Raw genomic sequence first — 144179 nt, 5'->3', positions numbered from 1 at the left:
TGGTACGTGATCCACCAGCCCAGCAGAGTACAAGCTGACCAGAAAGGTGGATCCCCGGAGAAGCCCAAGACCCGAGGCAACCACACACACAAGACACTAGAGGCCAACTGAACAGTCACGGCGGGAGCCATACCAAATTGGCAACCACAGCAACATCCTAGTTAGTCATTAGTCTCAAACTGGTGGACTGTGAAACCCCCTGCCACAATGAATAAACACCAAAAAAAAGACACCAGAAATACAAAAAATCAAGAAAGTACACCACCAGAAGTTAATAAATCTCATACTCTAGATCCTATAGAACAAGAAGCCCTTGAAATAACTGACAAGGAATTTCGAGTGATAATTCTAAGGAAACTGAATGAGATACAAGAAAACTCAGCTAGACATCATGATGAAATGAGGAAAAGTATACAGGATCTGAAAGAGGAAATATACAAGGAAATCAATGTCCTGAAAAAAAATGTAGCAGAACTTGCTGAACTGAAGAAGTTATTCAGCGAAATAAAAAACACAACGGAGAGTTTAACCAGCAGGCTTGTCGAAGTTGAAGAGAGAACCTCTGAACTTGAAGATGGGCTGTTTGAAATAACACAAGCAGACAAAAAGAAAGAAAAAAGAATCAAGGACATGGAAGAAAATCTGAGAGAGATATCAGACAACCTCAAGCGCTCAAATATCCGAGTCATGGGTATTCCAGAAGGGGAGGAAAATGGAGATTCCATTGAAAACATATTCAAAAAAATAGTGGCAGAAAACTTCCCAGGTATAGGAAAAATCACAGATCTTCAGATCCAGGAAGCTCAACGATCTCCAAACGTATTCAACCCAAAAAGGCCTTCTCCAAGACATGTCATAGTCAAACTGGCAAAACTCAGAGACAAAGAGAGAATCTTAAAAGCTGCAAGAGAGAAGCGTCAAATCACCTATAAGGGAGCCCCAATCAGGTTAACATCAGACTTTTCATCACAAACCCTAAAAGCTAGAAAGGAATGGGATGATATTTTCAAAATACTAAAAGACAAAGATTGCCAGCCAAGAATACTCTACCCTGCAAGGCTATCCTTCCGAAATGAGGGGCAAATAGTATATTTCTCAGACAAACAAAAACTGCGGGAGTTCACTACCACAAGACCACCCTTACAAGAAATCCTCAAGGGAGTACTGGGTTTGGTTCCTGAAAAATAACTACCACTGCCATAAAAACCTAAGAAAAATCTAAACCCGCTAGTACAATAAAAATGGCATTCATGAAGAGAAAACAAGCTAACAAAAACACTATCTACAACCTAAGGAACCAACAAACAAAGAAACCAAACAGTAAATCAGAAAGCAAGGAACAAAAGACACCTAAGACAACCAAACAACCAATAAAATGCTAGGAATAAATCAACACCTTTCAATAACAACTCTTAATGTTAAAGGCTTAAATTCCCCAATTAAAAGACACAGACTGGCTGACTGGATCAAAAAGCAGGACCCAACTATATGCTGCCTACAAGAGACCCACCTCACCCATAAAGATTCACATAGACTAAGAGTGAAAGGATGGTAAAAGATTTACCATGCAAACAGAAAAGAAAAACGAGCTGGAGTGGCTATTCTTATATCTGACAAAATAGACTTTAAACTAAAAACCATAAAAAGAGACAATGAGGGACACTACTTAATGATAAAAGGACTGATCCATCAAGAAGACGTAACAATCATAAATATGTACGCACCCAATGTTGGAGCAGCCAGATTTATAAAACAAACTCTATTAGACCTAAAGAAGGAAATAGACACTAATACCATAATAGCAGGGGACCTGAACACTCCACTGTCAATATTAGACAGATCATCTAGGCAAAGAATCAGTAGAGAAACACAAGATCTAAACAAGACTCTAGACCAATTGGAATTGGCAGATATCTACAGAACATTCCACCCAACAACCTCAGAATATTCATTCTTCTCATCAGCACATGGATCATTCTCCAGGATAGATCACATATTAGGTCACAAATCAAGTCTCAATAAATTCAAAAAAATTGCAATTATCCCATGTATCTTCTCAGACCACAATGGATTAAAACTAGAAATTAATAACAAACAAAACTCTGGAAACTATACAAACACATGGAAATTAAACAGCATTCTACTTAATGACATATGGGTCCAAGAAGAAATCAAGCAGGAAATCAAAAAGTTTATTGAAACTAATGAAAACAATGATACATCATACCAAAACCTGTGGGATACTGCAAAAGCAGTATTGAGGGGAAAATTTATTGCATTAAATGCTCACTTCAGAAGAATGGAAAGATGGCAAGTGAACAACCTAACACTTCACCTTAAAGAACTAGAAAAACAAGAACAATCCAATCCTAAAGTTAGCAGACAGAAAGAAATCATTAAGATCAGAGCAGAACTGAATGAAATTGAAAACCAAAAAACAATTCAAAAGATCAACGAATCAAAAAGTTGGTTTTTTGAAAAGATAAATAAAATTGACAAACCATTAGCATGGCTAACAAAAAAAAGAAGAGAGAAGACTCAAATAACAAAAATTAGAAATGAAAAATGCAATATCACAACTGATTCATATGAAATACAAGGAATCATTCGAGACTACTATAAACAACTATACGCCAACAAATTTGAAAATCTGGAGGAAATGGATAAATTTCTGGACACACACAAGCTCCCAAAACTGAACCGTGAAGACGTAGAAAATTTGAACAGACCAATAACAGTAAAGGAGATTGAAGCTGTTATCAGAAGGCTCCCAACAAAGAAAAGCCCAGGACCAGATGGATTCACAGCAGAATTTTACCAAACATTCAAAGAGGAATTGACACCGATTCTTTACAAACTATTCCAAAAGATTGAAACGGACGCAAATCTCCCAAACTCATTCTATGAAGCAAACATCATCCTGATACCAAAACCAGGTAAAGATATAACCAAAAAAGAAAACTACAGGCCGATATCCTTGAAGAATATAGATGCAAAAATCCTCACTAAAATACTAGCAAACAGAATACAGCAACACATACGAAAAATTATTCATCACGATCAAGTGGGATTCATCCCAGGGATGCAAGATTGGTTCAACATACGCAAATCAATAAATGTGATACACCATATTAATAAACTCAAACACAAGGACCATATGATCATCTCTATAGATGCTGAAAAAGCATTTGATAAAGTTCAGCACTCATTCATGACAAAGACCCTCTATAAGTTAGGTATAGAGGGAAAGTATCTCAACATAATTAAAGCCATATATGCCAAACCCACTGCCAATATCATCCTGAATGGGGAAAAGCTGAAAGCTTTTCCTTTAAGAACAGGAACTAGACAAGGATGCCCACTCTCACCACTCCTATTCAACATAGTGTTGGAAGTACTAGCCAGAGCAATCAGAGAAGAGAAGGAAATAAAGGGCATCCAGATTGGAAAAGATGAAGTCAAACTGTCCCTGTTTGCAGATGACATGATCCTATATATCGAACAGCCTAAAACCTCTACAAAAAAACTGTTGGAATTGATAAATGATTTCAGCACAGTAGCAGGATACAAAATCAACACACAAAAATCAGTAGCATTTCTTTTCTCCAATAGTGAACATGCAGAACGAGAAATCAAGAAAGCCTGCCCATTTACAATAGCCACCAAAAAAATAAAATACTTAGGAATTGAGTTAACCAAGGAGGTGAAAAATCTCTATAATGAGAACTACAAACCACTGCTGAGAGAAATTAGAGAGGATACAAGAAGATGGAAAGATATCCCATGCTCTTGGATTGGAAGAATCAACATAGTGAAAATGTCCATACTACCCAAAGTGATATACAAATTCAATGCAATCCCCATCAAAATTCCAAAGACATTTTTCTCAGAAATGGAAAAAACTATTCAGACATTTATATGGAACAATAAAAGACCACGAATAGCCAAAGCAATGCTCAGCAAAAAAAATAAAGCTGGAGGCATAACACTACCTGACTTTAAGCTATACTACAAAGCGATAATAACCAAAACAGTATGGTACTGGCATAAAAACAGACACACTGACCAATGGAATAGAATAGAGAATCCAGAAATCAAGCCACACACTTACTGCCATCTGATCTTTGACAAAGGCACCAAGCCTATTCACTGGGGAAGGGACTGCCTCTTCAGCAAGTGGTGCTGGGATAACTGGATATCGATATGCAGGAGAATGAAACTAGATCCATACCTCTCACCGTATACTAAAATCAACTCAAAATGGATTAAGGATTTAAATATACACCCTGAGACAATAAAACTTCTTAAAGAAAACATAGGAGAAACACTTCAGGAAATAGGACTGGGCACAGACTTCATGAATACGACCCCAAAAGCACGGGCAACCAAAGGAAAAATAAACAAATGGGATTATATCAAACTAAAAAGCTTCTGCACAGCAAAAGAAACAATTAAAAGAGTTAAAAGACAACCAACAGAGTGGGAGAAAATATTTGCAAAATATACATCTGACAAAGGATTAATATCCCGAATGTATAAGGAACTCAAACAACTTTACAAGAAGAAAACAAGCAACCCAATTAAAAAATGGGCAAATGAGCTAAGTAGGCATTTCTCTAAGGAAGATATCCAAATGGCCAACAGACATATGAAAAAATGCTCAACATCACTCAGCATCTGGGAAATGCAAATCAAAACTACACTGAGATACCATCTAACCCCAGTTAGGATGGCTAAAATCCAAAAGACTCTGAACGATAAATGCTGGCGAGGTTGTGGAGAAAAAGGAACTCTCATATATTGTTGGTGGGACTGCAAAATGGTGCAGCCTCTATGGAAAATGGTATGGAGGTTCCTCAAACAATTGCAGATAGATCTACCATATGACCCAGCTATCCCACTGCTGGGAATATACCCAGAGGAATGGAAATCATCAAGTCGAAGGTATACCTGTTTCCCAATGTTCATCGCAGCACTCTTTACAATAGCCAAGAGTTGGAACCAGCCCAAATGTCCATCATCAGATGAGTGGATACGGAAAATGTGGTACATCTACACAATGGAATACTACTCAGCTATAAAAACGAATGAAATACTGCCATTTGCAACAACATGGATGGACCTTGAGAGAATTATATTAAGTGAAACAAGTCAGGCACAGAAAGGAATACCACATGTTCTCACTTATTGGTGGGAGCTAAAAATTAATATATAAATTCACACACACACACACACACACACACACACACACACACACACAAAAAAAAACCGGGGGGGGCGGGGGGGAAGAAGATATAACAACCACAATTACTTGAAGTTGATATGACAAGCAAACAGAGGGGACATTGGTGTGGGGGAGGGAGGGAGGGAGGAGGGTGGGAGGTTTTGGTGAGGGGCAAAAATAATCAGCCACAATGTATATTGACAAAATAAAATTAAAAATTAAAATTAAAATTTTAAAAAATTGTAAATTTTAGGATCAAGTACTTCAGGGCCCTCTAGTGGCCACTGATCACCACCGCAATCTCATTTTGGTCCATCTTGACACCAGCTATCTCCCTGCAAATAACCTTCTCCAACCATTGGGCAGGGACAGCTTTATGGCATCTTGCTAAGACCCTCCCTCTTAACCTCATTAAAATCTCATTAAATTAAATTATACTTACTCATGTTTACAGCCTTGAACCTACAGCTCATCAGTTTCAAGACACTTCACTTGGATCTCTGCCTCATTTCGTCTCTTTCATCTTAGCCCAAGACATCACAATAGTGTAAGGGAACATAAGTTTTCTTGTGAATTGGGGGATGGAAACATTGTTCCTAATTTCATAATTAACACAATTCTTTGTGCACTCTTTTCCCTATTATGGACACATTCTCCAAAAGTTGTAAATATTGCCTAGAGTATCAGTGTTCATATCTTTTTCAGCTGATATTCCCTAGTTTACACAATCATTCCTTCCTACTAGGTATTTGCTTCTAGTGTTTTTCTGTTACAAATAAAAGTATATTATTTAACATTTTTTAAAATTTGCCTACTTCTGAAGATTTTAATTAAGTAAATGTTAACACAAAAAGCTGATCAAATTTAAAGTATATTATTACAATGTATTTTGAACAAGAAAACTACTTATATGCCCTAACATGCACTTATATGGACTACAGTGGATTTAACTGTAATAAACCTGCCCAAAACAAAGGTACCCACCCAGCCCAGGCTTATGAAACTTGACCAAAATATTCCTTAATCTTTTAAATGACAACCTCTTAAATCAACCAAATAACTTAATACATGGAAAAATCTAACTGTGCCTATCGCATATGAACACTAAATAAATGTCAACTATTGCAAATTCTCATCTTGTGTTTCTGCAACATTACTGGCAAACCAAAAAACAAAAAACAACCAAAAAAGCATCTTGTCCTGCCCCCATTATAAGTAAGTCACAGTGAGGGGGGAAAAGCTAATACTCTGCAACCTGAGATAACCCAAAAAGTCACCTCATCCTTGTCCAGTTCATATCCCCCAAATAAATGAAACTTTGGGCATATACTGCAAGTAACTGAAAGCCTAACAAATATTATACCCAACTTGGCAACCTCTGCAGATATAATACTTTTCAAATAGTTTTTCTATAATAAATAGACTATTAGCTTGGTCATGTTGTGAGAAAAACTTTTCCTCTACCAGCTTAGGTTTGAGTGGTCTGAAGTCTGTGGAATAATTGACAACAGATTAACAGAAAGATTAACAGAAGAAAAGTTCACTACCCATGCATAAGGGAGTATTCTATAAGAAGTGGTTCCCTGAACAGTCAGAGGTAAGGGTTTATATACCAGCAAGGGCTTCATTGGGAAAACAAAGGTTCTGATAAGGCTCAACGTACACAATTTTTTTGGAATGTCACAGTTGTAAACGTCAGTCACCTCCCTGTCTGCAAACACCCTGAGAGAGAGTTTATAATAGCATCTCGTGGGCAGTTCTGTTTTCAGTCAGATAAGACTTATTTCTACAACTATTATGTGTTCAAGTGTTTTCAGTTTAAAGTAATCTTTATGCCTTTCTTGTGGTTTGTTGGTCTCTTCACTTCCCCCATTTGAAACTTCATTTGAAGTTTCATAGACAAAGAATTGAGTTATTCACTATGGGAAAAAGACTGAGATGAGTAGTTGGGAGGTAAGAGATCTGCAAGCAGAAAGAACATAGACTATAACAAAGAGAAAAGAAAAATCGAAACACATCGTTCCATATTCTGCTGAACCAGTCTCCCAATCCTGGGAATAGTTCAGTCCATTTAAATGATTGTGCCTCATTTATCTGATATAAAATATTGACCTTTCCTTTTAAGTGGTGTAAATTAGATAGTATTCATCCAGTCTGATTTATACAGAAGCAGCATTGTTGCCAATAATTGCACAAGCTCCTCCTTGTTGGGCAGTCAGCATATCTAGGGCACAATTTTAAAGTACAACAGAGGCTAAACTGCTAACTTCTGATTGTTAGGTCATGCCAATCATGCCATTCATTTGGCATGATTCCTAGGTCTATATAGTAGATGTGAATCTTTGTTCTTTTACTTTGGGAATGTATAGGGTTGTTCTTTCTAGGTCATAAATTTGCAGACTTGGAAAAAGGATTCTCATTACTGAATGGAAATTGGTGCTGCAATACACAAGTGGATTGTCTACAATGTCTCATCAGTGGTATTACTTTATGTGTGAAGGAGCACAAGTTGGTAATTTGGCTAGCATTCAAAGTGGGATACCTGGTGAGGGAAGGCACGAGATATCTGAGTCCATACCCTGACCACTTAGGAAGGAACCCACATAAAAAAATGAGACCAGAGTTTCAAGATGGCGGCGGCTGCGGCGGCTGGCGCGGAGTAGCAGAGGTGGAAAAGGTGGCCACTGGGCCTCAGGCAGCCGGGAAACTTGTGGACCTTCCTCTGGCCATCTCTTAAGGGAGGACTGCTGCTGCTGGCTGGTCGTGGGGGCTCAACGCCACTTTGCCCCCGGCAGGAGAGGCTGCCTCATTTAAAGGCAACAGCTTTGAAGTGTGGAGCAGGAAAAGAACTGATTCTTAGCTGCAAAAGCGAGTCTTGAAACAGGGAACACGGCGCCAGGGCTGCTGTGGATGCAGCCAGGATCCCGGAGGCTGGGGCCGCACTGAAGGCGGCCAGCTGCCCTATTCAGGATTCGAGGTTTCAGGCCAGCATTAAAGAAGATTCCAGGGAGCGCCCGAGCGGCGCCGCGACTGAACAGCCCGAGGCGGCAGCGCCGAGAACACGGAAGGCAACAAACCAGAGACAGAGCGAGCGCCCGACCTGGCACAGCACTGTGAGTGATCCCTGGCACAGCCCTGTTCGGGGGGTGGATGCCTACGCGGCTCCCGCCTGCACCACCAGGCCACTCACTGCCCCGGTGCTGCCTCCATTTTCCCAGGTGCGGGCAGCTCCACCCTGCTCGGCCATCACTGAGCCCATTTGCTTGGCCTGGCGCGGGGCTTTCCGGACCCTGCGGGCCGGACTCCTCTCCCACTCCCTCCGCGGTTCTCTGGCGGGGCTGGGGGTGTGGGGCGTCCCGACCAGTGTTGGGAGGGCTAGGAAGTAAGGGCGGGCCGACTGTCACTCCACCACACCCTGGACTCCGGCCCCGGTAAACTTCCTGTTACTGGGAGGCAGATACCATCTCTGCGACCACCAGTTTGGAAAAAAGCCTAACGAATTTCTGGTTGGGAATAGTGTGGTAGGAGAGTTCCCAGGTCCGCTTGAACCTGACGGAGAGCAGGCTGCAGGCGGGCACTAGACTCGGTTTATACCGGGGGGATACAAAGGTGAACAAGACCCGAGAAAGATCTACACAGTGCTACAAAGGCACCCAGAGAGACCGGTCGTCTGTGCCTAGCAGAAACCTGGTAGACTTCCTGGGCGAGGCGGTGCTGAGCAGGGTCTTGAAGGCCCAGCTGATAGACGAGGGGTGCAGAAGACACACCCCAGCCCAGCACAGTGTGCACAGAGGGGGGAGACGTGCGGCCAGGGAGGCGGAGACTCGACAGAAACCACACACCCGGTGGGGTCGCCACTGCACGATCTAACAACCTGGGCCAGAGCACACGGAACGGGGAGAAGTCCTGTACAGAAAGTGAAAGCTCAACAGAGATCACACACCCTGTGGTACGTGATCCACCAGCCCAGCAGAGTACAAGCTGACCAGAAAGGTGGATCCCCGGAGAAGCCCAAGACCCGAGGCAACCACACACACAAGACACTAGAGGCCAACTGAACAGTCACGGCGGGAGCCATACCAAATTGGCAACCACAGCAACATCCTAGTTAGTCATTAGTCTCAAACTGGTGGACTGTGAAACCCCCTGCCACAATGAATAAACACCAAAAAAAAGACACCAGAAATACAAAAAATCAAGAAAGTACACCACCAAAAGTTAATAAATCTCATACTCTAGATCCTATAGAACAAGAAGCCCTTGAAATAACTGACAAGGAATTTCGAGTGATAATTCTAAGGAAACTGAATGAGATACAAGAAAACTCAGCTAGACATCATGATGAAATGAGGAAAAGTATACAGGATCTGAAAGAGGAAATATACAAGGAAATCAATGTCCTGAAAAAAAATGTAGCAGAACTTGCTGAACTGAAGAAGTTATTCAGCGAAATAAAAAACACAACGGAGAGTTTAACCAGCAGGCTTGTCGAAGTTGAAGAGAGAACCTCTGAACTTGAAGATGGGCTGTTTGAAATAACACAAGCAGACAAAAAGAAAGAAAAAAGAATCAAGGACATGGAAGAAAATCTGAGAGAGATATCAGACAACCTCAAGCGCTCAAATATCCGAGTCATGGGTATTCCAGAAGGGGAGGAAAATGGAGATTCCATTGAAAACATATTCAAAAAAATAGTGGCAGAAAACTTCCCAGGTATAGGAAAAATCACAGATCTTCAGATCCAGGAAGCTCAACGATCTCCAAACGTATTCAACCCAAAAAGGCCTTCTCCAAGACATGTCATAGTCAAACTGGCAAAACTCAGAGACAAAGAGAGAATCTTAAAAGCTGCAAGAGAGAAGCGTCAAATCACCTATAAGGGAGCCCCAATCAGGTTAACATCAGACTTTTCATCACAAACCCTAAAAGCTAGAAAGGAATGGGATGATATTTTCAAAATACTAAAAGACAAAGATTGCCAGCCAAGAATACTCTACCCTGCAAGGCTATCCTTCCGAAATGAGGGGCAAATAGTATATTTCTCAGACAAACAAAAACTGCGGGAGTTCACTACCACAAGACCACCCTTACAAGAAATCCTCAAGGGAGTACTGGGTTTGGTTCCTGAAAAATAACTACCACTGCCATAAAAACCTAAGAAAAATCTAAACCCGCTAGTACAATAAAAATGGCATTCATGAAGAGAAAACAAGCTAACAAAAACACTATCTACAACCTAAGGAACCAACAAACAAAGAAACCAAACAGTAAATCAGAAAGCAAGGAACAAAAGACACCTAAGACAACCAAACAACCAATAAAATGCTAGGAATAAATCAACACCTTTCAATAACAACTCTTAATGTTAAAGGCTTAAATTCCCCAATTAAAAGACACAGACTGGCTGACTGGATCAAAAAGCAGGACCCAACTATATGCTGCCTACAAGAGACCCACCTCACCCATAAAGATTCACATAGACTAAGAGTGAAAGGATGGTAAAAGATTTACCATGCAAACAGAAAAGAAAAACGAGCTGGAGTGGCTATTCTTATATCTGACAAAATAGACTTTAAACTAAAAACCATAAAAAGAGACAATGAGGGACACTACTTAATGATAAAAGGACTGATCCATCAAGAAGACGTAACAATCATAAATATGTACGCACCCAATGTTGGAGCAGCCAGATTTATAAAACAAACTCTATTAGACCTAAAGAAGGAAATAGACACTAATACCATAATAGCAGGGGACCTGAACACTCCACTGTCAATATTAGACAGATCATCTAGGCAAAGAATCAGTAGAGAAACACAAGATCTAAACAAGACTCTAGACCAATTGGAATTGGCAGATATCTACAGAACATTCCACCCAACAACCTCAGAATATTCATTCTTCTCATCAGCACATGGATCATTCTCCAGGATAGATCACATATTAGGTCACAAATCAAGTCTCAATAAATTCAAAAAAATTGCAATTATCCCATGTATCTTCTCAGACCACAATGGATTAAAACTAGAAATTAATAACAAACAAAACTCTGGAAACTATACAAACACATGGAAATTAAACAGCATTCTACTTAATGACATATGGGTCCAAGAAGAAATCAAGCAGGAAATCAAAAAGTTTATTGAAACTAATGAAAACAATGATACATCATACCAAAACCTGTGGGATACTGCAAAAGCAGTATTGAGGGGAAAATTTATTGCATTAAATGCTCACTTCAGAAGAATGGAAAGATGGCAAGTGAACAACCTAACACTTCACCTTAAAGAACTAGAAAAACAAGAACAATCCAATCCTAAAGTTAGCAGACAGAAAGAAATCATTAAGATCAGAGCAGAACTGAATGAAATTGAAAACCAAAAAACAATTCAAAAGATCAACGAATCAAAAAGTTGGTTTTTTGAAAAGATAAATAAAATTGACAAACCATTAGCATGGCTAACAAAAAAAAGAAGAGAGAAGACTCAAATAACAAAAATTAGAAATGAAAAATGCAATATCACAACTGATTCATATGAAATACAAGGAATCATTCGAGACTACTATAAACAACTATACGCCAACAAATTTGAAAATCTGGAGGAAATGGATAAATTTCTGGACACACACAAGCTCCCAAAACTGAACCGTGAAGACGTAGAAAATTTGAACAGACCAATAACAATAAAGGAGATTGAAGCTGTTATCAGAAGGCTCCCAACAAAGAAAAGCCCAGGACCAGATGGATTCACAGCAGAATTTTACCAAACATTCAAAGAGGAATTGACACCGATTCTTTACAAACTATTCCAAAAGATTGAAACGGACGCAAATCTCCCAAACTCATTCTATGAAGCAAACATCATCCTGATACCAAAACCAGGTAAAGATATAACCAAAAAAGAAAACTACAGGCCGATATCCTTGAAGAATATAGATGCAAAAATCCTCACTAAAATACTAGCAAACAGAATACAGCAACACATACGAAAAATTATTCATCACGATCAAGTGGGATTCATCCCAGGGATGCAAGATTGGTTCAACATACGCAAATCAATAAATGTGATACACCATATTAATAAACTCAAACACAAGGACCATATGATCATCTCTATAGATGCTGAAAAAGCATTTGATAAAGTTCAGCACTCATTCATGACAAAGACCCTCTATAAGTTAGGTATAGAGGGAAAGTATCTCAACATAATTAAAGCCATATATGCCAAACCCACTGCCAATATCATCCTGAATGGGGAAAAGCTGAAAGCTTTTCCTTTAAGAACAGGAACTAGACAAGGATGCCCACTCTCACCACTCCTATTCAACATAGTGTTGGAAGTACTAGCCAGAGCAATCAGAGAAGAGAAGGAAATAAAGGGCATCCAGATTGGAAAAGATGAAGTCAAACTGTCCCTGTTTGCAGATGACATGATCCTATATATCGAACAGCCTAAAACCTCTACAAAAAAACTGTTGGAATTGATAAATGATTTCAGCACAGTAGCAGGATACAAAATCAACACACAAAAATCAGTAGCATTTCTTTTCTCCAATAGTGAACATGCAGAACGAGAAATCAAGAAAGCCTGCCCATTTACAATAGCCACCAAAAAAATAAAATACTTAGGAATTGAGTTAACCAAGGAGGTGAAAAATCTCTATAATGAGAACTACAAACCACTGCTGAGAGAAATTAGAGAGGATACAAGAAGATGGAAAGATATCCCATGCTCTTGGATTGGAAGAATCAACATAGTGAAAATGTCCATACTACCCAAAGTGATATACAAATTCAATGCAATCCCCATCAAAATTCCAAAGACATTTTTCTCAGAAATGGAAAAAACTATTCAGACATTTATATGGAACAATAAAAGACCACGAATAGCCAAAGCAATGCTCAGCAAAAAAAATAAAGCTGGAGGCATAACACTACCTGACTTTAAGCTATACTACAAAGCGATAATAACCAAAACAGTATGGTACTGGCATAAAAACAGACACACTGACCAATGGAATAGAATAGAGAATCCAGAAATCAAGCCACACACTTACTGCCATCTGATCTTTGACAAAGGCACCAAGCCTATTCACTGGGGAAGGGACTGCCTCTTCAGCAAGTGGTGCTGGGATAACTGGATATCGATATGCAGGAGAATGAAACTAGATCCATACCTCTCACCGTATACTAAAATCAACTCAAAATGGATTAAGGATTTAAATATACACCCTGAGACAATAAAACTTCTTAAAGAAAACATAGGAGAAACACTTCAGGAAATAGGACTGGGCACAGACTTCATGAATACGACCCCAAAAGCACGGGCAACCAAAGGAAAAATAAACAAATGGGATTATATCAAACTAAAAAGCTTCTGCACAGCAAAAGAAACAATTAAAAGAGTTAAAAGACAACCAACAGAGTGGGAGAAAATATTTGCAAAATATACATCTGACAAAGGATTAATATCCCGAATATATAAGGAACTCAAACAACTTTACAAGAAGAAAACAAGCAACCCAATTAAAAAATGGGCAAATGAGCTAAGTAGGCATTTCTCTAAGGAAGATATCCAAATGGCCAACAGACATATGAAAAAATGCTCAACATCACTCAGCATCCGGGAAATGCAAATCAAAACCACATTGAGATACCATCTAACCCCAGTTAGGATGGCTAAAATCCAAAAGACTCTGAACGATAAATGCTGGCGAGGCTGCGGAGAAAAAGGAACTCTCATACATTGTTGGTGGGACTGCAAAATGGTGCAGCCTCTATGGAAAATGGTATGGAGGTTCCTTAAACAATTGCAAATAGATCTACCATACGACCCAGCCATCCCACTGCTGGGAATATACCCAGAGGAATGGAAATCATCAAGTCGAAGGTATACCTGTTCCCCAATGTTCATCGCAGCACTCTTTACAATAGCCAAGAGTTGGAACCAGCCCAAATGCCCATCATCAGATGAGTGGATACGGAAAATGTGGTACATCTACACAATGGAATACTACTCAGCTATAAAAACGAATGAAATACTACCATTTGCAACAACATGGATGGACCTTGAGAGAATTATATTAAGTGAAACAAGTCAGGCACAGAAAGAGAAATACCACATGTTCTCACTTATTGGAGGGAGCTAAAAATTAATATATAAATTAACACACACACATACACACACACACACACAAACCGGGGGGGGGGGAAGAAGATATAACAACCACAATTATTTGAAGTTGATACAACAAGCAAACAGAAAGGACATTGTTGGGGGGGAGGTGGGGAGGGAGAAGGGAGGGAGGTTTTGGTGATGGGGAGCAATAATCAGCTACAATGTATATCGACAAAATAAAATTTAAAAAAAAAAAATAAATAAATATATTTTTTAAAAAAAAAAAAAAAAATGAGACCAGTGTTGTTTATGGACAAGATCAGAGTGGAACCTGTAACCCACCAAGTTGGGGTCTGGTGTCTTTCATGACCCTTGTCATCAGTTATGTTGATACCTACACATCTTCACTTACAATGTGCCTTTTTCGGGCTATAAGAGCAAAATAGATTGTGAAATATCTGCTAGAGAAAGCCTCCAGCTTGGCCTTAGTAACTACAGAGATGTTTTATTTCCTGACCAAGTCAGGCCAGAATTTTGGTCCACCCATCTGTAGTTGTTGCACAAGCCAACTAGTAGAACAGCTGGGCCATTCCATATTCCACTAGTTTTTCCTACAAACCAGGAATACTGTCCTGTAATTTGACATTCATTTGTATTGAAACAACCAGTTTTATAGTCCAAGTGACAATGTTGGTGGAGGATTCTAAAGTGCCATTTTTGAAACTGAACCACAGAATGTGAATGCAATAGATTTTTGATATGTTGCTCAGAAAAGGTCCAGTGCTGTATTTATTTTCAGTTCAGAAAAATTTCCTTCCAATAGTCTTACATGGGTGGAGGCTTGACCTTGAGCTTCTATGGAGGTTTCCTGGGGCCAAATTAATTTACCATAGGAGACAAGAGTGACTTTTTCTTCCTGCTTATGGATACCACACCCTTTCATACATCCATTGTCCAGAATGTGTCCACCAGGTATTTGCATTGGTATAAACAAAAACTAGTTCAGCTTCTTCTCCTTTATCTAGATATTAACCTAACCAACAATCAGATTAGTTAAGGTGGTCAGGGTTTGGAAGACTGGCACAAGTGGGTGTTAGGGTTGTGCTCGAATTGTCCAAAAAACAGTAAGGGCTAGCTGAAGCAAGACCCATTTTGAAAGTCCCATTGTGAAAGACCCATTGTGGAGGAATAGAGGAATAACGGAATAGGCTGAGACAAGAAATCTCAGCAGATATTTATATAAATAAAAGGAGAAGGGTTCTGTTAAAATGTTTAAGAAATTTTCAGATCAATATAGGAAGAGGGTTCAAGGAGAGATAAATAGAGATGAAGTTCTCGATCTGAGATCATGGGCACAGCTGTCTACTTCATGGTATCATTTGCTTCTGGAGCCTGTAGGTAGGTACTGAAGAAGTCCTCAGTTTGAGGTCACCCATAGGTATGGCCTTCCAGTTGTCATGGTAGTGATGATCTGAGGTCTAGATTAGCATGGCTCATGTGAATCCCGGAGGCCTTTTTTGTTTGTTTGTTTTTGTTTTTGATGACAGTGTAGGTGGCTAGCAGTACTCATAAAGCCCCTCCCAGTGAGATGACAATGAATGTTTTCTTCTAAAAACTTTGATGTAGATTCAATCTGCTGGTCAAAAAGGGATGGCGGGGCTTGTCAGTTGGTGAAGGCTGTGTCTTTTTCACCTGTACATGATATGTTCCAAGTAAGCTAGTTCTTGGATATACCTAGTCATAGTATTGAATTGTTTACTCAAGTCTTCATAAGCCTCGCTAAGTCCAGGAATAAAGGGTTTAGAGATGTCAGTAGACATAGAGCAGCCAAAAACTATTTCAAAAGAGGTCCATCCATGTCTCTTATTTCGGGTATTCAAATCTTTATAAAGGCCAGGGTTAATGCAATTTGAGTCCAGATTCTTGACAGAATTTTCCTAGTTATTTTATGTCTAGATTTTTACATTCCACTTGTCCTGAGGATTGGGAATGATAGGATATGCAAAATTTTAATGAGTACCCCAGACTCTTTGCAAGCAAATGACTTATTCCTGCTGTAAAAGTGAGTTTCTTGGTCCATGTCAATCCATATAGGAAGGCCAAAATAAGGAATAATCTGTTAGTTTCTTTATCATCATGGCATCAGTACATCTAGTTGAATGGCATTCGGTCTATCCACCAGACATCCAGGCAATAACTAAACAGTGAGGATAGCCTAACCGTGGAGGTAAATCTATAAAGTCCATTTGGAGTGCCTCTAAAGGCAGTGTGGGTCTTGGAGGATTCCCTGGGGTATGCTGGTTACTTCCAGAAGTTTGGTGAGAACTACAGCACTGTGAAATAATTTGGTCAGATATACCGCAGATGTCAGGGAAGAACTAGCTGCCTTTTAGTTCCTTCATCATTCCGCATTTGTACATATGTCCCATTTGATAGGAGATTAGTGCAAGCCAAAAACAGATAAGTGCAAGTCAAAGAATAGAGGGCTACAGAAAGCCCATTTGGGCCAAAGTAAAATTCATCCATTAATTACTTGGTGTCCTTTTGGAGCCATTTGTCTTTTTCAGGTTGTGGGGCATTTGCCCAATAGTTAATAACATCAGTCAGGAGTAAGTGTTGGGTTGCAAGCTGAGTGTAGAAGGCATAGGTGGGGGTCCATTTTCAGCTACCCATTTAGCAGCTTTGTCTGCCTGTCATTTTCTAGAGATATGTCAGTTTCCTTGGTATATGCTAGCACTGAACAATAGGGATTTCAGTAGGAAGATAAGTAGCCTGCAATAAGGTAGTAATTATATGTTCACTGGAGATAGGAGCACTGGTAGAGGTCAAGAATCCGTGAGACTTCCAAACTTTTCCAACAGCATGGCAGACTCTGAGGGCACGTCTGGAATCCAAGTAAATACTAGTAGTTTCCCCTTTTGCCAATGTACAAGCTCTAATAAGAGCTGAATTCAGTGACTTGGGCTGATTTTTTGGTGGACAAAGAGTACGTTTCAAATATTTCATGTGGGGAAACTATGGCATAGCCAGTTATTATCTTTCCCTGAGAATTTCATTGATAAGAGCCATCACAGAATATGAGTAAGTCTGGATTTCTCAAGGGAACATCTTTTCATGATTTAGAAACCATCTCTATGCTTGTAAGGCAATCACGTGGAAGGAAGCAGGATCTCAATCTTCAGAAAGGGATAATAAAGTAGGCAGGTTTAGAGTCATGGCAATACAAGATGATGGAACGGTTGTTTAATAGAGCCTATTCATAGGTTGTCTGTCATCAAGTAAAGAAATGCTGAGTTTTATGTACTTACAAGAGAGCTGACACAGAATGGGGAACACAGAGGTGAATTGGGAAAGGGCAGTGTAAGGGTACTGGCTTTGTCAATTAAGTTGGCAGCTGAGGGCATGGGGCCATGCCTGATAGGGTCCAACTGACATGAAAAATATGCTGTGTGACATATCTGGGTTAAGATGAGAAATATGCTATGGGACAAAGAGGTTGTCCTAGAATACCCACAGCAATCTCATTGTTTTCATGGCAATATAGGTGAAAAAGGATGTCAAAATTAGGTAGTCTGATGGCTGAGGGTATGGACAATGCTAACTTCTATACTTTCAACTAGGCCAATACCTCAAGAGAGCCATGTAAAGTGTTCTGCAGTTTTATCGGAGGAGAGCACACAAAAATTAGGCAATGGTGGCCAAAATTGGGAATTTATTGGTAGCAATAGCCGGCTGCCTGTAAAAATTCACATTATTTCCTTGCCTTTGGGAGATGCATGGATAAAGTTGATTGAAGGCATTTGAGGGTGAGTTTTTGAGCACCCTGTGATATTTTATGGTCTAAGTAGGTAACAATTGCTTGTACCCTTTGGAGTTCAGACCTTGAGGCTTTATAACATCAGTTAGCCAGTGCCTTCAGGAGAATAAGAGAGTCCAGAAGAACACCTGTTTGGTTTGGTTGCAAAGTAGGTGGTCATCAACATACTGGACAAGAGGGGAGCCTTCAGTTAATGCTATATAGTCTAAACTGGATTTGAGAACATAGGAAAAGAGTAAGGAAGACTCACAATATCCTTGAAGTATGCAAGTTCATGTTAATAGTCTCTCCTTAAACTTGAATACAAAGACGAATTGTGAGTCAGGGTGCAATGATATCAAGAAGAAAGCTAAGCATAAGCCAACTACTGTAAACCAGGCTGTGTGAGTAGTTATTAATGTAGGAATGGTGCCTGGAGTAGTTATTAAGGTGAGGAACTGGGGTGATGAGAGATCACAAAGGAGTTCATGACTATAACATTTTGCACAAACTGATAGATCTGATTTCCTCCTAAATCAGTTTCCCTTCTTTCTTTATTGGTAAAATGGAGGTACTACAAGGTGAGGAGGGCAAGATAAGGACACACTGTTGTAAAAGGGAGTCTATTACAGATTCAATACCTCATTCTGCATCTCCAGAGAAGGAGTATTAAGCTACAAAGGAGAAAGGATAGTAAGAGAATACTATAAACAATTGTATGTCAACATACTGAATAATCTAGAAGAAATGAATAAATTCCTAGAAACACACAACCTGCCAAGACCAAATCAGAATAGAAAATATGAACAAACCAATAACTAGTAAGGAAATTCAATCAGTAATTTAAAACTTCCTAACAAAGAAAAGCCCAAGACCAGATGGCTTTACTGAAGAATTCTACCAAACATTTAAAGAATTAACACTAATCCTCCAAAACCCTTCCAAAAACTTGAAGAGGAAGGAACACTTCCAAAATCATTCTTTGAAGGTAGCATTACCGCCAATATGAAAGTCAAAGACACTACAAGAAAAGAAAACTAAAGACCAATATCCTTGGTGAATACTGATGAAAAAATCGACAACAAAATACCAGCAAACAGAATTGAACAACATTTTAAAAAGATGATCCCACCACAATCAAGTAGGATTTATTCCAGAAATGCAAGGATAGTTTGACATATGAAAATCAATGTAATACACTACATTAACAGAATAAAGGACAAAACCACGTGATCATCTCAATTGACGAGGGAAAAAAAGGATTTGGCAAGATTCGATACACTTTTATGATTTAAAAAAAAAAAAAACTCACAACAAAATAGGAATAGGAGGAAATTACCTCAACCTAATAAAGGCCATTTATGACAACTCCACAGCCAACAATATACTTAATGGTGAAGGACTAGAAGCTTTTCCTCTAGATCAGGAGCAAGGCAACAATGTCCACTCTGGCTACTTCTATTCAACATAGTATTAGAAGTCCTAGCCAGAGCAATTACGCAAGAAAAAGAATTAAAAGGCATACAAATTAGGAAAGAAACAGTAAAATTATTTCTGTTATAGACAGCATGATCTTTTATGTAGAAACTTAAAGATTCCACAAAAAAACTGTTAGAACTAACACTTTTAGTAAAGTCACCAGATATAAAATCAATTCACAAAAATCAGTTGCATTTCTATAACCTAACAATGAACATCTAAAAACAATTCTATTTACAATAGAATCAAAAAGAATAAAATACTTAGGAATTAATTGAGGTGAAAGACCTATATAATAAAAATTACAAAATAATGCTGACAGAAGTTAGAGAAGACATAAATAGAAATATATCCCATGTTCATGAACTGAAAGACTTAATATTGTTAAGATGTTAATACTATTCAAAGTGATCTACAGATTTAATGCAATCCCTATTAAAATCCCAATAGTATCTGTTGCAGAAATAGAAAAATTTATCCCAAAATTCATATGGAATCCCAAGGGTCCTCGAAAAGCCAAACGATTTTGAAAAAGAAGAATAAAGTCAAAGAATTTGCACTTCCTGATTTCAAAAACATTATAAAGCTACAGTAGTTTAAATAGTGTCAGGCTGGCCAACAACTCAGTTGGATAGAGCATGTTGCTGATGACACCAAGGTCTAGGGTTCAATCCCCCCCCCCCAAAAAAAAAAAACAGTGTGGTACTGGCATAAAAAGATATATAAACCAATAGAACAGAATAGAGAGCCCAAAAATAAACCCATGCATGTAACATCAAGACCACTCAACAGCAAAAGTACAGTCTCTTCAACAAAGGGTGCTGGGAAAATTGGATATCCACATGCAAAAGAATACAGTTGGACCCTTTTCTCACATCATATACAAAAATGAACTCAAAATGGGTTAAAGATATAAACCTAAGACCAAAAACTATAAAACTCCTAGAAGAAAACATAAGAAAAAAGCTAAGACATTGAATTTGGCAATGATTTCTTGGTTATGACACCAAAATCGCAGGGAACAAAAGGAAAGATAGACAAATGGGACTGCATCAAATATAAAAACTTTTGTGCATCCTTCCATGTTTACTGCAGCTCTGTTTACAATAGCCAAGATACGGAATGTCCATTGACAGACGACTGGATAAGGAAACTGTGGTATACATACATCATGGAATATTACTACGAAATAAAAAAGAATGAAATTCTCCCATTTGCAACAACATGGATAAGCTTGGAGAAACTTATGTTCAGTGAAATAAGCAAAGCACAGAGGGATAAATACCATATGTACTCACTCATAAGTGGGAGCTAAGAAGAAAAAAGAAGGAAAGAAAGACCACAGTGGTGCATTAGACTTGCAGAGGGAGAGAGCACCAGGGATACAAAGTGGAGTGGGGGAAAGGGGAATGGGGAAGGAGGTTGGGGACAACTGACTGGGGGACATGGGGTACAATCGCAATTTGAGGTAATGGGCTTGCTGCCAGTATGGATCTGGGCTTCACGTCTTGCGCACAAGGGGTGACAATCAGCTTTGTATCTCATGAATATTCATAACCAATTAAAAAAACTTGTGCATCAAAGGACACAGTCAACAAAATGAAAAAGCAAACTGCAGAATGGGAGAAAATATTTGTAAATCATATACCTGATAAGGGGTTATATCCAGAATACATAAAGAATTCCTGCAATTCAACAACAAAATATCAAATAACCCAATTAAAAATGGGCAAAAGACTCAAATAGACATTTTTCCAAAGATGATATACAAATGACCAATAAGCATATGAAAACATGCTCATCATCGTCAATAATGAGAGACATGCAAATCAAAACCAGTGAGATATCACCTCATATCCATTAGACTGACTACTATTAAAAAAATAGTAAGTGTTGGTGAGGACATGGAAGAACTGAAATCTTTGTTTACTGTTGGTGAGATTATAAAATGGTATGACCAGTATGGAAAACAAAAAATTTAAAATAAAACTACCATATGATCCAGGAATCTCACTTCTGGGTATTTATTCAAAAGAATTGAAAGCAGAGTCTCAAACAGGTATTTGTATACCCATGATCTTAACAGCATTATTCACAGTAGCCAAGAGGTGGAAGCAAACTGTATTAGGGCTCTCCAAAAAAAGATGGTTGGTTGGTTGGTTGGTTGGTAGGTAGGTAGGTAGGTAGGTAGGTTAGGTAGGTTAGGTAGGTAGGTAGGTAGGTAGGTAGGTAGGTTAGGTAGGTAGGTAGGTAGGTAGGTAGGTAGGTTAGGTAGGTAGGTTAGGTAGGTAGGTTAGGTAGGTAGGTTAGGTAGGTAGGTTAGGTAGGTAGGTAGGTAGGTAGGTAGGTAGGTAGGTAGGTAGGTAGGTTAGGTAGGTAGGTTAGGTAGGTAGGTAGGTAGGTAGGTAGGTAGGTTAGGTAGGTAGGTAGGTAGGTAGGTAGGTAGGTAGGTAGGTAGGTAGGTAGGTTAGGTAGGTAGGTTAGGTAGGTAGGTTAGGTAGGTAGGTAGGTAGGTAGGTTAGGTAGGTAGGTAGGTAGGTAGGTAGGTAGGTAGGTAGGTAGGTAGGTAGATAGATAGATTGATTAGATAGATTAGATAGATAGACAGAAAGAAAGATATTGTATCTATCTAAGAGGAGATTTATTATGGGAATTGGCTCACATGATTACAGAGGTCAAGAAGTCCCATAATATGCTGTCTACAAGCTGGAGAACCAGAAAAGCCAGTGCTGTATCTCAGTCCAAATCAAAAGGACTGAGAATCAGGGGGCCCTATGGTATAACTCCTAGTCTGAATCCAAAGGCCCAAGAACCAGGAGCTCTGATGTCGGAGGACAGAAGATGGATGTCCCAGCTCAAGAAAAGAGAGAGAGAGAGACAATTTGCCCTTCTTCTGCCTTTTTGTTCTATGCCAGCCCATCTACATTGGTGAAGGCAGATACACTGAGTATATATATATATACTCTGTACACCAATTCAAATGCTAGTTTCTTCTGGAAACACCCTCACTGACACACTGATAATGTTTTATCAGGTATCTGAGTATCCCATAGCCTAGTCAAATTGCCACATAAAATTAACCATCATACAGCCCAAACATCTGTGGAAGAATGAATAAACAAAATGTAGTATATACATACAATGAATATTACTCAGCCTTAAAAAAGAAAGGAAATCCTGTCACATACTAAAATTCTAATGAACCTTGAGGAATCTTGCTAAATGAAATAAGCTAGTCACAAAAAGACATATACTCTATGATTCCATTTATACGCGGTATCTTAAGTAGTAAAATTAATAGAAACAAATAGAATGGTGTTTACCTAGAGCTTAGGGGTGGGAAAAAAGGGAGTATTTTAGTATTACAAGCTAAAAACGTTCTGGGGATCTGTTTCACAATAACGTGAATATACTTAACACTACTAATTGTACATTTAAAAATGGTTAAGATAAATTTAACATCATGCATTTTTTAATCACAATAAAAAAATCATTTAAATAAAACTTTAGTTTCCCTAAGTATGAACTCAGAAACTTTATAACATAATCAAATTTCCGACACAAGACTACTGGGTAAATGGGGACTGAAGAACTCACTGTGCCTCCTTTCTACGCATCCAGTTCCTCTGCCCTGCAACAGACAGAGAGGCAGTGAGCCAGAAGCACCCTCCCTTGCCAGTCTGCAACCTCCTCATCTCCCTATGCAGTATAACCACCAACCCAGACAACTCTAGGGCATACCTGGAGCCACCCCCTCTCCCAGCCACTCTCACCTTTGCCCCCATGAATCCAGGTAGAAGGTGGGTCTCATGGCTTCATGCACACAGCTGTGAGTTACAGCAAGATGGACCCCCACTTGTAGTAGCACAAGGAGATCTGCCTTTGAGTAAACAAGAGAAACTCGTACTTGAGAGAACCCCACCAGCCTGCAAATTCAGCCAATGGCACATACAAAAGGGCTGAAATTCTTTGAGCACCCTATCAGGAAACCAAAAACACAGGAAGAATGAGAAGGCCAATAGAGCCATGCCCGTTACTGGCTGAAAAGAATTGCAGGCTTAAGTGAAAAACCTAAATTCTCCAGTCAGAAAATGAAGAGGAAGAGAATAAACAGAATGAACAGAAGGCAACACTGCCATGCCAGGGACTATGCTTGCACACCCAACTCCAACTCCTTTTGCTGTTAATTTCCTCAAGCAAATTCAAAACTAAGTGGAGTAAGTAGCTTCTCAGTTTATTGTAAGTCTCCTTTATTTACAGTACAAGTCTCCAAAAGGTCAAGGCAGTTATCTTTTAAATAACATGTCAATCATATAAAAAAGATAGAACCAAAGTACAGAAATATATACAATATAATACATTAAGTACTTTCAACACTGTTAATTGAGTTTTTCCATATTAAATTAAAAGATGCTATTATGATTTACAATGTCATTTCTCTAGTTCAAAATTCAACCTATTGAAAAACATAATGTACATTTTTTTTACAAAACTGACACAGAAATATTACTAAAACTGCTCATGATTATAATTTTTATTTTTTCTATAATACACTGTACCCATGTTACAAAAAAAAACAAAAAAAGGCATTGCACTAGATGATCTGAATACTGAATAAGTACGTTAACACTTTGAGGAATAATGAACGGCCTGATCTGTTTCACTATCAGGCTGATTCATGATAGTTTTCACTCTTCAAGCTAAGCAAAATTGCTACAGGTAGATTATTTTCCTTGGCAGTTTTATACAAACCCGCTGCTAATGGGTAAAACGCCAAGAAGCTGATGATCACAAAGCCATCACAAAAGCTGATGCCAATATGACCCTACTATTTACAATACCCAATAAAAGCCAAAGCTAGAAAACCACTCACTGCTGAACCAAGGAAAAAAATCATAACTAAGATATTTTGTATGAAATTTTGAATATCCATAAATGTAAAGTAATCAAGAGACTACAAAAGGGCTCTCAACGCTTATTCCCCTTATTTTCTTAGGCTCGGATAAGAAAAAAGTAAATCCTTTCTATTTTGGGGATAAGTTTTGATAGCATCAAAAAGTTTCACATTTATAAATAAGATTTTTATACAAAGCAACACGTGGACATAGTTTTCTTGTGTGACTGTCAATTATTCTCAGGATTCATACTGTATTCTAAGGAAGGAAATACTAAGATTTCTTCCTCATTCCTAACTTCTCAGCATTATATTCTCTATGCCTTGAAAAGGAATTCAAGTTAGAACAATAGTCATTCAATGCTTAATATTGAGTAGAACAATATTTGAAACACCTTACATATATAGTAGTGATCTAAACAAGAGCAGCAAGGGGCGAGGCATATAGCTCTACCACAAAAACAAATAGTTAAATTTTATATTTCCCCTTCATTAAGATAGTCCAGACATTAATTTTAAAAGGACACATTACCCTTGCAAGACAGCAACTATTGCTTCAGAATGTATCATATTGGAATTTTTCTTAACCATAGAATCACCTAAGAGGCAGCAGTACTTTAAAAAATAGTTTTTCAAGTCATGGGCAAGAAAAACAAAATCAACATGACACATTATTATCAGGAGCTATACCCATGGAGCATTCCATTGAAACTAAAAACAAAGAAACCTGATACAGCTAGGGGGAGACACCTTGTCCTTTAAGTATTCATGACCGGGGAGTCTCAAGAAATGGACAGGATAAATAATGCTAACTATCTTGACAGAAAAAATGAACAGAGAGACAAAACAGTGTCAGAATTTCAAATTAAACACAAAATCTGTTGTTTTTGGACACACAAAAAGTTAATAATGTTCCACATATTTTTCATGTGTATACAACTCCTTTACTAGTCTTTGATAGCAAAACTGAAATCATCAGTGTTTTATATCGAAAGGCACATACACATGTTTTAAAAACGGAGTGGGAACGGGGTGAGGCTTATAATCAGATCAGTCATTAAGTCCTTGTTCAATATGCTTCCATTTGAAAACAAACCATGTTTTTAATGAGCATCAAATATGAAACTACTACCTTCATTGTCTAAAGCAAACTTTCCAAAATGTTCCTGTTTCATGTAATTATATTGTGTGACTGAATGTATCCAGATTTCTTATTCTTTTTTTTTTTTTTTTTTGTCTTTTTCGTGACCGGTACTCAGCCAGTGAGTGCACCAGCCATTCCTATACAGGATCCGAACCTGCGGCGGGAGCGTCGCTGCGCTCCCAGCGCCGCACTCTCCCGAGTGCGCCATGGGCTCGGCCCAGATTTCTTATTCTTATTGTGTGACACTTAATCTGTTATTATAGGAAGTCTGAAAATAATGGAATCCTTAAAACTTTATAAATTCCAAAATTATCCTCATTACAGAAAGGAGCCAAGAGGAAATATTCTAGGGTTACAGTATTTCCTCAAATACAGATTAGTAATTCTGATCGCTTTTTAAAACAAATGAAAATGCTGACTATTAAACAAGAGACTCCTTACTAAGAATAACATTATCCCTTAACATGTCTCAGTAGTCAGAACTGGTCGGTGTAGAAAGTTAGAAAATGGAGATGTCCACACTGGAAACTTTAATTTCATAAATGCTACCTAAACTGCGGGTTATATTGAAAAAGACACTTTACCACTATAAACAAAAAGCCAAATGCTTCCTTCTCACCCAATTTCTTGAATTGGGTCTGACTTATTTTTTACATATAAAACAATCCTTTATTAATAATTCGTCTTTTAGGCATTTTAGTGATTGCAGACTCATTTACTAGTGATTATTATGTTTCTCTGAATGGGGGGAAAACCTAGAATATAAGCATTGCAGTTTAACATGTTAATTACACAAAAAATTTAAACAAGCTTAAAAAATAGCTCCAAGAATGACAAAGTTAATGTTCTGTCACCCACAGAGAAGGTAGAATTTTAAAAACATCAAAAACACTGCAAAGTAAGGCAAGCTGGGTAGATAAAGAACATGACAGGATTTCCAGTTTAAGTCAAATTCCTCAATAAAACAAGTGCCAACCTGTTCAACTGGCCATTAATGGAATAAATCAGAATTTTTCTAAAGGTTTCAGAAATTCTGATAATAGGTAGCATTAAACTACTACATAAGAAACACAAAACAAATTCAGCAGCTCTACAAATACTTTCTAAGTAAAGAATGCGACAAATGTGACACCAGGAGAGTCACAACTATGAGATACTGTTTTCTTCTTGAAACAAACTATCAAATAAGAAAACCTATTTTTCACCCTATCTACTTATTTCTAACCTTAGCCCTTTGAAATGTGTCTGTATTTTGGCTTAAATGAGAAAATGTTCATGCAACTTCCCAACCTACAGACAGCTAAATTCACAGGTATCAAAAACCAAAGTGCAAATCTATGCAGTTTTCACCCTTCAATTATGGCCAGCCTAAAGAAGTGCAGAACTGAAAGGCCTTTGCATACACTGGTGAATATGATGAAGAAATAAAACATGTAGCTTATTTTTGGTCCTTTGTTCCTGTCCCTTTCCTTCATTGTCCATTTCAAAATATGTGCTTGTTTCAGCAATTCAGACCCAAGCCTGTCCAGTGGTCTGGTACCATCAGGAAATACTTGTCCATTGCTTCACAAAACCTAGTCCTGTACAACTCCGGAGAGACCACAGTTGGCATTTTACCTAAGATTATGAAAGAGAAAAGGGGGAAAAGCTGTTATATAAATGATTGGGCAATTGACTTCAACCAGCTATGTTCTTTCACATAAACTGTCATAAAGACATACAGACGAGAGGACTCTAAGTGAGGAGGTATGCTTATCTGCTATGCCACATACCATAGGGACAGAGTCGTTCCGGGTGGGAGTTTCTATTTTATTCTTTTGTCTGTTTTTATTTGTTTGTTTTTTCTATTTTTTATTTACTAGCGTTTCCATCTTAATAGACTAGATCCTGCCTAGAGATGAGAGATATCTAAAAGCACAAATGAGGCTGGCAGTGTTTAGAGAACTTAGAAAATTTCCACTGTTACTTTAAGACAATCTCTTACTCAGAATCCCTGACTTTTTTTTTCTTTTTTTGACTTTTTATTTGGAGAACCTCTGGAATTTTAACACAAATTTAAACCCAATATTTCCCCACCTTCACAATTCCTCTAATTTTTATTTGGTCATTTTGGAAATGATGAAATCAGAGATTTCTTTTTAGATTTTAAAAAAATCAGTATTCTTTTTAGATTCTTTAAAAAACCAGTATCCACTTTAAAAATTTTAACTGATATAGGAATACATGAGAACAGCTGGAAGAGTAAATAAAATTAAAATTCTGCTCACCTTGACCTCCTAAAATTCCTGTTGATTTCACAACCATCTCAAGCTTTTTGTCCCATGTAAATGTTCGAATATAATCTGAAGGTGGAAGAAGGCACGTAAAATTAGCAGTAAAGTTATGTTAATAAACACAGTATAAGCAAATGACAACAGCAATGACTATTACTACTACTTCTGCATTAACTTTTACTGAGTGCCGACAATATGCCAGGAGATGTTCTAAAGGTTTTCCCCATATTAATGCATTTAATCCTCACAACAATCACATAGGGCCTCATTTATGAGTGACTTTCTAAATACACATATTTTAAGTAAAGATAATGAAAATGGAAATGAGGAAAGTGAATAGAAGGGACTAGAATAAAAACTATTATTTTTGAAATTTCAAATGAAAGTTTGTGAAAATATCCAATAAGCTTTTACTAGACCAGGTTCAACAGAATCTTTAAAATTTTTCTCTAGTTTTAATCATAAACTATAAGTAAGGTACACTTATTGACTTACCTATAATTCCAACTACTAGTTCATTGCTAGTGTCATCTCGCCCAACCAGTAAAGAATAATCTATAATGAGGTGGCTAGAAAGGAATTGGGAGTCACTATGGATCGAGGTTCTCAGCACAGCTTTGGAATGAGAACGAATATACAGAGGATTGTCTCGAACCATCTTTAGAAGATTTTCATCCAGCAGGACCACATCACAACTCTCTTTCCCAGTGTCAGTTTTTACATTTCGATTCCTGAGTGAACCCTTCAAATCAAAAACCTAGCAGAAAGAAAATTCTTTGTCATTTACGTGCGAGTTGACACAAATGGTTAACATAATTGAAAAGGTAAAAAAAAAAAAAAAACTTGTAGTCATTACCATTATGTATACTTTTAAATTTAATTTTAAAATATAATCATAATTTAAAAAACAAATAAAACAAAAAACCAAACAAAACAAAACAAAACAAAAAAACCCAACAAAATATAATCATAATTTGTATAACTTAATCATTAAGTACATGGTGATGTCGTTGTATAATACATAAAATACATGGCCATTTACTTATATCATGTGAAATTAATACCTAGGTACTCAATTACTGAAACATTTCAGAAATACACTACCAATTTAATCAACTTTAAGATAGATTAACAAGTTACTCCAAAAATATATCATTGGATCACAAAGCAGTGTAAAAAAAAGAGATGCAAATAATCTTAGGAAACTTAAAGTTCTGACACCAATACTCTGTACAATTACTTATGACAATGTAGCAGGAAGAGCATAATTGTAGGAATAATTGGGTGGCAGGAAAAGCAATGAAGTCAAAGTTCAGTACTTCGAGTACTAGGACCAGTATGACCTGGAGTGTATTTCACACACCAGTGCTGGTCAGTCATTCCTGGCTCACAACGACATTACAGATCTAGTGCCAGAATGTAAATCAACTTCATCATAAAGCACACTGTTCAGTTCAGGTGATGTTTTTTTTCATAGCAAGATGTTCTCAATGAAGAAAGCAATGCACTGAATTATATTCTAGCACAAGCTCTTTATCTCATCACAGACTAGAAACAGTTCAGGGACCAGCATGTTGAGGAGCACTGTTCTAGAATCCAGACCAACGTGTGCTCTAGGAACAGCTCAGTGACTTTGAAAAAGTACTTAGTTTCTCTGGGCCTCAGCTTCTTTATCTTTAAAACTGGGATGCTGGGAAGTAGATCTGCCTCCTTCTTCTATCAATTTTGTGATTCTAGCATGTTGAATTTGGGGACCAGTCCACAATAATTCCCCTTTATTCTTTCTTCCAAGGCTCAAAAAGTCAAAAGTTAAATTTGGACTAATGACCAAAGTTAAATATTTACTATAAAATAAGAAGTTACTCTGATTCATTATATTCAACAACCAGGAATACAAAAGGTTCCAGTAGCTAAATGCTTAACATAGTCCAACATCCTTACCTGTGCCATCTTTCTTCCATAAAAAAGATTTTCCATAACAAGGAGATCTAACTTCTTCTCAGTGTTGTTCTGAGAGTTCTTATAACCAATTCTGTAAACTCCAAGAATTTTGGCCAATGCAGTGGGCCTCTAACCAAGAAAAGATCAAAGTAAACTCTTATCAAAAAGGATTATTTGTAATCTGGATTATCCACATGATATCCAAACATTTTCTATTAATATGACCAGCCAGAGGACCTTGAAAGAAACTCAAGAGTCTCAGAAATGAGCAAAACCAATAAAAACATTAGGTCCTTAACACTCTCCCAAGGAGTAAGGCTCCACAGTAGCTCAAATTCAGAAACTTTATAATAACATGTAATTTCCCTCAATAACATGCAATAAACCATAACTAAAGAAAAAAAAACCTATGTAACTCCTTCATAATCTTATGGGGGTGGGGAGCAGTTGTCACTGCTAACTGACAAGTGGGCAAACCAGGCCAATGGCATCCTTTCTTTCGAGCTAAGGGAGGCATCCCCTCATTTCTCAACACACATTTCAAATTTCCGTCTCAGCAAAATTACAAATTACTAAATGTATACCTAATTTCATCCGGTCTTAATGGTACACTAATTAAAAGCAACTTGCTCAAAATCACTTGGTTCCTCAACTGGCAAAGGTAGAAAGAATAGATAGTTTGAAATCCCTGTGTTCTATCACACCTCAGTAGTATTACAGGGATCTAGTCATGTCCTGTTCATATCTTCCTACGGAGAAAACTGCCATTAGGACTAACCCCCAGGATGTAAAAAAGCCCAGTAAACTCTGATTATAGACCAAGGTTTGGGATTTCTACCTTTTGTTGAACAGCATTTGTAATATAATTGAAGTAGTGTGGTGCAAAGTCAAGGAAAGACTGAACTTCCAGACGTGGCATTTGCTTTAAAATGAATCTATCATCTAAAAGGCAGAAATTACACGTGTTAATCCAATCACAATATGTACAATTATCTATAATAAATCATTCCAAAGACCCCAAATGATTTGTTTGTTTTACGTTTTTAAGGGATATTTTCCAATATCACAATGAAAATTTTGATCAAAACACAATTCTCAATTGAAAAGCTAGAAGGGATCCTGAGGATTTTTATAATCAAGAACCCTCTACTTTTAACAGTATCACACCTAAATTCACTGCTAGATGATCTACTTTTTAGAACAAATAAAATTTTATGAACTCCTTTGTTAACAATCCAGTAAGTCAGTTATAAAAAGTTCTTATCAAACAACATCCCTCCTGCTGCATTTTCTCAAATAATTTTCCTTTCAGTAGGTATAGAGAATGGGATTGTGAAGTATAAATGGTCACAGTATACTTTAAACCTTTGCAGGTTAAGAACTTGGCCTTTTTGTTTTCAGGTAAAATACTTCTATTTTTACCTTTCTCTTATCAGTTCTGAAGTGCCCTTTTAAGTTTCCTAGAAGTTCTCTGTTATTTACATTTGGAGAACTCAGAACTAGAAAGAGTTTAGTAAGGACTTGATCCATGCCTGAGTCTCATCACAAACACATACATGTATATTCTTTTAAATATTTTATTATATCCTCTCAAAAAAAAAAAAAAAACCCAGAAAACTTTGTTTGCCAATAGACAGTACCATACTATCTCAGTTCAAGTGATTCATAAATTATCTCAGAGAAAAACAGGCAGACTACTTAATCGGTAAGAGATTAAGAACCTTTACCTTCAGTTGCATAGAAAGCAGCTCCTGATTTGCCACCTCGGGCCTGCCAGGGTGAGGAGTGGGAAAGGGAACGAATGAAATCTTCCTCACTGCTACCCAGAATCACTTCACGCATCTTATGAAACTCTCCCGCATAGTATAGCCGACAATAAAACTTGGCATTAGCATCTGAAAATTCTACAAACGGATGTGAAAAACAAAAGGCTTTTCTGTATCAGGAAATATCTTTTCCTTCCCTCCACCCCCTGCCAAATGCAACCATTTACTTTCTCCACGATAGCATTTTTCATGGTAAGTCTATATCCCTGTTTATCACAATTCTGTTACAGTGATCTTTAACAGATCACTTTAAAAGCGTTAAAGTAGAGATTAGAGAACATCATATGACGACCCTTACATATTTTCAAATAAAAATCAAACATAAGACTCAGTTCTAATTTTACACTGGTTACTGTATTTTCATCATGGTACTTTTAAAGCAATTCTTAACAAACATCTTAAAGTTTACTGTGCATGATATTATTCTGGATAATAAATTTCTGGCACCCACAGACATAATCTAAATGCCTTGTCAAGGCTCTGTGACTCTCAATAACATAATAAGTAAATATTTAAATAGTAGAAATTAAATAAAATTATTTATAAATTTGTAAATTAAATTATAATTTTTATTAAATTTATAAGTTAAATAAATTAAATAATATATATTTTATAAACTAGATTATAGATTAAATAAAACTCATGTCAGGACACAGACTTAATATTCACTTCAAAAAACAGGATATTTATTTACCTAGTGTGAAGCTACAAGTCTCAGATAAGAAAGTTTGCTCAATTATAGTCCCTGTTCCCAGCTGACAATATATTATTTCATACTTACGAAGTTCCACATGAGGATTTGTGAGTTGTTTCTTTTGTGTATCTCCTCCGTCTACCTCATCTAAAAGGTTTAACGTCATTAGTAAAGGCAAAGTTTTAAATGGTTATCAGTTCATTTTGTCTTTTCTTTTCCCTGATATAACAACAAAAATTTAAAAAGCAACAGTAAAAATATCCTAATCAAGTCACTATCAAACACATTAGATATACAATTAAACTGTGTAAACAATTACAATTAAAATGTATGTATCTTCTAAATTTTTATTTTTTAGATTAAAAAAATAGAGAATTCAGTTTGAATCAATTTTCTTACATTTAAATGATTCCTGTGATAGCAACATAGTAACTCAGCTCTTACACCAGTAATTTCCATGGCTTCTTCATCAGAGTTTGTGACCAGTTTTCCCCATGTGTGAGGAATAATGCTTCCCCAATAGTCTGTGCTGCTTTCTTTATCATATAATAAGATAAACATATAATATAATATATACTAGAATCTACTTCAGAGCTATTTTTTGTATTTGACTGATTTGTCTAGCAAACCTACTGCCAGGTGCAATCTCTTTAATTGCTATAGATTTGGAAAACATCTTAATATCTAGAAGAACAAATTATCCCTTAAGTTTCACATTTCAAAATCATTTTTTTGAAGCATCGAAGCCTTTCAAGGACCACGTTATAAATACCTACAGCCCAACAGCAGCTTATAGAATACTAAACAGATATCTTAATTATTAACCAAATTTATTATAGCAGTTGCTATCTTTGAAACTACTAATTCATAGTCTAACCCAGGGATCGCTACGCTATTTCTATACAGGTAGTAAATATTTCACTTAGTTGCAACTACTCAACTTGCCATGTAATGTGAAAGCAACCAGTCAATAAGTAAATAAATGTATATGGGGCTGGATGGTTGCTCAGTTGGTAGATGTGGTGCTGACAACACCAAGGTCAAGGGTTTGGATCCCCGTACTAACTAGCTGTTCCCCCCCCCCCCAAAAAAAGACAATAAATGGATATGCCTATGTTTCAATAAAACTTTTATTACAAAAATAGGTCAGCATAGTCTGCCAACTTCTGGTCTAAACCCATACCCAAATACAATCAAGTAGACATATTTTTTAAATATCAAAATAAAGGTGGACATAAATAGCCACAACCTGACAAGGACTGGGATGAAAAAAACAGATTCTGAGGGGATAGTGAAATAAAAATATTCGAGTATATACTATGAGTCACTCAGTGAGACAGATGTTTTACATGTGTAACATCACTTAGTCCTCAATAAGCCTTGAAAGACATTGTTTTTGCTTTGTTACAGGTATGGAAACTAAGGATGTCTGATTCTACCACACAGTAAGTGATAGCAACAAAATGTGAAAACGGTTGGATTCTCCCAAGCACCATGCTTTTTCCACTCTACCACAATAAGGAGTGAGAATAGAGGGAATGCCCCAGTTTTAGCAATAAGAATCATCTACTTAAGGCTATAAGAAACTTAAACAACTAAAATAAATAAATAAAAACCTAGAATAAGCACATTTGGTCTCCTTTAACACACCTTGAGGCTCAATGCCTTGATTCTCCGTCCCCTCCTTGCCCGTCTGCCCAACCTGGTAGTAAGCACTATCTGCTCCACGTAAAGTCTCTCTCCTCTGGGAAGAGAGATCAGGGCTTTTCCCTGCTGTCCCTCTGAAGAAGGACAACATTCCAGAAGCCTTTTTGGCTAAAAATAAGAGGTAACATATTAATTTTAATTACAGGTCACTGCAGGTAAAAAATAAAAATCTTCAACTCATTCCTTTGTTAGCAGTAACCATTATATAAAGCTAACAGATCTGAGTAACACAAATACTTCCATTTGCACAGGTTATTATTATTCCATGTGTTGTTGTTTTTGAATAGTCAAGCATACTTATTCAGAAACAAAGAGCAACTCTCAGTGGGGTGAATATTGAAATGTGAGAAATTTCCTAGAAAGCCTTCCAAAACCATCTTTCAAGGACAGTCATGATATTTTAAGCAACAAGATTAAATTAGGGTTAGTTCTTACAGTATTACAATATAGTTAAACTAACAAAACAATTTCACGAGCTAAAAGAACTCAGAGTTAAAGGTAACATCTTTGTATAATTTTGTGTTTCTACATTTTAACACAGGAAAATTGAATGGTACTTTGAAAAGTTCATGGAAAAATGGAATTAAAAAACATGAACTTTTTGAGAGACCTCATATAAGATTTCACTTTCAGCATCTTTTCAAAAAATAAACATCATACAATGGCCAGGTATTTACTAAAGCTTCCTCTATACATTTATTCCTAGTTTTGAGCTTAATTCATCATATCATTAATAGGTATGATTCAAATCCTGCAAATCCCTTTGTAATTTACCATTTACAAAATCCATAAAAAAATGTCAATCATAAAAGTGCTTACTTAGGGTAGCAGACACTATTATTACCTCTTTAATATCTACTCCTATTTGGTAACTTGGTAACAGAATTTGAATTGGGCAGGGCACAGGAGCAGGAGTATCTATGTGGTGAGCCCCAGAAAATGGATCATGATTTATATAAGCCAACCAGGACACAGGACAATGCTGCTCCCTACTTTCTCCATCTCCTCTGCAGTTAGGGGTGGTCATGAGATTCAGTTCTGACCAATGAGACTGAAAGGGGAGCCTCTGCTTTCCTAATAAAGAGAACAGCTGCAGTTTGCACCACTCTTCTTTCTGCCTCAAACGCAAACAAAAAAGGAACATTTTTGACCATGAAGTAAACTCCAGGAAGGTAGATCCTCCTCCTTTCTTTCATGGTTTCTAAGAATTTCAAATTAGATAACTTGAACTTACACTTAAGAATCAAAGAGGAAAAGCAAAACATCTATAAAAGAGGATATACAAAAATATTTAAATCTATATTATATTTCAAAGACCTTGCCAGATGGCATTTCTTTTTAATGTGAATTCTTCTTCAAACTACAATTACAAATAAAATTAATTATAAACATTTCTCTATTTATAGTCTTACTTGGTTGTGTTTCCGCTTCTGCTGTACGGTTTGCCTGTCCTCCACTGATTTCAGGTAATCTAATAGGGCTGCTACTTGTTGGTCTGCTGTCTAAAATACTAAAATAAAAAAAAACAAAGGAAAAATTAGTTTTGTACTATTTAGTTAGAAATTAGCAAGTACTGTGATTCCTACACTAATTTACTTCCCACCTAACCCCAACCACAATATCAGAAACCTCGTTCATAATTTACATAAAAACAGGTTAGACACGAAAGAAAAAATCTTCACATGTCTATGGGACTTACGAAAGTAAAATGCTATGGAAAAATGGAAAATGCTAACCATAAAAATGTATGGAAAAATGTATGAAACCATAGAATATTATAAAAGTATTTATAATGTTTTTCCTCAAGTCCATTAGAGCCATATCAGCACCTGTAAGTCAAGCAAATTATAGAAAATACCAGTTGCACTTGTCTCACACTAGTCAACTGTGTAGTAGTAAAGCTGGAAAACCTATTTCAGTAAGAACCATAATATTGAGCCTATGCCAATTTCTGTCTAGATGTCTAAAATACTGAACATGCTAAAAAAAAAAATTGGGTTAGGTTTTGTTATTTAAACTATTAGGATCTTTAGTTATTATAGAAAATTCACAAATACTTCAAATTACAAAGCCAATCAGTAGCTTATTAATTTCACAAGTTACTATTTTTTAAAATAAAAACAGTAACTATTTTTTCCCTCCAAAACTGTTGAAAGTTTAAATCGGTAATATACATTGAACTGTTATGGCAATTAACAAAACACTGTATCCTAAGGGCCTGTTTAAGGTTTTTTGCTATACTTGAATTTTGTTGTCTCAATTATTGGCTGAAATATGAATGCCATTATTTTTATACTGATAATGTGCTATAATAAAACTGATACAATCATATAGAAAATAATGACACAACCAATTTAAAATATATTCAGCTCAATCATGAATCACCTATTTGCCGGAAGCCCTTCTTCGGCACTGTTCCACGGAGTTGCTTTAGATAGTTCCTCTAAGGCGCTTCGGTATTCTTTACAACTTAGGGTAGAAATAGGTTGAAAAATATTAAACATTAAGTTCTTCTTTAAAAAGAAATCATATGCTTTAGAATAAGTTTTGTATTATAAAAACACAATCATTATATGTGTTCATAATTAAACAAATACATGTGAGTTAACTGACAAAAGTGATCAAGTAGAAGCTTCATGAAGAAAGTCAACATCTTCACAAAGAATAATACAAAATGACTCACCAACTCAATAACTAGTATCAATATCTTCAAAAATGATTTTTTTAAAAAAGCCTTATTACTAATATTTACATCAAATGACTTCAGGGGTTGAACAGGTATCTTAAAAGTTTGAAGTCTCAGTGTTTATTACAATAGAGAGTAAAATAACTTGAGAGTGCTTTTCTACTTAAAAGTACTAAATTTTAAAGAAAAAAATTTTTTTTCAAATGTACTATTAACCAAAAAAAAAAAATCTGATTCTTGGACTAGCAGTCTGGGTCCCTGCTTTAGATAAATTAGATGTCATGGAACATGAGAGTCACATTAATGTGTATTATTTTTCCAAGACTTTTATAAAAGATGACCTCAACTAGAATACTTATTTTCTAATAGTACAAAAAATATTTTTGATTTGGTTGACTTTCCTTCTTATCTATTAATGTATTATGACTAATCAATACAGAAGCAAATACTATCTTCAGAAAGTCCGAAGGCAAAGATAAAAAATTTATCATATAGAATCCTATAAATGAAAAAATTCCTCATTATCCAAACAACAAACTTTAAACCCCATAAAAGCAGAGGCATAGAAATCTATTGTTTACTCCTGTATATCCAATACCTAGTATACCACATTTTGTAGATACTCAAATATTTATTAAATAAATGGACTCCTTGTAACCAATATCTAAATAGAAAAAATAAAATTTTTAATGCGTTCCAACAGAAAAAGATTTTTTTAATTAAACAGATGCTACTTAAGTTCAACCACTGCCTTAAGATTAAAAAGCTCTGTTCTTTTAGATAAAAGTATTTTTAAAATGGGACACTTCTTTAAGACACATGATAACTGCAATTCAAAAGTCAGAAATGTCTACAGGGTAGGGCATAAGAACAACATTAGCCTAGGTAGGAAAATTTTACCTGGTACATGTGGCAAGCAGGAAGGAAATGAGTGAAGAATACAAAAAAGATTCCCTGATATAACACAGCTATGTCAATAAGTAAGTTGAAGGAAGAGATAAATTTTATAATAGAATGGTTAGAGGATTCAAGGATTAGTAAATAAGTTGCCTAGTCAATTTAGTTATTAGGAGCTTGCTTAAGAATCATACAATAACTCATTACTTCAGTAAACAGAGGTTTTCTGGTACAAAGAGAACAGGCTATCATGTCTTGAGAATTTCTGCTTATATTTAAACATTTTGCTTTCCTCTATTTGAAACATACCAAAAATAAGGTGATTAATAGACATCCATAAGCTACATAGATACAACCATAGGTGAAAAAGTCCCATGAACAATACCTGAGAGCAAAAGCAATAATGGAGCTGGGTTCCTTCTCACACACTGCAATGGGCACCCGTTCATGTTCATACATGAGGTAGTGTTTATCTGGATCACTGCTCAAATTTTTAAAATATATAAGTATATAAGAATAAAAATAGAAAATCACATAAGAAAACCATTAAGAGAACTTAAATAGGCAACAAAAAGGTATCAAGAGAAAAATTCTGAAGGCAATTAGAAAATTATCAGAATTAGGTTTCAAATCAGAGGGTTCTGAAATAGTCTACTCCAAATAAAGCTTTCGATACTGAAAAGACTTTGGCCATATTAATTACAAAAAAATATTTTATAATGAACAGCAAAATTCTAAAATATTTTGTTCTACTATAAGCTTGAGAGAAAAGTCTTCTAGAAATTGTGGAGAAGACATACTACTAATCCAACAATGAATAACAAAACACAGCCATTCTACTACTGACACATGGAAACTCAATGGTGACTCCATTTTTTGCTCCCTTGACTTCCATCCTGACTCCCCTAGGCACTGTTAGGCACAGTAATTCCTTTTATTTAGGTGCTATTTACTGAGCACCTAATGTGCCAGGAATACAATATTGAGAAAAACTGCTATTCAGCATTCTTATATGTGTGAGATGTTAAACAATACAATGGTGAAAAAAATAGGCATGGTAGAATTTACAGTACAGTGGGGTAATGAAACAAATAATTCTATAAATAAATATAATCACTTTTTGTGATAAGTGCTATAAGGGAATTGTTAAGGAATGAATGTTTGCACCTACTCAACAAAAATTCATATGTTGAAATACTAACCCCCAACATAATGGTACTAGGAGGTGGGGCCTTTGGGAGATGATTTAGGTCATGACGATGGAGTCCTTGTGAATGGGATTAGTGTCCTTGTAAAAGGGACTCGAGAGAGTTCTCTCTTTATACCATGTGAGGATACAAAGAGAAGATGGCAATCTACAACCCACAAGAGGGTTCTCACCAGAACCCAACCATGCTGACGTCCTGATCTAGGACTTCCAGACTCCAGAACTGTGAAAATAAATTTCTATTGTTTACAAGCCACCAGTCTTTGCTAATTCATTACAACGGCCTGAACTCAGACAAGAATCATGAGAGCATGGGAGAGTACTTCAAAAAGTTTGTGAAAATAGAATTAAAAGATAATATGAATCTTTCCGTGAACTTCTTGAAAACGCTGCATATAAAAAAGAAATCTAATCTGCTTGGAATGTGAGTTACAGGTAAGGTCTAGTAAAGTTTTCCTGAGGGCCGAGCCCGTGGCGCACTTGGTAGAGTACTGCGCTGGGAGCGCGGCGAGGCTCCCGCTGCGGGTTCAGATCCTATATAGGACTGACCGGTGCACTCACTGGCTGAGTGCCGGTCACGAAAAAACGACAAAAAAAAAAAAAAAAAGTTTTCCTGAGAAAGAACACTACTCAATGATTAAGAAAGAATATGAGAGCATGCCATAAATTGGAGGTATTATAGTCCATTCCAGAAACTGAGATATTTGGGTCTGAATTAGAGAAAGCAGGAATCTTTTACATACTTCTGTCATGTAATATGTTACATACTGTACTGTGCAGTATTCTCTACTTGTATCTTCCCCAAGATTATGAACTCCAAAGAGCAGTGATTTTTTCCTTATGAATTTTGTTCTACATTCTGGGGCACAAGAGTAGCACTATATATAAGTTTAAATATTGACATACCAGGTAAGAAAATATAAAAGTCCTTAAACAAATTTCTACCTTTTGGATATAATTGTATCACAGTAACAAGAGCAGCGTTTGATTGCCACATAGGTCAACTCAGGGGAAGAAACACTTTCATGGCCATCCTAGACTCTTTCTCAATCTGAGTGAGCCCATACAAAGAAGACCATCTGAAAACTTATACGGGTCATTGTAATTCATCATCACAGCTAGAATAGTGCCCTGTCCCAGTACATTACTGAGCCTGTACTATCATCCTCATCTATAACCAGCAATATATTTTAATGATTATGAGACAATCAATGGATATGGACATAGCAGTATATCCTCAAGAAAAAGATATATATAAACAATTATTTTCAGAACCAGTAATTTGAAGCAATAAGCAACGCTAGCTAATGCTTTCTTTATCCACTCTTTTACTATATAATAATGATTACATGTTCTACAAATTACATTATATCAAGACACCTCTTTTACTACGATAAAATAAAATTCAGGATTGAGAAATACATATACACAGATAAATACATACCCCACATATGAGGGGTCTTCAAAAAGTTCCTGGAAAGATTTGTATACTCTTTTAATTCTATTTTTCCACAAACGTTTTGAAGTACATTCATACTGAAGTATTTAAATATGTAAAAAGTAAGTCTAGAGAGAGATTGCTTAAATTAAGGAAAAATAAAACCATCCAATAGCCACTGGCTTTTATAATACTTACAAAGGAAAAGGAATAGGATTATAGCTATTTCCTGGAAGCAAATTTGCAAAGATGGCTTTCATCGTTGACTTTTCCTTCACCTGGCTATCTGTGGATCCCAGCAAGTGTCCATCAAACACATCTAGGATGAAAAATATTCTGCTTACATACAAAAAAATTCATGGAAAGATTCGTATTAGCTGTTAATTCTATTTTCCATGAACGTTTTGGTACCCTCGAATTAATATTCAAGAAGAATGAAAAATAAGAGTGTCAACTTTCTTTCTTTTCCTTTTTGGAATACAGACATATGCATACCATAATTACCAATTATGGTTTAAAATTTCTGATCTAGGAAAAATGACTCATCGTTTATGATAAAACAGGAATCAATAGTGAAGTGTACGCAGCATTTTAACATCTCAAATTCAGATCATCCTACAATCAGTGATTTCCTCCCCTCACAGAAGCCAGGCAACAGCCATAATGGAATTACTGCCCGAGCATGCATGAACCTAATCACAGCCGTTCATGGTGTCACTTCAACTTGGTTATGTTAACTATGACTGTTACACCTGAATCTAATAGCAATTTTAAAGCTAATTTCAAAGTCTGTAGTATAATTAAGCAATTACTGCTTTAACAGAAAGAAAGAAAAGAGAGAACAAGGCATAAATTTGCTATTATGAAGCAAATATTCGTTGTTAGAGAAATGGCTGGAACTTTTCTTAGTTTTTTACAAAGGAACAACCATGTGCTTTATGGAACTTAAGAAAGTAAGATCCCCAGAAGGTAGATGAAGCTGAACTGACATTTTGTTACTGACATACTTTATATCAAGCAGTGCAACTAAAGGGAGAAGTGATATAATAAAAAGCAATATCTAAAAAAGCTCTTGTAATAAGTACAAAATAAGAAAATTCTAAAGGATAAGAAAGCATTATGTCGAAGAATAAGTGTTTTTCTTTCTCATAAAGATAGATCTTTCAATCGTAGATTCAATGAAGTACAGTAAAAGTGACTTAAACTGTACCTTCAGAACTGCTGGCTGTATCTTGCTCAGGGGGCCCTCCCACTGACTGCTCAGACATGACTTCAGGTGGAGTAGGCAACTGGAGATGGCTAGAACTGGTAGAGCTCTGGCTGGACAGGGCTGTTAAGAAGCGATCCTCTAAAGAACAACACAATCCTAAATAAGTCATTTAAAAAACATTAAGTCCATTTCTATCTAATATTAATGTTTTTAAAATGCCAACTCATATTTTTACTTCCTAAAACATTTTAGATTTTTAAAAATTATCTAGGTCATATAGCTTATGTCATAGATACAGACACAAAAATCCAAAAAGGTTACATGATTTGACCACAATGAAATCTTGGTGGCAGTATTGCAACTATTAACAAGCCTGACTCCTATCCAGTACTCTTTCTATTATACCACAATGCCTAAATTCACTTTATTCATTTTAATAGAGAATGAAACTAGGACACTGTGGGAGAAATTACATGCTCATTCTGGGGGAGAAAAAAACCATTAAATTATAATAGAAAAATACCAAGAATTATGAGTTGATCTCTTGTTCTATAGTCTGTGTAAATTTCCCCACAGTTTCTACAATGACACCACAGTATTCAATTAAATATTGTGAAAGATATCTAAGTCTAGAAAAGATTTTAGTGACATTAAAAATATAAATTTAACTTTATAAGATTTTTGCAGTGAGACCTGAAGGTTGACTTTGGAATAAGCAGAATAGAAATTTAACTTCCTTTTTTCTGTTTCATTTTCCTCTGTATTTAGTTTATTTCTATAACCTAATTTATCTCCCTGTAATACAGTACATGATAATCATAAGCTTTATGAAGGAAAAAAAAGTCTATGAAAAATTACATCAGAAAAAAGTGCTCAAAATTAGCAGTTAAAAAGAACTTATACACTAAGAAATTTCTTTAAATCCAATAGCAAGTGATCACTACACTGACCTTTTTCTCCATTTTGAAGTCCTGGAGAAATATTCCGTGGAGACGCATCCATTGCACTTATCTGTAAAAAAATAAATACTTTATTCTTAAGAAAACATTAAAATCACATTTAAAAATTTTTTTAGCCTGGTGAATCTTAAACTTTTTGGTTTCAGGACCCGTTTACATTCTTATAAATTACTAAAGACCCATCAATTTTTAAAAGAGCTTTTGTTTACCTTAGAAAATTTTACCTTATTAGGAAATAAAACTAAGTTTGTAAATATGCATTTATTAACTCATTTAAAATAATAAACCCATTACATATTAACATAAGTAATATATTTATTAAATAAAAACAAACCTATTTTCCAAAATTAAAAAAAAAAAAAAAATTGGTGAAAGAGTGGCATTGTTTTACATTTTTACAAATATCTTTAATATCTAGCTAAACAGAAGACAGATTCATAATCTGGCTTCTGCATTTAATCTGTTGAGATATATTGTTATGACTGAAGCATATAATGAAAATACAGCTTCACACAGATATGTAGTTGAAAAAGAGAAAACTTGCAGAACCACCTGAAAGGGTCTTGGAGGGTCCTTGAACCACACTTTGAGAATACTGTTCTAAACAGTAACTCACTTATTAGCATTAAAGCATCTAGAAATACTTAGGGTTATCCACTGACCCTAGTAATCCTTTATTATCCACTGAACTTTCTCAAGTTCCATTAAGACATATTTAGAATGACTATAAGCCTCATGTACAGTTTCATTACAAAGTCATTTCTTAGCTCTTTGAATGAAGATCACCATCTCAAAGAGACTTCTCTGGCCATCCTGTACAAAATAACCCATCACCACTACCTACTCCCTCAGCAATACTTTCTACCTTCCTTATTTGTCTATTCACAGCCTTTTTATACTTGATTTTTAAATATATATTGGTTCAGTGTTTATTGTCAGTGTCCTCATTAGACAAATGTTCCATGAGGAATGGTCTTTGTACACAATTGTATGCCTTGTACATAGACCAGTGCCCAACACATAATAAGCATTCAAGAACTATTTATCAAATGAATAAATATAAAGGCAGTGCTACAGAATTTCAAATCAACTCTCAATCTTTCAAAAAGATCTGTTGAATGATTTTATATTTTCATTGTATCTACGTGCTATAATTTAAAGGTCTTATACCATTACCTTTGCAATTGCTTTAGAAGCCAAATGGAAAAGACACTAGCAGTCTGTGCTAGTCATTAATAGCCCTAAACGAATTGTATGTAAGCACTAACATACAAATCATCTTCAGTAACATTATTCTTACTCTCACCTAAACTTTGAGGAAAAATGATTCCTACACAGTTGTTTAAGAGACAAAAAAGAAGAATTCATTACATTATTGTTAATAATGTAACCTAATTATAATATAATAATATAATAATGTATTATAATTTATTACAATAATGTAACTATTATAATTTAATAGTTTATGTTATAGCATGTAGACACAATTGGAAATATAACGATAGATCAAAAAACACTTTGATCTATCATTCCATAAAAATATTCCTCTACAAATACCGCACACTGTACAAAAAGAAAATCTCCTCTTCAAAAGCCCTTGTAATATAATGACACTAATTCAGGTGAAATACAGATATTCGAAGACTTACAAGTTACATCCCAATAAACACAAGTAAGCTGAAAACATCTTAAGTCAAAAATGCATTTAATACACCTAACCTACTGAACATCAGAGCCTGCCCTAGCCTACCTTAAATGTGCTCAGAACAATTACATTAGCCTACAGTTGGACAAAATCATCGAAAACAAAGCCTATTTTATAATAAAGTGTTGAACATCTCATATAATTTATTGATGTTCTACTGAATGCCTATCATTTCCACACCATAATAAAGTTGAAAAAGTCTTAAGTCAAGGACTGTCTGTACAGTCAATACAATAGGCAGAATTCTAAAATGGCCCCAAGATTCCCAGCTCCTGGTGTATATACACCTTCTTCCAATTACTCAATCAAATACTAATTTAGGTGCTGCTATAAAGGGATTTTTTTAGATGTAATTAATGTCCCAAATCAGTTGACCTCAAAATACCGAGATTATCCAGGTGGGCCTGACATAATCACGAGTCTTTAATCTGTGTCTACAAATCAGCAACAGAGGAACTATAGATCAGGCTCAGAAGACGACCCTGAGACACAAATGAGACAGAAGTCCTAGCCAAAACCTTGATTTCAGCTGTGTGAGATTCTGAGCAGAGAACCCAACCATGCATGCCAGACCTTTGACCCAAAGAAACAGTGAAATAATTGTGGGGCTTTTTCTTCAGACACCAAGTTTGGGGTAATTTGTTACCCAGCAAAAGAAAACTAATACAGTTGGAAAAGGCTAATTAAAACAATGTATAGAACTTACCCAGTTCAGAAACCTTAAAAGCTTCTCATTTAAGCACAGAGGTAAAGAACATCCAAAACTGCACAGTAAAATAAATGAGGACTCTATTGAACACTCAGAGCACCCATAACTTTTCCTTTGTAACACCTGCTGTCACCATGATGCTCTCCTCAGTGTTCACAGTGAATAGTAGCTTTTTGATAAATATTTCAAATAAATGAATTATAACAGGTCATTTTATTTCAGGTTAAGATATAAAAGTGATTCACCTTATAACTCCTTGAAACCTCACAACTTCAAGATAGAAAACCCTATTTGATATTATTAAGAAAGTATGTATTAAACTACCACTTCTAAGTGTTATAAATAGAACTAATTATATTTCTACCAGTGAAGGACCAAAGACAAGACTACATTTTATTACCTTGCTTTCTTCCCCTTGTCTCAGTCTTCCAGGACTTGGAGGAACTGAAGGTCGCTTTCTACCCTTTTCCTGCTGGAAAAGGTCCTGTAACCTACGGTGAAAAGCAAAATAAAGACCAAAAAATAATAATAACAACACATATATATGTACGTATGTATGGTTTTGTTTCTAGCACCTTGAATGATATTTATACATTTTACCTTTACAAATTTAAATCACAATACTTAACTTTTCCTATTTGGATTGCAAAACGACTTCTTTAAAGTTGTATTATAACTAAGCTTTTGTTGTATATAATCAACTAACCAAGAGCTCTTCTGATATGACTGTGGTTATAAAAGAAGAATAGCAAATTATTACAAAGAAAAATATTTCTAAAAATAAATATTTAAATGAAGTTATAAGATAAACATATTAATATATTTGAAATTCCTGGCCCCAAAACCAATAATCACTCATGGCATACTAATTCAGTTAAATTTGACTCAACAGCACACACATTTGAAACAGCATTGTTTCAAACTCTATTCAAAACAGCATTGAAGGCTGTTCCTATCTTTGGCTTTTATGTCTTCACAAACTAAAGATTAGAACATATATTTTAAAGGATAAAGGGGAAAGGAGGGCGACAGAAAACAAAAGCTTCTATAGCATGATGGTAAAGTGAAACATCCATAATCAATAAAGACTTTTAAGTTAAAAAATATCACGGCAGAGCAAATTTGACAATAATATTAAAGAAAACTAGACCACAAAATCATACCTGTTATTCCAAGCTTGTAGCACTTCACAGAGACTTTGCTTCTTGGCAATGAGTGACTCAAAGACTGACTGCAGTTGCTGAGGGGTATCTACAGAGGAAGACATGAGCCTTGCCTGCATCTTCTCAATCCAGTTCTTAAACTCGCCTTCTTCCATCTACAAGGAACAGAAACAATTTCAGTAAACTGAGACACTAGTAAGTTAATAATTAACTTTTGAAATTTCTATCAAAGAAATGAATTACCTCTTTTTGTGCAAAGATATCTTCCATTTTTTCCTCTCTTGTTTTGCTAAACGTATCAGTTTTCAAAGATGTAAGTCTTTCATCAACAGCAAGATATACCTGAGAAACTCTAATAATATAGAGAACATTAGACACTCTAGAAAAGGTGGTATCAAATTTCACACAAATAGGAAAAAAAAAAAATGTTACATACAAAACTATAACTGAAATGTGTGTTACCTAATTAAGAATCACATATAATTCTGCAGAGAAAAAACAACCTGAAAGAAATGTACTTCAAAATTTTAACAGTTGTTATATCTAAGACAGTTTGACTTCTTTTTTAATACTTTTCTGTAGTGTCTCTGTTTTTCTTTTTTGACACCAAGCATATATAACAATTAGAAAAATACATTTCTAGTAATTAGACAGTTTTCAAAGAAAACTAATGAACAAACTTGATACTTTAGAATAGCTGTAGATTATAGACAAACACCAAACAAAAAAAGGATGATCAAAGAAATTAAAACTTACTTTTGAAAGAAGTCCTTCAGATCCTGAAGAAGGGACACTTTTAATGGGGCCTGACGTTTAATGAATATTTTGGGGAGTGGAACACATACTTCAAGAAGCCGAATGGGAGAATAACTGAGGGAGAAAATACAAGTAACAGTAGAAAAATAAGAAGTATTTTAATATTATAGCTGTATCAATGACAGTTAACTAAATCCTATGAAAAATAACAGAAAATAAAGTTTCTATAAAATGGCATTTTAAAACAATCATAAAGATACTGAATTTCACTTTCAACCACTATGAATATCCTCCCCAATTTTGGAGGGAGTTTGTTTTGTTTTTTCACTGCACTGTGGTGCCACCATTTACCCCCTGAGGCTATCATCATCTGCTATAAAAACAAAAAGAGATGTTGATATAAACCTTCTCTATGAATGAAGAGATTCCTTCCTATAATTAGCTTAAACGTAGATATTCATTATCTTCCCAGCTCCTGAGAATTCTTCATGAATCTTTAATTTCCTTTGCACCTGAGGGTTTATGTTGGCTAGTAAAAGATACACCCCATCTAGGCTCCAGATTCACAGTTAAAAGCTCTTGCTTAAAAGAAGGAAATAAGCTTTAATTAGCAAATATTACCTATTACATGCCAGACAGTTTTAGGTGCTGAGGATATAGCACTACACACAGGCCAAAATTCCTGTTCTCATGATTCAAAAATAACTAGTTTGAGATAATAAACAAAACAAATATTTAAAATATATATCAGATGGTAAGTGCTATGGAGAAAAATAAAGCAAGAAAGAGACACAGGAAGTGCTAGGGGTAAAGGTTGTCAGGGCAGGTGAAGTCTGAAGAGACCTGCAGGAAGTAAGGATACAGCAGGCAGATATCTGGGGAACGAGCAATTCTGAGAGGGAAGAACAATCACAAGGCTCCCAGGCAGGAGCCTACCTGACATACGAGAGGCCCAGCCAGGAGGCCAGTAAGGCTGCAGCAGGGTGAGTGAGGGGTGAGTAGTAGGAGATGAGAACAGCAAGGCCCTGGGGCAGCCAGAGCATGGAGGAGCTTATGGGACAGTAAATGAACTCTGGCTTTCATTCAGGATGAAACAGACACCTTTTGGAGTGTCTAGAGGAGAGAAGTGACCTGAGCTGATTTTCCTTTAACAGGATCACTCTGACTGCTGTGTTGAGAACAGGCTACAGAGGCAAGGCCAAAGGGAGACTGGTTGAGGCTACTACAATAATCTAGGTAAAAGGGACAGAGGCTCAGCCCAAAGTGGTACTACTTGGAGGCAGTAGAAAGTGTTCAGATTCTGGATTTATTCTGAAGGCAGAGCCTGAAGGCTTTCTCCACAATGGTAACTATCTACTCTTTGAACTTGGAATGTTAGCTCTATCACAGAATGATATTTTATTATCTTTATACTAGTTAATGTCCTAGCAAAAATTCTGACAGACTTTCAGATGACTAAACAATGATTCAGAATGAGGCTGCTACTACAAGATCGACCAGAGTTCAAACCATAACTCCATCACTTGCCAGCTCTCTAAGTGGACTATTATAAGCTCTGTAAGTGAAGATAATAATAATACCTATTTCCTAGGGTAAGGAGTAAATAAAATAACACTATAAGCTTTCAGAAGAGTCTGGCCCTCTCCTTTTGCACAGGTGCAGATAGGGAATAATACATACCCACAAATTAATTCATGTAGTAATAGTGGAAACATTACAAAGCCTTCAAAGGATTATGTGATCACATACAACGTCCCTTTGACTTCTTACCTGAAAGATGCCACCATCTGGTTATAGGAGAAATACTGGTGATAATCATGGTGGATAGAGTGACCACATGGCTCAGCATTGGCTCTACGAGTGTACTGGTGCCCATAAAACCTGAGTTCAAGGTATTTTGCAAATGACATAGACCAGGACTCATTGGAAAGAGCAACAACTGGTGTTACCTGGAATTCAGCAAAAATAGTTTGTTATATAATTACATACTGAGAATCTCTTTTTTTAAAAAAATGTATTTTCTTTTCTAATATAATCAATATATTCTGACTGCAGAAAACTTGGAAAAGAACAAAAGTTCAAAGGTATGTAGAACTGTGGGTGGTGGGAGAGAGCAGCATTACCATTAATCCCATCACCAACGCCAATATACTAATATATGTTTACTTTCTTTTTATACATGAATACATATACATAGTTTATTTGTAAATAAAAACTCTTTTCCTATAATTAGTTTTCCTATAATTAGTAAAAAAGATAAATAACTTTATCTTTTTTACTAAGCAATATATCATGAATATTTTCCCACATAAATATTCTTGTACAACTTTTTAAATGGCCTCAAAGTATCCTATTACATAAACATATATTTAACCAATCCCTACTGATATGCATTTAAGACATTAAAAGTTTTTCCTTATTTGGATGATGCTCTAATGAACATCCTTGTATATGCATACTTAGAAACAGCCACAATTATTTCCTTGGAATAAATTAATAAAGGTGGGAATTAGCAGATCAAAGGGCATGAACATTTATATGATCTTTGATACTTTTTGTCACACTGCCTTCCAAAACAGGATACTGGTTTATACAATCTCCAACAGTATTTGAGAATACTGATTTCTCTACTTTCTTACCAATCCTAGGAATTAAAAATCTTTGAAATGTGATTTCTTGAAAAAAGTTAAAGGCATTTTTACTGGTTTCACTTATATTTCAACTACTAATGAGTAAATTTATTTGTACATGTTTACTGGCCATTTGTATTAAATTGCTTTGTCATGTCCTTTGCCCATTTTTCTATTATTATGGCTTATAGAAATTTAAAATTAAGTATATTTATGTTTGGTCATATTATGTTGTAACTTTCCTTGACACTAGAAGTTTTTCATTTTTGTGTAACCATACAATTTTTCCTTTCTGGCATGACCCCAAAAGAATTTTTTAAAATAAAGTGCAAAGCATGCAAGATATAAAGATCAAATTTAAGTTACTCCTTCATGCAATGGCCGATCTACAGAGTTCACATACTCTACAACAAAATATTACCATCTATCTAACAGGAACTAAAGGCCTATAAAAGCAAGCATGAAAGTAAGACTGATAACTGCTAAAAATTATTTCATGCTTGTATATTTGCTGCTATAGGAGCAAATAACTTTAATTTTGCCCTTCTCAACCACTGATATTAATACAGGGCACACTATTATTTTATCTATAATTCTTATATGTGCCATCCAAAAGCACACTCCAAAATAAGCCAACTAAGACAGAATGAAGTTAAATCTGGTACATACTCACTGCAAAAAATTTGGATAAAAATTATATATTGAAAACATAATATTGGCAAATACCAAATATTTGCCCCAAGTTAAAAAAGTAAAGAAAGGCACAGAAGAAATAAAACACATGTTCTTTCCTCAAGAATGTACATGCAACCAGTAGAGATCAATTTTAAAACTAGTGGAGATTCATTTGTATCTCTTAAGATAGCCACATTGATATAAAGTCACATCTATTATACAAATATCCTAATAAACTGTAGTTACTGCTTTACAAATCTGTCTCTACCTCTAGAGGACAGAAGCCATTCCCTATTCTTTTTTCATTCCTAGGGCCTAGCACAGTATCTGGCATACAGGGTTGCTAAATAAATGTCTGCTGAGTGAATAAACGAACATAATTGAGAACTGTCAAGATACAATCTCAAGATATTTTACTGGACAAGGCAACTAACTATATTTTATTTTATGACTGATATATTCCTTAAACAGAGTTTTCAAAAAACAAATATTAGATTGAATATACACCACTGGAAGGTAAAATAATAAGAGCCCAATGACGAATAACAAATCCAAAATAATATAAACCAACTTCTCCCTAAAAAAAAAGAACTATACAAATAAAAAAAAAATGACATATGAAATGTTGTAACAAGGTATATTTACCTGTTTGCAGATTCTGCACCAGGAATATGTGAGAATTGTGTGTTGATATCCAGGTACTGGAGAATCCAACTCCTTCAGGATTATCTGCACACAGCCTTGGCCATGAACAAAGCGCCGAATGTGATGCACCATGGGGGTATCACAGAACATGCTAGGACACTGATAAGAAGGCCTTTGAGAAATAAGAGAGTCCTTTTCACATTAAGCATGAAAAAGAGGCCATGTATAATAAATACTGGCTAATCAGAACCATTGTCAAGGAGTGCAGCATCTTCTCTCTCTGATCTAGAGTAACGATGACCGGTAGACAATTTGTACAGGGACTCATGTTGCTCTAAGCCTGCAGCTGAACACCCTGTCTTCAACACAGTGATTGATGTTTCATTTGTTAATCCCCTTTTATTTACCAAGCAGTTTTAAAACATCTCATTCTACACATTCAAACCCTGACATTTCTGGGGATTGTTATTTCCTATACAGGGTGCTGGTAAAGATTAAATTACTTGCGCTTTGCCACGTAGGTGGTGAGTGACAGCGTTAAGACTTAAACTGAGGTCTAGCTGATTCTGACACTTCCCCTGCCTCTCATTTGAATCGCTATAAAAGACAGACAACCTAAAAAAGGCTTAGGGAGGGCAGGGTAATTAGATGGCAAAGATATGAAAAATGTACCAGATAAGACATCCCAGTTTGAATATAAAACAGATTGCTTCTTTGTATGGTATACTCTGATATGTGGATGAAAGTGAGGACCATACAATACTTAACATCCAAATCATGTTTATATTTTAGGTTGAAATTCTGGGCATCAAAAATGCATTGGAATATAAGGAGAAAATCTGCTCTTACCTGAAACAGTATCTCTCTAAAAATATTCCTAATGTAAGATCATTCTTTCCATAAAATTCCATTGTTACAATCCTAAAAGAAGAAATCACTTCTTAGAAACATAAGAATTACCACACAGCAAAGACATTTCATGAGACCACAAATTACAATTACTTGTTAAACGTACTTATAATAAAGTATTAAATCAGGCAATATTCTTTGTCGTTACAGAATGTTTTGCCTCATCCAGTAAAACAAGTTTACACTAGTTACACCCTAGCATCTTTTTCACTCCAGTCCATTAGTTTCTTATCAAACTATTTAATGAGGATACATAAACTATAATATTGAGTAAAACTGATTCGAGTTAGGAAGAGGTAAAAGTTTCTTTTACAAAGCCTTAAGCCCTGTCAACATAAAATGGGACTCCTGTCTCCTGCTCTCTAGTATACATCTTTACTGAGCATTGAGAACAGCAGCTCATATTCTTGCTAAAGCACCATTTCCTAACTTTATATGTAACTTACAAATGCCCACAAATAAAGAGAGTTTGGCTATATGCCTACAGAAACCCACCTTTTATTCAAGCCTTGTCCTAAAGAGTCCACAAACTCCCACAGAAAATTCCTATGGGCTCCCCCAGCCCCAAGTCTGCCTGCTGGAGCTATACCACTTCTGGAAGAATCCCTGATCTCACTGCTGGAAATTAGTGTTTCTGGTGTCCAAAATTAAAACACAGAACACACTTTTCCACGGAAACAATGCTCCAAAAGAAAGGAGTTATGTTCCATAGTACTTTCTAAACTAAAGGTAAACTATGTAATGTAAAGCTATGTAAGTGTATATATGGTTTTGTGACTATCATTTGAAAAAAATAACTTATTATAAAATGTGTTTCTAGGCCAAAAATAATAATAATAAAATGTGTTTCTATTTCTATCGATCTACTTAGAATTAAGTTTAAGCTGACAGCTTTTATAAAAATGATGCCTGAAGGAAAATCTGCCTAAACTATACATGTTATCAAATTGCCTATAAACCAGATTTTGTGTGTTAACTTTGTTGCTTTTCTAAGCACAAATTTCTCTTCTATCCCTCACATTTTTTTCACTCTTACTTAAGGTACTCTCATTTACTTTTACCCGTGAACAAAAATTTCATATTTACTTCACAAGTTTAAAAGTTCTATCTATCAGTTTACATATGACCAGCAATGTGCCATGTACCTAAAATCAGGTCTTAATGGCGTATTTTTTTTTTAATTGCTGGAATTCTATGCTGTAGCACAATAGTGTAGGGGGAGAAGAATCCTACCAAGGACTGACACAAGCACTGGGAGCATTGCTGGACTGAGCAGAAGAGCTGCTGAAGAGCACACAGAGTCTCTGGTGGTTAACAGGATTCAGACAGTCCACCTGAAAGAGAAGAAACAGATGAGCAACTGACGTCGGAACACATTCCAACACCAATGTGTGATTCTAACATCGAACATGTTCCACTCTATCTGTAAAGCCTCCAATCCGCTGTAGGGGTTCTGGTGAAGATGTAAAACTACTACAAAAAAACTAAATATAAGGAAGAAGGGCAGTTGGTTTTTGAGGGAAGATAATCCAAAAAGTTTAAGTCAAACTTAAAAATATGAAAAGATGTCTCTGTATTTTTATAAGACTGCATTAAGTTATTTTGGAAGAAAAAGTTGACTACATATATCCATATAAAAGAGTCTGAACTCATGACTGGATATAACATCAATCTGAGACATCCAGAAACTTAAATTCTAAGGTATTTATTTAATCTGTGTTTATGCCTGTTTTTGATGATTACAAAGGTAACACCTTCTCTGTGTTAATATTCAAACAGTACAGAGGTACGTGAAGCTCATGAAATACATAAAGCCTCTCCTCCTTTGATGCCACCCCACCTTCCAAGCTAAGTAGCTTGACTGTATGGTTAAAAAATATCCATTAATGAAGTTTTTTCATGGTGGAAAAAAAAAATAAAACTCATTCTTTTTGCGTTCTCACACATGTAAACACACACGAACACTCATGAGTGGTTTTGTAAAATGGGATGATGCTACATATATTAAAACATAACTTGTTTTTTAACGCTTAAAAATATGTCTTTATACAGGGCTTTTTACAGGTCATCAAATAAGATCCAACTCATCCTTTTACTGGGAATAATTGGAAACAATCCTTCAATAAACATCTTTGTACATATATTCTTACAAAATGCAAGCATCCTTATACAAACATGCTTAATTATTTCTGTAAAAATAGATTATAAAACGTAGGAGTCCAGGGTCAAAGGTAAATTTATGTATGTGTAAATTAATATCACCTATCGCTTTCAATAAATTTGTACATATATAAGCATAAATTTGTATAAATTTATATAAAATTTATGAAAGGTGTTTTTCCACACCTTTATTAACCATGGTTCTTTTATCACTTTTTACCAATCTCACAAATAAATTACTTAGCACCACTACTATTTAGCACTTCCTTCACTACCAGTGAAACAGAAAATCTTTGTTTTATTCAACAATTGCATTTTTTCATCTACAGATAGATTTGCTCATTACTTTTATTACTACCATTATTAATAATGTGTCCATAACAAATATTCCTTAATTTGTCCTCAATTTCTGCCTTAAAAAGAAAGATAAAGGCTACTGTCATAATTAAATAATATAAAGAGTTTTATGTTAATAAAAAAAGAAATCGAACATTTTTTAAAAACATATCCATTTCCCACAATAAGCTTCCATCTCTCACTCTCCCCGTCACTACCATGAAATGAATCAAACATGTGTCGCACCACATCCAAGTCATGCTGACAGAAATTTTAAGCATCTCCACACTTTGCCTTACCTCAGGGCTCTTCTCAGTTTACTATGAGGTCATTTTAAAATCTCAAAACCCAGTTTCATTACTTTATAATCCTACTTCACACATATTAAAGCAACATATAAACTGGCAGACTCAAGACAAGAAAATAGCATAGAAAAAGAAAATATTTAATAAATCGGCATGTAATTTGTCATATAGACTTTCTTATCCTGCCATAGCAGAGTTTTTTTTTCAACACATCCTAAATTTACATGAGCATCCAAAAGTGGTCTGGCTCACCTTTGTTGACCATATTGCATCACTCGGAATCAGCCCTCTGTCTTCATCACCCTCAGTTTTGTTTCCTGATTTGCCACTTGAAGTACCCGATGCATCCTTTGAATGAGCAAAAGGGTCTAGATTTTTCTGAATTCTTCCTCCTCTGGCTCGGTAATCAGCCAGCATTCTACCCAAGCTCTGGCTATCACCCAGATGCTCAGCAATTCTAGCGCTAACTAGTTCATGCGAGGGCAAGATTTGAATAGACTTGGCCTGAATACTTCCATTCATGCCCTGAAGTCCAGAGAGATCCCTGAGCAGCTGTTTCTTCCTCCTGTTATCCATTTCTTTGAACTCTTTATTGAGGAGAGGAGACCAGTAAACCTGCTCTGCAAAATAATCTCGGGTAGAGCACCTCATCCCCTTTTCAGTTAAAAGGAAAGGTTCCCGGAATGTGATTACTGGGGAGATACAGAGGATCACATCTTTTAATTCCTGTTTAAAGGCCAAAGAATAAGTCTTTCGTTTATCTTCAGAAGAGGTGACTTCCTCAGTAACATACAATCCAGTGTCATCCTGTAGAGGGTCTCTAAAGGCTCTCATCTGGCTTTTGGGATCCTGTAGTTCATCTAGTTGCTGCAATGTCTCTGACTGCTCATTGCCTACATCATCCTGCTGGTCATCCACATGGAGCGGCAACAATGATTCTGGTACAGATGGAAAGAAAGAACAGGGGATACCTGCCGGGCAAGCTGTTATGGCATACTCTTGATGCTTCAAAGAGGCAACAGCCTGTGGAAGACTTTTATTTTCTTGCTCACCCTTCTCAAACAGAGTCCTTGATTCCAGCCCACTGCTGTCATCAGAGGGCAAAGACTCAGGAGGGAAGTCAGGTTCCCGGAAAAAGGAACTTCCACTGTACTGCTCTTGTGCAGCCCCCTCAGGCCCCCGTCCCTCAATCAGAGAATGGAATGAAGGGTTTTGCATTAATGTGGGAGGCATAGCAAATTCATCCATGAGGAAGGAGATCTCTAGTTGAGAATGATAAGCTACACAGATCATAAATACTAGGATCTCCTTAACTCGAGCCAGCTCATAATCAGAGCCTCCTCTAAGCTTGATTGTACAGCCTAGGTGCTGTGGACAGCCTTCAAAAAACATCAGTGTTTTGGTTTGCTCTACAAAGAAACAAACAAAAAGTTAAGAAGGCTTAGGTGGCAATCCAGAACTCCAGAAAGAATTAACCCATTATCTTAACATCTACAAAAGAAAACGCTTACGTGAATAAGACTACAATTGCCTATCGCCACTTAACTACTGCCAATAGATACTTCCTACTGAGTAAGCATTGCAATACTGATGAGTTAACTCATTTCCTCAGTTTCCCAATCTCAGGTGAATCTATGCTAAATGTCACTCACCATTAGGCAACTGAAATATTTGCATATAAAATTTGTGACAAGTGCCCAGGTGTGGTTTCGTCAGCAGCTGGTCCATTGACATTACTAAATCACCTTGGGTCATCCGACTGATTCGTTCTAAAACTTGCTACAACACAAAAAAACATTATATTACAAAATTAGAGAAGAATAAAAATCTTAATTAATATGGAAAAGTAATGGGAAAAATAACTCTCACAATGAATTTCCTTAATTTTAATAATTATATAACAAGCTTTTTTGATTCTAGATTAGTCTACACTTAGTTACTTAGTAATCAATATGTGCCCACTAAAACAAACCATACTCAAAAGACATTTAAGCATTATGCATTAGCACAAGATATTATGGAAAACCAAAACTTCTTAGAATTGGTCTCTATTCTGCAGAGGGTAAGCTTTTCAAGGTAGAAAACATTTTCTGCTTTTTGGTGCAATTTCCCAACCAAAATAAAGAATCAACAAATACCTACTGATTAACTAATGTCCACTCCACCTTTGGTCTTGCAGACACCTAAAATAAGTGTTATATAGTCGCACACTTTTTTCCAGTCTGAGATTCTCCAGTCTTAAATAATGAAATAGATGCCATGCCTTCTATCCTACTTTCAATATATATGGTGCAGCAAGGAAATAAAGATTCCTGTATACCTACCATACATGCATATAAATTTAAAAGCTATGATTTTTTAAAATGATATAAAAATAGAGAAATGAGAACACTCACTGATTTTACATTAATGACCAAAGTAATGCCATGTTCCAGTAACATGTCCTGGGCAATCCGAGATACTGTTTTCTCAACTAGAACCAATGTGGGTCGAACATCAACTATTCGCTGAACATAATTCTTCAAGAATTCCCTTTCCTAAGCAAGAAAAACAAGAAATATTATACCTGATACGATTCAAGATACAGACATATTAAAATATTGAGATAGCTTGACTACTAATATCAATCAAAGCCTAAATTTTCTTCATCCACAAATAAGTATGTAAGCAAATTAATTCAAACACAATTAAGAATCTCATTCATCATTCTAAACTGTTGATTATGCTCAAGTTTCAGGAAAAATTCCATTCTCCAACTAACTTTACTTTGAAAGATTTTCAATTCTTACCTATAATATAAAAGCCAAGAAACCAATTAGCTCAGAGGTTAAAAAACAAGAACCAAAAAACCTAACCTCACAAGTCCCAAGATGAAAACAATTTCTAAGAGTTTTTACTATGGTTATGAATTCCTTCTTTTACATTCTGAAACCAACCAGAGTATCTTTTTTTCTGGGTATCTGAATAAATAACTCTCTAACTGATGTTATTTCAGCTACTTCCTAATTCCAACCTCTCAACAGATCATATTCTTCTACCTACAATAGCTTTAGTTAAAGATCTAAAACAGAATACTTAATACAATTTCATCACAAAGGCTTAATTCAAAACAAATGAATATTGTAAATAAAAACTAAAGTTAAAACAACAGTTCATTAACTTTCATAAAATTTCTGGGCTCCAGACAGGAGACAACTGAAGGTGAGCATGTTTGTCACTCCTGTTCCATGTGCCCAAAGTGTCTTCTGAGCAAGACTGTATTACTGTTCACTGCCACTAGCCTATATCCTGCAATAAACCTGACTTCTTATTGAGTATATTTCTTAATGTCTTTTTATTTTGCTGATAGAAATTGTACCTTTTCAAATTCTCCCATTATTAACAAAATGGAACTTTTTCCTGAAATGTGTTAATTTCCTACTCTACTTACTAAATTGTAATTTAACAGCATTTAAAATTTTGTGTAGCTTTTATTTTGTGTATTTGATTTGATTTGATTTGTGTAGCTCCAATAAAGTATAATTAGAATAAGTTCATTTTTTAAAAGTTTCTGCACCTGGTACAGGGATGGCAAACATTCTCTCAGTTCCAACTTCAATCAACTATTTTGACCGTACTAAAGCACCACACTAAAAAGGAGGCCTGGTCCAGGCTCAGCAAGGAAAGAGCATGGAGGGTAGGCCATGAGCACAGAGTGGAGCAGTGGCAGACCAACAAATCTATTACACCAGCCTTGTGAAGATGGTATAAGGTCACAGGCTAATTATTTCCATGGCCCTTGTTTCCCATCCTCCTTTTTCTGACTATCTGCCTTTCAGCTTCTTCTCTGATCGGTTATTCCACACTGGGTGGACAAAAAGAAAAGAAAAAACTCAAATCAGCTGATACTTTCTATCAACTGAAACTGTAAAGTTTAAAAGGGCAGGAGTTAGGGATGACCCCGTGGCTTACTCGGCAGAGTGCAGCGCTGGGAGCGCAGTAGCGCTCCCGCCGCAGGTTCGGATCCTATATAGGGATGGCCGGTTCGCTCACTGGCTGAGCACGGTCACACACACACACACACACACACACACAAAAAGGGCAGGAGTTAAAGGTATAATAAAACTATGTTTGAAAGCACTGATGAACAAGATGTTTTACATTATATGAATCAAGCCATGTTTCTTAAGTACACGTCTGCTCAGAGCATGAAAATATTTTAGTCTGCTAACCCGATTCCAAGAATCAAGTGATTAAAGGGGATAAATTTAAGTATACCTTTTTCATAAACAAACATCTGTGGATTTCAATTACCCTAATTCATAAATTCCAAGACTGCAATGAGGATGCATTTTACAATCAATGCAATTATGATTTAATCCTGTGAAAGTCTTCTGCTGACATCTTCTGTGAAGTCAACAAAACCCCCAGCATCAAAATACCTTAGATTCCATGAATAATAATTGTTTCCCTTTATTTCTTCTTAAGTTCCATACTAAAAAGTCATAGTAAATCAGAGCTAGAAAGGATGATATAAATCTAGTCAAAATCCCTCATTTTTACTAACACAAATGAATTCCAAAGAGGAAACTGCCCCAGGTAACGGAATTCATCCACTAAGCAGAGTTTCATAAAGCACTGTGCCTTTCACTACAACTCAGTTTTTAGGAATGATAACAAACTAAAATTATCGGCATTTATAGGAGAAAAAGGGTTGGAGCAGAAAACTTAAAACCTATGCAACTTCATATCCACAGCACTAACAAAAATAATAACTGGTACCTTAAGAAAGAACTTGGACAGCCCAGGCAGACAGCTCAGGATGGCTGGAAGCTGCCTCAAGGGAAATTCGAAATGCACAGAAACAATTATACAGTACAAGTGGAAATGGAGCTCTGAGCAGCTGAGCTACCAAGAGCCATCTAGAGCAGGAGGTGTGCCTCTCTGGGAAGACAGCCCAGTAAGCAGATGCTCATTTTTAATTTCTTAAAATAGAGCCGCAAGGGTTCCTGCCTGTGTGGCAGCTGAGCTGAGGCTGTTTTCTGTTCCAGTTGAGGGTTATTAACCCACTGCAGCTATTCTGAACCCCCTTGCTTAGAAAACCAACACAACTTACACCTGATGTTATTCCCGTTCGGAAACTACGTTTAAGTTAACTGGTGTGCTAGAAACAGGTTTTAGTACAACAGACTGTATTACAAACCAGAGATTCCATTAGGGACCTGCTAAGTTAGAGAAATTCTCACAGAAAATCAATGGTCCAGATGGGAAAGGGAAACCAGTGTTTGGATTTTCACTTTTTCTTCCATGTATTCCCAGTAATGTGTTCTCTTGAACACTCTGAAACTTTAAAAATGAGTGATGGAAATTTGGGTAATCTACTTCTAAAGTGTAACACATAAAAGTGCCTTTTACAAGAAATTTTTAAAATATAACAAGAGCAATAAAGTTTCTTTCTTCGGCTATCCAATTTAATCAGCTGGAATGAGTCAAAATAATTAGGTTTGCAAGCATCATAGTATGCAAGCATCTCTCCAAATTATTACTTTCAGTAATAAGTTCATACCTGAAGCACAATAGGATCAATGCAAGTAAACTTAGTTTCTTCTCTATAGAGATACTCAATGGAACACTTCAACAGAAGAATTTTAGGATTTTTAATACAAGAATTCATCTACAAAAAATAAACAGTTTGTTAATGTTTTTAAAAGTTTGCACTTTACAGAACTCCTTTAAATTCATACTGTTCATAATCCCCAGTAATTTAAAGTATCTTTACATTAGTATTAATATACTCTCATTCTATTCTTTTGTTGTATTCTCTTACGTTTTTCAAAGCAAATAGTTTGTGCAGAGCGATACAAAATTCATCACAAATTGGCTTTGTTTTCTCAATACCAGTTTAATTGATTCCTCTATTCTCTTAACTATTTTTATTTCTAACACTGTAATAAAAGATATGCCTGGGGCGGGGATGAGGAGTGGGACAAACTATTTTACAAACTCCAGGAAATCAGCAACTTTGAAAGCATATTTTAGTCTTTCTAAAATTCAAGAAAGGTAGAAGAGAAAGAAAAGAATTAAAACACCTCCTAAACCTATTTCTAAAAGAATAAATTCCCAGACAATCCTAAATTGGCAAGCTGAATTGGGTAACATGAAGTTATAAAAGAAAACTTTAGAGCATCTTCAGAAGCAGAGACTCAAACAATATAACCTAACCATGCAAGTAAAGCCACAAGCAGAATAGCCTGAGCCCTGCAACTGAGGTTTCAGACTGACCAAGTTTATAGCCCCAAACTGGCAACTATATTCAGTGCTCCTTTAGCAACTACAAATTAAAGACTGTCTCTAAATATGATCAGTGGAGAAAAAGAGTCATTCAGGCATATGTTCCTACCACACCCACATACAATTTTTTTCTCAATTCCTGAGAAGGGCAAAACACATTTACCTCTTAATTCCACCAACATCATTTAATTTTATTTAAAGTACTACTTTAAAGGGTAATGTGTTATTTTAATAATACTCTATGTGGAAACGCTGGCTGACTTCAGATCATTGCTATAAAAGTATTATTGAATCCAAGCATACTTTTATTTATCTATGGCCACTAACAATTTTCAGAAGGCTTAATGCCTTATGAAAAATAAACTATTAGTCTCCACTTAGAAAAGAGTGAAAACAGGACTACAGTTCATCTATCCAGTCACTCAGGTTAGAAATCTGCCTCAGCTCTCGTTGTAACAGAATCAGTATCCCCAGAAGTGGGGCCAAGTTATCTCTATGTTTAATAAGTTCCCTTGGTGATTTTAAAGCACAGCAAGGTTTGAGAACACTGCTATAGATCAATGATTTCTCAAAATGTAATGATCAACAAATAATACTACCTGGAGTGCCTACTTTAAGTTCAGCACCCCCATAAACTCCCACTACCCTAAACCTAGTGAATGAGAAGTTCTAGGGGTTGGGCTTAGGAATCAACATTTTTAGCAAGATCCACAGGTGATCCTTATGCGTACTACACTTTGAGAATCAAAAGCCCTCAGAATAAAGTTCAAAACCCTTAGTGGAATACAAAGCCCTTGCCCGCTTCTTCCACTCACATCTGCCATTTCTCATCTTACACCTTAACTCAGAGTGTCCTAATACCCCAGGTTATCTCGCCCCACTCCTTTGTGCTAGTACTAGAAAAAGGTCTCAGGGCTGAGGGTAGAAATAAAAGGCGAGAAGGATAACATAATAACATTAACAGTTCTGTAGCTGAGCCCTAGAAGAGAGAACAGTTTTAGAATGCTAAGCCTCTAGAAGGATTCCAGTCTGTTAGAGAAACCCTGTCTCTCTGCAATGTGGCAGGGTCAGGGAAAAAATGATACCAGTATATAATCATTCTGTTGGTCTGGTAGCCTGACCCTCCCCCTTCCTTCTTCTGCCTGGTAAGTTCCCATTAACCAAATTCCAATCCATTCACTCCTGTGGCAGACACTGCCAGCAGCCCCTCAATGTCCATTCTCCTTTTCTTCCATGATTAAGGTACCTCAACTTGTTAGCTTAGCAGACAGCCATGGTTTGCTGAACTTCACTGTTGAACTGAACCACATTACCTTTTTATGTGCAATGTTCTTGGTACAAACAAAGCCATTCACAACCACAGAATCAAACTTCTTTCCACCTGGGATCTAATGGAAATTTAAGAAAACAACAAAATTCAAAGATACATCCTTAGAATCCAGTCAGATGTATGCTATAATATCTTTCCATTTTTATTTAAACTATTATGTAATCAAACAAGGACAAATAGTTCTAGGACATAGTTCTTCCTTTCAACCAATGATTAATGGCATCTAAGAATGATTGTCTGCTTTCCTTCTCCCTACTCTCTAATGTACTGTATCTGGTACTCTAAAACACTCACTGACTGAATAAATCGGTGCCATGTGTCAGTTAAAACCACTATTAAGTTAAATATTATAAGTGAAAAATACATAGAAGTCTCTATGTATTTTTATCTAAATAAAGAAACTGCCCACTGCTTTTCCTCAGAACAGTGACAGTAATCTGTGGAAGCAGGATTTCTCATAGATGACATGTCACGAAGGGGAAGCAAGAAAGGAAGAAACTGTATTTGTCTGGGTTCCCAACTCATCCCCCATCCATCTCACCTCTTCTGTTCACCTCTCACTTCCTGTGAGTGGGTCCCTGACTCCCAAGTGCATTGCTAACAAACAGAGCAGACAGCAAAACCTCCCACTGCTCACCGAGCACTCCTCAGGTCAATGATTCTTTTTTAGATTACCTTTAAGAGACATGTTACTATTAGACCTGCCTCATCAGTTCCTAGTATTAACTAAGTATTAGCAGAGCTCACTTTTTTGATGTGGACAAATTGACGGATATCCATGTCATCATCCTGATTCTTCACATCAGGTCGGACAGTCTGAACAACCTGGCAGACAAGTGACACAATGATGTCCCTCCAAGATGGTGACAATGAGTCATTATGGAGCAACTGCTGGAGTAGTGCCATCATGTGATTATGATTAGCTGAACTACAGAAATATTACAAAAAAGAAGTTAGCATAGTTAATACTACCTGAGATGATAATTCTGAAGATACAACAAGTAGTCTAAAAAAAATAAACATTTCAATTACAGCTCACAGATAAGATCTTCTAGATCAATTTCATTTTTTCAGTACCTCTGCACCTTAATGATTTTGCACATAAATGAAACTGTGAATACCTTCTACTAAGACATCCCCTTTAATTCACTGAAATAAAATTTTAACACATAAATTAAAACAGGGACAGATAAGTACAGTTTGGGACTCTGTTTTAAAACAAATTTCATCAGAAATCAGAATAGGCATTTTTTCCTAAGTAATCTTACTATTTTTGACTTTATAAAAAAGAGGAACTGTGTATATGCCTATCAAGTCATCGAAGATTACAAAGATGGAAAATTAGAAAGCTCACTGCCTTACAGCAATCTCTCCATGGCTTGCTTCTCCCCATTCTCCTCCCTCAGGAGCTCCAGGTTGTTATGATGCCAGCCCAAAGGTGTGAAAGGAAGCTCTTTGGATTTTTCCTCTACCCGACGATTAAATAAGGATTCTAAGTAAAGTATAAAATAGGAAGTTATTACTTCATTGTCATGTTTTATACCATATATTTAAAAATTACCAAATTCTCTTTTGAAATTTTGTATGTTGGCCAATATAAATTATTGGTGTAAAAAAAGCAAGGACATTGTAATAAGTACATAAATAAAAGGCATAATAACACATACATATATACATGCATAAATACATACATAAGTATATTAAAAATAAATAAACAAAAGAATAAAGAACAGCAGTAATCAGTAAAAGCTAAAATCAAAGACAGAAATGTGAAAAGCAAATTTATATAAGCAACTAGGACTCTCAAACCAATAATTAAACACGCTTCTGAAAAACAAAGAAAATGAGATTTTTGCACTGTCCTTTTTATTTTGGAACATTAAAAAAGGAGGGTGTTAATTTTCCCTATAAAATACAAACTGAAAACTGTATTCACAGAAATTTGAATGCTGACAGAACAACACATGATAGTGTGGGTGCTGTACTTTCAGAAAAAAAGCTCAGCTCAGATATCCTGAAACAGCAGATGAAGTGTAGAAACTCTATTTAGACAATCCTTAATAGTGTTTTGTTTTCAATATTGGCACAGAGGCTTTTTAACAAAATTTTAACAAAATAGACCCAAAAGTAAACTATAAAGAAATACTAAAACATGATCAATAGCAATTTATATAAAACTTTGTAAAATCTTTAAATTTTTAAAAAGGGTGAAAATGGATCAAGACAAAAAAGTTAGTAGATAATACACAGGTTGCAAAAAAGATGCTCACTGAATAACTGCGGAATAATACAACTGACTAAATGGAAAGAAAAGAGATATGAAATACTTACCAAATGACCTAGCCCTTTACCCTCTTATAGCAAACCAAACCAACAAAAAAATTTTCAACAAACAGTTCCACAGACAACACAGTAAATCATATGTCCACGACTGAGGTACAAGAACTGCACATGTCAATTATGTAAGCAGCCAGTCTGTAAACTTCTAGTTGAAACTTTTCTCCCATTATCTGAGCCCTAAGCTGTGGAGTGTTGTGGACCAATTAGGAAAGTCTTTACTCCACAGTAAGCTAAGTAGGGTAGGGACAGAAAAGGCTTATGTTCTTCTATACTACTTTTGTGCCAAAGAAATTGATCAGCAGGGTTAGTTCTTTATCCCTTTCTGCCTACTTCTCTTTCCAGCTCCACAGGGCAAGTAGCAACCACAATTGGATGAGATCTGCCTTGGGCTTTTTGACAAATTTGACAATCCTTAATTATATATATATATACATACATACATATATATATTATATATATATATATAAAATATATATATCTCAACACTTAATATTACATTCACAATATAGGACAGTATAAACTATGTATGCCTTTAAAAGAATAGAATTCCAATTCTATTTAAAAGCTTTTAAGTAATTATTTTCCAGATGAGAGACCTCATCTCAAGCCAAGTCCAAACTACATTCTTGGTTCTCAACATTCTCAAAGTCACTATACCTATTAAAAAGGTGTCTCCATGATACTAAAATAATCAAATATATTTTCAGCACCTTTTGTGTGCCAATCAACTCACTAGGCCCTAGGTGTATCCTCATGAACAAAAGAGACACCATCCCATGCACAACTGCTGATAAAATTACCTTTGATGAAGGCATCACTTATAGAGAGCTGTTGTCCTCCAGTGTCAGAAATCAAACACTCTGCATACCAAGGAGAGAACAGAGAGGAGGAAGAAAAGGAGAGACATATGACTAAAACATGCCAGCATATATATACAGAGAACACACCCACACCCAAAGTATTACTCATACTAACCCCATCACTGCCCAGCAAATTCAAGAAAGCTTTGCCTTAAAATGTCTCTTTATACAGTTGTACACACTTCATACTAAATTTAACAGACTCGAGTTTATAACTTAACTAAACTTTAGTTCGAATGTCAAATAATCTTTACCAGATCATTTTTCTCTTACCAAAACTGAACAGGTTTATGGAAATTGAGATCTTCAGTAATTTGTATAACAGGCCTAAAAGGTTACACAATTTTTCTCATATAACTATATTATTTAACAAATAATGACTTTATCTATACACAAGGCAGTTCACAAAGAGAAAAGGCACCTGATAAAGCAATATGAGGGTTTTTTTTATTTTCAAAAAATAAGCTATAAAACAAATTAATACAAAAGTGACACTGGCAGGGAATAAAGATATAACATGACGATTCCTATTAGCTTGGAGTTAAGAGGTTGTTGTTTTTTTTTTTTTTTGACCGGTAAGGGGATCATAACCCTCAGCACGGTGTCATCTGCACCAAGCTCAGCCAGTGAGCACACTGGCCATCCCTATATAGGATCCGAACCTGTGGCCTTGGCGCTACCAGCGCAGCTCTCTCTGGAGTGAGCCACGGGGCCGGCCCTGGAGTTGAGTTTTTGTCTTCTAACCAAACACTGCCAAATTTCTTCCAAAGGTAACTGCTTAACATACTTTGAATGCTTTTAAAATATTAAATATTTTTCTTACAGTGAAACTTACTGTTTACTTCCCCATGAACTTTTCTCTAGATCTGTGAACACACATAACTCAAGTGGGGTCTTTTCTACTATGCAAATTAAACCACAGTGCGTTTTAACTTCTTTAAGGTAAAAGTTCTCCACAAATTTTTTCAAGTTCATTTATAAACAAATGTGCTTTAAAAGTCAATATATTTATAAACCAATATGTTCATTCTTCCACCCAGCAAAGAAAATATTTTCCTTAGAAAATTCAAGTGTACCATGCCAAATACAATAAAATCAAATATGTGGACAAGATAGAAGTTATAGTTTATTTCTTCAAGATTTTCTTCAAGAATTTTGAAACTTCCTTAACTTTCCAAGAGGTGAAGTCATCAACAATTTAAAAGTGTACTTCGCACTCTGCTTTCAGCAAAATGAAACTGCCAACACGTATGTCCAGAGAAAAGATGTCCTCCATCATTACATATCCTGATTCTAACCCACGTCTATAAATTTATATTCAAAAGCATTACAATATTCTCCATGTGACCATCGTCTACAGTTAATTCTCAGACACTGTCCTTTTATACTCACCCAATTGTTCTCCATCGTTTTCCCTATTTCTGTTTTGAGGATTCCCATAAAGATGTGTATCTTACTCATGCCAATGCTAGTCAAGCCTCCTCCTTCCCCACACCTCTCTAAACTTGTTAGTTTTAAATAAGATATACCTTTTTATTACTATAATTCTTAGATGCCATTTTACCACATCTTGATAATGGCTAATACTGACAATTATGAGAAATTTATTGTAGAAATGTGAATTTGTTTCAAATTATTTTAGTGTAGATGTTTAAGTTCAAAAGCTTCTCTTTTCTCATGTTTTGTAGGTTCAAAATAGAAAGTAGCAAAGAATTAGGCAAGCATTTCAAATCTAAGTGAGAAGACAATTCAACTGTAGAGAGTTAAATGTTTAAAATTCAAACTCTAGGTGAAATCATGGAATAAAGTGCTTCATCTTTACAATAATGACTTTTCAGTTACATTATAATAAAATCCAATAATTATTTATTTACTCCTGTATTTTTTATTTATTTACTTTTACATAAAGCCACTTTAGGGCTATAACTTAAATTGGCTTTTAATTACATCTAATAGAGTAAACCTCATCATCTATTTTAACAAAGGTACTTCATTTCTTATGTGCTGCTATGTTAGATTTTAGTAATAGTTTACATTATTTTTCCTTTTACACCCAATGACTTTTTTGAATATGACCATTATTACTTTTGAGTCAGCAGACTAAAGCATCAAATGAGATAGCTAAAAATAATGAATTCATTTTGTATAAATTATAGGAGAAACTTTTTTATAAATATAGCATATATATAATAAGCATTTTAAATTATAGTGGAAAGATGTCTTGGAATGTGTGACTGATTTTCCCCCAGTCTAGTCCAAGCATCTTAATAGGTTTAGTGAAATACTATGTTACTGGGTAGTAGTATAGGCAACAGTCTTTAAGATGTTAAATAAAGAAACAAGAATACAGCAGAACATCCATGTTATAAATGCAAAGAAATGCCACCTTGGAAGTTGCACATTATGGGAAGAACAGTCAGATGTAGTTCCTTTTAAAGACTATAAGCTTTAAATTGGGCACGGAGGTACTGAGGGAGAAAACAAAGTCAAAGGAACCAACCAAAAAAGGTGTGGGGAGGAGGTATGGGGAAAATGAGAGAGGGTGGAACAAAACCCACACCAAATTCCCTCAGCCATATGGGACAGAGAAAGCCAGAAGGACAGGCTCATATGGGACAAGAGATCCTACTCAAGCAGAGGATCAGCTATCCAGCCTCTGTTTGGATTCCAGATGGTGACTACCTCCTACCTTTTTGGTCAGCAGGGTGAGGGGGCACATGTGGGTACTTGGAGGGCTTCTTGATATGGAAGTTCACGTTGTCCAGCTCCACGTTCAGGCTGATGGAAGCGGCTGAGTCACTGTCCACTGTGGACTGGAAACTGCTGACTGATGTGCGCTTGCTAGGACTGGCAGAATCTTTTAGTATTGCGGAGGGGAAAGAAATATAGGGAGAGGAGGGGAGTAAAAATGGGTTTTATCAGGGTATTGGAGGAAAGGAAAAAAATGTTTTTTTAATATACAAGCCCAATGTGCAATACCAAAATGGATACAGTATTTTCATATACTTCTGTGTATACTTAATAAAATTTGAACAGTTATATATAAAATCAATTTTTTAAATGAAGAAATAAATTGGAGGTTCTGCAGAAAGAGAGTCTGATATCAGTGAAGAGGTGAGAAAGTTGTCTACTGCGTTATTAATAGCTCAGAGTTATTTTTAAGCTGCTGTAAACTAGAGACTATGGTAAAATCTGGGAAGGCCAGTTGCCTAACAAGTTGGTTTCTTAAGAAAATACTGTATCTAAGACAAGGATTGCTATCAGATGTTTACATTTAGTTGGAGCCATAAATTGTAAAGTAGGATTGTTCCAATGAAAGAGATGCTCATTTTATCATATAAACACAGTAATGACCCATGAAAACTTAAATGTCAGAAAGTTAAACTCACTAGCCAAATTATCGTCACCTTCTTCAGCTATCTGTTCTGTGTCACTGTCATCAAACTTTATGTCTTTAAACCAGGATGGCTCAGAGTGCCCTTCCACAGAGTTCACAGAGTCGCTGTCTGGAGATGGTGTCTCAGAAAATTCTGTACTCTGAAAGGATCAAGACAGGATGTAAGCAATTGACCCACAATGGCAAAAATGTTGATACTGTCACACTAAAATTAAATTGTAACCCAATATTTCTACAAATCGAACAATTGAATAAATTTACATAAAATAAGCAAATTAACAAAACCTAAGTTATAAACCAGTATCATATTGACAATTCTACCCTTAAAATTATATTTCCGCTAACTAGAAGGCTCAGGTGGCATATGATGAACTTTTTTTTTTTTTTTTTTTGCGGCTGGCCAGTACAGGAATTCCAACCCAAAAACATTTCTTTGATACAAATTTTACAGTGTTTCATTTCATCCTTTAGTCCTAAGAGTGAAGACAGCTTGGAATTTATTCTTACCCTGGGCCAACTCTAGGATACATCTTGGAAAATAATTTTTAACAAATCACACCATACCAGTCTTTGGGTCATTTGCCTTTTCTAAGCATTGAGTTTCCAATTTTAGTTCACAGAGATGTTACTAAACATTGCATGTGTACACACACATGCACACAGTCATGCAACACATCACAACATTTCAGTCAACAAGAACTGAATGCACAAAACAGTGATCCCATAAGATTACAACGGCTATACCATGTTGCCTAGGTGTGTGGTAGGCTACACGATCTAGGTTTATGTAATGCTACGTACGATATTCACACAATGACAAAAATGCCCAAAGCCTTTCTCAGAACATATCTCTGTCGTTAAGCAACACACGACTGTATGTATCAAATTAAATAAAACAAGACTGAAAGTGGATCTCTTTTAAAAAGAATTCTATTTTTAAATAATTTTCACTTCCCTAAAGTAAAAAAAAAGAATATTCATGATTTCACCACTGCTACATAATTTAATAGTGCTAAAGAGTCAAAATCTATTTCAATAGGTAACATTAAATTTTTCAACCGTTTTATTATATATACTCCCTCTTAGTTCTAAAAACACAGAAGTAAAACTGAAACCACTAAATTTAAATGATTAGCAAGTATAATACCACAAATCCAAGTTTAAGAAAAGCCACACCAACTGAATAAAGTGTTTGGCTCTATTAGCAGGTTTTTCAGTTTTTTATCTCTGCCACCTACCAAGTAAAAAATATTTTAACTTTACTCAAACAGCAGGGAAAACGTGATAGAAAAAGTATCTTTGGGTAATTCAACTACTTTTTATTCCCAGTGATGAAAAAAGACTTCAGAGAAAGCCTGTTACATTCTCATTAGCAGTAAACCCTGAAAAGTACCTGCAGTGGTCTGTACAGGGCATACTCATCTCTGAAAAGCTGGTCATGATGACTAACACAATCCAGCCAACGTCCATCAACCATTGCTTGTCCAATTGCTATAGCTTGCGCCCTGAATCAAGACCAACAAAAATAAAAAGTTTTAGAAGTCAGTCAGAATAATTTTACAGGTACAAGACAAGACACAATCTTTTTTTTTTTTTCATTTCTAGTCAGAGTTGGAATTTCAAATGGTCCTTGGATAGGTAAGAGATGAAACGAGAGAATTGAAGCAAATTAAAAGATTCTTCCAGGTACCACACTAAAGGAGAAGAACCTATTGGTAAGACAGTCCTAACAAAACCTAATTTTAATCACAGCAAGCATTCATTGAGTATTCAATGCGTGCACACTCTGTACTTACTAGAGGAGTATAAAATGTTGAGAACAGCATGGCTCCTACCCTCAAGGAGCTCACAGTCTTGATGAGAAGACAATACTAAATATTACAGATATAGGTATAAAATGTGTATGTGTATATATATATACACACATATATATAAATGAAATAGACAATTAATAACTATAGATAGCATTTCACAACTTATAAAGCACTTTAGCCCATATTATTTCATTCCATCCCCCCAGCTTATTTCCCAGGACAGTACATTTATTTTCCTTGTGTTGGAACTAAAGGGTCCAAGTCTCAAAGAGATTGAATAACTTGACTAAAAGCACAAACCTGAAATGGGATATAGCCAAAATTGGAAACCAGGGCTGCACTGCTTAAAGCTGTTTCTCTCTTTACTTGTTTGCATTCCTATTTCTTCCCACTACTTCCCTTATCTGAGCAAATAGTAAAACCTAGAGGATGTGTTAACATGAAAGGCAACAGGATCTGTCTGTTACTTTTTTTGCAAATGACTTGTGAGGCAGGACACCCTAGGCATCGCTTATGGACCCAATTCTCAACACAGGTTGCAATGTTTACATTAGAGAACAAAAGCAGGAGAATCCATTGGCCTTAGACTCTAGCTACATTCTCCAATCCTGCTTTACCAGAGAGTTCTGTGTTTTGGGAATTACTGCACACTTCTGCTTTTAATAAGGTAAATTGTGACCCCATTTGGCTCCTTGCATCTATTCTCTGCTGGTTAAAACCCAGATAGGAGAAGAGTTCAATAATTAGTACTCTAAATCATCAAATACATAAAACAAACAGCACCCTAACTCACAGAGAAATTTGTTACCTTTGTATCTTCAAATATGTTTTCATTAAAAAAATTAGTAATATCAAAACCTCTTTCTTAAGATCACAATACCTTGTAGCAATGTGTCCATTTCGGATTAGCCAGTTGACTAATTCCTTTCCTACAATGCAGTTTGGATGGGTTCTCAGCCAGTAACGGTGATCCTGAAACTCCATTCCACTACTGTGATGGCAGATTTTTTTCCACAGGTCCTTTAACTGAACACTATCCTACAATCACATTAAGAGCAAGTAACTACTCTTGAGAAGGATGCTGTATACCTTTTCAAATGCTTTCCTGTGATTTTTAGATTCATAAAAAGAAACTCAATTTGGATTTCCTTGTAATAGCTAATTTAGATGATTTAAAATACATGACACATACATGGGGAACAGCTTTAACTCAGCTCATCTAATTTCTAACCTAACTTTTTCTCTTGAAAACCAACTATCCCAAGTACTTATTTTTTTCAGCCACAGCATAAATTATCAGTATACTAGTTATCTAAGTGCAAAATATACTTTTCTTTGGAGATGGGGCAAGGTTGAGGGAGACAACACTCAATCACACTAATCTAAAGTAACCATTTCAGGCGGGAGCGGCCGAGAACGGGGAAGGCAACAAACCAGAGACAGAGTGAGCGCCCGACCTGGCACAGCACTGTGAGTGACCCCTGGCACAGCTCTGTTCGGGGGGCGGATGCCCACCAGGCTCCCGCCTGCACCACCAGGCCACTCACCGCCCCATGGCTGCCTCCATTTTCCCAGGTGCGGGCAGCCCAGCCCGGCTCGGCCATCACTGAGCCTTCCCACTTGCTTGGCCCGGCGCGGGGCTTTCCGGAGCCTATGGGCCGGCCTCACCTCCCAATCCCTCCGCGGTTCTCTGGCGGGGCTGGTGGCGGGGGGCGTCCCCGGCCAGTGTCGGGAGGGCAAGGAAGTACAGGCGGGCCGACTGTCACTCCACCACACCCTGGACTCCGGCCCCAGGTAAACGCCCTGTTACTGGGAGGCAGACACCATCTCTGTGGCCACCAGTTTGGAAAAAAGACTAACGAATTTCTGGTTGGGAATAGTGTGGTAGGAGAGTTCCCAGGTCCGCTTGAACCTGCCGGAGACCAGGCTGCAGGTGGGCGCTAGACTCGGTTTATACCGGGGGGATACAAAAGTGAACAAGACCCAAGAAAGATCTACATAGTGCTACAAAGGCACCCAGAGAGACCGGTCGTCTGTGCCTAGCAGAAACCTGGTAGACTTCCTGGGCGAGGTGGTGCCGAGCAGGGTCTTGAAGGCCCAGCTGATAGACGAGGGGTGCAGAAGACACGCCCCAGCCCAGCACAGTGCGCACAGAGTGGGGAGACGTGTGGCCAGGGAGGCGGAGACTCGACAGAAACCACACACCCGGTGGGGTCGCCACTGCACGATCTAACAGCCTGGGCCAGAGCACACAGAACAGGGAGAAGTCCTGCACAGGAAGTGAAAGCTCAACAGAGATCACACACCCTGTGGTACGTGATCCACCAGCCCAGCAGAGTCCAAGCTGACCAGAAAGGTGGCTCCCCGGAGAAGCCCAAGACCCGAGGCAACCACACACACAAGGCACTAGAGGCCAACTGAGCAGTCACGGAGGGAGCCATACCAAATTGGCAACCACAGCAACATCCTAGTTAGTCATTAGTCTCAAACCGGTGGACTGTGAAACCCCCTGCCACAAGAATGAACACCAAAAAAAGGATACAAGAAATACAAAAAATCAAGAAAGTACACCACCAAAAGTTAATAAATTTCAAACTCTAGATCCTATAGAACAAGAAGCCCTTGAAATAACTGACAAGGAATTTCGAGTGATAATTCTAAGGAAACTGAATGAGATACAAGAAAACGCAGCTAGACATCATGATCAAATGAGGAAAAGTATACAGGATCTGAAAGAGGAAATATACAAGGAAATCAATGTCCTGAAAAAAAATGTAGCAGAACTTGCTGAACTGAAGAAGTTATTCAACGAAATAAAAAACAGAACGGAGAGTTTAACCAGCAGGCTTGTCGAAGTTGAAGAGAGAACCTCTGAACTTAAAGATGGGCTGTTTGAAATAACACAAGCAGACAAAAAGAAAGAAAAAAGAATCAAGGACATTGAAGAAAATCTGAGAGAGATATCAAACAACCTTAAGCGATCAAATATCCAAGTCATGGGTATTCCAGAAGGGGAGGAAAATGGAGATTCCATTGAAAACATATTCAACAAAATAGTGGCAGAAAACTTCCCAGGTATAGGAAAAATCACAGATCTTCAGATCCAGGAAGCTCAACGATCTCCAAACATATTCAACCCAAAAAGGCCTTCTCCAAGACATGTCATAGTCAAATTGGCAAAACTCAAAGACAAAGAGAGACTCTTAAAAGCTGCAAGAGAGAAGCGTCAAATCACCTATAAGGGAGCCCCAATCAGGTTAACATCAGACTTTTCATCACAAACCCTAAAAGCTAGAAAGGAATGGGATGATATTTTCAAAATACTAAAAGACAAAGATTGCCAGCCAAGAATACTCTACCCTGCAAGGCTATCCTTCCGAAATGAGGGGCAAATAGTATATTTCTCAGACAAACAAAAACTGCGGGAGTTCACTACCACACGACCACCCTTACAAGAAATCCTCAAGGGAGTACTGGGTTTGATTCCTGAAAAATAACTACCACTGCCATAAAAACCCAAGAAAAATCTAAACCCACTAGTATAATAAAAATGGCATTCATGAAGAGAAAACAAGCTAACAAAAACACTATCTACAACCTAAGGAACCAACAAACACAGAAAACAAACAGTAAATCAGAAAGCAAGGAACAAAAGACACCTAAGACAACCAAACAACCAATAAAATGCTAGGAATAAATCAACACCTTTCAATAACAACTCTTAATGTAAAAGGCTTAATTCCCCAATTAAAAGACACAGACTGGCTGACTGGATCAAAAAGCAGGACCCAACTATATGCTGCCTACAAGAGACCCACCTCACCCATAAAGATTCACACAGACTAAGAGTGAAAGGATGGAAAAAGATTTACCATGCAAACAGAAAAGAAAAACGAGCTGGAGTGGCTATTCTTATATCTGACAAAATAGACTTTAAACTAAAAACCATAAAAAGAGACAATGAGGGACACTACTTAATGATAAAAGGACTGATCCATCAAGAAGACATAACAATCATAAATATGTACGCACCCAAAGTTGGAGCAGCCAGATTTATAAAACAAACTCTATTAGATCTAAAGAAGGAAATAGACACTAATACCATAATAGCAGGGGACCTGAACACCCCACTGTCAATATTAGACAGATCATCTAGGCAAAGAATCAGTAGAGAAACACAAGATCTAAACAAGACTCTAGACCAATTGGAATTAGCAGATATCTACAGAACATTCCACCCAAGAACCTCAGAATATTCATTTTTCTCATCAGCACATGGATCATTCTCCAGGACAGATCACATATTAGGTCACAAATCAAGTCTCAATAAATTCAAAAAAATTGGAATTATCCCATGTATCTTCTCAGACCACAATGGATTAAAACTAGAAATTAATAACAAACGAAACTCTGGAAACTATACAAACACATGGAAATTAAACAGCATTCTACTTAATGACATATGGGTCCAAGAAGAAATCAAGCAGGAAATCAAAAAGTTTATTGAAACTAATGAAAACAATGATACATCATACCAAAACCTGTGGGATACTGCAAAAGCAGTATTGAGGGGGAAATTTATTGCATTAAACGCTCACTTCAGAAGAATGGAAAGATGGCAAGTGAACAACCTAACACTTCACCTTAAAGATCTAGAAAAACAAGAACAATCCAAACCTAAAGTTAGCAGACGGAAAGAAATCATTAAGATCAGAGCAGAACTGAATGAAATTGAAAACCAAAAAACAATTCAAAAGACCAACGAATCAAAAAGTTGGTTTTTTGAAAAGATAAATAAAATTGACAAACCATTAGCATGGCTAACAAAAAAAAGAAGAGAGAAGACTCAAATAACCAAAATTAGAAATGAAAAAGGCGATATTACAACTGATTCATCTGAAATACAAGGAATCATTCGAGACTACTATAAACAACTATACGCCAACAAATTTGAAAATCTGGAGGAAATGGATAAATTTCTGGACACACACAAGCTCCCAAAACTGAACCGTGAAGACGTAGAAAATTTGAACAGACCAATAACAATAAAGGAGATTGAAGCTGTTATCAGAAGGCTCCCAACAAAGAAAAGCCCAGGACCAGATGGATTCACAGCAGAATTTTACCAAACATTTAAAGAGGAATTGACACCGATTCTTTACAAACTATTCCAAAAGATTGAAATGGACGCAAATCTCCCAAACTCATTCTATGAAGCAAACATCATCCTGATACCAAAACCAGGTAAAGATATAACCAAAAATGAAAACTACAGGCCAATATCCTTGATGAATATAGATGCAAAAATCCTCACTAAAATACTAGCAAACAGAATACAGCAACACATACGTAAAATTATTCATCACAATCAAGTGGGATTCATCCCAGGGATGCAAGGTTGGTTCAACATACGCAAATCAATAAATGTGATACACCATATTAATAAACTCAAACACAAGGACCATATGATCATATCTATAGATGCTGAAAAAGCATTTGATAAAGTTCAGCACTCATTCATGACAAAGACCCTCTATAAGTTAGGTATAGAGGGAAAGTATCTCAACATAATTAAAGCTATATATGCCAAACCCACAGCCAATATCATCCTGAATGGGCAAAAGCTGAAAGCTTCTCCTTTAAGAACAGGAACTAGACAAGGATGCCCACTCTCACCACTCCTATTCAACATAGTGTTGGAAGTACTAGCCAGAGCAATCAGAGAAGAGAAGGAAATAAAGGGCATCCAGATTGGAAAAGATGAAGTCAAACTGTCCCTGTTTGCAGATGACATGATCCTATATATCGAACAGCCTAATACCTCTACAAAAAAACTGTTGGAATTGATAAATGATTTCAGCACAGTAGCAGGATACAAAATCAACACACAAAAATCAGTAGCATTTCTTTTCTCCAATAGTGAACATGCAGAACGAGAAATCAAGAAAGCCTGCCCATTTACAATAGCCACCAAAAAAATAAAATACTTAGGAATTGAGTTAACCAAGGATGTGAAAAATCTCTATAATGAGAACTACAAACCACTGCTGAGAGAAATTAGAGAGGATACGAGAAGATGGAAAGATATCCCATGCTCTTGGATTGGAAGAATCAACATAGTGAAAATGTCCATACTACCCAAAGTGATATACAAATTCAATGCAATCCCCATCAAAATTCCAAAGACATTTTTCTCAGAAATGGAAAAAACTATCCAGACATTCATATGGAACAATAAAAGACCACGCATAGCCAAAGCAATGCTCAGCAAAAAAAATAAAGCTGGAGGCATAACACTACCTGACTTTAAGCTATACTACAAAGCTATAATAACCAAAACAGTATGGTACTGGCATAAAAACAGACACACTGACCAATGGAATAGAATAGAGAATCCAGAAATCAACCCACACACTTACTGCCATCTGATCTTTGACAAAGGCACCAAGCCTATTCACTGGGGAAGGGACTGCCTCTTCAGCAAATGGTGCTGGGATAACTGGATATCCATATGCAGGAGAATGAAACTAGATCCATACCTCTCGCTGTATACTAAAATCAACTCAAAATGGATTAAGGATTTAAATATACACCCTGAAACAATAAAACTTCTTAAAGAAAACATAGGAGAAACACTTCAGGAAATAGGACTGGGCACAGACTTCATGAATACAACCCCAAAAGCACGGGCAACCAAAGGAAAAATAAACAAATGGGATTATATCAAACTAAAAAGCTTCTGCACAGCAAAAGAAACAATTAAAAGAGTTAAAAGACAACCAACAGAGTGGGAGAAAATATTTGCAAAATATACATCTGACAAAGGATTAATATCCCGAATATATAAGGAACTCAAACAACTTTACAAGAAGAAAACAAGCAACCCAATTAAAAAATGGGCAAATGAGCTAAGTAGGCATTTCTCTAAGGAAGATATCCAAATGGCCAACAGACATATGAAAAAATGCTCAACATCACTCAGCATCCGGGAAATGCAAATCAAAACCACATTGAGATACCATCTAACCCCAGTTAGGATGGCTAAAATCCAAAAGACTCTGAACGATAAATGCTGGCGAGGCTGCGGAGAAAAAGGAACTCTCATCCATTGTTGGTGGGACTGCAAAATGGTGCAGCCTCTATGGAAAATGGTATGGAGGTTCCTCAAACAATTGCAGATAGATCTACCATACGACCCAGCTATCCCACTGTTGGGAATATACCCAGAGGAATGGAAATCATCAAGTCGAAGGTATACCTGTTCCCCAATGTTTATCGCAGCACTCTTTACAATAGCCAAGAGTTGGAACCAGCCCAAATGCCCATCATCGGATGAGTGGATACGGAAAATGTGGTACATCTACACAATGGAATACTACTCAGCTATAAAAACGAATGAAATACTGCCATTTGCAACAACATGGATGGACCTTGAGAGAATTATATTAAGTGAAACAAGTCAGGCACAGAAAGAGAAATACCACATGTTCTCACTTATTGGTGGGAGCTAAAAATTAATATATAAATTCACACACACACACACACACACACACACACACACACAAAAACCGGGGGGGGGGGGGGAGAAGATATAACAACCACAATTATTTGAAGTTGATACGACAAGCAAACAGAAAGGACATTGTTGGGGGGAAGGGGGGGAGGGAGAAGGGAGGGAGGTTTTGGTGATGGGGAGCAATAATCAGCCACAATGTATATCGACAAAATAAAATTTAAAAAAATTTTAAATAATAGAAAAAAAAAAAAAAAAACAATGTCTTTTCTAGAACATAAAAATAAAATATATATAAAAAGAAAAAAAATAAATTAAAAATTTTTTTAAAATGTAATAAAAAAAATAAATAAAGTAACCATTTCTACTCGTCTTCACTCCACTAGATTCTCACCATCCTCACCAATACCCAACTGCCAGGTGAATTTTCCTAAAGGAAGGCCTTCAGTGAACTACTTCCTACTCAAAAAATTTCCAATATTGCTCAGCCAATACAAGCTCAAATCTAAACTTGAATGGATTGAATTTACTGCCTTCCATCAGGTTGTCCCAGATAACTTTCCATTCTCATTGTCCACAGACGCAAACTTAAAAGTCTCTCCCAAATAATAAATCCTACTTCAGTCCATGGAAAATACCATGATTACTCTCACCTCTACACCGTTCCTCACAGCTTTAAGTAAGATTCTCTTTCCTCACTGCCTATCTAAATCCATTCCATCCTTCAAGATCCCATTCAAGCCCTTTGGTGTACTGCTTTTCCCAACTCCCTCACCAGTAACTATCTTTCTATTTTTTGAATTCTTATATCACATATAGTCATATTATTCATTTGACCCTCCTGTTTATTACTAATGTATTATTTCTTTTACTATTAAGGACGTTCCCAATGATCTTATTTCTACCTCTTTAATTGTAAGCTTAAGGACAGAAGCCACATATTCCATTTCTTTGAGTCACTCTAAGTATTGAATATAGTATATTACATACAGATCAATTCAATAAACTGATTATTATCCCATATGAAAGTGCTAAACGTCTGAAAAGTTTTCAATGTGTAGAGAAATATGCTTCAATGTTTAAACAGCAATCTGGGCCCTAACTAAAAATTAAGTTCTCCTATTAAGTAAGCAACTGAATTCTGATCTTGCCAGATAAAAGGGGTAAGGAAAATATTAATGCAATAAGTAAAGAATCCTTGACCTGTTTCTCAGTTTATCCCAGTAAAAACTTAAGCTAATTATTTCTCTGTTTAATTCATATGCTAATTATTTCATTTATAAGTTTCTTTAAAAAACCAACCAGTGAGATAAACATTCCTTACGCTCAACATTAGCAAGGGGTCAAAGATACTGGACCAGTACCAGAAGAATTTTGCGTTCATCTTCAGTGGTCTCTGTTCTAACATATGTTCGGTTAGCCTGGGGACTGACAGATGTCTCATATGAAGGTACCATAGGAGAACCAGATCGATCCAGTGACAGGTTAGTAATGCTGGCTGATCTGGAAGTAAAAAGAAAAAGTGAAATTATAGTTGTAAGTTCATCAATAAATGGAATTACAGAGAAAATTCACTTTTAAATAGATGCTTATTTGCCAGTGTCAAGGATAATTTCAAAAATAGTTATGATATTTATGTATGATGTTATAATTGGGGGAACCTGGGGAAAGAATATCCAGAAATTCTCTGTACTATATTTGCAACTTCTATGTAAGTCTAAATTATTGCGAAATAAGTGTAAAATAAAGTAGTTATGGAAAAATTACAGGAAAACAATTATATAGTTCATATATCAGTAATATTTCAAAGGAAGTAGATACAAACTCTTGTTACAATGCTGCAAAAAAAATTTTTTTTTAGTTGACAAATATAAAGAATGACAACTAAATGCAGAAATAATCTTACAGATCAGGATCAAGAAACTACGGCCCACAGGCCAAATCCAGCCTGTCTCCTATTTTTATACAGCCCATGAACTAAGAACGGTTTCTACAGTTGAACATCTGCAATCAATACAATGATAGGGAACACTAATTTTGAACCACAAGCGAAATGTTATACCCCCAAAAAGAATTCCTTTTTTCTCATTAGTAGACCTGTATTTAAAAATACTATCCTCAATTATTACTATATTTTGATTTCATCAGTAAAAAATTTAATGGAAATTTGTTTCTCTTTATATAAGTAAAGAGAAACATATATCCTTAATTTTGCCTCTTGGCAAAGTTACCAGACAAAGAACTTATAAGTGAAATACCAACAGCATCAAGCAAGCTTTTATTAAAAAAATTTAGCTGGAAATTTAGTTAACTTTTACCTAGAAAAAATGAAAGCCAATTTTAATTTCCATATAAAGGATAAATGGCAGAAGCATCCATGATGTGTTAGACACTACATAATTTATTCATTAGGGCGATATATGTATCTTCCCTCATTTAATCCTCACAGCAACCTATGGAGTAGGTATTTCTACCTCCATTTTACGGATAATTAAATCAAGAATCAGAGATTAAGTAATTTGTCTAAGGTAGTAATTCAGCTAGTAAGTATCAAGGCTGCCATTTAAAACTAGGTCTCAATTGAAAAACCATCTTTTCCCCAATATGAAGAAAAATGTTTTCAAAATAATTTATGAAACTATTCACAGGGTTAGCAAAGAGTCATTCCTAATAGTTAATGGGAAACCACTGATATCAAATAAATAATCTATAAGCAATATTTTTTAAAATAATCAGTTATTCATTTCTTGGCATACTCTTTTAGTGAAAGGTTACAACTATGTCTTAATTCAATTAATTTAAATTTATTTTCCAATGGGTGCATCATCCATGCATTCTGCTTCTCTGCCTAACATTTGAACTATCCCTGCACATATTCTAATATAATGGCAGCAAGAATAAAATAAAATTGGTCAATTTTGCTGTCAAAAGCTCTAATAGGCTAGTGGCAAGACTGCTAATTAAAATTATATTTAGATACAGGACTCACTGACTAAATTACATGTCTCCTAAAGACATTAATTTTAGCATTAATTCAAAACACATGGAGATATATTATAGCTTAGCACAGTTATCTTTGCATTTGTGCATAACCAGCATGAATACTGCAATTTGTCCAATCTTTTAAAAAACCATCTCTTGACGCTGCATCCCTCTGCTGCATTTCCCTCCTTCACTTTACAGCAAAACTCCTTATCTCCAATTATTCTTCCATTCTCTTGAACCCCAAACAACCCACTAAAATTGCCTATCAAGGTTACCAATGTTATTGTTAAATCCAGTGGTCAGCTTTCATTCCTCATCTTACTTAACATATCACAACATAATTCCCCATCCTTGAAAAACTTTTTTCACTTTGCCACTAAGAAAAATACACTCTTGGTTTTCCTGCCACCTCACTGGCCTCTCCTGCTCAGTTTTCCTTTTCTGGTTCCTCTTTATTGCCCAACCTCAGTCCTTGTTCTTTCTCTCTTTTCACACTCACTGTCTTGATAATCTGCACCCAGGTTCATAGCTTTAAATACTATCAACATGATGACAACATCCAGGTTTATATCTGCAGCCTGTACCTCTCCCCTAAATTCTGGACTCATATATCCAACTACTGGACATCTCATTTGGATGTCTAGAAGGCATCTGAAATTCAACATGTATAAAAACAAACTGCTCCTCCCAGTCTTCCCCATCTCAATAAATGGCAATTCCAGCCTTCCAACTGCTCAGGCTAAAAACCTGAATTATCTTTAATGTCTCTCTGTTGTGGCATATACCCAATTGATTAATAAATCCTTTGGCTCTATAATCAAAATATATGTACAACCATTTCTTATTCACCGCCCACTTCTCCTACCCTGGTCTTAATTTTCTTACCTGGTTTATTACGCTAGCTTCATAAGTGGTCTCCCTGCTTCTACTCTTCATGTCCTACAAATCTACTTAACAGAGCAGATGCTCCTTTCAAAACATAATTTAGATCATGTCATTCCACCCAACTCCTCACTCAAAACTCTACAATAAGGAAAAGCTTTTTTAGGGTAGAATATCAACTAATAAATGTAGAAGGAATGACAGAGTTAGACAATCACACTTTTTGTAGAAAGAATGATAGAGTTAGACAATCACCCTTTTGCAAACATAACAGTAACATTTTGATGTGAGCAAGAATCATAAATGGATGCTAAAACTATTGAGTGAAAGATTGGTAAGGAACAGGATATTTACATAGTCTCAAAGTATCTCCCCGCCATGTCACTTATTAATTACAAAGGGGAAAATGATAACTTTACAGTGGAGAAACCTAGGACACAACCTTGACCAAGAGATCAAGTGAACATCACCAATGAGATAAACTTGTATCACATCTTTTCTGACAAGATAGATTGAGAAGGATACACCACTTATGTAATATTTCTCCCACTCCCCCCAAAAAATGATAGCCTCAATTTAATCATGAAGAAGCATCTGACAAGCCCAAATTGACGGGCATTCTACTAAACAACTGGCCTATTCTCTTCGCAAAGAAAAGATAAGGAACTGTTACATAGTAAAGAACAAAAGACACGACAATTAAATGTAATGCATGATCCTGGACTGGATCACTAATTGTAAGGAAAATTAGTACAAATGACATTATTAGACAATTGACAAAATCAGAATACATACAGTACACGGGTACTTCAAAAAGTTCACGGAAAAATGGAATTAAAAGATAAGGTGACTTTTCTATTCTTGCAATTTTTCTGCGAGTTTGAAATATTTTCAAAATAATTAAAAATTAAGAAAATAAAAGTAAGACTCTCCAATAGCTTCCTATCTCACTCACAGCAAATGACCAAGGACAATTGGTCCTTGTAAGGACAATTAATTGTAAGACTGCTCTACTCCAGGCACACAGGACTCCTTGTTATTCCTTGCTAGGTATGTTCCCTCTCAGGAAATTGCTATTCCTGTTTTCTTGGTATACTCTTCCACGAAATGTCCACATGGCTCATTCCCTCACATCCTTTAGGTATTTCTACTAAACCAGAAAACAAAGGACAGTGTAGGTACCAAGCTCGGAAGCCAGTGGAGCATACTGGAAAGTACCACTGAGAGAATGAAGGCAAGAAGTGAGTAGCAAAAAGGAAATGAGTTTAATTCAGCTTTTAAATCTAAGAAATCTAAGAGAGTATGTGACAATCAATCCCACCCTTTACCTTTTGTTCTTCTCATTACTATGAAAATAAATAAAAATCAAATTTTCATTGGCAGTTTACCTATTTCGAGCAGGAGATTTCCCAGCATCCTCTTGAACAGATACAAGTCTTGCTGAAAGAGCAGTGTTTGAGGAATCTGGATGAATCAAACTATAAAGAAAACAGGAAAATACTGAGACAATTTGGGATGTAAGAGACCATTTTAATGAGGTGCTTTAATATTTAAAAGAAGATTAAATCTTTTTCTCTGCTATAATGAGATTATGGGTCATTTTTATTCTTCCTTTAATTAAAGTGAAAACAGTACAAGCATATCAAATGCCAAAAGAATGATAAAGATTTTAAGTTTATGGAATGCCAATAAAATAATAAAATTACTTGGATGGGTGGCTTACAGAACTCCTTTTCACATCATATGTACAAGATAAAAGTCCTGGGAGAAGGGATCTGAGTTCAAATATTTTATTCTCAGTGCCCATAACCCTCTGGAATAGCACCATAAAGTCAAATAAACCTAGGTCCAAGTGCAGGCTCTACCTCTTACTAGCTGTGTAACCTTAAATTCATTACTTAATCTCTCTGAATCTCAGCATCCACATCTGCCAGAAGGAGAAAATGGTGCCTACTGCAGAGATATGATGACTAAAAGAAGGTGAACTTAAACAATTAACACAGAACCTAAAATTTAACTATTATTCTACCTTTGACATCAAGAAGTTTTCATGCCTGGTTTGTTCTATTAAATCACACTTGCCAATTCTGGGCTCACACAACAAGGGCAGGCAAAACTAAAAGGCATTACTAACTAAAGCAAGAAAGAACTGAAGAATCTCTATACTTTGTATTGTTATATTAAATACAGGATAATTTTTTTTAATTTATGAATATACAGAAGCTATAAAGAATCATGATGCCACAAACACCAAAGTACCCATCAAGCAATTTAAGAAAAAAACACTACCAATGACTTTGAAGTGCCAGTGTTCCCCTACCCAATCCCATTCCCATCCCTGCCCTCAAAGAAACAACATTGTAAATTTCACATTTATCATTATCTTTCAAGTTTTACCACATTTGTATCCCTAAATGGTGTATTAGTTTTATACATTTTTTAATTTTATATAAATTGAATCTTATTGAATGTATGATTAGATAGCTTTCTTTACTAATCCACACTATGTCCCTGAGATTCATACACGTTGAATGTAGCTGTAGTTAATTCATTTTTTACTTGTTTAAATTCACTGTATATTAAGTCCTCACTACTTAAGGGGCAACTGAGAAAGTAACTTATCAGAAAGATGTTAGTTAAAACTCTAAGCTTTTTGACATAGCCGAATTTAGTATTACACTTAAGAAAATAATTTAGCTAAACAAAACAATCAGAAACTGATGAACCTGGGCCGACCCCGTGGCGCACTCAGGAGGGTGTGGCGCTGGGAGCACAGCAGTGCTCCTGCCGCGGGTTCGGATCCTATATAAGGATGGCCGGTGCGCTCACTGGCTGAGGGCGGTACGCCAGTCACAAAAAAACAAAAACAAAAACAAAAACAAACAAAAAAAGAAACTGATGAACCTAAGATTCCAATTCAAACAATTTCAAGTAACTTCCAAGAAAAAGTTGGTAGCATTCCCCACTACCAGGCAGTGCAGCATACTTGAACATATAGAAAGATATGAAATGTTCCTTCAGAATGGAAAAAAAATCATTTAATTTGGAAATATTATGAATACAAATCTTAGAGATGAGCATTACCCTTCTCAAAGAAGGCTACATCAGGAATTACTAATCTCATGACTTCTGTTGCCTATTCAACAAATATTATCAAGATCATATATATGCCATGCACTGTTCTTGGTGCTGGGGTAGAACAGTGGAAAAAAAAAAAAGTCTCTCCTCTCATGGAGCTTACATTCTAATTAGTCAATATCATCACTATCCATAAACTTAAACTTTTTATTTACCTTTGCCAGGCCAAATCTTCCTCTAAAAATATGTTACGGCTGGCTTTTCTACTCCCAACAGGTGTGCGGGGTTCACTTGGATCAAGTACAGACACAGAGCAAGCGGAATCTGAAAGAGCATTCAAGTCTTCCCCAATGGAATTACTGTCTGTGGAATGAGCATAACTTAAAGCTATTTTTCTACAGTATGTACAAGCTCGGAGGTCCCCTAGGAAAAAAAAAAAAAGGTAAAATATAACAGTAATATATTACTTAACAGAACATTTTAAATCCTTGGCTAAACAATTAATCAAATAACAGGGAAACGTCTTCAAGTAAAGACTAGGAAAAAAGATATTTTAAAAAAGTGAAATAATTTTGTTAGCTCTGTAATATATTTTAAGAACCTCCATTATGATAAATTCATCCAGATATCTAAATTACCTCAAATATTTGTAATGAGTTAAGAAAATACAGCCCAGCTTTGCCAGTTGGCTCATTTGGTTAGAGTGCAGCCTTATAAACCCAAGGTCACAGGTTCGAATCCCTCTACCAGCCAGCCATCAAAAAAAAGAAAGAAAGAAAAGAAAATACAACCCAATGATACTACAAAACTCTACTTAAAAGAGTATTTTTTCAAGATTGTAAATGCAAAACAGTGGTTTTATCATGGATTAGAGTTTCAAGGAAAAAAAATGCATAGAATAAATAAACCAATGCAAATGAAAACAACATATTTTCCCTAGGAGAAAATTATTAAGGTCTCTATTGTAAAGCCCTAAAGAGTGGCCTCCACAAGGGGGAACAATTTTAAAAACAAACTAATAAGAAATGGGCTTACATACAATATCACACAGAGGGACAAAAACTATAAAAGAAATTCTTATAGTAAAAGTCAGGATGTAAATGAAATATTTTTGGGAGGACAAACAAGGTTATTTAATATTTCTAAATGTATTTATTTTAGGACCCAGTCCTGCCCCAAATAAGTTTTCATTTCTACCCTGTCTTCCTGTACCACTGTTTCGAGTGATTCTATAATGTTTTAATGTACTAATAAAGGAGATAAATAATTAAACCTTACTAATAACATGTTATTTAACAATTCTACCTTAAATTTTTCCCCATTTACATTAGCAAACTGAAGTAATGCAAAACAAAAAAATTCTAAAATTTAACTGCAGTGTGTTTTTACCATAACTACTACCAGGTATAATAAATGACCTTTTATTTTTTCACTTTAGGACTGATTGTACAGTGCTCGATTTTATTAAATTATGCACGTAAAACCAAAATAAAATGTCACTTATTGCATTACTAATTTCTGACATCACAATTTAACTGATGAAATCTATTAAAACTCTAAAGAAAAATATATCCACTTCAATCAGAACCACCCCTCTACCCCCCAAGAAAGTGAGCTCCTACCTAGGATAAATGAAAGTGCTAGGACATTCTATTGTAAGCTGACCAAAGTAGAACTGCACTAAGGAAGTGCAATTACACCCTGCAGAAAGACCTTCAAATTACCACAACAAAGCATTGGTTTGCTTCTTACACTATAAAGGAAATCTCCCTTAACCAGTACGCTACTAGAACTAAAATTATCAAATCAACTAATCAGAGCCAAAGCTAACCAGAAAAGTTTTAATTTCATGAAGAACCTTTATCAGCAAGAGCCCACTGAGCATAGGCCTATATTATGTGATGGGAATACAAAGATGAGACACAGTCCTGCCATCAAGGAACTCACAGTCCACTGGAGGGGACAGATATACATATAAATAAAAAGCTACATGACAGATACCGAGATATTACTGCTACTACCGCCAATAACAGCAGCTTAATATTCATTAATCCCTTTCTACATGCCAGACGTTGTTCAAGGTATTTTGCACTTATTCAGGGTCACAACTGTGCCCAGCATATTATCCCATTTGTGATGGTTAATGATGGGTCAGCCTAGCTAGACTAGAGGTTTGATCCAGCCTAGATGTTGCTGTGAAGGTTTTTTTTTTTTTTTTGGCTGTGATTAACATTTACAATCAGTTGACTTTAAGTAAAGCAGATTACCCTCCATAATGTGGGTAGGTCTCATCCAATCAGTTAAAGGTCTTAAGGGCAGAGACTATAAAGTTTCCAGAAGAAAAAGGAATTCTGTCTCAACACTGTAAGACAGAAATCCTGCAGAAGTTTCCAGCCCACTGGCCCGCCCTGAGAATTTCAGACTTGCCAGCCCCCACAATCACTTGAACCAATTCCTTAAAGTAAATCTCTCTATAGCAAATTCTTGGGTTTGAACAACATGGGTTTGAATTGTGCAGGCCCACTAATACACAGATTTTTTTCAATAAATACACTGGAAAATTTTTAGTTAGATATGTCAACCAGTTAAGTAGCCTGCTGTTTACTAATCAAATAATTAAAACTACTTAACTACTAATTAAGTCACAAAGTAGCATCCCCCCAACCCCAGCAAGGCTCAGGGGTACATGGTGCAGTGCAGGGAGGCCACCACTCAGGGGAAAGCACCCAATGTACTTAAGAGTTAAGTAGTTAAGTTTTGGGGGAGTCAAAACTTATACATGAATTTTTAACTGTGCAGGGGGTTGGCACTCCCAACTCCACCTTCTTCAAGGGTCAACCACATATAAGTGTGTGTGTATATCCTATTGGTTCTGTTTCTCTGGAGAACCCTAACTAATACAGACTTTGGTGCTGAGAATGGTTCTGGAGCAACAGAATCTTAAGGATGAGTTTTCTGAATTGGTACTAGAGCTTCTGGAATTGGTTCTCTAATCCAATTAGATTTAAAGGCACCAATGACTCTATTTCCAGTAGTAAAGAGAACACCGATAGTCCATCGTATGATGTGGCAAAAGAGACATACAAAATATCACCTATGGATACTTCTAATCAAATACTTGTAAGAGGCAAGGTTCTGGGTGACCATGTATTTAATACCTTAGGAACCTTTTTATCAAACTAACAAGCATATTGAGATTGGCTGGTTGCTTCTAATTATACTAGACAAAGCGAGGAAAGAAAAGGATGACCTCAGAGATTCAAATTCCCCGGTCTAGAATTGTACAAATTACCTAAAAGTTTCCATGTCTTCCTTGAAAGAAAGAAATCCTTACCTCCTGTAGCCTCAGTGTTAAGATTGCTAAAAATCAAACCAACAGTCACATCCTGCAAGTGGCTGAATTAAAACACAAACTGAATTGCCAATCTTGCAGTATGTCTGCTATTAAAGGGTACTATTTGCGAAAGAATGGGATGCTGAAAACTGGAGTGGGGATATATGGAAAGAGCCTGATGAAGCTGGGGATATTGAAGCCCAAAATTCTGAGTCAACTTTGCCAGTAAAAGTAGCCTTTCTACCCCAGCTGAGGAGATTAACCCTGATTTGCCTGAGGAATCTGTAATGACCCCCCCCTGAGTTAGCTGCCTTGCAAGACACTAATTTTCCTCAAGATCCACTCCCACCACCGCTTTTTGCTTCTAGACCTGTAACAAGACTCAAGCCCCAGCAGGCCCTGAAAAGCGAGATACAAAGTGTGACCCATAAGGAGGTATGCTACACTACCAAAAGAACTACATGATTTTTCCAATTTATACAGACAGAAGCCTAGGAGATACATGTGGGAATTAACACGGACGGTGTGGATAGTGGTGGAACATAAAGTTGGATCAAGCCGAATTTACTGATGTGGGCTTACTAAGCAGAGATTCTGGATTTAATGTAGCAGCTTGAAGAGTTAAAAGGGGCTCTAAGAGCCTGTTTGGTTGATTGGTTGAAACATGGACCAAAATGAAGTTGAAATGCCAGAGCTGCCCTCGTTTTACTATAGAGGAAGGGATCCAAAGGCTCAGGAAGAATGGAACATCAGTAGTGGATTTACCATGTAAAACCTGATTATCCACCCTGGGGAGGATCTACCTTTCACTATGACTATGAGAAGTAAATTTGTGAAGGGAGTTCTAGCTGCCATTGAATCAGGAAATCTAAATACAATGGGGATAACTGGATCCCCAGGTGTCATGGGCCAAGTGGCAGCACTGAATCACCAAAGACAAGATGGGCATGGTTATCATAATAGACATTAAAGTCAAAGCAGTTATCAGAATAGTCTGACTCAAAGAGACCTGTGGCACTGGTTAGTTGATCGTGATGTTCCTAGAAGAAAGTAGATGGGCAGTCATCTAAATTCATACTTGAATTGTGTAAGAGGAAGAATTCTAGATCAAGTAGACAAAAGTCTAACTTTAATCATAAAAACAGTCATGACCTCTCAATCAAATCCCAGACTTGGGCCATTTACAGACCCAGAACTCCTTGAATGAAGGGGAGACTGGGTCCCCTTGAGGAAGAACCCCATTACTCTGTCAAAAATGTATAGTTAATTTTTCTACCAGCCTTCCCCAAAGGGACCTCAGGCCTTTTACCAAGGTAGCTGTATATTGAGAAGAAGGAAATAAAAAACTTTTCAGGAATTACTGGACACTGACTCTAAACTGACAGTAATTTCCAAAAAAAAACATCACTGTGATCCACCAGTCAGAGTAGGCGCTTATAGCGGTCAGCTAATCAACAATGTTTTAGCACAGGTTCATCTCTCAGTGGGTTTAGTGTGTCCCCAAACTCATTCTGTGGTTATTTCCCCAGTTCCAGGGTTTATAATTGGAACAGACATACTCAGCAACTGGTAGAATCCCTACACTGGTTCCCTGACCTGTATTATGGTAGTTCTGGCATCCAGAACTATACAATAAATTTCTTTAGTTCTAAGCCACTGAGTTTGTGGTACTCTGTTATGGTAGCCCTAGGATACTAATACACCAACCATAATGACAGTTTTATCCTAAGGGTAATGGGAGCTCTAAAAGGGTATTAGGCAGGGGAATGCCCTGACATAATCAAATTAGCATTTTACAAAGACTACCAACTAGAGCATGAAAAATAAATTAGAAGTAGGAAAAAACTAAAGGTAAAAAAAATCTTTTAAAAGTTGCAGTCATAATCTGGGTGAAAGATAATGGAATTTTTAACTCTGAAGCAGTTTAGGTGAAAAAAAGTGAATAAGACCAAGAGGAAGATCTGCACAACAACAAAAATAACATGAGAGATATGCTAAAAGTGTTCTCTTTTGGGTAACTTCTGCCCACCTTCCATTCTCAAATCACTGTATAAATCCATACATCATTGTTCAGTTTTTCCTGTTTCAACAAGTAATTTAAATTTTCGTTATTTCTAATATTTGACTGTGTTCCTTATGGAAGAATACGAGTAAGATACAATTTGCCAAAACATAGTGTCAAGGAAGTGTCATATATGTCAAGGAAGATCTGTACTTTGTAAAATGACAATTCTCATAGTAATATAAATTAGTAGTCTATTCTTACCATCTTATCTAATAAATTTTAATGCTCCCATAGTTTTTTGCTAGCGTCTATGATAGTCTTTTACTCTATTTATTTATGACTGTTCTCATCTACTTTATTTGGCTGTAAAATTCTTAAAAGCAAAGCTGTGTCTCCCTCACGTTTGTGTCCCCATGTCTTATACATAAAGCCCAAAATAAAAATTGGCTTAATACTGTCCTATATTACAACTATTCTATAGTTATGACCTTTGAAAACTTTAAAACTTGACGAGGAAGATTACAATAAATAAATAAATATTGTAAAATGCATTTACCTGTATAGCCCATAAATTTTCCAGGGATTTCTTGATTACAACAGCGACTACAGAAAATCTGCCCACATAGTCGGCAATGGTGTCTGCGCCTAAAAGTTGTAAATTTCTCACTACAGTCGTAGCACTCTTTACATTGGCTATCTGGCATCCAGTATTGCTTCAGGTCACTATCCTGTAACAATAAAAATATATGAAGGCTTCTTGCAAATACTGACTATTAAGATGCAATGGCAAATGTAACCCCAGGTTTCTTTTACAGAAAATGTCAAGTTAATTCTAAAATTCATATGAGAATGCAAAAGGCCAAAATAACCAAGATAATCTTGAAGAACAAAATTGAAGTCTTGACCAGCCATCAAGACTTATTCTAAAGCTACAATGATTTTAGAGAGTTTTAGTGCAAGAAGAGAAAAAAAAGAGCTATAGAAGAGAAAAGAAAGTCCTGGCACACCCTCACACGTATATGGACTTCTTACGTTTATAATGCAATCGGTGAAGCATAGTCTTTTCAAAAACAACGGTGCTAGGTCCAACTGGACATCCATGAGAGGAAAAAAGGAAGCTTAACTCCTATACTTCACACAAATAATAAAGCTTCTTGAAGAAACCACAGGAGAATATATACTGACCATGGCCTAAGGTAAACACTTCTTAAACAGAACACAAAAAGCACTAACCATAAAGCGGAAAAAAAATGATAAATCAGACTACATCAAAATAAAGAACTTATGGGGTTGTCCGGTTAGCTCAGTTGGTTAGAGTGTGGTGCTGATAACACCAATGTCGAGGGCTGACAGCCAGCTGCCTAAAAATAAACAAAAATAAAGAACTTATGTGTAAAAATATGCCGTTTGTGGCTGGAGGAAGTACTGATTACAGTTTCTCTCATGTAGCATTATGCCATTTTCAGTGGGTATGGCATGATCCCCATAAGTGCTTAATAAGTAATCATCTAAAACCTCTAGACAGTACCTGGCTTTTCCCCTCCATGATTTCCTTAAGGCGTTTTAACACTGTGCTGAGGCTTCGAAGCTGAACAGCTGTACGAGGGTCATGACCTCCAAAAGTAGGTTCTGCTTTCCTTCTTGCATCTGAGTCGGATTTTTTTAAAAAAAAGCAACCTTGTTAATAGTCCCTAGTAACTATATACAACTAGGTATATATGTAATGCAAAGCGCCCCTTTATTATTAGCATATACTTATGTTCTACCCCAGTAATATGACTGAGAGCTTGTCTTTATAAGGGTAAAAAGCTATTAAGAGTATTTATTACCCTGTAAAACACTGTTTCACAAGCAAGTAATGGCTACCTAAGACAAGCACTATCTGAGGCCACTTATAGTTTTGAGGCCTGCGGTGGGAGCATCATTTAAATGACGCAGAATTCATTAATGAGTTCTTGTGCACTTTGGTCCTAATCTATAATAAATACATACTAGAAATTTAGCAGGAGAAAAAGTAATGCCAGAGGGTTAACCTAGTTGGTCTCTAAAGTCAAACAGATAAAGCAATAGAATCAAACAGTTTAGGTCCATCTGCAGATCATATATCCGCAAGTATTGTGAGGCAGATCATCAGAAAATTCTGATGATCATCCCCAAAATTCTGACAGACTTCAGAAAATCCAGGATGGTAAATTTTGCCATGGTAAAATTTGACCAAGGTCCAAGCAAATTAAAACTGACAAAGAACTGCTAAAACGCCAATCTTACTTACTGCTCCCTGTTACTTCCCCAATCTTGCAGCTCCAAACTGGAAGGGATCGCTTATACTTGAAATAGCAATAATGAAGTTAAGTCTTTCAATAAAAAAACAAGCCCAAATTTCAGCTGTGCAGCTAGAATGGAGTATAACAGCCAAAGCTCCCACCTATTTTTTCCTTATTTTAGAGCAAATTACAACTGAAGTTTCTACATATTCCTGGCTCCGGCAGTTATAAAACCTAAGGGTGAAGTGGAGGTCGTTTGATAAAAAGGACAAACATCCTATTCGTTTAAACCCAAATCTAATAACCTGTGGCAAAGTAAGACAGAAAACACTCCAACCTGAATCTTCCTCAAACTCACTATTTGCTAGATTTGTTTTAGGTATTCTCTGTTTTGGTTGGGTGGGGGAAAAGGGATTTGAAACAACTGAGAGGTTGCTCTCAAAATCTAAATTTATAAAGAATTTCCCAAGATATTTAATTATTGAAATAATTATCTAAACTGTACCTATTTTAGAAAACTTTGAAAATTTTTATCTTCCTATAAATAGTTCTATCTTAATCTCAGCACATATCTCAGAGGTTTTGTTACTGATGTGTGAGTTTAGAATTACCAAATTTTTCTTGAGTCTCAAAACATAAAGCAACTCTCCATGATATATGAATTTAAAAAGGAGACAAAGGAAGCTGTTAGAATCATAATGGCTGTGCTCCCGAGCATGAGCAAAATAAATTGTGCAAGCCTCTTGCATTTAGCCACTTAGGAATATAATGGAGTATTAACAGCATCATTCACTGGAAAGGACCCTTCCTGGAATCAAGAGAATCAGAAATCTTGCATGAAGAGGAAAGAGACCCTGAAAGAAAATCTGATCAAGCTCTTTGCCCTCAGGCAAATAACTTTAGCAGCCTCTCTTGCAAAATGGATATTAACAACTTAAATAACTTTCCTAAGGTCAGAGAGCTAGTTAATTTGTAGAATACAGCCTTTTGGTAAGGAAAGAAACGTGATTGTCCAAACAGTTCCAGGCTTCTGAAGTTCAAATGCCTCCAAGGTAGAATCAAAGAATCAAGTGGACTTGATAAAAGACAATAAGGTATGTTGAGAACTGCAGCAAACTACACATTACAAGCTCCACCTAGAGATATTTAAATTCGAGGTTAACCCCCACACCAGCCAGCCACCAAAAAACAAATAAATAAATTCAAGTTTATACACCAAAGGCAAGGTTTGGCAGCCTGCCAATTTGTAACTCCTTAAAGATTATATTCCACTTTACAGGCCAGCTGCCAATAAATAATTAAATAAAATAAAAGATTACATTCTAGTCCAACTCCTCAATTTTACAAACGAAAAAAATCCTATGCTTAATTCAGCTTAATTCAGCATAGGATTTAGTCAGAAGAGCTCCCTCACCAAAAATAGTATTGCCTTGGGTCAGGTTCAAGAGCTAAGGAGAACTTATTGAGGTTAAAGGTTAAATGGTGACAATTTAGAATAAAAGGAGGGCTCCCTTCTCCATCTCCTGCTTCCCATCTTTGATGCTTCCTTCCAAACGCTGATGTGATATAACCCAGGCTGAGGCTCACTGCCCTAGAAAACCTGCCAAGGTGATACAACCAGCTCTGCTCCAGTCCTTAGGTAGAAACTCTTCTGCTTGGTTTCTCCAAGTCTCAACTAGCAATAAAATATTCTTTTGCCAACCCATTACCTACGCCCATTTTTCACTCAAGGACCTCATGGGGAAGACTGGCCAGATTAGACAGGATCTAGTGTTCAGAGATACCTGCAAACCACTCCACAGAGTTTAACAATCTAACAGAAATAAAAAAAAAACACCTCACTTTCTCTAGTCTCTCAATTCAGACACTGACTCCCAGCCCATACCCATCAGAAGAGGATGAAAATGAAGGAAATAACTGTGTAGCAGACCAGGATGGAGAACAAACAGGCAAGAGGAGCTCAGCTTATCCAGCCACACTGATGGTTTGCACCTCAACAAGGACAGAAGGCCAAGCAAGTGGCAGCCCACTAATGGAGTTGACAGAGTTCTGCAGCGAGAAGCATGCACATCAAATTTCACTAGCATCCCCAAAATAGATGCAAAATGCATTCACAAAGTTGAAACTAACCTGTATTCTCCTGGGGATGCTGTAAACTGTTCTCTGCTGAAACCCAAGCAAGTAATTAATCAAAAACAGTCAAGAGATCTGCACCTTGCCTAAATTAAAGTTTAAGGACACGCTGAAGAATTTTTTTTCAAGTGTCAACAAATTCTTTCACTACCTAGATAATAGTTTCATTTATTCTGAAGAGTACCTGACTATTCCAAATAGCAGGAAAGTTAAGTCAATAAACAACCTGGGAAACACAATGACTTCGGAAAAATCTAACACACAGAGAGGAATGAAATAAGAACACTTCTACCTAACACTACTGAAGAGCGACGCTGGAGTTCCTCATTAATCTGCTTTTTATAAGGTGTAGGCGACCTCACAGATTGTGTCCTTGAAGGAAGCTGAGGGCTGATCCAAGTTCCACTCAGAGACTGCTGCTCTCCTTGGGCCCCTTCTGCTCTCTCTGTAGCAAAGGAAAGCTAGGCATTACTTGAAAAACTAAGACTCAGAGTTTAGCAAAGAGAATGAAATAGATGAAATGTTTCAGACAACAATGTAAACATGTATTACATACATAAATAAAAATTAGGGTTGAGGGGCTGGTGGGTTAGCTTAGTTGGTTAGAGCATGGCATTGGTAACACTGAGATCAAAGGTTCAGATCCCCATACAGGCCAGCTGCCAGATAAATAAAGAAATTTTTTTTTTAAAGAATTAGGGTTTAAAAAGAAAGAAATTCAAAGATGGGGGACAAAATTACAGGCCAATAATCACACCCTTGGTATATGTTATCTTCTGTTTGTTTTACTTTTCATTAGAAATTTCTTGAGCATATTAGAATACAAGCTTCACACAAAAGCAGGGATTTTTTTGGTCTGTTTATGGGATAGATCCCTTGCACTATTAAAAAGTCCCCAGCACATAGTTGGTGCTTGATGAACATTTGCTAAACAAATAGAAAGACCTGTTGTCTTATGACAACTAAATGTAATGTAGTATTCTGGACGAGATCCTGTAACAAAAAAAGGACATTAGGTAAAAACTAAACAAATCTGAACAAAATACATATTTTAGTTTATAATAATATATCAGCAATGGTTCATTGACTGTAACAAACACACCGCCTTAATGTAAAATGTTAGTGATGGGGGAAACTGCATGTAGGGGTATATCAGAACTCTCTGTACTATCCTCCCAATTTATCTGTAAATCTATAACTGTTTTAAAAAGTAAAGTTTATTTTTTAAAAAGATATCATTGTCTTAAAAATGTACTAACAGGTGTTTTTATAGAACTTTAAACATGAGCATTAATAAAATTCAGTTAATACTATTACAATTTCTACTGAGTTAATTAAATTATTAACCACCATCCTCAGATTCCTTACAACAACAGGGATCACATTCTAACACATTTCAAATAATACAGACAAATGAAAGGCAAAAGATATAGTCCATGTTTTTTTAATTTGTCTCCCAGATAAAAAATGTGTTACTTAAAAAGAGTGCACTATAGGGCCGGCCCCGTGGCTCACTCGGGAGAGTGCGGCAAGGCCGCAGGTTCGGATCTTATATAGCAATGGCCAGTGCGCGCTCACTGGCTGAGCCTGGTGCAGACCACACTGTGCCGAGTGTTGCGATCCCCTTACCCGTCAGGAAAAAAAAAAAAAGACTTCACTATAAAAGTATCTTTTCATTTGATGTCATTACATGTACACCTTAATCTAATGGGTTTAAAGTCAACAACAGGTCTGCTGACAGCTTCCAATTTTGGGGAAATATAAACATTTCCTCCCATGTACTGCTCCTTTTAGTTTCACCACTTTAATTAAAATCTTTTAGGTATTACCCCCGCCAAAAAAGTTCATTCTGTGACCTTAAGGAAGTTGAAGCATATTAAGAAAAAAGAACCACAAAAAAAGGATACTACTTTGTCTTTAAAAAGGGCCCTCCTTTTAACATTTAGTTTTCAATTGAAACCTTCAGTTACTAATAATTAATGAGATTACAGTGAAAATTCTAGCTTTCTCTTAAGCAGTAAACCCTGGTGACCTATGATTAAAGCTATTATCTGGGGTGGGAGTTAGGGTGGTAACAGAGCCTTTGAGCTGCAAACAGCAGCTCCAGCTCTTCTTTCCCCTTAAACAGCGACAACAAAAAAGCTATTACCTTGTTAATATTACACTTTCTTGCAGACACAGCATGAAAATGGAACAAGAGAATTTCAGAGAATCAAAACCATAAGTTCTCCAAGGAATAAGTCTTACCTTTGTTAAATCTAAAGAGATTTACAAAAGAACTATATGCTGATTTAAAAGGAGGTTCATCCTGATCAGGAGTCAAAGGCTTAAAGTGTGTGAGATGAGAAGGACTAGTAGGTGATCGAGGCAAATCACTAGCAGAGTCCAGTGTTGGGGAAGTCTTATCATCTGTGGCCATTTCATGAGTCTGAAAATCAAAAGAAACAAGCAAGAGATATAAGTTCCTTAGAAAGCCCAAAAGTTGACTTCAAACAACATCCAAGTATCTGGAAAATCCTATTCTGTGAAAATTCAGATCTATCAAAACCAAAGAGCAAATAAATCTCATTTAGTATACTCCAAATTAAGGCTTGAAAACATTGCTGTCTAGATCATAAGGAAGAGATTCAATCAACTAAAAGTATGATTACATAGGCAACCTAATTTTAAATATTACTATTCGAATTACAGAAAATATTAAAATTAATAAAAAATTCAGAGGTAAAGCATAAATGTGAACAAGCCAAAAGAAAAAAATGCGTTTTTCACATCACTTATATCTCTTTCATTTTAAGGGTTTTTTTTGGACAAAGTGACACTCAACAGCTTTTTAAAGTTATAGAGGTGGGCTGGACAGTAAGCTCTGCTGTTAAAGAGCTTGTTGTTATAACATCAAGGTCAAGGGTTTGGATCCCCGAACCAGCCAACCACAATAAAAATAAATAAATAAACCAAGTTATAGAGGAAAATTGGTTTTACACAAGCATATAAATTCCTCACTTGTATTTTACTTATTTCAATGTTTTTCTTTTAAAAAACATTTAAAAAAATACTGTATTTCCCAGAAAAAGAAATGAAATAGTCATCCTTTAATGACATTTCTATATAACCTTGACAATTACCTCAAGCTATGCCTTATTACTTAAAACAGCTATTCAAACCAACAAGCTGTTCCCCATCATCTTTTCTCCCTCTAAATCTTAACCCATATAGACACAAAGATAAAAATCTTACAGGGCTTTTCTTTCTAAATAACCAAAAATCATAATTCAACCAAAGCAGTGAAGCTAACATCACCAGATAAAGTTTACAGAAAAGCACTAATGTCTATTTTCTGCCATACTGATTTATACTTCAAAGAGAAGAACCATACATAACTCATCATTAAAATGCTATAGTTTGTAATGTAATCCTCAGTTTACATAAAGCTCATTACACTCCCACCTTCAAAATCCTTATTACCGTCTCATTTTATTTTTACAATAATCCTGGAAGGCACACAGAGCTGGCCTTATTACTACCTTTTACCTTTGAAGCAACCAAGGTGCATTGAACCTAAAACGACTTTCTTTGGGGTCACAGAGATAGTACAGCTGTGACTAGACCCCAGGTCTCAACCCAAAATTCTTAAGATCAAATTATTTTTGTAGCTCTTCCACCTCCAATTCTTGCCCAACTCAATTCTCTAACTACTCAAGACTGTGCCTGATTAGTATTTTAATTGATGAATAAATTAGTTAAAGCAGAAATAACCACTGACTTGAAGAGAATTTTGGCAATAAATGTTTATTGGAAGAGAGGGAGTGGGGAAGGAAAATTTTTTTAAAAGAGGAAGAGGAAGGGGAGCGGAAAGGAGTGGAGAAAGAAGAGGAGGGAGGAAAAGAAGGACAGGGCAAGGAAGTATCTAGTATCTTCTACTGGAGAGAGTAGAACAACCTTTCTAAAGTATGACAACAATCCATATTCCAGCAGTAAGGGTTGGGAAATAACAGGCAATTGATCAAGTATAAACTCAAAAAAGGTTTAAAAAAAAAAAAGAGCACTGGAGAAAAAGGGTAATGTGATAGCAATAATAACCCTCAGGACTTGGAAAACGGCCTATTTTCTACTTCAACACAAGTAACATCGGAAGCAGAGTTAGCAATCTGCCTGGAGTCTTGGAATTACTTCTAAAAGTTATCTATACACAAAACTTTTATTAGGCTTTGGAGATATAAAGACAAAAATTGCCATGAAACACTCAGCGAGTACAGTCTCTGAAACATAAATATAAGGGTACTTCAAAAAGTTCGTGGAAAAACAGAACTAAAGTAGTATGAGTATTTCTATGAACTTTATGAAGTACCCTTGTACAATCACATAGAGTTAATCTTAACACATAACACATGATCCTAAAAAACTACCTTACAACTCTCATTCTTTGGCGGCTTAATAACTGTTTATGATATAAACTAGGACTCTTTCTTAACTGACAGATAATTGGAAGTATTAACCTAATTATCCAAAGACTCTGGATATATCACCAATATTTTACATCTTCTCATTTCAAGACTACCAGTATATGCAGACCTACTACCACTGCCTTGTTAGTAAAGCCAATGAAAAGGCTAATCAGGTACTAACATGTAGAAAATAAGTTGACCTACCAGCCAATATCAAAATTTTAGCAAACGGTAAGTCCAAGTATCAGTCCTGTCATTTCTAAGTACAGTTTTTTAAAAAAAAATACTCAAAATTTATCTAACAATGCAAGACAGTTGAATACTAGAAATGTTAGCTTCCACAACAAAGATTTTTTTGTTCAATTTTTGAAAGACACGCCTACAGAAATATTAAAGGAAAACCACAACGTGATCCATATTAACTCTTCCCAGAAAAAAAGAGAACACAAAAAATTAGTCTTGCTCCACAGAAAAGACTTAACCTTTAGTCTTGCTCCACAGAAAAAACCCAAACCCAAGAGAAACTAAGAACACTTCTTATAAGAATACTGACAGAGTGGGCGTTTGGGAGTGCCAAAAACTGAAATTCAGATAAATCAGAAACAAGACAGAGCAATACACCAAGCGACTAGCCACCCCTACTGTCAATATCTTACTAATTTTACAACACAGGATGCACTGAATCGATAGTTGATAATTTAACATACACACACATGAGATACACAGGAATAACTTGCTTTCTACAGAATCTAGCATTTCTCATATTTTTTGACTGTCCTAAGCATAATAACCTCTAAATTGGACATACAACCCCTAATTCCTTAAAGTATCAACCACATGCCATTCTCATCCTTTTGCTGGGAACATTCTAAACAAAACGGAAATACTAATTGGGACAGCAAGTCTCCTCCTCAAAAGATACTTTGAAACATAAGTCGAAATGGAATAGCCTCAAATAGCAGAGGCAAGCATTTAAGGAGATATAGACATATGTGAAACCCTAAGGTTAGTATCGTTTCTGCAGCTCATGAGCTTTCTTTTCCAACCTGCGGATGCACCTCTAACCACAAATTCAGAGCTCACCCACTCTGAGGGAAGAGGAATTGGATTAACCACACCCGAAGTAAGTTCAGGCATAAGGGACAAGAGAGGGGCAAGGGAACTTCAAATGTTTCCAAGGAAACCTCTTCAAGAAGCGCCCCATCCGGCTCCCGTCCCCACTTGCCAGGCAAGGGGCAGCCGGGGAATCGGGAGGACCAGCTAATTGTAGGGACAGGTTCTCCGCCCTTCCTTGCCCAGCCTCGGCCGCGGCCAGGCCTCCGGCCCCAGGTTGTGGAGACCCAGCTCTCGCCTTCACCTCAGCTTTCCCCCTCGCGCTCCGGAGGGGCGCTCCCAAAGCAGCCTTCTCTTCCCACTCTCAGCCCCAGCCGGCCGCGCTCCAGGCCCCCTCCCTTACCTGCGCCTCCCGCCCTGGCCCCGCCGGCCTCGCTCCACCCCCGCCACCGCTTCACCCTGCTCAGGCCCCGGAGCGCCGCGCTGGGATACTCCGGTCGCCGGCCGTTGCGGCAGGAAGCGAAGCTGCTTACATGGTTGAAACGGCGTCTCGCTTCCCCCTGAGGCTCCGCCCTCTGCCCCTCTCCCCCTCCAATCCGCAATCTTTCCCGGGGGCGGCTCCGCCCTCTCCTCGCAGCCCGCACCGCGTTCAGATCTCTGCTCAGGCAGAGAAAGTCCATCCCAGATAGAGTCGTCCTCGCCAATTAGGCCGCGATCAGGCCGTCTCAGCCTTCCTAAAGGAAGCCAGGACGATAGCCCGAGTGAGCGTCACGCGTGCGAGGTCACCCGATGGGTGCTCCGGGCCTTGGGCACCGGATGAATACCGGCTGGACCGCGGTTACCGTATGCGCTCGATACTGTGAGCATTCAAAAGACGTTTTCCGCGCTTCTCGTTCTTGTGGAATGACTTGTACTTGTGTCACTCACACACAGCTGGGGTTAAGAGCGCAGACTGTTATCGGACTTGCAAGACTCCGCCAATAGCTAGCCAGATGAACTTAAGCAAATTGCTAATTTCTTTAGGCCTCAGACCTCTGGTGTGCAAAAAGGGGTTAATAATAGTACCCACTTCATAGACACTTATTTGAGGATTAAGTGAAACAGTGCGTGTAAAGCAATTGACACAGTGCCTGACAGAGTAAGTGATGTTGGCGCTATAGTTAATCTTTTCATTCAGGTTTTGTGTAGCAAATATGATGCAAATAAAGTTGCCAAGCCCCCACTTGCTCAGCCTGGCTAGCATTGTCTGTCAGTTTTGTCCTGCGAAGAGCGCTGACCGCAGAAAATACCCGACACCTGCTGACCTCAATTGTGGAGCTTGGCAGGGAGGATGGAAAGGAAAGGAAACCTAAAGAGAGGTGCTATTTTAATTAAATTCCTCGGGCCTTTTCCTCAAGAGTTTTGGCAAATTCCTATCCAGTTCTCCTTGAGTTGGTCTTTTCGGCCACCGAAGAGTACCACCAAAACCTGTAGGTTTGTACCAGTGCAAATCCTGGTCACTGTCCTCAACAGGGTCATTCTAGGAGTCTGTAGTCAACTTCGTCTCCCACTCCTCATTACTGCTGTGCCAAACCTCCTTCCCCCTATTACCTTGACTTTCATTCTCAGCAGAGAATCTCATCTCCTACCCGAGTGAAAAAGCCAGGGTTACTTGGGTGTGACCCCTAACCACCTTATCACCCCCACCACAAAATTTACCTGCATCCACATTTGCTCTGGCCTGCCTCCCTCCCCTTACCTCTGGAAGAAAGGGGCCCCTTCTCCAATTCAATCCTTCTGGCTCCCAGTATACCCTCTCCTGTCTCCAGTGACTTTTCTTCCTCAGCTCACAAAAATGCTAAAGTCTGTCTTAAAAAAAAAAAAAAAAAAAAGGAAAAAATGTTCTTTCTTGCAATTAGCCCACCAGATGTTGATATTTCATACACCTACAATAAAGTGTAAAATAGACACAGAGAGGTTGTGTGAGGAAAAAATAAGTAAGTAAATAAATAAATAAAATAGACCCAGAGATCATGTGAACAAAATAGATAGCCCAACTGAGAAGACTCTAGTGTATATAGAAACCCCATGTAAGGTAAAAGGAAACGTCCATTCAATAAAGATTTTTTAAATTACTGATTTGACTGTCATTGTGTTAGGCACTACACTAGGGATAAAATTGTGAACATGACACAGTCCATGTTCTCATGAAGCTTATAATCTGTTTATATCAGCTTATTTAACTTCTATGGAAAACTGGCTACCGTTTTGGGGGGAAAAATCTGTTCAGATTCTTACCTTATACCAGACATCCAAAATTAAATTCCAGATGAATTTTTATCTGTAGAGAGCTTTTTTTTTTTTTGTCTGTGTAAATATCCTCCTCAAAAACTTTCATCCAAGCCCCCATCTATGATTCTTGCTGAATCGACTATTGTTATGACAGCTCTATACTTATATTCGTCTATATGTATGCTACATTTTACTGAAAATAGCTTTTTTTCACTTTATATTGATTAGCATTAACATGGACTCATGTTTTGCTTTCAGTGTGTTATAATTCATTACTGCCACCACTCGTTTTGATGCTCCAGTTGTCCCTGATTTGGCCAGTGGCCTTCAAGCAGGCTCCTGAGTCCGTCTGACGTGGCTCCATCGCGTTCTGAGCACTTTATTTTTTCTCTCGACTCCCCCTCCCACCCCGACCCCCCTCCACCAGCCCCTGATAGCCACTGTTCTCTCTACTTCTTCTTTTTCCTCCTGCTGGTTTATTAAAAGTCCCCCACAGGGCTTGGCTTTTTCTTTTCCACATGGTGCTCTGCAGCTTCCTGGGCCCTCTGGTCCGGATGCTGAGGAGCCGGGCATCGGCGCGGCGGTGGGAAGCTCTGCAAACACCTTGAGGTCCTCCTCCTCGGTGGTGACTCCGGCTTCCTCCTTCTCGTAGACATTCCCTAGCGCATTGCTGGGCCTGCCGGCTGGTGGCCGGCCTGCGTCCTTCAGCAGGGCTGTCTCCCTTCTGGGGGGCCGAGGGCTCCCTGCGGAGGAGGATGCGCTCGGGGCGGTACTCAGCAGTCCAGCCGCGGCACAGTGGCCTGCAGGGACTCGGTGGGCTTGTCCCGCCTCCTCAGATCCACGGAGATCCCAATGGTCCGAGCCAGCTTCTCGTGGGTGCCGCCCACCCTTAGCTCCTCCAGGCTGACGCCCCTGCCCGCGGGCACTTTGGCGTGACCTGCATCGTGGGGCACCTCGCGGACCTTCCCGCCCCCTGGTTGAATCGCGGGGCCTCGCGCCGCCGCCAGCCTCAGAGGGACTTGAAGATCATGCCATTCCGGCTGGGCGCCCTGGCTGCCTGTGGCCCTCCTCGCAAGACAGCGGCGGAGCAGAAAGGCTCTACTCTACTTCTGAGTTCAGCTTTTTTAGATTCTCCGTACATGTGAGGCCGTGTGGTATTTTTCTGTGCCTGGTTTATTTCACTTAATGTCCTCCAGATTCATCCATGTTGTCCCCAAGACAAGATTTCCTTCTTTTCTAAGGCTGAATAGTATTCCGCTGTGTGTGTGTGTGTGTGTGTGTGTGTGTGTGTGTGTGTGTGTGTGTGTGTGTGTGTGTGTGTGTGTGTGTGTGTGTCACATTTTCAGTATCCAGTTATCCGTTGATAGATACTTATGTTGATTCCATATCTTTGCTGTTGTAAATTATGCTGTAGTGAACATGGGAGTGCAGACCTCTCCTCAACATACTGATTTCATTTCCTTTGAACATAAAACCAGTGGTGGGATTGCCCGATTATATGGTAGTTCTATTTTTAATTTTTTGAGGAACCTCCATACTTTTTTCCTTAATGGCTGTACTAATTTACATTCCCACCAACTGTGTACAAGGATTCCCTTTTCTCCACATCCCACCAATACCTATTATCTTCTCTCTTTTTGATAATAGCCATTCTAACAGGAGTTAGGTGATATCTCTCATTGTAGTTTTAGTTTACCTTTCTCTGATGTTTAGTAATGTTGAGCATTTTTTTCGCATACCTGTTGGCCATTTATGTCTTCTGAGAAATGTTTATTCACAACCTTTGTCCATTTTATAATCAAGTTGTTTTCTTACTATTGAGTTGTTTCAGTTCCTTATACAGGCATACTTTGGACATATTGTGGGTTTGATTCCACACCACCACAATAAAGCAAATATCACAATAAAGCAAGTCACACGAATTTTTTGGTGTCCCAGTACATATAAAAGTTATGTTTACACTCTACTGTAGTCTATTAAGTGTGCAATAGCATTGTGTCTAAACAAACAATGTCCATATCTTAATTTTAAAATACTTTATTACTAAAAAAATAAAAATGCTAACAATCATCTGAGCCTTCAGCAAGTCATAATCTTTTTGCTGGTGGGGGGTCTTGCCTTGATGGCTGCTGACTGATTGATCTGGGTGGTGATTGCTGAAGGCTGGGGTGACTATGGTAATTTCTTAAAATAAGACAACAATGAAATTTGCCATGTCAATGGACTCTGTTTGATATCGTTTTACCTACAGTAGAAATTCTTTCAAAATTTGGAGTCAATCCTATCAAGCCCTGCCGCTGCTTTATAAACTAAGTTTATGTCATGTTCTAAATGCTTTGTTGTCATTTTCACAATGTTCACAGTATCTTCACCAGGAGTAGATTCCATCTCAAGAAATCATTTTCTTTGTTCATTCATAAGAAGCAACTCTTCACTTGTAAAAGTTTTATCATGAGAGGCTCCACTTCTAATTCCAGTTCTGTTGCTATTTCCACATCTGCAGTTACTTCCTCTGCTGAAGTCTTGAACCCCTCGAAGTCATCTGTGAGGGCTGGAATCAGCTTCTTCCATACTGTTGTTAATGTCGATATTTTGACCTCTTATTAATCACAAATGTTCTAAATGGTATCTGAAATGTTGATCTTTTTCATGAGGTTTTCAATTTACTTTGCCCATATTCATTAGAGGAATCATTATCTATGGCAGCTATAGCCTTACGAAATGTATTTCTTAAATAATAAGACTTGAAAGTTGAAATTACTTCTCAATCCTTGGGCTGCAGAATGGATGTTGTGTTAGTAGGCATGAAAACAACTTTAATCTCCTTGTATTTCTCCATCAGAGCTCTTGGGTGATCAGGTGCCTTGTCAATGAGCAGTAATATTTTGAAAGGAATCTTTTTTTCTGAGCAGTAGGTCTCAACAGTGGGCTAAACCATTCTATAAATGTATATGCTGTTATCCAGGCTTTGTTGCTCCATTCTTTTTTTTTTTTTTTTTTTTTTTTTTTTTTAAAGATGACCGGTAAGGGGATCTTAACCCTTGATTTGGTGTTGTCAGCACCATGCTCTCCCAAGTGAGCTAACTGGCCATCCCTATATGGGATCCGAACCCATGGCCTTGGTGTTATTAGCACCACACTCTCCCAAGTGAGCCACAGGCCGGCCCTTGTTGTTCCATTTATAGAATACAGGAAGAGTAGATTTAGCATAATTCTTAAGGGCCCTAGGATTTTCAGAATAGTAAATGAGCATTTGCTTCAACTTCAAGTCACCAGCTGCATTAGCCTCTAACGAGAGTCAACCTGTCCTTTGAAGATTTGAAGCCAGGCACTGACTTCTCTTCTCTAGCTATGAAAGTTCTACATGGCATCTTTTTCTAATAGAAGACTGTTTTGTCAACATTGAAAATCTGTTGTTTAGTGTAGCCACCTTCATCAGTGATCTTAGCTAGATTTTCTGGATGACTTGCTGCAGCTTCTACACCAGCATTTTCTGCTTCACCTTGCACTTTTATGTTGTGAAAACGGCTTCTTCCCTTAAACTTCATGAACGAACTTCTGCTAACCTTAAACTTTTTTCTGAAGCTTTCTCACCTCTCTCAGCCTTCAAAAAATTGAAGAGTTAGGGCCTTGCTCTGGATTAGGCTTTGCTTAGGGAATGTTATGGATGGTTTGATCTTCATACCAACCTAGCTTTCTACCTGTCTTGGCTTTTGACATGACTTCCTTACTAAGCTTAATCGTTTTTAGCTTTTAATTTAAAGTGAGAGATGCACGACTTTTCCTTTCACTTGAACACTTAGAGGCCTTTGTAAAGTTATTAATTGGCCTAATTCCAATATTGCTGTGTTTCAGGGAATAGGGAGGCCCAAAGAGAGGAAGAGAGACAGGGGAACAGCAGGTCAGTGAAGCAGCCAGAACACACACCACATTTATTAAGTTTGCCGTCTTACATGGGCACAGTTCGTGGTGCCCCAAAATAGTAACATCTTATCACAGATCTCTTATCACAGATCATCATAACAGATATAATAATAACAAAAAAGTTTGAAATGTGACACAGAGACACAGAGTAAGCACGTTCTGTTGGAAAAATGGTGCTTAGACTTGATAGACTTGCTGGATACCGGTTTGCAACAAACCTTCAATTTGTAAAAAACACAATATCTGCGAAGTGCAATAACATGAGGTATGCCTACATACTTTTGATGTTAGCCCCTTAACAGATGTGTGGTTTGAAAATATTTTCTCCCATTCTGTAGGTTGTCTCTTCACTCTGTTGATTGTTTCCCTAGCTGTGCAGAAGCTTTTTAGTTTGATGTAATCCTATTTGTCTATTTTGCTTTTGTTGCCTGTGCTTATGACATCATATCATTGCCCAGGACAATGTCATGGAGATTTTCCCCTATATTTTCTTCTAGTAGTTTTACAATTTCAGGCTTTACATTTAAGTCTTTAACTCATCTTAAGTTGATTTTTGTATATGATGTGAGAGAAGGGTCTAATTTTATTCTTCTGCATGTTGTCCCAACACCGTCTATTAAAGATACTGTCCTTTCCCCACTTTGTCAAAAATCAATTTACTAGGGCTGGCCCATGGCTCACTTGGGAGAGTGTGGTGCTGATAACACCAAGGCCATGGGTTCAGATCCCTATATAGGGATGGCCACTTTGCTCACTTGGGAGAGCGTAGTGCTGACAACACCAAGTCAAGGGTTAAGATCCTCTTACCGGTCATCTTTACATACGGATTTAAATTTTTTTTAAAAAATCAATTTACTGTAAATGTACACATTTGCAGTAAATTGGGCTCTTTCTGGGCTCTCTATTCTGTTTCATTGATCTATGGGTCTGTTTTTATGCCAGTACCATGCTGTTTTGATTACTTTAGCTTTGTAGTATATTTTGGGTTTTTGTTTGTTTTTGTTTATGTTTATGGCTTTATTATGAAGGATACAACTCAGAAATCACCAAATGGAAGAGATGCATAGGGCAAGGTATGAGGGGGATGGGAGTGTGAAGCTTCCATGCCCTCTCAAGGCACGCTACCCTTTTCAGCACTTTGATGTGTCCACCAGCCTGGAAGCTCTCTGAATCTCCTTGTTCAAGGGTTTTTTGGGTTTTTTAAAAAATTAATTATTATTATTTTTTTACATTCTAAGATATTGTTGTGGAGCAGGTGGGGGGGTAGGGAAGAGGGATAAGGTGGGAGGAGGATGAAGGAGGGAGATGGGAGCACGGTCAAAGCCCGTGGCACCCCCTTCATTCTGGCAGGGGAGCCCAGGGGGCTTCCAGCAGCAGCTCAGTCATTGCTAGGCTGGATGCAGACATTAAGGGGCCGTGGCTGAAGCTATCAGCCCCCCATGGCCCCAGCTCAGGAGCCTGGGGTGCTTCTGCCAGTGGACCGGTGGTCATCACTGGGCTGAATGCAGATGCCAGAGGACATGGTGAGGACTTCAGGCCCTCCTCACCCTGGCACAGGAGCCCAGAGGGCTTCCAACTCTTCTAGGTTTTATAGGTATTCTTTGGTGGGATTAGAACTTTACTGGTTAGTATCAGAACTTAGTCTCTGATCTGTGGGTTTTTTGTGTTTGTTGTCAGTTCTGTGTTGTATTATTAGCTACCCCACCACTTAAACTCTGCACTGGAACTAATTTATTGTCCGTTGCTTACTTCTAACGTGAGGGAACTTCCTGTGGGAACCAGCACTTGCAGCCTGTGGTTGAACTCAACTGCTGCATTGCTGCTGATTGCTTGAGAAAGGCTTTTTGTGCAGCTCAGGTTTTAATTTTTGACCGTGGAAGCACTTCCAGGTCTTGTGAGGTCTGGTACACCTGGCTTTTGTGGAAACTCTGGTCTGAGCCTGAGTCTTTTCAGCAAACTGAACTCCTGAAGTTCTATATTCCCGACCATTATCCACTGAATAGTTGTGTGCTGATTGGGGATGCAGATCAGCTGTCCATGCTGTGCCCCAGTGTTCCCCCAGTGAGCCAGTCTCCCCACCCCCTGCACTAGAAACACTTCCCATGGGACAGGCCATGCACCGGTCCCTTGCGATGACTCACCAGCCTCTGAGTGGCTCCTTTTTTCACTCATCTGTGGCCTCTCACTCCTATGTGGGTCCACAGGAATCTTGTCAGTGGTCTTGCTGGCATGGGGGCCACCAAGGTCCTCTTCTCCCTTGCAGTCTCCATGCAACTTCACACGAAGGGCACAACAGTGGCTTGTGCCAGCTCTTGTTTCATGTGCTCACCAGGGCCAGCCTTCAAGTGATCGGGACTCAAAACAGTCAGAGGGGTTCCTTCTTTCTGTCCTTATGGCTTCTCCTGCTTTCATGAGCTCCATAGGTCTCTCCTCCTCTTCCCCTGAGTTCTAGCAGCCCCAGCTTGGCAGTGTTTGCTTTTTAATAGTTGCAAATCAGTTGGTTGTGGGAGAGGGTGATGCTGGGGACCATCTATTCTGCCATCACGTTTGTAGTTTATTTTAGAGTCAGATAGAGTGATGTCTCCAGCTTTATTCTTTTTGCTCAAGATTGCTCTGGCTATATGAAGTCTTTTGTGATACCGTATGAGTTTTAGGATTTTTTTTTCTATGAAAGATGTCCTTGGAATTTTCGTAAGGATTGCATTAACTGTAGATCACTTTGGGTAGTATGGATATTTTAGCAATGGTAATTCTTCTAACTCATGAACACAGTATGTCTTTTCATTTATTTGTGCTTCTTCATTTTCTTTCATCCGTGTCATAGTTTTCAGTATATAGGTCTTTCACCTCCTTGGCTAAATTTACTCCTAAGCATTTTAATTTTTTGTAGCTATTGTAAATGGGATTGTTTCCCTGATTTTTTTTTCAGATAGTTCATAGTTAGTGTATAGAAATGCTACTGATTTTGTATGTTAATTTTATATTCTACAACATTACCGGATTTGTTTATTAATTCTAACAGTTTTTTGTTGGAGTGTTTAGGATTTTCTCTATATAAGATCAAGGTGTCTGCAGTCAAGGACAATTTAACATCCCACATGTAAGCAGTGAGCTTCATATTCATATTTCAAGGAGAAATTTAATTTCGGCCAAATATCATTTGTTACATTTAACTGATGTTAATGGCAATGTGTTGTTTTGCAGTTTTGTTTCTAGTCATTTTGTCTATAAATTTATTGCTTTGTAGTTGTATATAGCTATCAGTATACCTAGCATATATCTAGTTTTACACATATATACATTTAGTAATATTTTAATATAAGTCAATTCTAGAAATCTACAAAAAAATTTTTTTCAAAGAAAAAGAAGTTCCTGTATCACTGACTTAGGAAACACTGTTTTAGATGCTGAGACTCCCATAAGTGCCACAAATCCTACCACATTGGCTTAGAGCCAAATTTGCAGCCCATCCCTAACAAGTGTTCAGATTTGATGGAATATGTTTTGTATTAAACTTATCTTGGTTCTGTATAATATTTTTTTCTTCTGTACATCATATCTAGTGCAAGTTCTTTACAATAGTTTATATTAATTCTCTTTTTACCTCATTTTCCTCACCTATAACCAATACTTTTTATTGTGCTATATTTTATGTGTCTTGAAGGCTGCCCTAGATCCTTTCTGGAACAAAAAATGGGTACATATGCTTACTTTTATTTATTAATATTATTTTTGGCAGCTGGCCATTATGGCCATTTGGCAGCTGACCCCAGCCTTTGACCTTGGTTTTAAAAGGCTGCACTGTAACCAACCAACTGAGCTAACCAGCTAGCCCCGAATGTTTACTTTTAGTAGTGATCAAGGGGTAATAAATAATGTGAACCTGATATAATAAGGTGACTTAGGGCCTGAGATTCGAGATGAAAATATAAGCTCATACACCTCTCTAATCATTTCTACAGGAATAAATAGAGATGGCTGCTAATATCTGTTAATTCACCACAAAAACCCAGAATATGTTTTCTTCCTTCTCTCTTGGGAAAAATACCAGTGCCCTCTAGCGTCCAAAATGCACCTTGACTAGTGCCCTGCATATCAGTTTATTTTCAAAGAGTAATGTAACAATCCAATGCTACAGATCATTTTTAAAAGTAAATTTTAGAGTACTGAATCCTGGGCAGCGATATGCAAGCATGCTATTATCCAACAAATCACCATTTAAATATTCTCTTTTTTATGTTTTTGGGAGTAAGGAATACACACAAATTAATTTTCGGGAGGAGACAGGATTTTTTTTTTAAATCTACTTTTAACATCTCTAGCCCAGCTTCATCGGAATCTAGATAAAAATCCCCTTCATTATCTTCTAAAGCAAATGACGAATGGGGTTGATTTATAGCATGTAGTAGCAATTGTAATTGTAGGTACAGAAGCCCTAAAGACCTACTTACTGGTAGTGACTAATTATTTACTGTGGCATGCCTGCTTGTGTAAGTGTTCCATCCTTTGCATTCTAGCAGCGTCTAGAGGCCCCAAAGCGACCCCACGGTCGTCTGGAATACCCCTCCTGCTGCCTAAGGCACGTTTCGGGCTCGCGAGGAAGGGGACCGACCGAGCTGCCACCGTCTGGGACGCTCTGTCCTCCGTTTGCTTTTAGTGCCGACCTAAAAACTCACTCCCCGGTGCCCTAGGTTGTTACAAAGCCCGGGGTACCGGAGCCCCGACGCGCCCCGCTCTTGGGCCTGCAGGTGGCGCACGCGTCCTCCACTGCAGGCAGTCCCGGCGGCCTCACGGCGGCGCGGCAGCCCCTTCCCCCACCGCGAGGCAGGGTAAGCTGCCCCGTGGACCCCGCCCCCACGTCCCTGACCCCGCCCCCCGTCCCTGGCCGCGCCCACCCGGGAGGAGGTGGCAATTGGCGGTGCGGCGGGGGCGGGGCTCCGGGAAGTGGGCTGAGGGGGCGGGGCCTGGGAGGGGACAAAAGCCTGGGAGAGAAAGGCTTGGCCCGCCCTCTGGCCCCCGGCTTGCTGCGGAGGCGGTGTCAGAGGCCGAAACAGCTGGGGCCCAGTTGGGACTGTCTGAGTGTGCGCGTGAGTGGCTGTGGCTTCCCCGGCTCCTCGCCAGCGTACCTTCCCCAGCAGGTAACCTCGGGCTCCGGGGGACCGCCTTGGCACTGGCTCTGGCTGTTGGGGGAGGATCTAATTCCGCAGACGGCTGGGATGGGGGAAGGAAGAAAGCTTAGATCTTGGGGATAGAGGGAGGAATTAGCGGCGAGGCCTCGACGCAAGGAAAGGAACAAATCCAGGTATTGGGCGTGGGAAAGAGAAATGGGGAGGGTGGAGGTGCTGGATGCCTGGATGTACAGAAGATCTGCCCTTCGGCACGGGAGGGAGAAATTGGGCGGCGGGGAAGTTGGATGCAGTGACGAGTGGAAGGCCAGTTCTGCACGTGGAGAGGAAAGTCGAGCGGTGAGAGGTTGCAAGGACGCGTAGATTAAGTCTTGGATGTAAGAGGAAGAAAACGTGCGTCAAGAGGGGAGTTGGAGGCAAAGAAGGGCGTAACGGAGGAGCTGGGCGTGCACCGCGAACTCAGGCGGCGGGGATTGGCGGTGAAGCCGAGGAGAAGCGTCCGCCAGGGGGCGAAACTCCGGTGGCTGTCAAAGGGGCTTCGCGAGGCCACCCGGGGTGTGGGAGGGGTTGGAGAGACACCCCTGCCTGCGCCGGAATGTCGAGTTCTGGGAGAGACGTTCCCCCGCCAGCTCCCGGAGCCTGTGGTTTAAAGGTCCTGGCACCAGAGAGGGAAGGGGAGAGCGTGGAGACCTGGTAGGAGGAACCGAGACTGCTTCGGTTGCAGTCCTCTTGCACAACGGCCACAAGGACCGTCCGCAGGCGAAGAGCCTGCTGGTCACAGCGTCTCCCAAGGCAGTGCAAACCGCAAGACCCGCTAACGGGCTACGAACCAGAGACACGCCCTCGGACTCACCCTCCTGGGTTGTGCACGGCACGCAGAGATACTTGTGTTCCCATGACCTTTATTTAGAAAGAGCCTGAGGACCTAAAACTGCCCTTTGCCCCTCTGGAAAGTCAGCACTGTACCTTAAACTTGATAAACTGGGTTGTCTGGCCAGTATTAAAAACAGCTAAAGCCTCCTGACAGGGGTGTTTTGTATGTTGACTTTCTATTTCCTGTTTTGGTTTTGTTTTGTTTTAGGAGATAAACTGCATTCAGTTGAATCTGCAAGATTAAGGGGAGTTGGAGTGATTAGAAATCGATTCACTGTTGAAGGTGAGAATTAACAATTTCCCCTCTTCTGTATTTTGATGTGGCGATGCTGTACTGCCTTTAATTGGTCTTGGGGGCAAGCCTAGGCTCCAGTGAATGTGTCAGGAACTTTTTCAATAATAAATTGCAACTGCTTCCTTGTTTCTTTTAATCCAGTATATTCTCTGCAAGAGACTATTTTTGCCTAGAAATCATTGCAGTTTATGAAGTCAGCTAAAAACAAAAAAGCTAGCTAAAAACTTAGGGTTGATGAAATAAAATTAAATATGGTAAGCTGCTCTTTTTTCTTTAACTGCTGTGTATTATTAGTCCAGGTTTATTTTCTGGAATTGCACAACTATGAGAAGAGTTTGAAATTCAACTGCTTTCAGACTAAATGGATTGATAATTGTTGGGCTTAGAACAGTCCTCCCTTAAGTTGAAATTGGGGTGGAAACATATAGTGTGAGGAAAACCTGAAATGTTTCAGTTATGTATTATGAGATATAGAAAGAATATAGCAGAGAATATGTTTGCTTTAACTGGGAAGGAAATAATAAAGTAAAAAAAATTCTGTCACTCAGTCCTGATACTTTAAGTACAGTGTATGACCTTGTATTAACTGTGCCATCAAGGAAGAATAGCCAAGTCATAACCATTGCATAATACTCTATAGGAACATGACCAGGAAAATATAGTGTTGATTCCAAGATGAGTTTGCTGCCTTTCTTTTGTTTTGTTTCATGTTAAAACAAGGACAGGTGTAATGGTGGGTTCAAGCAAGACTGATTCATATACTTTAAGCTGTGCTATAAATTATACTTGAAATTACAGATGGGAATAATTCATCCACACCAGTTTGTTCATTTGTTTTATTCTAGTTGAGCTCTGGAAGGTTCCCAGGTAATGGTCTAGGGAACCTCCTAAACACTAGCAAGCAGGATTCTAGAATTGCAAGTTTGGGAAGTGAATATGGGCCTGGGAGTTGGGCATATATCCCGGTTTCCCACAAGAAACTGAGGCTTACTGTTTACTAATCATTACATTTTTAATTTAAAGGCCAAATTGCTTTAGCTCAACTTTTCAAGAAAGACTGTTTAAGATCTCTTACCTAATAATTTTTTTAAAACTCAGTTCTGACTTTTCCAGTCCTTAAGCTATAAACTTAAAGGAATAAAAGCAATTTGCTGTTGTGTTGCTGGAAGCAAAACAGTATTTCTGTTGGAACATCATGAGAAGGAACAGATACTTTTAGCAGGCTCAGGACCTCCTCAGCCTCTCCTGGAAAAAGCACAGGGCATGGCCTTCCTTGGAGCCTCAGTTTTACTTCTTCCAAAGGTTCCACCCTTGCCCTTTCTGGGAATCAGACTGGTTTGTATTTACTACCCCCAAACCCAACTCCTTAAAGTGAGGTCGCTTCCTGGAACAATGCTGCTTCCCTATCTCTCACCCACTAGCGACTTACCCTTGCCTGTGAACAGCCAGAGGAACAGTCCAGGAGTTGGGATACTGAAGAACATGGCAGGGACAGGCTTGGGTCCTGGGCAGTGGTGCAGAAATATACACATTTCTCTAATTGAGAAATCGCTTTTGTATTTAGTTCCACGTCTCCACTGTCTGTGTCATCTCTAGGAAAGCGTTCTTCTACCAGGAATTCATCTTTCACTTTTAGATTTAAAGTTTCTCTGAATATAGGTCACAAGAACAAGTTGAATCTCCTCATGGGTGGTTATTTTAACCAAAAATAGCCTCCTAAAGGAGAGGAAATATTAGCATTCGTCATTCTGCTCATCTTGAGGGTCCAGTAAAATGAGGAGTTGGACAAAATTGTTCAAAGAAACATGATATTGTGGAAACAATCTCATTTCATTAAGACAAACCAATACTCAAGAATAATGATTGCATTATTAAGGGCATGTTACAGGGTCAGGCTCTACCCACGTTCCAGCAAGGAACCACATGTGAAATATATAACACAATGCTTTATTCAGAAATTGCTCAGTTCCAATGGTAAATGTAATTGTTATTACTAACTTTTTATGCAATTGTGCTATTATGAATTGTTCTTTTAGTAGTCATCAGATATTTTATATTTCATTTCTATTTTATAATGAATAAATGACAAGGCATTATATCTTATCTGTTTTTCCTTTTAGCTTTATTGAAGTCAAAATGTCCAAAAAAATCCATGGCGGTTCTGTGGTAGAGATGCAAGGAGATGAAATGACACGAATCATTTGGGAATTAATTAAAGAAAAACTCATTTTTCCCTATGTGGAATTGGATCTGCATAGGTAAATGAATTATCCTTCTGTATAGCAACCTTAGAAAGCATAATCTAAGCTATTTCAAGGTGCAGTTAGCTTTTTTACATAGATGTAGCTGTGTTTTGTAAATAAAGCTTTTTTTAAGCCTAACTGTATCCAGATAAATCTTCTCTTTTAATATAAACACACTGCTAGGAAAACTAGATTTATCATTATTTAGAAGTTGAGAATTATAAAAGGAGCAAAGTGATTTTCAGGTCTTTCTAACCCTCTGTTTCCTATGAAGGTTTTATTTATAATAAATCAGTAGCCAAGAATAGCACAATGTATTATTTGTGGAATGGAAAATAATAGAGGATGTAAGAAACAGTAAACTCAATATAGTTAACACAATTTTGTTCTTTCAAGTTCAATTTTCTGTCACTACTTAGTTAATGGGCCTTTTTTTCTTTTCATTCCTTGCCTTTTGCCTTTTTCATACAATTTTGTAACACAGAGAGACCCTTGAAGTTACTTAATTGAACCCCCTTCTTCCAGCAGAAGTTCCCTTATATGTCTCCCTTTGCCCTATGTTTAAAGTGTTTGGGAGCAGATGTGAAAGTCTCTATGTAATTCTCTTATTTTTTTTCCTGTGTTTTCCAGAAATTTGCTCATGTTCTTTGTACATTTGAGCTAGGTAAAGACAGAATTTTTAAAAGGGTGAAGTGGCTGAAGATTGGCATGATAAAATGTTCAGCAACACATTTCAGCCAAACTACTGGCAATTATCAGTGTGTTTGCCTCAACCCAGAATTATACATCAGGATGTGTCTTGAGGACCTGTTATTTGGTGTAGACATTTAATTCACATGGTGTCATTGGACACCCTTTTTCATTGTTCTAAACCTTAGCTGCTGCTGATGTCTCTATTGTGCAACTGTGATATGTAAATATCTGCAGAGGTGGACCAAACATTAGGAAATGAAGCACAAAAACATCTTCCAAGTAGGTTAAAGAAACATTTTAAGAACTCTCTCCTATATCAGAACTTTACCTGACAGTAGGTGAACTTTCAGGTTCTTGCCAGTATGCTTTGATACTTTTTAGCCTAGAGGCATTAGGAGTTCTAAAAGAGAGTCATTACACCTAGGAGGAAAAGAGTCAGTAGCTGCAGAGTAAGTTTGCATCATGAGTTGGGATATCTAAGGAAAGGAAAATAAAAGAACTAAAAAGAAAAATCTAGAGGCTTAGTGGTTCAGCACGTTTCAAGAGATGAAAAACTTTTCTTTAAAGCCTTGGAGAACAAAATAAATTACTACTTTATTTTGTTTTATCTCCTTTAGACAAACTATTATATACTTTAAATAAAGCCTTGCAGTCATTTTCTATGCTCCATGGACAACCAACATTCTTTCAGCTCTGAATGACCTGCAATCTGGGTGTTGGTGGTTAATACACCATTACTTATCCAATAAACTGCAGGCTTGTTTCCAGAACAAAGAGACTTGCCCAAGAATTAGGGAAAAGTTCACCTTATGACTAACTAGCATGAATGAAAAAGTCATTAGTATTTTGGGCACTGACTATTGTATCTATATACCTCCCACCACTTTAATGCCAAAATACAAAAAAAACCTTTAAACCCTCCCCCCTTTATTTATTTATTTATTTTGGGGGGCAGCTATCCAGTACAGATCCCATGACCTTGGTGTTAGAACACAGGGCTCTAACCAGCTGCTCTCCCTTTTAGTTTTAAAGCACAATATTTACTAAGGGGAAAACAAGGTTGTGCCTAGGCTTATATTTGTATGCAGATTATATGGAGGGAAACCAGGCCAAAGGGTTGCTTCTATATGGTGAAAAGCAGGCAGAGTTGGATAGTTTCCATTCACTTCCTGATAGACAGCTTCCCATTACAATACAGGGAGGCATGGCCCAGCAGTCCAGTTTCTCTTAGTTCCTTTTTTAATTGGCAGCCGTCTTCTGCGTTTAGCAGGTGCAAATGCTAAGACTTGGCATATGTAGGTGTATTGGAGCCTTCACTTTCTGCGCGGCATGCCCTGCATGCCATTTCTGTGGTCATAGGTTATAACCTATCAGTTTGTCTGAAAACTTACACTTATGATTTTTCCTTCCCAAGCTATGACTTAGGCATAGAGAATCGTGATGCGACCAATGATCAGGTCACCAAGGATGCTGCAGAAGCTATAAAGAAATACAATGTTGGTGTCAAGTGTGCTACTATCACCCCCGATGAGAAGAGGGTGGAGGAGTTTAAGTTGAAACAAATGTGGAAATCACCAAATGGAACTATCCGAAATATTCTGGGTGGCACTGTCTTTAGGGAAGCTATTATCTGCAAAAATATACCCCGGCTTGTGAGTGGATGGATAAAGCCCATCATCATAGGTCGTCATGCTTATGGGGATCAGGTAAGTCATTTTGGCATAGTTTGATTTTCCATATTCTTTTTAGATGGCCCATAAGTTCTAATTTTATGTGCCTTATTCTTATCTTTTGGTGTCTACACCCATTAAGCAAGGTGCAAAATTAAGAAATGCATATGTCTATAGCTATATTTACACACTTTATACAGAGGTAAATACAGATAAACTTACAGTTAGGCACCCATTTCAACATGTATGACTTTTTCAATCATATTTTTCTTCCTTTATCCTTATATTAGGTTATACCATAGGATATTGTCATTTTTGTTTTGGTAATTTCGTATGGTCCAACCAGCTCAGTGGATCTCAACCCAGGCTGCACAATAGGATCCCTTTGCAGTTTTTTGGGTGGTTTTGTTCTGTTTTGCTTTTTTTGTTTGTTTTAATTCCAGTGCCTGAGTCCTACCCTATACCAGTTGAAATCTGATATCCTTGCAGTTCAGGCATTTTAAAGCTCCCTAGGTGATTCCTAATGTGCAAACAGGGTTGAGAACCACCAAAGATTATATTAAACACGATCACTTCATACATAAAAGAAAAACTGATTCAGTCTCATTAAAGCATTCCTTCCTACTTAGGAAAAAAATGTAGTTCCTATACTTCTGTACAAGTAGGCTCATTGCCAAATTAAGCAGAAAAACTGCCAGCTAAACAAAGTCCAAATTCTGAGTTGAAACAGGTTTCAGACTTTAATAGAAAGTAGCTTATGTCTTAAGAGAACCTTAATATTGGGAATCTATGATGCTGAAATCTTTGAAAACAGTGTGGCTAGGGTAGATGGCTCTCGGTTCCTGGGCAAAGGGTCACCAACTCATTACTTGAGGGGTCAGTTAACATTGCTCCACCCTGTGACTCAAACTGTCCCTTCATCTTGAAGTCCCTTCACAGATACCTTCCAAAAGCCCCAGGCAAGGGAATGTAATTGGCAGTGGTACAAACTCACTAATCCTGGGAATACCACCCTAAGTTCTTAACCAGTTCAGTCATGTCTTTTGTTTTGTTTTGTTTTGTTTTTTATGATTTTGACGTCAGTCATTTGGAAGCAGGCCATTCTGTTTATTAAAGTTCAGATTGAAAATTCCAAACCTCATGTTAATTCACTGACTGTTCAAATGTGCATAAACCTGTACAAAATATTGATGGTGCTTTGCTGCCTCGGTTTCTTCCTTTTGAGAAATGGGAATAAATTACCACCCATAGCGAAGGACTTTATATGTCAGAAGTGTTCTGCATAGAGTAGATATTTAATCTTAGTTATCTGACTGCTATTTTATCAACTGTCATTAATGTTACTGTAAACAATTACTGTGGCTGGCACCTGCTGGTACCTGACTCTGCAAATATTCTAATCCAAGTCATTGAAGAAGGTACAATGCAGCAAAGACTTGTGGACTCCCATTGTGTGTGCTGGGCACATTTTTTCACTAGAGTAGCTCAGGCCCATAAGGGAGGTGGTGATCCTTGAACAGTTCTTTCCTAAGGGTCATCATCCTGTTGCAGCTGCTTCTGGAATAATTGCTTCACATGGACAAGTCCTGGGCCTAGTGTTAGAAACAAATGATAACCATGGAGAGACAAAGCCCTAAAGGTTTAAGTAAGGAGCAGATCTCAAGTCCACTACATAACAGTTCCTTCCTTTTAAGATTGTTGTAAGAATCGAATGCTTCTCACTTACGTAAACTTCCTAAGGGAAGGTGACTTATGTTACTTTCTGTCCACCCCATATTGGTGATCAGAAAACTGTCCTGTTCATGGTAGGCACCTATAATTATTTATTGATTTTTAATGTGAACTACCACTACCTAGCTTTGGGAACTCCTCTCTGGACCTCTTCATTCCCAACTCTTAAAAGAAAAGAAGGTTAAAGGGAAAAAAACAGGGTTGAGATACACCGCCCTGTTTGTCTAAGTGTCTTCCAGCTCTATATTCTATGATTTTTTTCCTTTTAATTCCTGTTATAGTATTTTTCTTTATACCTTTGTCCCCCCTTCACAGTACAGAGCCACTGATTTTGTTGTTCCTGGGCCTGGAAAAGTAGAGATAACCTACACGCCAAGTGATGGAACCCAAAAGGTGACATACGTGTTACACAACTTTGAAGGTATGTATGAGTCTATCATAAGCTATATCTTTTAACTTTTTAATAAATCATTTAGACAACATTATCACTGGTGTCTTAAAGTTAGTTGTGTGACTGCCTAAAAACACAACCTGAATCTACAACATTTCTGCAGAACCCAAAATCTAACATAAAAAAGTAATTTTGGCTTCCATGCCTTCCCGTGGCATGGATAAAAGCACAAAGGGGTTAGCCACTTAATTGGAAATGCATATAGGCAAAGACGATGCATTTTCTTAAAATGCATTTAAGAAAATGATACATTTGTCTTAAAACACAGAGAGAAGGTTGACAGTAATCTGTTATGCACTGATTATATAAATTAAACATTGATAACCCCAAATCACCTGTCATGTAATCCTGCCCTTTGCTCTGGTAGGGTTTGTATTTGGAAATAGTTGCATTATATATTTGCTGAAATTTTCTTCTTGCCCTTCTGGATATGTATCCTGTGAAGGAGGAACATTTACTTTCTACCTTTTCCTCCCCAGCCACCCTGCTACTTCCAGTATGGCAAGTCCCACCCAAAATTGTTGAAATAATAAGCAGGCCCTTTTCTCTCCACTATTGAAGTTGTTGAAAGCACTCACACAAACAGAAAACCTAACACTTACCTAGCTTTTGTTTTTCTTGCCTCTTCCAAATAATATCATTTTAATAGAATGTAGTTCTATCTAGTTTTTAGTATTTCTGTATCTTCGGGATCCTAAAGACCATATGTTTTTCTTATTTCTGTTGTCCTTCCAAAACAAGTTAGAATGTCCTGACCCAGAACTGACTGTCCTCCTATCACGTGCCTCAGGATTCTTGGAATATTCAGGTCGAAAGCGTGCCTGGGATTTTCCAAGTCTGATACCAGATGTGGGAGCTGAGAACTGGGTTCTTTGGTTGTCGTGGATGACTTCAGCCTTGTTACAGCTATGCTCCATTTATTTTTCTCCTTTTTTCCTCTCATCGGTTTCCCCCCACAGAAGGTGGTGGTGTTGCCATGGGGATGTACAACGAAGATAAGTCAATCAAAGATTTTGCACACAGTTCCTTCCAAATGGCTCTGACTAAAGGCTGGCCTTTGTATATGAGCACCAAAAACACTATTCTGAAGAAATATGATGGACGTTTTAAAGACATCTTTCAGGAGATATATGAGAAGTAACTATAACTTATTTTTTTCTTTTTCTTTTTTCTCAAGTAAACTGGTATTCATGGTATAGAATTTGCAACTCCTTATCTTTTTGATTCTGGGACAAATCAAGTGAAAGTCACCACTATCTCTAAAGATAATGACAAAACTGAAATTTAACAGGAGTGAAACCATTCTGAGTTGCTTTTAGAAGGTAAACATGTCCTCAATTAAGAGCCCCATATTCATTTTTTTCAGAGCCAGGATTGTTTAATGTTTAAATAAGAGCACCTGTTAGTGATAGAAAGTTCTGATTTTTCAAGTGTGTGATTGTCTGAGTCAAGCCCATTTCCATTCTTTCTGAAGACCATTGTTACAAGTTAAAACTCTGCTTTAGTGCAGTCATTTCACCTGAAGTCTACATTCATAACAACTTGGGATTCCGCAATACGTGAGGTGAGCATGTGTTAACTTTTAAGATGGGATAACTCCCTTTCAGATGCAAGTGTCAGGCCAGAGCTTGGATTTTAGAAGGGAAATTACTCCTGAAGCAGTTTGATACCTCTTTACACTACTCATCAGCACCCATCCTAGAAACTGTTCTGTAATATATCTAGTTTCCTGAATGATATCAAGCAGATATCCTGAATGATATCAATCCTTAAAATAAGCTGATTCTCAAGAATCTGATCAGTAGTATACTGAAAACTGGAAAGTAAAGTAGTAATTGGCACTCCTTCCTGTCTCAATTCTCATATCTTCCTGCAAGATGGGGCAATTGCTCTTACATTTGACTAGTTGGAACATGACTGAGCAGGTATTAGAGCTTATGTCTGTTGAAGTCCCAAGTTTGTGCTTCTACTAAAAACTGCTGCTTCCTGCACCGTCTTTGGGAGAAGCAGATGATGTCCCCAACAAAACCAATTTCCTTTTTTATTTTTCTCTTTTCTTTCTTGTTTCTTAGGCAGTACAAATCCAAATTTGAAGCCCAAAAGATCTGGTATGAGCATAGGCTCATTGATGACATGGTGGCCCAAGCCATGAAATCAGAAGGAGGCTTCATTTGGGCCTGTAAAAACTATGATGGTGATGTGCAGTCGGACTCCGTGGCCCAAGGTGAGGAGCCAGCAGACCAAGTAGAGATGCAGGCCTGTTGCAATTAGGTCATTCCATGGTAGTTCTCCAGTTTGGGAAGGTGGATTTTATAGCCCTTTGTTGTCAAATCAAGAAATGTTAAAGCATCCAGGTGCATTGTTTCATCTGACAGATAAGGAAATTAAGCTCAGACTTGGGAAGTGACTTTATTCGAGGTCACACAGAAAGTAACTGAGTGGGTTGACACTCCTGGCTCCAGCCTTAAATGTTACCACGGTTTATCTCTCAACCTTTTTCCACAATTGATGCTTTAAAGCCTCCAACAGGTAGCCCAACTGCCTGATCTGAAAATCGCTCCTTTTCTCTGCCCTTATTTTACCACTGGTGGGAATCTAAAAAACCAGGGCACTCAGGCAAGGAGGAGTAAAGTGAAGGTCCTGGGTTATCTAATAACTAAGGGCGAGGTGGGTGTCTCCAGGAGCTCATTGGTCTGGCAATAGGTCTAATTATGCCCCTTCTGCTGCCTTGGAGGCTGTTCTGGTGCTGTAGGAGTATAAAACAACTATGTTTTACTACTTAGCTTTAAACAAAAGAGTATTGAGCAAATAAGCCCAAAGCTGTTCACAGAAATTCCAGGAACCAGGGGTAAGTGTCAAATCAACAGAAACTCTCCTTTCCTTGATTTCCTGAGCCTCAAATTGCCCTTCAGTTTCAGTACCCATAGTCGCTATGTAAATCTGAATCTCCCCAGATGAATGTTTGTGTTAATGTTAATTATGTTCACTTTTCCCCAGGAAGTACTACTTTTTCTTCCTTTTATAAAAGTTACGCATCTCTTACCGGTTTGAAAATCAGTAGACCAACTCAGTTAAAGATAACTTTTAGTCAGATAAATGAGTTACACAACTCTCTTTACCCTCCTTCTGTTTCTCTAAATCATCAATCATTTGTATTGAATACAACAGAGGAAAGAGTATTGCTTTGTGGTGACTTCATGGTGAAAAAGAAAAACTATTCCTTGTCATCAGAGTCCTGGAAAGGGGACCCAGAACCATTCTGATGTTTGTTGTTTTGTTTAATTTTGTTTTGTTTTTGGACACTGGCTGGTCCAGGGATCCAAACCCATGACGCTGGTGCTGCAACAGCTCTAACCAACTGAGCTAACTGGCCAGCTCCTTACTGTTTTTAAATGGCAACGGGGAGAGTATCTAGAGAAATATTTCAAGTGTAAAAGTCAAGTTAAGGAGGTTCAAAGAACTTTGAAATAGAGCTCTGAAGTGCAGTATGCAATAGTGCACTCAGAAGAGACCTGGAACCTGTTTGTCCAGAGCCTGTAGATAACATGTCCTCAGTGCAGCTAAACAGAATGAAAGGCAGAAGAGCTGGCCTTGCGTTCATTTTTCTCTAGAGGCATGAACTATTTTGGACTCACGCCATTTCATTTATGTCTTCGGTTTTGACAGTGTTGCCAGCTAGTGTCTCATAATATTAATAGACAGAAACTCACTATGGGTATAGTCCTGAACTTCTCTAATCAATAAATATTTGAGAGCACAACCTTGTAACACCAAGGTCAATGGTTTGGTTCTCTGCCCCCACCGCTGCCAAAAAAATAAATATTTGAATATCTACAAAGCCTCAGATCAACACAGTAGTATAGAAGGGAGCTACCAGCCCCACATGGAAATTTCGAACTGTACTCGAAGATGACTAAAAAAATAAAATGATAGACAATTGACTTAGTCTCAGACCAAAAAATAAAAAATAAAAGGTAGCCACGTAATGTAAATTTACATTAACTTCACAGCCACTCTTGGGAGGTAGCAAAAATGGAGAAAAGGATTCTTTGAATTTAAGTGGAAAAGAGTGAATATAAGAAGGAAGATCAATTGTATGGGTGTGAAAGTCATAATGTGCTCTCTGAATAGGAAACCACAGAAAAGAATTGCTTTGTTGAAGGAATTAAAGAGGAAGGAAGGGCATGTGGGATGTTCTTGGATCCAACCCTTCCTGGTTTGGGGTTTTTTTTGTTTTATTTCTCTTTTCCGTTCTCTTATTTACCTGCCTTTCCTTCCCAGTCCCAGCGAGCCATGAGCAGCTTGAGGGCAGAAGATGACTCTCATTAATGTTTATTTCCACAGAACAGCAGAACATCTGCACGTAACATCAGCAGAACATTGAGCTCTTTCTCTATGGCTGGTCCTATTCTAAGGAATACGCACATATATGTTTTTCATAGATATTCATTAACATGTGTATTCATCAAATCCCACAAGCACTCATGAAGTAGGTGCTTTTATTATTCCCACTTTGCAGGTAAGAAAACTGAGCCACTGTGGCTATGAAGTCACAGAACTAGGGTGATATAAAGGCAGTTGCACCCTAATCCCTCCATCATGGAGCAGGTACCCCCGAGATAAGTGAGGAAAAAGTCCAGCCTTTGTAGATCCTTTGATTCTGAGATCTAGAGCAGGGGCCCTGGTTTCTAAAAAGCAGAATTATTGGTGATTTCATGTGCTCATGTTTCTTTGTTTACCAAGACCTGTCGAGATGAAGTCATTTGCTCTCATCTCTGAGAGATTCAGTGCTGTGTACGTAATTGAACCTATACCTCATGCCCTGCCACTTACAGGTTATGGCTCTCTTGGCATGATGACCAGCGTGCTCATTTGTCCAGATGGCAAGACAGTAGAGGCAGAGGCTGCCCATGGGACTGTAACACGCCACTACCGCATGTACCAGAAAGGACAGGAGACATCCACCAATCCCATTGGTAAGATGGTGTTAACTTCTACATTGATTTCTGCCCAAAGAGTAATATCTAAAGGAAATCTCCAAAGGAACTCAGAAATATTCCTCTGGCTGCTCAGTGTTTTATGTGCAAAGTCATCACCAAGTAGCTGATTTGTTCTACAATAAGAGCTACTTTAATACGCTTCTTAAAATACACAGTGTATGTTTTTCTATTTTGTGGGATAATATACGTTACAGAGGAGAATGTTATCAACAAGCATTTTCCTTTAACTCTGGTGCAGTGAAATGTCACGTATGGCTACAAATCTAAAAGCCACATGAACAGATCCTTCCAATAGGGTTTCAAGGACAGCACTTTAAAAAGAGATCACAGTCTGGAAAGAGGAGACCAATACAGACAAGAGGTAGATGAGATTGTGTTCTTTTTCAAATTAGTAAGTGCCTCAAGCTTCAAGCACTAGTACTGCACCATGAAAATGTGCTTTCTTAAAGTCTCTGTCTGGCAAAATATCCAGCTTTTCTAAAACTTCTAGCCCATATGGATTGCACCTAATGAAGTCAGTCATCTAAACAAAAAACTGTTCTGCTTTGGAGAACTGTGAAACATTTGGGAATCCCTATAACTGGGATGATTTAATTTGTTTGTTTGTTTGTTTGTTTTTCCTTTTTTAGCTTCCATTTTTGCCTGGACCAGAGGGTTAGCCCACAGAGCAAAGCTTGATAATAATAAAGAGCTCGACTTCTTTGCAAAGGCATTGGAAGAAGTCTGCATTGAGACCATTGAGGCTGGCTTTATGACCAAGGACCTGGCTGCTTGCATTAAAGGTTTACCCAAGTAAGTATAAGATGCCCTAAATGCTCTAGTCAGATTACTGCTTATTCTCACTTGGCTCAAAACATCAGTGCTTTTTGGAATTATATGAATTGCTATTCATCATCCTGTTCAGGGGTCAGCAGATATTATCTGTAAATTGTCAGACAGTGAACATTTTAGGTTTTGTGAGACTATACAGCTACTCAACTTTGCTTCTGATGTTGTAACAGGAAAGTAGTCATAGACGATATGGAAACAAATGGATATGGTAGTAACCCAATGAAACTTCTATGTTCAACACCAGGCTGCAGGCTAGATTTGGTCCATGGACCCGGGTTGTAGTTTGCTGACCCCTGATCTAGTTAACAATCATTGAATGACAAGGTTGTGTTTAATTTTAAGAAGAAAATTATAGACAGTTGAAAACAAGGGACCTCAGGGGCATTTTTTTTTTCTTTTGGTGGCTGGCCAGTACAGGGATCCAAACCTCTCGCCTTGGTATTGTAACACCGTGCTCTAAGCAGCTGAGCCAACCTGCCAGCCTCAGAGGCTATTTTATTCCACCCCTTTATTTTCTTTAATTTACAGATGAGAAAAGTAAGCAGCACAAGTATAAGTCCAATCTTATCTGTAACCATCAGTCACATATTAAAGGGCCCACACATTGCCCAGGGTTTTTCTGAGAACATGGTAGCCAGTATCCCCACAAATTAGTCCCTCAAAGTCAAAGTTGGTTACTATGATTCATCATAAGAAACAAACTACTAAAATTTAGTACTAATACTATGTCACCACCAATGTATCCTTAGAGATCTCAGTTAGGGTCAGTATCCTTTAGTAACAAGGATATACTAAATCACTACCTGTTTCTTAACTTAAATTTCCGGCAAGAATACAGTGTTTGAAATGTTCTTATCATTACAGTATCTTTGTAGCCTATTCGATAGGCACTTATCAGCAGGATTAGGTTAGCCAGTCTGATGTCTTTTGTTTTTCTTAGTAAAACACATAGAAATGAGCATTAAAGGTTTTTTTAAGGATATGTAGCAGTTTGTGGGAATGTAGATAAAGGTGTGGCTGTATCCCGAAGAGGTTTTATTATTTTTAAGAATGAGGAAAAAGTGGAATGGTTTTGGTCTCACTGGCATTAGTCTGAACTGAAGCTCTTTGATAGTTTCATCCCCAAAGCTACATGGCAAGAAGCTTAATGCACGTGTGGATAAGCCTCCATCGCAGCTGCCCAAAGACCTGAGGCCTGAGCCTGGGTCAGCCCTGGGAACCCTGAGCCCAGACATTGTCCATAGATTTGTAGCTTGTTAACATTAATCGGTTTTCTTCCAGAAATAAATAGAATACTGCTTCACGTAGCATTTCTAGGACTTCTCGACCTGCTACCATATTGGAGACAAACTAAATTTTCTTCTTTTCTTTTTCCTCCCTATTAGTGTACAACGTTCTGACTACTTGAATACATTTGAGTTCATGGACAAACTTGGAGAAAACTTGAAGATAAAACTAGCTCAGGCCAAACTTTAAGTTCATAGCTGGTCTTAGGAGGATAAGTGGGGTTTTTTAGTAACTAGGTCCACAGGTTTACATTTTTCTATATAACACTCAAGGGTAAAGACAAAATCGATTTAGTAATTTGTTTAGCAGCCGGAGTTCATCTTTTCTATAAGTTTACAGTCTTTTTCTTATACGTACAGTTATTGCCACCTTCATGAATATGGTGGGGACTTATTAAAAATTTTATTTTATTTTCTAGTAGCAGCCTACAAATGACTTTAGTGCTCATTCATATTCACTGTCACTTTTTCTCATGTTCTGAAATAAATGACCAAAATCCCAAGAGTGCTTGAACGGTAAACAATAGCCACAGTATTGTTCTCTAAAGTATGTATAAAGTAGAAATTCACTCCCTTTCCCTCTTGTCCATGACCTTTGGCACTGGGAGGTTTTGGTGTTACAGAGGTCCCATGATGTGAAGCAGAGCTGTACCTTGAACTTGCATGTGATTAGAACAAACAATATGAATGTAACTAAAATGTGTTGAAGACACTGCAGTCATTTTTGTAAAGAGCTTAAACATTCAAATGTTTCAAATATGCTGAATATTTTTGAGGCCACTAGAGAGTTTGGAATCTAGAATAAATACTACCTGGAGGTTTGTTCTCTGTTTTTGTCTCTTCCTCTACCTGGCCTGGCCTGAGGATTATGCTACCCTAAGTAGCATATTTCACCCAAGTGCAATAATGTGAGCTGTACCTTTTTTGGACTTCTGCTGACTTGTTTCATTTCTTTTATATAAATGTGATTTCTCAGAGGTTGATATTAATTTTAAACACTATTCTAGTCCTGTTCTCTATATGAACTGTTGATTTTAATTAAAATTAAATGCTAATGACTGTTTAAGTTTTTAATTTATTGGGTGTTCTTAGATGCCAATCACTATGCTATCTCCTAGCCACAGGAATTTGATTTGAAAACTATCCCATGGGCAGTGTTTGGAGCACAGGCGGTGGGGGAGATGGGCCCACCAGGGGAACACTGGGGCACAGCAAGAACAGCTGATCTGCCCCCCAGTCAGCACAGGACCACTCAAAGGAGACTAGTCAGGAATATAGAATTGCATGAGGTACAGTTTGATGAAAAAACTCAGGCCCAGACCAAAGTTTCTACACAACCCAGGTGCACCGGATTTCTCTAGACCCAGAAGTACTTATAAAGTCAACCATTAAAACCTGAGCTGCACAAAAAGCCTTCCCTAGGGAATCAGCAGCAAGCAGCAATTTAGCTCAACCATACAGCTCAAGTACTGGTCCCCACAGAAAGTTCCCCCATTTAGAAGTAAGGAAAGGACAACAAATTAGTTCCAGCACAGAGTTTAAGTGGTGGAAACAGCAAATAATCCAACACGGAACTGAAAGAAAAAACAAAGTACCCACAACCAGAGACAAAGTTTGATATTAACTAGTAAAGGTCTCATTCCACCAAAGAACACCTATAACACCTAAGACTGGAAGTCCCCTGCCTGGGCTACCAAGCCAGAAAGTGGGGAGGGCCAGGGGCCTCAGCCATGCACCCTGACACCTGCAACCAGTCCCAAGGGTGATGGCCGGGGCCCTCGGCCACACCCACCTGACATGTGCAACCATCCCAGCAACGACCACCGAGCCACTGCAGGAAGCGCCCTGGGCTCTCCCAAGCCAGGACAGTGGGGGGCCAAGGGCATTGGCCACACCCCCCAACATGTGCAACCAGCCCAGTGACAACCACAAAGCCACAGCAAGAAGGACCCTGGGTTCCCAAGCTGGGGAGGTGGGGGGGGGGCGAGGACTTTTGCCACACCCCCTGACACTTGCACCCAGCTCAGGAATGACCAAGCCACCAGGGAAGTGCCACAGGCCTCAGTCCTGCTCCTCCTCCTTCCTCCTTCTTCCATCACATTTCCTTCCCCTTTCCCCTCACCCCCTCCCTCCCAACTGCTAATAAGATAAAAAAAGAAAAGAAAAAAAGAAAAACTCTCTGCTCTCAAGAGGTTTACTGTGGGGGAAATGGATACATAAACAGGCAGTAACATGTGGATCCTGCAGTGAAAGGAAAGAGGATCAAAGACAGAACTAAAAGAGTAATTAAAAAATATTAGAGAATAGATTCTATCTATGCACATGCTAAGTTTAGGCATCATCTTATAAGTTAATAGGGAGCCAATGAAGACTTTTAAGAAAGAAGGGACATGATCATGTTTTCATTTTTAAAAATAGCACTCTGGACAGCTTTTATAAAGAATGCATGGTGGGGTGTTGGGGGAGCAGTGGGCACAATTGAGGAAGGAAGACCAGTTAGGAGATTATTGCAATACTTTAAATGGGAAGCAATGAAGATTTGTCTGGAACCGTGGTACTGAGAAGAGAATGGGACGGATCCCTGAGATAAGGAATGGAGGGGTCTTGGTAGGACCAAGGAGATGTGGGGGTTGAGGGAGAGGAACAAGTCAAAGAGCTTCCCAAGTTTCTGGCTCCACACCTAGAGAAAGGCTAGTCCACATCCCAGCACCTTTGGAAGGGAGGTTCTGCTGAGCTTTTGCACTCTCATGCCTAAAAATGAGCAGGTTGGAGTAGATACCTCTTGGTTATTTCTGATCTGCCGTCCTGGCAAGCTTGGAGTCACCACCTCACCACAAATCCCCTTGAAGACCCACGGAAACATGAAACTTTTCAGAATCCTGTGGGGTAGAGCTGATTCAACCCATTTCCCTCAGCGCCACTCTGAAGATACACCCCAGTCCAAGCACACAGGCTAGAATAACCCTCTTGATAGGACAACCTCATGAAGCAGAGGAGGCCCATGTGGCTGGGATAATTCATCCCTCACCAGACAAGTTAGGATCCAAACCACATGAGCTCTCCTGGGAAAGAAAATCAATATTCATATAAGATCAACCAGATTACTCAGAGAAAAAAGCATTGCTTCTAGTTAAAACTACTAATAAAACTTCAAGAAAGAGGCAATAAATGTTTTCATCTCCTATAAAAGATTTTAAGATATTTTAATAAAAGATTGCATAGCCCATTTAATCTGTAGTTCACAAAAAGAATATGGATCAGCAAAAGTTAGAATAGAAGACACATACCATAATATTATGTCTCCTGGCTTTGGTGGCATTGTGAGCGGGTAAGTTCATTTTCAACTAGTCTTTGCCTCAATATAAAGACATGCCAATGACTCATTTTAACATTAATGTCTGCAAATTCTTTTTTTTTAATAGGATACATTGGGATTAGAAGAGAAAGGGACATTAATTCTTTCTACATACTTCCATACTTTCTTTCATTTAATTCTCACCCAAATCCTAAGTGATTGGTTGAATACACTGATTTTTAATGAGAAAGTGAAAAATTAGAGAGGTTTTTTTTTTTGTTTGTTTGTTTTTTGGGGTTTTTTTGTCTTTTTCGTGACCGGCACTCAGCCAGTGAGTGCACTGGCCATTCCTATATAGGATCCGAACCCACGGCGGGAGCGTCGCTGCACTCTCCCGAGTGCGTCACCGGCTCGGCCCTAGAGAGGTTAATTAACTTAGAAATGGAGCTGATATTCCCTTCCAAAGGACCGCAGGTATTTATCGCTCTCTCTCTCTCTCTCTCTAAAATAGGTATTTAAAGTTCCTTATGTCCAACATGCTGGTTAAATGTAGTGTCCCTTCAGATTACTGGACAATTGACTTTTCATAGAATTAAAAATTTTTAATAAATTTTAACTATTTTGATTCCACTATTCCTTTTCTTCAAATAGCAGTCTATATGACAGGTAGAGAATCTGTCATCGATGTATTATGGGCAGGAAACTGAGGCACTGGCAGGAGATTTGATCAAGGTTGTAAACTACATCAGTGATCATTTTTGACTGGAACTTGGAAATCCATATAGCCAAGCTAGGGCTCTTTCCACTATACCTGCACATTTCAGATTCGGGTAGAAGAAGAAAACATCACATGGAACAAAATGATGGCATTGGATGGACCTGTGTTCTTGCCTGATAAATAAAATCCTTCTGAGGTGCTGGCAAGTGACCTCTCCCATTTGAATATTTATATAATAAAATAATAAAGTTTTCCCCAAAATTAAGGGTTTTGGCTCTTCCTGTTCAGAAGGAGATTGGAAACTGATATAAAAAATAATAATGAAGGAGGGCCACAGTCCCTTCTGCCCAGAAGCAGGCAAGAGAGCATGGCTAGGGTCCTAGGCAAGGAGCTGAGGGCACTGGAGGCCCCTTCCCCCAGAAGCAGGCAACAGAGCACACTGAAAACACTACTTTTGCACGGGTGGCCCACAACAGCCATCACCACAACCACAGCTGTTGAAAAAGCAGCTTGATGTTGCAGCAGCAGCCACTGCCACCATGCAGGCAGCCTGCCAGACCCTGACTGCATTGACACAGGAAGAGTCATCAGTGGAGACTGGAAAAAGAAGAGGACATCTCTCTCCTCAAAGCCTACTCCAGAGTAATAGAAGAAGCAACTGCTCTACCAGATGACCTGACATCAACATAGAGATACTAGAAAAACAAAAACCCAAGAAAATATGACACCACCAAAAGAATGCAGTAATTCTCAAATACCAGACCCTGTAGAACAGTAAATCCTTGAAATGACTGAGAAGGAATTCCAATCTTAAGGAAATTCACTGAGATACAAGAAGACTCAGTTAGACAATATAATGAAATGAGAAAAAAAATCCAGGATATGAAGGAGGAAATTTACAAAGAGATTAATACCTTAAAAAAGAATGTAGCAGGACTCATGAACTGTACGATTCACTCAACAAAATAAAAAACACAACCGATAGATTAAGCAGCAGACTAGAACAAACAGAAGAAAAATATCTAATCTTGAAGATAAGTCTTTTCAAAATAACCCAGGTGGACAAAAAAAAAGGAAAAAAGAATTTTAAGAAATGAAGCAAATCTAAGACAGCTAGCAGACAACCTGAAGCACACAAACATTTGAATCATGGGTGTTCCAGAAGGGGAGAAGAAAGGCAAAGGCATAGAAAACCTAAGCAACAAAATAATAACAGAAAACTTCCCAGATATAGGGAGAGACATGGACCTTCAAATCCAGGAGGCTCAAAGATCCCCAAGCAGATTCAACCCAAAAATATCCTCTCCAAGACACATTATAGTCAAACTGGCAAAGCTCAAAGTCAAAAACAGAATCTTAAAAGAAGCAAGAGAAAGGTGTCAAGTCATCTATAAGAGAGCACCCACCAAACTAGCAACAGACTTCTCAGCACTTCTCAACAAAAATTCTACAGACCAGAAGACAATGGGATGATATATTCAAAATACTAAAAAGAAAAAAAAACTTCCAGTTAAGAATACTATGCCCAGCAAGGCTATCCATCAGAAATGAGGGAAAAGTTGTGTATTTTCCAGACAAACAAAAGCTGTGGGAGTTTACCACCACACAATCAGACCTACAAGAAATCCTCAAGGGAGTCCTGCATGTGGAATCTGAAAAATGATCATCACTACCATGAATACACAGAAAAGAACAAAACCCACTGGTAGAATAAAAATGCAAACGAGAAAGAGAAACTAAATCTTACCACCACAAAAAGCCATAGTGACAATGCAATAACGTCCCTACTTTATTTCTGATTTTAGTAATTTCAGTCTTCTCTCTTTATTCTTGGTCGGTCTAGATAAAGGTTTGCAAATTTTGTTGATCTTTTTAAAGAATCAACTTCTGGTTTTGTTGATTTTTTCTATTGTTTTTTAATTCCCTATTTCATATATTGGTGTTGTAATCTTTGTTATTTCTTATTTTTGCTTTTGGTTTAGTTTGCTCTACGTTTTCTATTTTCTTGAGAGAGAAGTTTACGTTACTGATTTGAGTATTTTGAAAAATTTTTAATATAGATGTTTACAAGTATACATTTTCCTCTAAGCACTGTGTAAGCCCTGCATCCTGTAAATTTTGATATGTTGTGCTTTGATCTTTATCTCAAAGTACTCTCTAATTTCCCTGTGATTTTTCTTTTTATCCATTGTTTATTTAGGAGAGTGTTTTAATTTCCACACATTTGTGAGTTTTCTAAATTTCCTTCTGTTATTGTTGTAAGACAACATATTTTCTATGATCTTAGTCTTTCCATTGACAGATGACTGGATAAAGAAAATGTGGTATATCTACACAATGGAATACTACTCAGCCATAAAAAAGAATGAAATTCTGCCATTTGCAACAACATGGATGAGTCTGGAGAAAATTATGTTAAGTGAAATAAGCCAGACACAGAAACAGAAATACCACATGTTTTCACTTATAACTGGCTGCTAGGAAGGAAGGTCGGGGTGGGGAGGGAGAAAAGAAGGAAGGAAGGAAGGAAAGAAAGAAAGAAAAGACCACAACGATATGTTGAACTTTCAGAAGAGGCGAACAAACCTAAGGATACTAGAGATGGGGGTCGGGGGCAGGTTTGGGAAGTGACAGGTCGGGTAAAGGGCATAAAGAAATATCTATCACAATGTGTAAAAATGAATATACTAATAATAAATTTAAATTTTTTTTAAAAAAAGGAAAAATTTAAACAACCAAAAAAAGTTCATGGAAAGATTTCCATTATCTTTCAATTCTATTTTTCCACAAACTTTTTGAAGTGCCGTTGTGTTTACATTCTGTTTTATGGATTTTTTTAATGCAATTTATATTGCTAAACTCAGATATTTAATTTTTGTTCTTGATTTCTTTTTATTAAGTGGACTGGTTGATTTGCTTTGAAATTAATTTGCCTTTGAAAAGTTTATTTATCTTCCTCTGTTGAAATTAATTTGATATTTGCATGTTTTTGGAAGACTTTAGAAAGCTATTTCTAATAATTGTAGAGATTATAAAATAAAATATATAAATTTTAATAAGTTTTACATCTCCGGTTTCTGTGAAAATTAGAAGCCCTACCTTCTACATAGTATTTTGTTATTCATCTGTTACTCAGTTTATGTTTGTTATTTGAAAAAATAAATATGCATATCCTTGTTATGTTTTTTAAAAAAAAGAAATGTGGGTCAGATAGAGTGTTGAATTTCATTTATAGTAAGTTCTGCATCTAGTGAAATTTGATCATCTCTGTTTTTATAATGTTTAATTAAGTGATAAAATGCATCAAAAGATTTAAAGTTTAAAAATTCTTGCATTCTTGGGATACTTAACTGGGTCAAGATATTTAATTTGTTTATAGCACATTGGTGGGTATAGCATACTAACATTTTTCTCAGGTAATTATTATCTAATTACTTAAAAGTGATTTTCCTGTAATGCTTTTTTCTTATTTGTTTCCTAACTGGCTTTAGGATCAATGTTATTCATGCCTAATCAAATGAGTTAGTTAGCTTTCCCTAAAAATAAATAAATAAATATGTGGGACTTAAAAAATAATAATGAAGGCTTTGAATATTTGTATCAACACGGATAAAAATTTTGTACTCTTTATCACCTTTCTAACATTAGAGCTTTTGTTTCATGGTCCCTATTTTGACAGCAGAGAGGATATAGCTTCCAAATGGCTAATTCTTCTGGAACAAGAAACTCAAAGAATTTGCAATTTGGATGATATCTTAGGCTCTGAAGGAGGTGAATTTTGCAGATTTTATAGCATTGCATATAACTTTTAATTTCTATATCATTTCCAACTTACAGAAAAATTTAAGAATAGTATGAGGAAATTTTTACTACTGCACATTTGGTATATCATTTCTCTCTCTCTCTCTCTCTCTCTCCCCCCTTCACATACACACACACACACATACACACACACACACACACACACACACACACACGCATGCACAATATTTTTTCCTGAACCATTTTAGAGTAATTTGAAGCTATTTCATCCCTTCATCCCTAAATACTTCAGTGTGTATTTCCTAAAAAGAACAAGGACATTTTCTTATATAACCACAATGTTATTATCAAAATTAGAAAATGTAACATCAACACAATACAATGCAGTCCCTATTCAATTTTTTTTTTTTGGCAGGTGGCCAGTACAGGGATCCAAACCCATGATGTTGGTGTTATAAGGCTGTGCTCTAACCAACCATGTTCAGCCTCTTGTTCATTTTTTAAAGATAATTTATTATACATATATGTGGGGTACAAAGTAGAATTTCAATAGTTGTGTACAACGTGTGATGGTCAGATCAGGATAGTTGACTTATTCATCATTACAATATGTAATCATTCTTTGTGTCCATTAACCAATTTCTCGTTGTAGCCTTCCCCCTTCCCTGTCCCTCCCCTTTTCCACCTCTAGTAAGAGTTCTTTTCTCTTCTTCTAAAATTTCAGCATATTATTATGATTGTTGTTTCTTTCTTTTTCTCTCTTTATTGCTTATTTATGCATTCAAGCCCCCAGTTATGAGGACATGCAGTATTTCTCTTTCTGCGCCTGGGTCGTTTCACTTAGCATAATTTTCTCCAGGCTCATCCATGTTCTAGCCTCCTATTTAAATTTTAACAACTGTTCCAATAATCTTTACAGCTTCTCCCCTTCCCCGCAGGATCCAGTCCAAGACTATACACTGCATTTAGTTATCCAGTTAAGTCTCCTTTGGTCTGAAACAGTTCCTCAGTCTTTCTTTATCTTTCTAGACCTTGACCTTTTTGAAGAGGACAGTCTAGTTATTTTGTAGGAAGTTCCACAATTTGAGTTTGTCTGACGTTTTCAATTAGATTCAAGTTGTGGATTTTTGGCAGAAATATCACTGATGTGTGTTAAAGAAAAAATTAGTCAATGATACTTGTTTAAGCATGGTAAGAAAGACTTTATTCAGGACCATCAAGCTAGGCATAGGGACCACTGCAACAGAGTCTTGCAGTTGGGGAGAGAGTTGGACTCAAGTCCAAATACAGGATGGACAAGTGGAAATTTATAGCCAAGGAGCAGTGTGGGGGTCAGTGGATGGAAAATGACTAAGAGGAAGCATCAGGGATAAGGAGGATTCTGGCTAAATAGACCAACAGGATACTAGCTGAAGACAAGCCAGGTTGATCAGACATCATGTGGGGACGGTGGAGCACGAGGAACCCGGTCAGATACCGCCAGTGATTGAGGACAATTGAGGATGAGGGATCTTGCTAAACTGACTTAGCAGGGTTCTTTGCTAAAACTGGATTTTACAAGAAGTTCACAGATGGGCCTAGCAGAAGACTCAGAAGGCTGGCTAAAGTTTGGCCAAGCAAAGAATCTTTGTCAAGTGATAAAGTATCCTTTTCAGTATACAATAGTGGGCAAAGTGGGAGAAGGACATATAATGTTGTTTCGTCCCCACATTGGTGATGTTAGCTTTGCTCATCTGGTTAAGGTGGTAGCTGCCTTGTATCTCCACTGCGAATTTCTGTTTTCCCCTCTGTAAATGTAAGTAATACCTAGGGCCATGGCATGTATGCATATTGCTCATCATCAAACTTCACCCATAGTTTTAGCATCCACTGGTGATTTTATAACTGCATCGTACCTTCTATAATTAATACATATACTATAAATATATTGCATATATATATTCTGCTGTAAAGTACAGCTTTCCCTTACCTCTATTCATCTATTTATTCATTCATTTATATTGGCATGGAATCACAGATTTTTGTTTTATTCAATAGGCTACAATCTATCACCATCTTTATGTATTTTGATGCTTGAATTGGCTCAGATTTGGCCATTGTGAATCCCATTAAGCGAGGTACTGTCAGCATTGTAACATGAGTGTCTTGCAAGCAGTTAAGTTGGGTAAAGAAAGATACTGTCTTGTACATATATTAGGCCACCCAGTATTATGGCTCATTTTTCTTAAGTAAGGCTTTCACTGAGAAAGGCTTTCACATGCGATCTTCGTTTTCTACCAATAGAATGTATTGGTCCTTGCCTTCCTTTCCAGATCAGAATCCACAATAGCTCTCCTTACTTAACAACTTAATGTTAGCATTAAAGGACAGCTGCAGGTTAGAAGCAAATGAAAGTACTTCAGGGTGCTTGGATCACCAGTTCCTGACCCTTTAGAGAGATGTGCATATCTACCTTCAAGAGACTATTATTGAGATTGAGTTATAGAGTTTATAGGATGCCCATTTAGGTAACAATTACTGGGAGCAGGGGCAGAATATGATTGGGACAGGCACATGCAAGACTTCCAGGGCAGTGGACCATGTTCTATTTCTTGTGGGTAATGATTATGAGTGCCTTGTAATAATTTATTAAACTTGGGCTGGCCAGTTAGCTCAGTTGGTTAGAGCACAGCCTTGTAACACCAAGCTCAAGGATGCAGATCCCCATACCAGGCCAGCCACCAGAAAAAAGAAAAAAAATTTATTAAACTGTACATTTGTTTTGTGTGATTTACTGTACCCTTTTTTAAAAAAACAATAAAAGATTTTAAGAATTTATTAAGAAACGTGTTCTGAATCCCTTCAGCTGATTACACAGGACTACATTCTCCTGGAACAAATCCAAGAACTTTCTCTCCAGGGTTGACTTATCTCCTGACAAAGCCTTTTGACTTGCCTTTGATGAACTGACACAATCCCAGTCACATCATCTTTAACCTTTTCAAGTATAAGCTGGAAAGTCTTTCTCCAAGAAGATGCTCTACCTAGTAATTTCAACCGGACCATACTCTAGAATTATGAGTAGAGACAGTCGAGGGTCCTTAGCTGGCTTGTTAGACTTTCATTCCCTCACCTTGATGAATCCATGACACTTTCTTGTTAGGAGTACTAGGCTTTAAAGCTTTAATTTGATTTCAGCATGAGAATTATCCTCCTCCTGGGTGACCTTGCTTTGTTTTGTGTGGAATATAACGTTTTGCACATTATTTATATGTTCAGAGACTAAGCTTCAGACATACCCTGAATCCCAATTTCCTATTTTCAAGTCACTAAATTTTTACCAATTTCAAATTTTTCTCCTACTTTTTTCTTACTTCAAGAACTTTTCAGCCATTTCTTACAGGGTTTGACTCTGAATTTTCCAAGTAAACTCCAAAATGGTTGAACAATATGATAGAAACTCATAACTTAACTTTGACTTTGAATTTTGATTCTAATATTCTAGAGTTACTTTCACCTATTTAAATTTTTTCCATATTTTCTGGTTGCAGTTACTCCTTTTGCTAGAATTATTCGGTGAGTTTATTTTTCTTTTGATCGTGTTCCTATTTTTATTGTTTGAGAGAGCTTGCATGTGGATGACTTGTTTGTTCCTGTAAATTAATTACCACACTTCTTCTTGTACTATTCCATGAAAACTTATAACTTGGATCTCAGCCAAAATTTCGAATCTGGTTTTTCCACCTACATCAACTTCTTTATAGGAGCGTTTTTTCCCTTTCTTATGTCTTTGAGTCCAATTCACCCCCAAAATAGATTTGTATAATCTAATCCTGACACTCTCTTGGTAAATCAGTGTCCCATAGCACCCACAACCTCTAGATGGGGGTACTTCTCCTACAGGTCATGGTATGCCAGGTACTGCAATTGTACCAGTGCTAGTGCCAGACAGCTTGGGTTTTAAGTCATTGGGTTTGTTACAAAATTATCGAATGATTCTTTACTATTTTATGAGAATGACTTTCAGAATTTATTTGGAGTTAACCTGGGTCTCATTCTTCATGAACACATTCTTCAAATGTCTTAAAGGTGTGGCAAGATAAGCAACATCTTTATCTGTACAGTGAGTGTTTAATTCTTGCCCTTTTATACAGTTGTGATTTTTTCACCTGGTTCAGTGGTATCAATGCCACATCATTAATGCACTTCATTTTCCCCAGAAATTACTGGAAAAGTATCAGGCCTGATGTGACTGCCTCACAAACTCCCTTCTGAGTATGAAGGGATGGGGCGAGGGAGGGGCGTGTAGGTGGCACAGAAGCAAGACATACAACGTCTTTGGAATGACATTATATTAGCTTCCACAGCAGTCACAGGTTTCACTGATAATCTACAAAATAAAATGAAAGAAATGCATTTTAAAGATCACTCTTGTTGAGTCTGGCTGAGTGAATCACTTAGGGGACCACTGTTAAAAATACAGAAGTTCCAGGAAGATTGCAGTTCCAAGGCAAAGATGAGTTCAGTTATAGACACAATGAGTTTGAAATAAGCAGAGCATCCAATTGGAGAATTTCAATCAGCATTTGAAGATGAGGAATTGAAGTAAGGTGCAGAGATATTGACAGTACCTCAAGTCTTGAAAATAGACACTCTCTGACAAAAACAAACAGTAAAATGAGACCAACAGATGGTCAATGATTTGGCCACGCTTAGGAAATAGGAAGAAGAATCAGTGAAGGACACAGAAGGAACAACCCAAAAGGCAGGTGGAGAACCAGGGGATGTCAGTGTCAAAGGAAGTCAGAGGAAAAGCTAGTTTGTGTCGAAAGGGGTAGGCACTCAGATCAGGTGTTAGAAGAGAAATCAAGATGAACAAAAACTGAAAAACCATCATTGGCAGCTCTTGATAATTATACTCTAAAAGGTACCCTAAGATTTTTAAATAAATGTTTTACTCTTTTGTATGAGGCTTATTACATTCCCATCTTCTGAAATGATATTCTTTGCCATCTATGATTAGGAATCACTTTGAATAAAGACAGAAAAATCATCATCAGTGAGGGAACAGAATATAGGGGATCACGTATACAACTAAATGAGCTTCTAAGAGAAATTCAACTCCTACTGAAACTCCAAACCTATTCATTCATTTGACAACTATTCTTTGAGGGCCCACTTTGTGCCAGGTGCTGGCCTAGCCAATGGCACACTGGCGAGTTGACTTAGTTCCTGCCCCCCTTGAAGCTTAATACTACATCATTTACATACTGCCAAGAAGGGAGGGGAACTGGAGAGGTTATGCATCATTCTAGATGAGCATTTAGAGCCCTTGCATACAAATGACACAGGCAAATTTTGTAAAACAAACAAAAATCCATTTATTATTTCAATAATTATATCAATTGCTCATAGAAAATCCAGTTTTGTTGTTTATTCAAATACAAAGTGACTAGGCACTTTTGAAGTTTTAGTCTCAATTGACAATGCCTTAAACATAGTTTTCTTAATCTGATCTGTATAAACCTTATGGAAAATAAATGTTAATAACATTCTGTGGGGGTAGGTTGAACTAGGAAAGAAATGTGTTGTTGTTGGTGGTGGTGGCTGGCCGGTGTGGGGATACAAACCCTCTGACCTTACTGTTGTAACACTGCACTCTAACCAACTGAGCCAACCAGCCAGCCAAATATTTCTGTTGTGGTTGTTGCTGGAGGGTTTTTTGGGTGTGTTTTTTGTTTTGTTTTGTTTTTTTGTTTTTTAGGAAATAAATATGAAGAAAAGAGAAGAATGAATCCCTGCAGAGTCCTGAGATGGTGAGAGCATGACAAACTCTCGACATCAATTAGTGGAATTTCCCCGTGTAAACTAAAGTTACAGAAAAGCAGTATACAGACTTAGTTCTATGCAAAATTTATAACCTTAGAATTTATGCTGACAGTTTGTGGCATTAGAAAGTAATTTGTTTTCTGGGCCTACAATTTTCTATAAATAAGGTTAACCTTATACCAGGTGTATTATTTACCTTATGCCACTTGCTGGCATAGGCAATTTTTCGTTTGTAAAAGACTTTCTATGAGGTTCACTATTGCAAGCTGTTTTTTACAACTTCCTTTCTTCCACTTCTGAACGCACAGACTCTCCCAAATGTTAAACTGGGTTTGGTGTCACTGTCATTTCTTTAAGAACTCTGAGCAGTGGAGTCAAAAGAATGGCAGGGCCGTCTGTGGCAGTTTATAAAGCAGGGTCATTTCTTAAGTCAAGAGTTCTTGATTTTGTAGCTGCCAGCATATTTGCCCTAGTTTTCAGGCAACACCATGATATTTTCCCCAGAATCTCCTTGGTAAAATGTACGTGTGCCTTCAAAGTCACTCTGAATATGAAAACCTTAATGATAAAGGCCATTAATCACACACATGAGGAAATATGCTACAACAATATTGTCACAGCTGCAGCAAGAAGATGAAGTGAGCTAATGTTCTTCAGTGTTGTTCGTGATAACACAGATAAAGAGTTCAAATGGATGATGCAGAAACTGTCCCATTGCATCTAAACCTCTGCTTTCCCCAGCATCCCTCTCCAACCTCCCCCTGTCCCACACATCAGTTTTCTCTCTTGTTTCTTTCTTTTCTTTTTTTTTTTTTTGGCAGCTGGCCAGTGCAGGGAACCAAACTCTTGACCTTGGTGTTACAAGGCCACGCTCTAATTAACTAAGCTAACTGGCCAGATCGCTTGTTTCTTTCTTTCTAGAGATTAAGTATTACAGACAAGCTTGACTGGGCTGAGTCAGTCATTGTGAATCCAGATTCCAAGGTAACTTCCAAAAAACATACAGACCAGGGGCAACGACCAGAACCTAAGGGTTAATGAGTTGGCATTTTCCAAAGTCTGAAGTTCTAGGTATTTTTCCAAATGCTGCATAAAGGCTTCTGTTGCAACCATGCAGGCAGCTGCACAGCCTGCCAGGCAGCTGCGGTCAGCACCTTTGGGTGAAATGGGCCCTCCTTGGTTTCTGACCAGGTGCTAGCCCTTGAGGGAAATTCAGCCTCTCTGAGGGTGGTCTCAGGACCCCAGACTCCTTCTAATCAATTCTGCCTCCCCTTCTGCCTATTCTCCCTTCCTAAGCTTGTCTGCTGGCCCTACCTATACGGACACTGACAGTAACTATGTTTTCGGAAGGTAAGAGCATGGTGGAAATTATAGGGTAATTATCTTCTTTTTTTTTTGATAAATGATATCATGAAAAGGAGGCCTTACAAATACCTTGATTTAGCACAGCCCTTGCTCAAATTGAAAAAAAAGAGAGAAAGCCTTTTATAATGCTGTGTATTGCAATAATGAACTTCCAAAATAGCTCAAGTGTTGTTCAAGCAGTAGGCATTTCCCATGAATGTTCTTTGACTCCAGGGGCCAGATTAGCACCCACAAATACTTTTGGCTCTGGAGGCTTATATCCACATAGAAGAAAAAAAGTTACTACATCTGGGGGTGACAGGGAGGGGGACAACTTAATAGAACCATCATTTATATTTAGAATGTATATTTACCCCACAGGCAAACCAGAGGACAGAAGTCATCTAAGGATGTGCCCAAGATAGAAGCCATTCTGTTGCCAAGTTCTTGTGACTCAGTCTCAATATCTGGGGATAAGAGACATGAAATCATTCAGTATCATTTTGAAATTGACCCAGAGCTATGTGAGCTATTCCACATCTTTCTTGCCCTTTCGTTATAGTTTGGATACACAGTAATAATAACTGTAGCTAACATTTATTAACCTAACATAAGCACTGCCCTAGATTCTTTACTTGATTACTTGTTTTATGCTTGCAATAACCTTGTGGTGTAGGTACTTTATTTCATAAATAAACTGAGGCACGGAGGTACCTGGGTCACATTGATGGTATTCTGGTCATCTTTTGTAGCGTATTAAATTATCTCAAAACTTAGTGGTTTAAAACAACAACAATCACTTTAAAGTTACCTCCCATAGTTCTGGAGGTTGACTGGCCTCAGCTAAGTAATTGTCTGTGAGTGATACTCACTTGGGGCCTTCCGTGAAGTTGCAGCTAGATGGTGGCGGTGGCTGCAGTCTTTTTTTTTTTTTTTTTTGGCAGCTGACCAGTACAGGGATCGAACCCTAGACCTTGGTGTTATCAACACCATGTTTTAACCAGTTGAGCTAACAGCCAGCCCCTATGGATTCATCTTGAATGTCTCCTCCCTCGTGTGTCTGTTGGCTGGGACCCCAGATGGGACAGTCATCCAGAACCTCACCCATGGCCCCCCCACAGTACTGAGGCTAGGCTCCAAAAGGAAGCCTCCCAAGAAGACAGGTAAAAGTTGCTTTGCCTCTTTTTTTATAACTTTTTATTGTGAATTAATTATAGACCAACATGAAGTTGTAAATACAGTAATAGAGTCCAATGATCCCTTCACTCAGCTTCCCCCAATGGTGAGATCTTTTATAACTGTAGAAGAGTTATCAGAACCAGGAAATTGACATTTGCACAGTACAATTAACTAGCCTACAGAATTTATTCTGTTTTGCCAGTTTTTGCATGCACTCATTTGTGTGTGTGTGTATGTGTGTGTCCCACAAAAGGATTTCCTCGTGGTACCCCTTTAAAGACCCACCCACCCCTATACCGGTCCCCTGGTTACCAGTGAGCTGTTTTCCATCTCTATCATTTTGTCATTTCAAGACAAGTGTTGTATAAATGGAGCCATACAGTATGTAACCTTTTGAGAATGGCTTTTTTTCACTAAGCACAATGCCTTTGAGATCCATCCAACTACATATGTATCAGTAGTTTGTTCCTTTTATTGCTGAGTAATAATGTTCCATGTATCCCCTTTTAAGACCTAGCCTTGGAAGTCACACAGTTTTACTTCTACTATAATTACAGGCCTGTCTGGATTCAAGGGAAGGGAACACAACCCCCTGCCCTACCTTGGTGAAAGCAGTGACCATGTCATTTTGTAAGAAGAGTACCAAGAAAACTGTTGAGTCATCTTGGAAAATATCATCTGCCACAGGTGGCAAGTGGCAAAGGTGAGACTCAAACCCAACTAGTTTGACTCGAGAGCCCATATTGCCAGAGTGACAACTTATGCATTCTTCCTACCACGATGGGAATGAAATCATTGCAAACTTAATCAAGGAATAGGTCTAAAAACATATGTTAAATATATAGCATTAATTTCATTTAAGTTAAAGAATTTGAAGACAAATAGGAAAGGCATGGCAAAAATAAGAATCCTGCATGTTCCTTGGGAAAAAGTGATGATAAGAAGTTTTTTAAAAATGATTATAAGAGCAGCCTGGAAGTAAAAAGATGTAATTCCTTTCTCATCCTACAGAACTTCCTGTTTACTAGAAGTACTCCATGAATGTTGACCTAGGAAAATCTCCATAATCAGTATTAGAACCACACTTTAATCTTACAGATTTTCTGCTAGGTGGATTATCTAGCAGAAATAAGTGGGATAGCTTACTCAGAGGGAAAAAAAAATCCTGGAACCACAGCCTTTCTACAACCACTAATTAGTTAATCCTGTCCACCCTGTCCATCACCAGCCCATGGGCACCTTTGTGTGAATTAGAAGAAGACAGCCCTTTCTCTGGGCAGGTGCAGCCTGGCACCAGATCTCATGGCTTGGCTTTTGTTGCCCTCACTGGTGCTCAACCCACACAACAATCCTGGCAGCTTTCCACTCAACCTTTTTTCCCACTGGTTCCATAAACACTTGAGCACCTACCATAAGCCAAGAACTATGCTGGGTGCTAGAACTACAAGTGCATTCACACCGCCCTCCAGGACCTTATAGACTGCAGGAGGAG

General features: G+C 37.6%; 2 protein-coding genes across 3 annotated transcripts; one reads left to right on the top strand and one right to left on the bottom strand.

Moving 5' to 3' along the window:
- Nucleotides 1-24123: 24123 nt before the first annotated feature.
- On the bottom strand, nt 24124-100675 carry PIKFYVE (phosphoinositide kinase, FYVE-type zinc finger containing). 2 transcript variants are annotated; one of them, XM_063098508.1, is made up of 42 exons: nt 100591-100675; nt 96940-97120; nt 94985-95137; nt 91824-91942; nt 90852-91023; nt 85172-85379; nt 83267-83356; nt 79376-79514; nt 71379-71536; nt 70078-70189; nt 68677-68824; nt 67977-68144; nt 65228-65287; nt 63450-63579; nt 62835-63015; nt 62071-62145; nt 60033-60140; nt 56884-57024; nt 56140-56266; nt 54740-55896; nt 52920-53020; nt 51627-51698; nt 50778-50949; nt 48598-48776; nt 46828-46941; nt 46315-46423; nt 46072-46226; nt 45309-45399; nt 42486-42546; nt 41536-41673; nt 40524-40644; nt 38066-38161; nt 36483-36566; nt 35510-35607; nt 34041-34205; nt 32478-32537; nt 31598-31774; nt 30709-30812; nt 29871-29999; nt 28425-28686; nt 27924-27998; nt 24124-27273 (listed from the first exon to the last, which is right to left on the bottom strand). In XM_063098508.1, exons 2-42 carry the CDS (start codon nt 97109-97111, stop codon nt 27158-27160), a joined length of 6297 nt encoding a protein of 2098 aa, XP_062954578.1. In that variant the 5' UTR covers nt 97112-97120; nt 100591-100675; the 3' UTR covers nt 24124-27157. The 2 variants fall into 2 exon arrangements, with proteins under 2 accessions (XP_062954578.1, XP_062954579.1); XM_063098509.1 differs by lacking the exon at nt 67977-68144.
- A 10756-nt stretch (nt 100676-111431) lies between these two features.
- On the top strand, nt 111432-127573 carry IDH1 (isocitrate dehydrogenase (NADP(+)) 1). The gene is made up of 10 exons (XM_063099617.1): nt 111432-111520; nt 112590-112664; nt 114797-114934; nt 117027-117318; nt 119329-119434; nt 120424-120601; nt 121537-121688; nt 124300-124440; nt 125094-125256; nt 126681-127573. The coding sequence occupies exons 3-10, from the start codon at nt 114813-114815 to the stop codon at nt 126769-126771; spliced, it is 1245 nt and encodes a 414-aa protein (XP_062955687.1). The 5' UTR covers nt 111432-111520; nt 112590-112664; nt 114797-114812; the 3' UTR covers nt 126772-127573.
- The last annotated feature ends 16606 nt before the right edge of the window (nt 127574-144179 follow it).

Source organism: Cynocephalus volans, chromosome 1, assembly GCF_027409185.1.
Source record: "Cynocephalus volans isolate mCynVol1 chromosome 1, mCynVol1.pri, whole genome shotgun sequence".
NCBI lineage: Eukaryota > Metazoa > Chordata > Mammalia > Dermoptera > Cynocephalidae > Cynocephalus > Cynocephalus volans.
This window is presented reverse-complemented; position numbering and strand designations above follow the sequence as displayed.

Excerpts from the sequence above, each read along its gene's own strand:
- PIKFYVE (XM_063098508.1), bottom strand. The coding sequence starts at position 97,111 with ATGGCCACAGATGATAAGACTTCCCCAACACTGGACTCTGCTAGTGAT. Across the intron at positions 46,227-46,314 it reads ATATCTTTGCACAAAAAGAG|ATGGAAGAAGGCGAGTTTAA; the intron begins GTAATTCATTTC and ends TGTTCCTTGTAG. Across the intron at positions 30,813-31,597 it reads TGCTTTCTATGCAACTGAAG|ATGATAGATTCATTTTAAAG; the intron begins GTAAAGGTTCTT and ends TCTGCCTTTTAG.
- IDH1 (XM_063099617.1), top strand. The coding sequence starts at position 114,813 with ATGTCCAAAAAAATCCATGGCGGTTCTGTGGTAGAGATGCAAGGAGAT. Across the intron at positions 119,435-120,423 it reads CGTGTTACACAACTTTGAAG|AAGGTGGTGGTGTTGCCATG; the intron begins GTATGTATGAGT and ends TTCCCCCCACAG. Across the intron at positions 125,257-126,680 it reads TGCATTAAAGGTTTACCCAA|TGTACAACGTTCTGACTACT; the intron begins GTAAGTATAAGA and ends CCTCCCTATTAG.